We start from the raw sequence: 117,219 nt of genomic DNA, 5'->3' as shown, positions 1-117,219 counted from the left end.
TAGTGGTTAACCCACTTGCCTGCAAAGCCAAAGGACCTAGGTTCTATTCCCAGGACCCACGTAAGCCTCATGCACAAGGTGGCACATGCATCTGATGTTCGTTTGCAGCAGCTGGAAGCCAGCTGGTGCACCCATACTCTCTCTCTCTCTCTCTCTCTCTCTCTCTCTCTCTCCCTCTTTCTCTCAAATAAATAAATAAAATTAAAATATTGTTTAAGAGGGCTGAAGAGATAGTTTCATGGTTAAGGCATTTGGCTGCAAAGCCTAAGGACCCAGGTTTGATTCCCCAGGACCCATGCAAGCCAGATGCACAAGGTGGCACATGCATCTGATGTTCGTTTGCAGCAGCTGGATGCCCTGGCATGCCCATTCTGTCTCCCTATCTACCTACCTATCTCTCTCTCTCTCTCTCTCTCTCTCTCTCTCTCTCTCTCTCTCTCAAAATAAATAAGTAAACAAAAAAGTTTAATAGTAATAATAAACAATAAGCCTCTACCCCCTCCTGCCTTTTCATGGGCAAGAGCTCTCTGTACTTTCTCCTCTTTTCTTCTCTTAATCTAATGAAGTCTCTCTAAACCTTAAAAAATAACCAATGGGTACAATAGTGGCATGTCTGTTATGGGGGGAAACAACCACTCTCTAATTAGACTGGAGGCCCACTCCACGGGAAGGAATACATGCCTGATACTGAAAACCTATGATGAAGGAAGTCATAAGCCCTAGGGGTGTAACGTCTGCTGGTGTCTGGCTAAATGTATATACTATGCTCTCCAAACTGCCCAGTAAGTACTTCTTTTAATGTTCATACCCGTATATTAATGCTACTCTCACTTATGGTTAGAGAAGCTTCTCTTTTCAGATGGCAGTGACCTATGGGATGACTCCGAAGGCACCATGGTGCTGAGAAGTGACAGAGGAGTGCTCAGCACTGAAACATCTCTACTACATCTTCCAAGACTCAGGATCCATTGCAGAAGAGGTGGCAGGAAGAATGTATGAGCCAACTTGTCTGCAAAGTCTAACAACCAGGGTTCAATTCCCCAGTACTCATGTAAGCCAGATGCACAAAGTGATGCATGCATCTTGAATTTGTTTGCAGTAGCTAGAGGCCCTAACTATCTATCTATCTCCTCTCTCTCTCTCTCTCTCTCTCTCTCTCTCTCTGCAAATAAATAAACAATAAATAAATAAATAAATAAATGAATAAATAAATAAATGTCCCCTATAAAGTTATGTGTTCTGAATGCTTTGTCCCTATCTGGTGGTAATTTGGGAGGTGGAGCCTTGCTGGAGGAGATGTGTTGTTTGGGGTGGGCTTAGGGGTGTTATATGCCACCAAACTGCCCTCTAAATATTTATGTTTATGTCCATGTATTAATGCTACTCTCACTTTTGGTTAGAGAAATGTCTCTTTTTCAGATGGTGGCAAGCATTGGGGTGACTCAAAACTTATCAGTGTGCTGAGAAGAAATGACAGTGATATATTCATCACTAAGTGAGACATATTTATCACACCCTCCAAGGCTCAGGAACCATTGCAGAAAGATTGAAAGAGCCAAAAGATGGAGAGGAGTGCTTACAATAGTGTCTTCCGGATACAGAAGAGCTGTGGTATTCGTGAGCTCACAGTGGCTGGCACGACCTACATAAGACCTGTATAATAGAGGGGAAGTGATGACATCAAAATAGAAGAGATACTATTTGGAAAGAAGGGGCCTGGGAGGGGGAAAAGAGGGTGGTAGGAGGAGGTTATGACATATGCGTGGAGGTTGTCAATAAAAAAGTTTTAAAAAATAAATTGGAAGGGCTGGGACTCTTGCTCAATGGTAGAGCACTTGTTCACCATGTTTGAGGCCTTGAGTTTGATCACCAGAATCACACACACATAAAAGTCACAATACATAGAGATGGTCAAGCAATCTTGTTTGTTTGAGATGGTGTCTCATGTAGTGCAAGTTGGCCTCAAAATCATATGTCGCCAAGGCAAACCTTGAACTTCTGATCCTCCTGCATCCAATTCCTGAGTGTTAGGTCTATAAAGGTGCATAGCTAACAAGGGACCATAGGAGGTAGGCAGCTTCCCATGCTAGGAAGAGAGAGAAGAGGAGCCCTCAGTAAATGACAATATTCTTTTCACCAGCTTGTCCCAGGGTGATACCCCAAGGTGGCACAGAGCACTTACTGCCTGGTTCTCGATGCCTGAGTGAACTCTCTCATTAGGAGGTTTCTTTACCTCTTGCTTTCATTTTGAATACTTTTTCCTTTGTTGAATCTCCTTTTCCCTGCTTTTTAGCTCTAATCCTTGCAAACAAGGAACTGTGTTCCACAGTCAGTGTTCATCTTTGCATCAGGTACAGGTGAAAGCATGTGACTAATGGTGCTGACTGAGATCCCATCGCATGCTTCAGGCCCTCCCTCCCCCTCCCTCTCTTCTCTTGTCTATTTAATGTATTGAGTTTTCCTTTGTATTTTATTTTCATTTATTTGTGAGGACAGAGAGAATGAGAATGGGCATGCCAGGGCCTCCTGCCACTGCAAAAGTACTCCAGATGCATGGACCACTTTGTGTATCTGGCTTTACATAGGTACTGGGGAATCAAACCTGGGCCATCAGGTTTTGCAAGCAAGTGACTAACTGATGAGTCATTTCTCAAGCTTGTAGTGTCCACTGCTGTTAAGATCATTGATGACTTTTTTTAATGAACATTTTTTAATTTTTTTGTTTATTTTTTATTTATTTATTTATTTGAAAGTAACAGACAGAGAAAGAGGCAGAGAGAGAGAATGAGCAGACCATGGTCTCCAGCCATTGCAAACGAACTCCAGACATGTGCGCCCTCTTGTGCATCTGGCTAACGTGGGTCCTGGGGAATCAAGCCTTGAACCAGGGTCCTTAGGCTTCACAGGCAAGCGCTTAACCACTAAGCCATCTCTCCAACCTCACTGATGACTTTTCTACTTCAACAGGCTGCATAGCTCTTTCCAGCATCCTGACAGCTAGTCAACAGGGAGGAAGCTTCCAGCTCAGCTCCAGCTAGCTTTCTCAGTGACCTGCAGCCCAGGCATGTGGTGCATGAACAAGAGGGTCTTACCATCTAGTTCTGGTGGGCAACCAAGAATCTTTTTTTTTTTTTTTTTTGAGACAAGGTCTCATGTAGCCTCAAACTCCTTATGTAGCTGAGGATGACCTTGAACTTCTGATCCTCCTGTTTCTGCACCCCAAGTACTGAGATTATAAATTGTGTGCCACACTAAGCTAGCACACTAACATCTGAGTTACATCCCTAGCCTCAAATCTGAGGCTGGACTCTTCCCCCAACCTGCAAAGTCAACAGCTTTGAAACCAAGGGCTGAATTCTAATTACTGGCATGACAATGGGACCTAAGTAACACCTCTGGCCCTGAAGGGAGGCTTGACATCTAGAACTCCCCCCAAGTCAAAGATCATTAATGACCTAAAACCTGGTCACGATTGCTCTCTAGCAGGAGGCTTTATGACAAAGAACAAAGACATAGCATTGTCCCCTCCAGAACAGTCAATCCAGACTGCCCCGTTGATCACCTAGACAAGACAGAGTCGCTCAGGAAAAGCTGCTGGCTCCAGAGACTTTAGAAACAGTACAGGGGCTGGGGGAGTGGTGTCCGGTGGTTGAAGGCACTTGCTTACAAAGTCTGTCAGCCTGAGTTTAAGGCCCCAGACACCCACATAAAGCTGGATAGACATTTGCAAGAGACCCTAGTGCACCCATGCCCATACATGCACACACACACATACGAACATACAGGTAAATAGACAAAAGGGATAGCATAAAGTCTGCTTAGTTCGCACAGTAGTCTTTTTAGCCACTATCCACTGTCCTCCCCTTCCCCTCTCCGAAAGTGTGCTCTGCTCAACTCTTCAATGAATCCTGCCCGTTTTCTACACTACACTCTGTCTTGTCTGAACTCTTTGAATGGAGATCTCAGTCTTAAGGATTCCCCCCCCCCCCACAACAAGCTAAAACAAACAAATGAACAAAAGCTGCTCATAAAGTTTTGCTAAAACAAATTTTCTATTCCATTTCAGTACACAAGTCCACCAAAGAGAGCCCAAAATAAGCCTGACTTAATAGACCATGAATGGCTGGAGAGATGGCTCAGCGGTTAAGGCACTTGCCTTAAATAGACCATGACAATTTGTAGGCCAATATTGATCTTTGTTGGGTCTGGCTACCCGTTCAGCCAGTTGCTCAAGGAGCTGTCCTTTTCTTTCAAATGATAAATACCATCTGTTGTCAATTTCCTTTCAGCAGAAAAGTGGAAGAATTTCAGGGACTGACATCATTTGGAGCATTCAAAAGACCTCGGGGCTTTCATCCTAATTCACCGTAGCAAAAACTGCTGCTGAACACACTAGGGTGTGCCAAGAGCTTGCCAAAGCCCGAAAACCTTTAACATGTTTACACACCACACGAGCTGAGCTCCCTGGGAAGAATCAAGTTACACAGCAGTCCCTTCTTGGGGGAGGGGTTCTCTAATACAAAATAGTAAAACATGGTACTTTTCCTATTTTATTTGTTTGTTTGTTTATTTTTGTTCGTTTGGGGGGTGTTAAAGGTAGGGTCTCACTCTAGTCCAGGCTGACCTGAAATTCAATACGCAGTCTCAGGGTGACTTCGAACTCACATCAGTTCTCCTACCTCTGCCTCCCTAGTGCTGGGATTAAAGACGTGAGCCACCACAGCCAGCTGTGTCTATTTTTAGAGTGATGCTGGGTTTTGAACCCCAGGACCTTAAAAGGTTAGGTGAGCACTTTCACAATGAGCCCCGTTTCCAGCCTATCACTTATTCCTATCACTCGTTTCTTCTTACTCCAACCCAGAAGTTAGGGGGCTGACCTCTGATAAAACCTTGTGCGTGCACCACCTTGTGCATCCGGCTTTAAGTCCAGTCCTTTACAGGCAAGCACCCTAACCATTGAGCCATCACTCCAGCCCACGAAACGTTTTTTTGTTTTTGTTTTTGTTTTTTTGTGTGTGTGTGTGTGTGTGTTTTTTTTTTTTGTTTTGTTTTTCGAGGTAGGGTCTCACTCTGGTCCAGGCTGACCTGGAATTAACTCTGTCATCTCAGGGTGGCCTTGAACTCATGGCAATCCTCCTACCTCTGCCTCCATTTTATGTAACATAAAAACGTCTCGTTAAGCCGGGCGTGGTGGCGCACGCCTTTAATCCCAGCACTCGGGAGGAGAGGTAGGAGGATCACCATGAGTTCGATACCACCCTGAGACTCCATAGTGAATTCCAGGTCAGCTCTGAGCTCCAGTGAAACCCTACCTCGAAAAAGAAAAAAAAAAAAAAAAAAAGGAGTTAAATACCTGTTCATTTCTAGAAGCCGACCTTGAAGGGAGTGAGTCTGTACTGTTCATACTTTGTATTTTCTGGAAGTATAACATTGATCAAAATTTAAGCATTCAGTTTGTAAATCCTGAGCCATTTCCCCCCCACCCCCGCCCACCCCCGCCCACCCCCGCCCTGGTTCTGCGGTTGCCAAGCCCAGCTGGACTCAGGTGACGCAGCGGGAGGGGAGGGGGCGGTTGCCTGGTAACCCGAGCGCCAAACAACAAGAGTTCGGAGAAGGGCGAGCCAGGAGAGGAGGTGAGAGCCCGTGGTGGGACCCCGCACCCTGCGGGAGCATTGAATAACACCCCAAAGGAGGAGGAGCCTGCGCAGAGGAGGCGTCCTGCTGGGCACTGGACACCGACCCCAGCTCCTCCCAGCCGGGCCCCTTGCCCAAGGCTGCCCCTCCTCCTTCCGTCCTGGCGCCCTCCACACCCAGCTGCCTGGTGCCAGCCACGGGTGCACCAGCCTAGCCATAGGGCTTGGACAGGAAACTAGAATCTCCAACAGCCCGGCCCACAGCCTGGGGAAGAAGGAAAAGAAAGCTCTACTAACTGGAGTGGTTGATGGAAGTAGGAGTGGAAACTAGAATAAGGGCCTTTTTTTTTCTACCATCAACACTCCTCACTAGGTATTTGGCACCCCCTGACACCCTCCTCCCCAGACACACATAGTGACTCCGTGCTCTTCTTTTTCTTTTTATTTTTATTTATTCATTTGCAAGTAGAGAGCGATAAAAGAGAGACACAGAGAATGGGTGCGCCAGGGTCTCCAGCCGCTGCAAACGAACCCCAGATGCATGTGCCACTTTGTGCATCTGGCTTTAAGTGGGTACTGGGGAGTCAAACTCAGGTCGTTAGACTTTGCAGGCAAGCGCATTAGCTGCTGAGCCATCTCTCCAGCCCATTCTCCTCTTCACCCGCCCCTGAACTTACAGGCTTCCAAGGTTTAACCCCTTGGGAGGTATTTGGGTCAGGAGACCTTCCACTGAATGAATGGGGTCTCCTGCATTTGGCTTTCCTTCTGCAGGTGGTGCCCTGAGCGGACCTAGAAGTTTCCGACCCTTCGGTTCTGGGCCATGACCACACTGAGCTTCAAGCCGAGTCAGCGCTTCCGGCTGCCTGACTGGCACACCAACAGCTACCTGTTGTCCACCAATGCGGAGAGGCAGCGAGATGCATCCCATCAGATCCGCCAGGAGGCCCGGGTCCTCCGCAATGAGACCAACAACCAGGTTGGGGGCCAGAGCTCATCTGGGCGAGCCGAGGAAGTTTCCCAACCAGACATCCACTTTATTTGGTTCTGTCTCTTTCAGACCATTTGGGATGAACACGACAACAGGACTCGCCTGTCGGACAGGGTTGACACTGTCAACCGGTGGAAGGAGATGCTGGACAAGTGTCTGACGGACTTAGATGCTGAGATTGACAACCTGACTCAGGCACGGAAGCGGGCTGGGTGTTAGCATGCTCTGCTGCAAAGGCCTCCCCTCCTGCCCTGCTTTAAATATGTGTGTGTGTTTGCTTATTTGTTTATTTGCAAGCAGAGAAAATGGGAGAGACTGAGAGAGGGAATGGGCACTCCAGATGTCTGTGCCACTTTGTGCATCTGACTTTATGTGGGTACTGAGGAATCGAACCCAGGTCATAAGGCTTTGCTATCAAGTGCCTTTAGCCACTAGGACATTTCTCTAGCCCCCTGCTTTTTAAAAAATATTTAAATATTTTTATTTATTTCTTTGCAATCAGAGGGAGGAGGAGGGGGAGGGAGAGAACGGGCACATCAGGGCCTGCAGCCTCCGCAAAGTCTCAGTGCTATGCACTATTTTGTGTGTCTGACTTTACATGGGTGCTGAGGAATTGAACCCAGGCTGTCACGCTTCACAAGCCAGTTCCCTTAACCACTAAGCCACCTCTCCATCCCATCAACCCTCTTTTCTAGATGAAGGAATCCGCAGAGCAAAACCTGCAGGCCAAGAACCTGCCTCTGGATGTGGCCATTGAGTGCCTGACCCTGCGGGATAGCCGGCGAGACATTGACGTGGTGAAGGACCCTGTGGAAGAAGAGCTGCATAAGGAGGTGGAGGTCATTGAGGCCACCAGGAAGGCCTTGCAACAGAAGATCAGCCAGGCCTTTGAGCAACTCTGGTGAGGCAGAAATGCTCCTGAGTATATTCACACGCACTGGGGGCATCACGGGTTTTGTGGGTAATGAGTAACTGGCCCTCACACTACCTTTTGTACCTCCTGACTCCTGCCAGACACCACTAATCACTAGAGACACTCTAAACTGTCTGGACTCGGTCGTAAAAGGCTTCTTTTTCGTTCTGTTTTTCAATTTTATTTTTTTGAGGCATGGCCTTACTCTGCCCTGGCACTCACCCTGTAGCCAAGGCTGGGCTTGAACTCACACTGATCCCAAGTGCTGGTATTATAGGTGTGAACCACCATGCCCACCTCAACCCTCTTTTCTCCCCCGCCCCTTTTTTTATTTGAGAGGACCCTGCTCTAGGCAGCCTTTGGAACTCAGTTGGAAGCACATACATCCCTTATAATGTGCACCTCCGCAAGGCTACGTATCTGTGCCCAGAGGTGTATGTGGGCACTTGGGTAGGATACTTTTGTCTGTCACACACGCGTGCAGCTCTGCTCTTTGTCTCGGGTGCAGCAACATCTGTACAGCCTTTTGCTGGCAAGAGTCACCCTCGCCTCCCCACCCCTCAGTGCCCCTGAAGTCCAGAGGCTGCATCCCAGAACCTGAGGGATGGCTCCTGATCCAGCTTTCTTCTCCCCACAGCCTCCTGCAGGAAGTCAGACAGCAGCTCAACACAGACCACCGAGGCAAAATGGAGACACTAGAGATCGACCGTGGCTGTCTCTCACTCAACCTCAATTCCCCAAACATCTCCCTGAAAGTCAACCCCACACGTGTCCCCAATGGGTAAGAAGAGTGTTTCAGGGCCAGAGAGATGGCTTAGCAGTTAAGGCACTTGCCTACAAAACCAAAGGACCCAGGTTTGATTCCCCAGGACCCACATAAAACCAGATGCACAAGGGGGCGCACGTGTCTGCAGTTAGTTTGCAGTGGCTAGAGGCCCTGGAGTGCCCATTCTCATTCTCCTTCTCTATCAGCCTCTTTCTTCCTTTCTCAAATAAATTAATTAATTAAGAAAGAGTGAGCCAGGCATGGTGGCACACGCCTTTAATCCCAGCACTCGGGAGGCAGAGGTAGGAGGATCGCCATGAGTTCAAGGCCACCCTGAGACTACAGAGATACTTCCAGGTCAGCCTGGACCAGAGTGATACCCTACCTCGAAAAAACAAAACAGAAACAAAACAAAACAACAAAAAAATAAAAATAAAAAAACAAGAGTGCTTCAAGCAGTCTCTGCATTCCTCAGAGGCCATACCTTGTCACCCCATTATTTCCTGTCCCCACAGCTCCACCACACTGCAACAGTGGGATGAGATAAGTCAGTACAACAAGAGCCACGCCGAGGCCGAGATGAAAGCAGCCATCGAGCTGAGGGAGGCCATCACCCTAACTATTGCTCAGGTGAGCGAGCCCAAGACGTTGCAAGTATGCACTTGCCTTCATAGCTTTCCTTTCCCTTTGACCATGTGGCACACCTCCCTCCCCACTTGAGCAGCAGCCTCACAAGGTCATGAGCTTATACTCTCCCCTTGCCTGGCCCACTCCTGCCCTGCAGACCAACAATCAGCTTGAGGCCCAGAGGGTTGCAACAGAATTTGCCTTTAGGAAGCGCCTGAGGGAGATGGAGAATGCTTATAGCGAGCTCAAGTGGCAAGAGAAAAATGTGAGTCTTGTTCCTGGCCTCACTTCCGTCCATGAGGCAAAGCACCAGATACCCGGCCCGGAAGTCAGGATGGGTGCCCCCAGTGTGGGTTCCTTTGGTTGAGATCGGTCCACTCTGTCTCCTTCAGACCTTGGAGGAGATCGCAGAGATGCAGGAGGACATCCGGCGCCTGGAGGAGGATCTGCACAGAAAGTTGATGAACCTGAAGCTGGCACATACCCGGCTGGAGTCCAGAACGTACCGGCCCAACGCGGAACTATGTCAGGACCAGGTACGAAGCTCTCCAGTGGAACATAGGCTTTTTTGTTTGTTTTTGTTTTTCACGCTGGGGTCTCACTCTAGCCCAGGATGATCTGGAGTTCACTATGGAGTCTCAGGCTGTCCTTGAACTCACTGCCATCCTCCTACCTCTGTCTCCAGAGTACTGGGATTAAAGACGTGCACCACCACACTCAGCTTGGCTTTTAAGGATTCTTTAGGTTGTCCTACCACATGTTCTTGGTTGAGCAAGTGTGCTGGCCTGGGGTTAGCCCTCAGACCAGCTAGTGGGCAATGTGGCTGAACTGGAACTCCCAACCTGTCCTTCTGCCTCCAGGCACAGTATGGCCTCACAGATGAGGTCCACCAGTTAGAGGCGACCATCACTGTCCTGAAGCAGAAACTGGCCCAAGCCCAGTAGGTTGAGGGAGTGGGCAGGAGGGGTGGAAGACAGGGGACACTCATGAGGGGGTCTTGGTCTCCTGGCCCCTGTGGCTGGTGAGTGTACCTGCCCCTCTCAGCCTCAGGCAGGGCCATGGGTTGACACCCTTCCTGTGCAGGGATGCGCTGGATGCCCTGTACAAGCATCTGGCCCGGCTGCAGGCTGATATTGCCTGCAAGACCAACTCCATGCTGCTAGACACCAAGTGCATGGACACACGACGCAAGCTAACTTTGCCGGCAGAGAAGTTCGTGCCTGAGGTGGACACCTTCACCCGGACCACAAACCGCACGCTGAGCCCACTCAAATCCTGCCAGCTGGAGCTGGCCTAGTTTTGGGTGACTGAGAGAGGAGGAAAAGAAAAATGGGTAGGAAATGGGGAGGGAGCAGTGAACCTAATAAAGATGAAATTCTTAGGCCAGACTCTTCTCTGCTACCTCTGAGGGTGACCTACAGGGGAATGAGACTCAGCTTAGGGGATGGGGTGGCCTAGACCTGAGACAGGTCAAGAGCTAAGGCTGGCCAGGAGTGACAGTTCAGACCTTTTTATTTTTGGTTTTTTGAAGTAGGGTCTCTGGCCCAGGCTGACCTGGAATTCACTATGGAGTCTCAGGGTGACCTCGAACTCACGGCGATCCTCCTACCTCTGCCTTCTGAGTGCTGGGATTAAAGGCGTGCACCCAGTTTAGTTGCAGGCCTTTAATCCCAGCACTTGGCAGGCTGAAGTAGGAGGAATGCAACGTGTTCTAGGCCAGTCTGGACTAGAGTTGAGTTCCAGGTTAGCTCCGCTTAGAGGCAACTCTACCTAAAGAAAGAAAGAGAGAGAGGAAGAAAGAAAGGAAAAGGAAAAGGAAAGAGGGAAAGAGGGAAAGGGGAAGGGGAAAGGGGAAAGGAAAGGAAAGGAAAAGAGGCTGCCTCAGAGAGGCAGATGTGGGTGCAGAGGCAGGGTGGCTCTCCCGCGGGGGATGATAGTAGCTTGGGGTGACATCACGATCTTGCTCAGGTCTGACTCAAAGGATCCTGGAGGAACCCATTTAAGGGTCCATCTCGCTTGGTTGATGACATTATTTACAAGTGGGGAGGTAGGGAGCGCAAAAGCAAGCCGGGCGCGCACTGCGCGGCGCCGAGACTCCACACCGCTGGGGGGCGCTGTGGGCTGGGAAGCAGCGCGCAGGCTCCAGGCCACAGGGGGGCGCTGTGGGACCGCGCCGAGGGGAGCGCGGCGGCGGCGGCGGCGGCGGAAGTGGCGAGTGACCTGCGCGCGGATGGCGGCAGCGGCGGCGATGACGGCGGCGGGCGGCGGCGGCGGCGGCGCTGGGGCGGCCCGCTCGCTCTCGCGCTTTCGAGGCTGTCTGACCGGCGCGCTGCTGGGGGACTGCGTGGGAGCCGTCTACGAGGCGCACGACACCGTCAGCCTGACGTCAGTCCTGCGTCACGTCCAGAGCCTGGAGCCGGAGGCCGGCACGCCGGGCAGCGCGCGGACAGGTGGGCGGGGCCGGGCGGGGCGGGCCGCTTCTCCGGGCCGTGCACGGGGCTGTGCACCGTGGGAGCCGAGCTGCCGCCGGGGCGGAGGGCCACCCGACGTCCGCACTCACCGGGGACCCGCGTGCCCAGCTCCCTCCGGCCCGTCCGCATCTCGCTCCGGCTCTGGCATGCGCGCCGGGCCCGGCGTGTGATGCCCGGTGTGTAAGGCCCTTGCAGCCCCTTCGACCTCACCGAGGTCAGCCCGCGGTCAGAGAGCAGAGCTGACTCCATCCCACCCTCACCCCCCCCCACACACACACCCGCACACCTAAAACTTTTGCGGAGAGCCGGGAGTCCGCATATCCAGTTCCGCCTAGGCCGGGCTTCTCTTACCCCACCTCCTGGCTGGGCCCGGATGTTTGCAGGTGCTGACCTGGCCTATAAAAGCATCCCCCACCTCGCTCGTGTAGGCAGCTTGCCATCACGTGTCAGCGGAGGATGTAATTGTTCTTGGGCAGCATGTAGAATAGTGAAAGGAAGCCATCGTCAGATCCTTTGAGGACTCCCATGTGTAAGGTGCAGTTAGAGAAGAAGCATGAAGCCAGGGAGGAAAATAAAAGCTTTTGCTAGGAGAAGAAGGGGCCAGTAGCAAGCTCTGAGGAAAGCATTTCAGGGTTAAGACGCTGGTCACTGGTGTGCTAGAGCAAAGTGCAGGAAGTTTGGACCCAGAAAAGCGGGTGGAGTGGGTTGAGGTGGAAACAGAAGATGGCCATAAAGGGAAGAAAAGGGCATAAAAGGACATAAAGCCGGGCGTGGTGGCGCACACCTTTAATCCTAGCGCTCAGGAAGCAGAGGTAGGAGGATCGTTGTGAATTCGAGGCCAATCTGAGACAGCATAGTGAATTCCAGGTCAGCCTGAGCTAGAGTGAGACCCTTCCTTGGAAAAAAAAAAAAGGAGGGGGGCATAAAACAGTGAGATGAGCTGTAGTAGAAGCAAAAAGACAAGGTGGAGAGATGAGGTTTTTGTTTTTCGTTTTTGAAGCAAGCTCAGCAGATTAGCCTTTTTTTTTTTTTTTTTTTTAATTAGAGAGAACTGGCACACCAGGGCCTCCATCCATTGTGATTGAACTCCATATGTGTGTGCCACCTTGCACTTGCATCACCTTGTGAGCGCCTGGCTTATGTGGGACCTGGAGAGTTGAACATGGGTCCTTAGGCTTTGCAGGCAGGTGCCTTAACTGCTAAGCCATCTCTCCAGCCCAGAGATGAGTTTTCATTTCATTTTGCTTTGATAAGATGAAGAAAGGGCACATTTTAGGCTGAGTGGTGCTTGGATGTATAAAACCCACCTTAAGATGCCCTAAGCAAAAGGGCTGACGTGACTGAGAAGTCTAGAGGTAGGTTTGGCTGCAAGCAATGCTGAATGCAGTGGTCCAACCCATCTCCTCACAGTTCAGTTCCTTTCTACTTTTGGGGGGCTGCTCCACTCTGCCAGCCCCTTACCACCTGCTGGCTGCCAGCAGAGAAATTCTTGCTCCAGTCCCAACGTTAAGTCCCAATTTGAGTGTCACTGCGCCTGGCTCAGGTTCTAGGTGCAGCCCTAAGTAAGAGTCAGGTTATGGGAGAAGGATGATGAGGGGTGGATGACAAGTGTTGTCTATCTAATGAATTAGGCAAAAGGTGGTGTCAGCTCCATGCTGAGTCAGCGTGGGCTGGGAATGAAGAAGTGGTTCCCTGAGGCAGAGCATGGCACAGTGGGCAAGCAGAGAATAGATGCTGTTCCCCTCACCCCCAAGTTTGGTTGCAGGAGAAAAGGACAAAGGAAGATCAGGTGCTCCCTCCCCCACTGAAAATGAACTGGGTGGGATAGCCTTCACCTTGGACTAGGAGAGAGATTCCCCCTCAGAGTGCATCTGTGGATACGAAGTAGGACGAAAGGGTCACCCAAGAGGAAGGGGAAAGAAAATGGAGTTTGTGTTACACAGAGGGAGCGGACCAGCTATTCAAGGAGAGGCTAACTAGGGAGTCTACTCTATTCCTTGTAACTGTCTCCTCGCAAGTGAGGCCAGGTCCTCGTTCCTGGCAGGCTTAGTAGCGTGGGTCAGCTGGGCTGAGAGCCGTTTTGAGCAAAACGAAAGAAAGAAAGCAATATTCTACTTGGGAACTTCTGACCATGCGTATAGGTTACTGGAATAGGGGCTTGTGGGACATTAGAGAGGCTTTGCCTGTGGCCCAAGCAGGCCATATGGAGATGGAGCAGTGGCAGCCAGAAGAGAGTGGAAGGTTTTCCTTCACAAATCACCAATTTGTCATGCCTAGCTTGTAACAGAAGTGCTGAAAATCCCAAGGCTGAAGTCTAGAGACTTCTAGACTACAGGAACGGAGGGGCTGGAGGCTGATATGTGGTAAATGCCAGATGTTGTGCCTCTAAGAAGAATGGGTGAGAGCTCCACCCTAGCCCTGCAGCTCGCTCTCACCCCCGTTCTCCCCCAGCAGAAGCACTGTACTACACAGATGACACTGCCATGGCGAGGACTCTGGTGCAGTCCCTGCTGGCTAAGGAGGCCTTCGACGAGGTGGACATGGCTCACAGGTGAGGATGATCCTGGTGTGAGGCCAAGCAAGCGGGGTCCCTGCACGCCCTGGGAAAATGATGTCCATGCGCCAGGACCCTGACCCTCAACAGGACCCTTTCTTGGGCTGGCGTAGCTTCTCGAGCTAAACTAACACTGTTGGCACCCTAGGGCCCAAGGCCTCCTCTCCTAGCTCAGCAGCCCTTCCCCCAGCCTGGAGAGGCACCATTGAAAGCCCCATTCTGCCTCCCTCTCTGCTCCAGGTTTGCCCAGGAGTACAAGAAGGACCCTGACAGAGGCTATGGGGCTGGAGTCATCACCGTCTTCAAGAAGCTCCTGAATCCCAAGTGCCGTGACGTCTACGAGCCAGCCCGGGCCCAGTTCAATGGAAAGGGCTCCTACGGCAATGGGGGTGCCATGCGGGTAGCAGGCATCTCATTGGCCTATAACAGCATCCAGGATGTACAGAAGGTACTGATAGGCTGGTGCCAAACCTCCCCCCCTCCCCCCGCCACACACGTACCCTTGCCTACAGCAACCTGACAGCAGCTCTCCTCTCCACAGTTTGCTCGGCTATCAGCCCAGCTGACCCACGCATCCTCCCTGGGTTATAATGGTGCCATCCTGCAGGCCCTGGCAGTGCACTTGGCTCTGCAGGGTGAGTCCTCCAGCGAGCACTTCCTGCAACAGCTCCTGGGCCACATGGAGGAGGTAGAGGGGGATGCCCAGTCTATCCTGGATGCCAAGGAGTGAGTATGGGCTGGAGATGGGGCAGTGTGTACAGGGTCAGGGATGGGGGTGCCCGGCACTGCTATAAAGCAGCCCCCCCCCCTTGCCTCCTCTGCAGACCTTCTCCATGAGGCAGACTCCTTTGCCTCTGGGTCCTAGAGAACTAACAACCTGCTTCCCAAATCCTGTTGGGGCATAGCAGCTGGGGGTGTGACACCTACCCCTGTCTCCCCCTGCTGGCCCTGACCTCCCTGAAATCTCCCCTTGAACCCTTAGGTTGGGTATGGAGGAGCGGCCATACTCCAGCCGGCTGAAGAAAGTTGGGGAGCTGCTGGACCAGGACTCAGTGAGCCGAGAGGAGGTGGTGTCCGAACTAGGTGGGTAGACCTTACTGATATGTTCCCCCACTGTCCTCAGGACAGGAATGGCTGCTGGGACAGCCAGAGCTCTTCTCTGTAGAGCCCCTGGCAAGATTGTGAGCAGTTTCTTCAGCCTTATAGACTGAAGTGTGTCCCAAGAAATGGCAGCTTTACCAACTGGTTGCCATTTGTACGGTTGGTGTGCCAGTTACCTGGTGCTGTCACTGTGCCCTCAGCACTATGTGAGACGCTTCACAGATGTGACTTCCCCCGCCCTCTCAGCAGCCTTGGAAGAGTGAATACCTTCAGCTCCACAGCGTCAGAGCCCAGGACAGGAGTCCTGTGATTGGGACCTTGCCCAGCCACCAGCAGTCTGGTTGAGGCGAGAGTCAATCCCAGGTAGTCTTGCCCTAGGTCCTGTTATCTTAACCACAGTCCTAAGTGAACCTGGGGGCACCCGCTCTCGTCAAGTGTCAGGAATCCCTTGCTGGGGGACAGGCTGAGTTCATATGTCCCTATTGCCTGCAGGGAATGGCATTGCTGCCTTTGAATCTGTGCCCACCGCCATCTACTGCTTCCTGCGCTGCATGGAGCCCGACCCCGAGATCCCCTCTGCCTTCAACAGCCTTCAGAGGACTCTCATTTATTCCATCTCGCTTGGTGGGGACACAGACACCATAGCCACCATGGCCGGGGCCATTGCTGGTGCTTACTATGGGATGGAGCAGGTGCCAGAGAGCTGGCAGCAAAGCTGTGAGGGCTATGAGGAGACAGACGTCTTAGCCCAGAGCCTGCATCGAGTCTTCCAGAAGAGTCTGTGAGGGCCACAGCTGTCAGAACCAAGGACAGCCCAGATTGGAGCCCTAGAGTTCCCTTGAGCTGGCTCCTTTGCCTCCATGTTCCTGCAGGGCAGGCTGAGGGTGCCCTGGGGCTAGAGTCTCAGGGAACAGCCAGGGAGAGACTGATACCACTTTGCGGCTGGAGCTCTGGGTTGAGGCAGGGTCTTGTGGCACTTCATGAGGGACCATGGCAGTTTTATTTTGGAAGGGTACTTGTGGCGGTCTCTTTTTCCCCCTGAGGTAGGGTCTCTCACCCAAGCCGACCTGGAACTCAGTCTGGTTATAGGCTGGCCTCAAACTCAGTGATCCTCCTACCTGAGCTTAAAGGGTGTGCTACCTCCTTATTTAGGAGCTGGCCTTGGGAAGGTGGACATGGCCCACCAGGGACATCATTTCTCCTGGTTAAAAGTTAGCTGATTTGGCAGACAGACTGTCCTTGACTGGGCAGGGTCCCCAGCAGCAGGCTCTGGATGGGGACAGGCACCCGCATCCAGCCAATGTAGGTCCACACCTGGCCCTTAGCTGCCACGGGGCTTGGTGGCTTCTAGCAAAGTTATAACAATAAATGGTTTTTGATAAGTCCCAGTGTTTCCCATTTCTCTGCCGGTGGTTTGACCTTCCCAAGCCTACTGCCCCTGTCTGGGCTGTGCTCCTCTAGGAGCTGGGACCCTAGGGTGACGACACCTGTGTTGTCAGGTAGTCTCACCTCTTCCAGCCAGGAAGAGTTGGCCATTGGCTTTTCCTGCTTGGAGGTCATGCAGAGTGGCCCGAGCAGCTGGCCACATGCTTTACCTGAGATAGTGCACAGGTACCAGCCAGCTTGTTCTCACCTCCCCAAGTTGGATCCAGCCCCAGCTGAGCCTGGAATGGAGACTGAAGAAGGGACCAGAGCACCCACTGATGGGAGTAGGGTGTCATCCTACATAGACTGAGGGCTGTGCCTGCTTTTGTGTCCTGGGCCCTGCAATGAGGTTTTGCACCACATCTGTTAGAAAGAAAGCATCACCAAAAAGACACCTTCCTGCAAAGCACGAGGTGTTCTCTGAGCAGCCTTCCAGGCTCAGTGCAGTTCACTTCAGGACAGTTGGGCAGTTGGCCAAAAATGGGGTTCTGTTAGGCTGACAGACAACAGGATGTGGGTTATTTAAGGTCTGCTGTCCCAGAGCGGGGACAAATGAGCATGCTGCTGCTGCACACGGTGCTTTCTGCCCAGGACAGCACTCCTCACCCTGGTTTCAGTGTCGGGTCTGACTTCGAGCCCCAGCCTCAGGAGCAGAGTCACGATTCCATTCATAACTTGAATCAGATGTTGTGAACTTTGCCTTTGGGACCCTGAGCCAGCTGTCATGCTCCACCACCCTCGGGAGCTTACAGGAATGTTCCAGTGAAGTTCGGTACGTCTCCCCAGCTCCAGCCATGGCCCTCCTTTGGTTTCTTAAAATGCTTCTTGGTGACTGTAGCTCTGAGGACCCTGCGCTCACTCCAGAGAAGCCCCCACACACCATCAGTGTCAGCCAGCACTGTTTACACAACAGGTTTTATTGAGGTCAATACAGTCAATACTGTCGTGTTTTCAAAGAGAAGTCTCCTTTGATTCCCCAGTGCATTTTTCCCCCGAATCTGACACTGGGCACATGGTAAGCAGAGAACTAGACTTCTATACCAGGTTAGAAATGAAATTACTAGTGGAAAACATTTAAACAGTCTCTTTAAAAAAATTAGTCAAAATACAAAAATAATGCACTGGTAACTGTAGTTGTCATGAAAACCTGACGTTGGTTATCAAAGCTAGTCAGTGACACCTGTGACTCTGATCCCATAAGCATTTCAGAAATGCCAACCGCCCTCCCTCGAGACTTTGGAGGTGGGAAGCTCTGCTCTGTGAGACAGCTTCTTTTGCCCCCCACCCCATATCTCAATTTCCTGGGCTCCCACTAGGAGCTGATTAGTCTCTGCCCATCATAATCCATCCCTAACATCAAACTAGTGGCATTGACCCAGGGAAGGAGGTTGAGCAAAGGGTGCCAGCAGGGATACTCAGACTCGTTGGGTCTCTCGGGTGTGACAGAGGAAGTACACTGTGAGCCCCGGCCAAAACCTTTCCTCACAGTGTCACAGACAGATCCTCCCTTTGCAAGCTGAAGTGAGCTTTGGAGTTGTGGGCTGTGGGGAGGGTTGGCCCAGTCATCCTCCATCCTTCAGCATGGGCAGTCGGAGTGTGCCCAAATCGGAGCAGTGTAACAAGATCACTTGTGAACGGTGTCAGTTCACACTTGGTTCAGTGAAGGAAGACAAGGCAAGGGCTGAGGGAGGCTGCACACCCTGCGAAAGTGGCCGTCCTGGCACAGGCAAGAATGTCCACCACCCTTGCCCCTAATCCCAGCTTGACTTGGGGGGGGAGCTGGGAAGGAAGCCAGCCTATTTTCTGCTGGGACGACTCAAGCACCCAGAGCCAGCTCATTCCAGCAGGGCCTAGTGGCATCCTTTCTTTCGGTGCCTTATCCCCCTGGGCCCTACCCTGCTCAGCACAGGAAATTGGAAGCAGAGGGTGGAGAGGAAGGACCCTCTAGTAGACACAAACACCCACGGCGCAGTTCTTATGTAGGAAAAAAGTGTGTGGCGGGGAAGAGTCTTCATCCCCGAGCTTGTGTGCCCCCATTAAGAAGGCCCAGATAGGCTCTCTGCCTTGGGGACACTGAGTTGGAAGTGGCAAGGATCCCCTAACAATATGGTAGAAGGAAACCAGCTTAGCTCCGGCAAGTGAAAGAGAGAGGGTACCGCTGTGATCTGGGCACACACCTGCCAGATTCTTCAGCCCATGCAGGCGTCCCTGTGAGCCCCGTGCTGCTCTCAGGCTAGGGCTGAGCAGCCAGGAAGGCAGGCAGACAGAAGAGCTGCCATCTGGCCCCATCCATGCCCGCCCGTCACAGACCGCCTTCCCCACAGCTGCAGCTAGCGTTTCCCAGGATCCTGCAGCGACACAACCTGTCCCCATCACGACAGGGCTGACACCACATCACCTTGGGGTGCATTCCTGACAGGCTGTCCATACTAACCACCTCACAGTCCCCCTCCTTTTTCCCCAAAAAGAACAAAAAAAAAAAAAAAAAGCACCACATCTCATATGCCAGAGATCACTGGGGAAGAGGCCTAGCCCAAAGTGAGGAAACCCATGCCACATTCCTCCAAATGCAAGACCATCTCGCCCAGCAGCAGCATCCAGGACTTGGTAGGGTGTGGACTGAGTACACTGGGGTGCTGCCTGCAAACCAGACAGGTCCAGAACAGGGCTCAGCCCTCCATACTGCCCAGATGTCTGTGGGAAAGGAACGCCGCCCCTTCCAGAAACACGCTCCGCCTGCGCACAGAGGAAAAGCAGTTCCGTCTCCCGGGGCCAAGGCCGCCACTGCCGCCCTGCCACCTCTGTTCAGCCTTTGGTTGTTTTCTTTAAATGGAGGTCTCTGTAACTGAAAAGGTCGCTCTACCACTAAAGAGGAGGAAGCAAGGGCATCAGGGCCCCCCCGTGGGTTATGTGGGGCAGAGCAAGAACCCTGAAAAGGAAGAGTGGATGTACTCAGTGGAGTAGAGGCCGTTGGCCTGGTCCGAAGGCATCTGCACCCACACCTGGTCGTTGGGCCTCAGCTGGAGCACGGCCCCTCCAGACGCCTGGTCCAGGTAGCCCTTCTTGTACTCGTCGTAGGTGTAAGTGGCTGGTACGTTGTTCTTGTACAGGGCTACCCACACGTTGGTGCCCTTGACATGCACGTGGTAAGCAAAGTAGTAGATGCCACCCACAGGGCAGGTGAAGATGCCAGTGGCTGGGTTGTAGCCGCTGTGGCCGTTGTAGAGGGTCCGGTCAAACCTCACAGGCATGCCTGAAGCTGGGAAGGGCGAGGTGAGCACGGCTGTGAAGGCTGGCGTGGCATGGGCCGGCAGCTCGCCCAACCCAAACTGTGGTTTGCCCCCCTTGCCTAACACAGCGCCCTCCACACCACCGTTAGGCAGGTGCAAGCCTGCAATGCCAGTTTCATCAAAGGCCCCTGGGGCGCCGGGTGGACCAGGAGGCCCAGGGGGCCCTGGAGGACCTGTGAGTCCTGGGGAGCCAGGGACCCCAGGGGGCCCTGTGGGTCCAGCAGAACCAGGTTCCCCCACTTTCCCCTCCCCTGGGAGCCCCGGCAGGCCTGGTTCACCCTTCAAGCCAGGCAGACCCTGGGGCCCAATAGGACCGGCTGGACCCTGGAGTCCTGGGATTCCGGAGGGGCCCCTCAGGCCGGGCTGCCCAGGAAGTCCTAAGTCACCTTTCTGCCCTAGTGCTCCTGCTACTCCTGGCCCCCCAGGCCGGCCTGTGAAACCCGGCTCACCCTTGGGTCCAGTTGGTCCAGGGGGCCCATGGGCACCAGGAAGGCCCCTCTCACCAGGGAGCCCTGGTTTCCCAGCCAGGCCATTAGGCCCTTGGTCACCTCGAATGCCGGGCATTCCTGGCGGACCCCCAGGTCCTGCCTCCCCTTTCAGCCCAGGGGGTCCACGCCTACCAGGGAGTCCTGCAGACCCAGGAAGTCCAGGGGGACCCCCCAGACCCTGTGGCCCCTGTTCTCCTGGCTCTCCATCATCCCCTGGCTCTCCCCTGTCCCCCAAGAGCCCTGGGATTCCAGCTGGACCCCTGTCCCCCTTTGGGCCTGGCAGTCCTGGCATCCCATAGCCAGTAGGGCCTATCAAACCAGGGGGACCCCTGGGTCCTGGCTCCCCTTTGGCTCCTGCTAGGCCCTGTGGCCCCGGAACCCCTGCTGCCCCTGGTACCCCCACACCATCTACCCCAGGGGCTCCTTTTGGACCCACAGCTCCTGGCTCACCCCTAGCACCTGGAACTCCAGGAGGGCCAGACTCACCCTTGTCTCCAGGGGCCCCAGGAATTCCATCCAAACCTGGCTTACCCAAGCCAGCTGGGCCAGGGAGTCCTGGGGGTCCTGGGGCACCCCCTTGCCCTGGGGCCCCAGGCAGTCCAGGCTGGCCCACTCCATTGTCCCCCTTGACACCTCTATCTCCTGGGGGCCCAGGCTCCCCCTGAGGCCCTGGCTCCCCCCGAAATCCTGGAGGCCCTGGCACCCCCTGGGCACCTGGCTTTCCAGGGACAGTAATACCTGAAGGACCAGGAAGGCCAGGGGGTCCTGGGGGTCCCCGGAGGCCCTGATCTCCCTGAATCCCTGGCTCCCCCCGAAGCCCTGGCTGCCCCGGTGGTCCAACTTTTCCAGGGAGCCCTGGGGGACCAGCCTTCCCCATCCGGGAGAAGCCAGGGGGGCCAGCAGGACCAGGCTGCCCATGAAGCCCTGGCTTTCCAGTGCCTGGTTTTCCTGGGAAGCCAGGAGGACCAGGGGGTCCCCGAGGCCCAGGCTTGCCAGGGGGGCCGGGCTCTCCCTTCAAGTCCATTGGCAGCAGCGGTAGAGGCATTTCTGAAAGAGAGAAAGAGAAGAGGGCAGTCAGGGCCCTGGGCAGCGCGGACAGGGACAAGGAACCCCCCCTACTCATTCCTCCATGGAAGTGCAGTGCAGGGCGTGGGATGCTGGGGACAAGAAGGCTCCATATCTGATCATGAAGACCACTTCCGGAGCTGCCTGCCTCACAGAGGAGTTCAGGGCTGTCCACTGGCCATCCTGGGGGTACAGGGTGTCTTCACCCAAGGTCCGGCACCTAACTACCCAGCCGGGGCCTTGCCCTTGCGCTTCCATGACCCAGTTTCATGACCTGAAGGTGAGATGACCACGAGGTGGCACCAGCAGCCTGCCTAAGAGGCAGTTGAAGGGGACCTATCCCAGACAACCCTTGTACTTTCCCACCCGCCCCAACAGAAGACCACCTGTGCCAGTCAGCTAGCGTCTTTCAAGCCCTGGAAGGCTGAGTGGCCCCGAGCCTTGAGAAGAAAAGTGGAGAAGGGAAGATGCACGAAGAAAGGCTTACCCAGGTACTGGCCTTTGCCCTCGCGGAAGGGTGGTCCCACCGGTCCTTTCTGCATGGGCTGCACGTACTTCACCGGGGCATAGCCAGCTGCCCCTACAGCCCCACCGCCCGAGGATACCCTCGGCCCACACCCCAGCAGCAGCAGCAGCAGCAACAGTACGAGTGAAGACAGGGGCATCAGAGCTCCCTGCATGGCGTCCGTGGGAGTGCTGCAAGAAGAAAATGAGGAGGGTCATCAAGCCAGCCACCAGTGCCAGCTCAGCTCAGCTCAGAATTTAAATCTTATTAACAAGCAACTTCCAAAGGTCACAGGTCTGCAGGAACTATCTGCTATAAACCTTGTCCACACCTGCCTGGCTAGCATCTCCCAGGTCAGTCATTCTGCAGCCAGATGTATCTTCTAGAACACCAGCTTGACCCTTGATAAACCCTTTCAAGGGCTGGGGAGCTGGCTCAGTGGTTAAAGGCGCTTACTTGCAAAGCCTGCTGGCCTCAGTTCAATTCCCCAGCACCCATGTAAAGCCAAATGCATTAAGTAGCACATGAGTCTGGAGCTCAAAGACCCATATACTTATTCACTCGTTAACTCGTTCACAAATAAATTTTTGTTGTTTTTTGAGGTAGGGTCTCTCTTCTAGCCTAGGCTGACCTGGAATTCACTATGTAGTCTTAGACTGGCCTCAAACTCACAGATGATCCTCCTGTCTCTGCCTCCCGAGTACTGGGATTAAAGGCAGACATGTGTCACCAAGCCTGACTCACAAATAAAAATTTTTTTAAAGTAAACTGAATATGGTAGTGCATGCCTTTAATCCCACCACTTGGGAGGCAGAACCAGACCCTACCTAAAAAAACTAGGGGCTTGATGGCTAACCCATCAAGGCATTTGCCTGCAAAACCTAAGGACCCAGATTCAATTCCCCAGAACTCACATAAACCAGATGTACAAGGTAGTACATGTGTCAGGAGTTTGCAGTGGTTAGAGGTCCTGGGATGCCCATTTTCTCTATCTGCTGTTGTTTCTCTGTCTCTCTGTAATAAATAAATTAACTAAATATTTTTTTTTAAACCCAAGGGCTGTGGAGAGTTCTTAGTGGTTAGGGTGTTTGCCTGCAAAACCAAAGGATCCAGGTTTGATTCCCCAGGACCACATAAACCAGCTGCACATGGTGGCACAAGCATCTGGAGTTAATCTGAAATGGCTGGAGGCCCTGGCACACCAATGCTATCTGCCTCTTTCTCTTCTTCCCCCTCTCTCTTTCTCTCTTTCAAATAAATAAATAAAAATTGAAATATTTTTTAAGCCTAGCATGGTGGCACACGCCTTTATTCCCAGCACTCGGGAGGCAGAGGTAGGAGGATTGCCATGAATTCGATGCCACCCTGAGACTACATAGTGAATTCCAGGTCAGCCTGGGCTACCTCAAAAAACAAGACCAACAAAGGTAAACTAAATAAAAGCAGCAGAGCTGGCATTTGACTTATGTCCTTGTGAACCCATGTCATGTGGACATCCTTCTGAGTTCCCTGATGCCAGCAGCCAAAAGCTTTTCCTCGTCTACTGTGCCCCATCTCCAGCCCCATCACCACAACCCTGGTCACCCAGCACTCCTTATAGCTCCCAGGCCCCAGGTGGCCTCACGCTTCGGAACCTTTGTGCCTACTGTGCCTGCCTACAGTGTCAGTTTTTCCTAGTGCCTATCCTTCACAGCCCAGGGCCCTGTCACCCCTTCCTCTACTATGCCTTCTGAAGGCTCACCACACACTCCTGTGGGTTCCAACCTGTGTTGATCACAGCATTTACCTAAGCTTGAAGAACAAAACCTGGGAGAGAGACAGGCTCTGGGTGCTGCCAGCTTGGGTCTTCCACACACCAGAAGGCACTTAGGCAAGTGGCTTCCTTGTTTATAAAACAGGATAAGGCGTCCACACAAAGCTTGTTTGTGAATACTCATCACAGTGTTACCCACAGTGGTCCAAAGTAGAGACAAGCCAAACATCAGGAGGCACAAGTCATGTGTTAGCCATACAATGCGTTATGTGTGTATGTGTGTGCACGTGTTCCTGTATGTGAGAGAGAGAGTGTGTATGAACATGCATGTGGAAGCCACAGCCTTAGATGTCCTTCCTCAGATGCCGCCCACCTTTTTTTTGTAATGTTAGAGAGAGTGAGAGAGACAAAAAGCATTGGCAGCGCCAGGGCCTCAGCCACTGAAATCCAACTCCAGACACTGTGCCACTTAGTGGGCATGTGCAGTCTTGTATCTTTGTGCATCTGGCTTATGTGGGTATTGGGGAATTGAACCTGGATCCTTAGGCTTCACAGGCAAGCGCCGTAACTACTAAGCCATCCCTCCAGCCTTTAATTTTTTTTTTTTTTTGAGACAGGATCCCATATTAGGCCAGGCTGACCTTGAATTTGTGGCAGTCCTCTTGCCTCAGCCTACTGAACACTGGGATTATAGGCATGCACTAAACATGCCTAGTTTAAAAAAAGCATCTTTAAAAAATAATGCATTGTGGATTGATGGAGATAGTTCAGTGCTTGCATTGCAGTCAAGTAGCCATGGACTTGATTCGCAGAACCCAGATAAAAAAGAGCCAGGGTGGGGGTGCCTGTCTGCCCAATCTCCCTCCCCCCATAAATAATTTTTTAATATTTTATTTTTATTTATTTATTTATCTGACAGAGAAAGAGGGAGAGAGAGAATGGGTGCAACAGGGCCTCCAGCCACTGCAAACGAACTCCAGACGCATGCACCCCCTTGTGCATCTGGCTAACGTGGGACCTGGGGAATCTAACCTAGGTTCTTTGGTTTTGCAGGCAAATGCCTTAACCACTAAGTCATCCCTCCAGCCCAATATATATATTTAATTAAGAGACATAGTCTCTTATGTTGCCCAGCCTGGCCCTGAACTACTGGGTTTCAGTAATCCAGCTGCCTCAGCCTCCTGAGTAGCTGGGACTATGATCTCAGACACCATGCCCAGTGTCTAATGGATTAGCATTCCACAATAAAAAGGAGTGGGGACATTAACCCAGAGCAGAAAGCCAGCCACGCATTAGCCGCATATGCGTTCCTAGAATCACCCCTATCTGGAGTTTAACTGAGGAGGCGCTTATGGCCTTGCATCCACCAGTTACTGAAACAGGTCCCCAGGGGACCAGGATGGCAGTGATGGAATCACCAGTGCTGAAACTCCCTGATCGCTCTTGCTAAGGATGGTTTTAAATCTCAGAAGCTCCTTGCAATGTGAACCATCCCCATGTTGTCATTTTTAAACTTTTGTGCGTGTGTGAGTATGGGCATGGGGGTGCCACAACACGTGTGGAGGAGGTCAGAGCACAAACTTTAAACTTTATTTTATTACTTTCTAATTTTTTTAATTTATTGATTTATTTTATTTATGAGAGAGACAGAATTGATGCACCAGGGCCTCTAGCCACTGCAGTAAATTCTAGATGTGGCATCCAGGCATGGTGGCGCACACCTTTAATCCCGGCACCTGGGAGGCAGAGGTAGGAGGATCGCCGTGAGTTCGAGGCCACCCGAAGACTACATAGTGAATTCCAGGTCAGCCTGGGCTAGAGTGAGACCCTACCTCGAAAAAAAGAAAAAAAAATTCTAGATGTGTGCACCATCTTGTGCACATGCGCAATCTTGTGCACATGCATTGCCTTGTACGTCTGGCTTATATGGGTTCTGGGAAGCCAAACTTGGGTCCTTAGGTTTCACAGGCAAGTGCCACTAAGCCATCTCCCCAGCCTGAGGACAACTTTTTTTTAAATGAAAGAGAGAGAGAATTGATGCACAGAGCCTCCAGCCACTGAAACTGAACTCCAGACGCGTGTGCCACCTTGTGCGTATGTGCAACCTTATGTGTTTGCACCACCTTGTACATCTGGTTTACATGGGACCAGAAGAGTAGAATATGGGTCCTTAGGCTTTGCACGCAAGTGCCTTAGCCACTAAGCCATCTCTTCAGCCCCCAAGGACAAGTTTTTTAAAAATATTTTATTTTTATTTATTTATTTATTGGACAGAGAAAGAGGAAGAGAGAGAATGGGCACGCCAGGGCCTCCAGCCACTGCAAAGGAACTCCAGATGCGTTGGCCCCCTTGTACATCTGGCTAACATGGGTCCTGGGGGATAGAAACTGGGTCCTTTGGCTTTGCAGGCAAACGCCTTAACCGAAGCCACCCTTCCGGCCCCCAAGGACAACTTTATGCCTATCCTCGCTGCCCACCTTACTGAGGCAGGGTCTCTTTGTTGTTTGCTGCTGCATTCGCCACTCTTGCTGCCCAGCTAGCTTCTGATTCTCCTATCTCTGCCTATTATCTTTTTTTTTTTTTTAAGAGAGAATGAGAGCGAGAGAGAATTGGCACACCAGGGCCCCAGCCACTGCAATCAAACTCCAAATGCTTGCACCAATTGGTATGCATGTGTGACTTTGCGGTTGTGTTACCTTTGTATGTCTGGCTTACAAGGGATCTGGAAAGAGATTGAACATAGGTCCTTAGGCTTCACAGGCAAGCACCTTAACCAAGCTATCTCTCCAGCCCTCTGCCTCCTATCTGGCTGTACGCATGCTGGGATTACAGACACCTCTGCTGCTTTGGCCTTTTCTTGGGTGCTGGGGATCTGAACTCTAACCCACATGCTTATGCAGCAAGCACTTTATCCACTGAGCCATTTCCCCAGCCCACCTCCACATGGTCCTTTATTTAGGCCAGATGTTGTGGCGCACGCCTTTAATCCCAGCACTTGGGAGGCTGAAGTAGGAGGATCGCTGTGAGTTTGAGACCAGCCTGAGACTACATAGTGAATTCCAGGCCAGCCTGGGCTAGAGCAAGACCCTACCTCAAAAGAAATTTATTTTGGGCCAGGTACATCTTTAATCCCAACACTTGGGAGGCAGAGGAAGGAGGATCACCATAAGTTTGAGGCCACTCTGAGACCACATAGTGAATTCCAGGTCAGCCTGGGCCAGAGTGAAACCCTACCTCAAAACAACAACAACAACAAAAAATTATTTAGGGCTGTAGAAATGGCTCAGCAGTTAAAGGTGCACACAAACGGCCCAGGCTCAATTCCCCAGTGCCCACATAAAGCCAGACGCACAAAGTGGCGCATGTGTCTGGAATTCATTTGCCATAACAAAGAGGCTCTGAATACCCATGTTCATCCTCTCTCTCTTCCCTCTCTCTCTCTGTCTCTCTCTAAAAATTTCTTTTCCAAATTTTTATTAACAACTTCCATGATTATAAAAAATATCCCATGATAATACCCTCCCTCCCCCAACTTTCCCCTTTGAAACTCCATTCTCCATCATATCCCCTCCCCTTCTCAATCTGTCTCTTTTGAGCCAGCTATTTCTTGTACCACTGCATGATTATATTTTCCATTGCAGTGACATTGAAAGGTGACAGAGGTGCAGTAAAATTTACCTTTAGTAGGAAAGGAGTGTTGGTTTAGTGGTTAAAGCACTTCCCTACAAAGCCTAACAACCCAAGTTCAATTCCCCAGTACCCACAAAAAGCCAGGTGCAGATGGGCGTGGTGGTACATGCCTTTAATCCCAGCACTTGGGATGCAGAGGTAGAAGAATCACTGTGAATTCGAGGGACTGCAGAGTAAGTTCCAGGTCAGCCTGGTCTAGAGTGAGACCCTACTTTGAAAAACAACAAAAAAAAAAACAAAAAAGCCACATGCAGTGAGCCATACATCTGGAGTTTGTTTGCAGTGACTGGAGGCCCTGGCATACCCATTCTCTCTCTCTCTCTCTTTCTCTCTCTCCCCTTGCAAATAAATAATTCTCTCTAAACTTTTTATTTAGAGCTGGAGACATTGCTCAGTGGTTAAGGCTCTTGCCTGCCAAGCCTAATGACCCCAGCTCAATTCCCCAGTACCATATAGCCAGGTGCACAGAGCAGAGCGCGTACACACAGGCACACACACGGGCCTCGCCCCCACAAACACACACCAGGCACTTGCTCCACTTTCAGTGTCTGCCTTATGTGGGTGGCTGGGGAATTGAGCCCAAATAAGTGCCTTTAACTGCTGAGCTATCTTCCTAGACCTCCACCATGATCTTGCTTGAATCTACACATCTAATTTGAGCCACCCAGTGTTTCTGCTGTGCAGACCAGAGCGATCCCAGATTCTCAAGCACTCCACTCACCTTATCACCTTAGGTCAGGCAGCACAGGAATTACTGCTGTGCAAGGCAGGGACTACACAGACTGTGGACATGTGCCACTCATGGCTGTGGCCAGAAAAGTAGAGCAAGGATGGCATACTGGAGCAGTTTGTTATTAGTGGACATTGCAGGGACAAGTCCACTTTGAAAGAGAAGCGGGAATCAAGTGGTAGAAATCTGCAAAAAAAATAACAGAAGCTCTGACAGACGGTTGCAAGGAGAAACCTTTTCAGTCCGTGTCTAGATGTGGGGGCAGCAAGTGCTCTTTTCTGAAAATGTTTTTTTAAAATAAAAAAATGTTTTGAAGTTTATTTATTTTTATTTATTTATTTTGGTTTTTCGAGGTAGGGTCTCACTCTCGCCCAGGCTGACCTTGAATTTTTTATGTAGTCTCAGGGTGGCCTTGCAAACTTCCAACCTCTGCCTCCCAAGTGCTGGGATTAAAGGTGTGTGCCACCATGCCTGGCTATTTTTATTTTATTTATTTTATTAAAGACAGAGAGAGGGAGAGAAAGGGAGAGAGAGAATGGGCATGCCAGGGCCTCTAGCCACTGCAAACAAACTCCAGATGCATGCACTGCCATGTGCAGCTGGCTTACATGGAACCTGGAGAATCAAACCTGGGTCCTTTGGCTTTAAGGCAAGCACCTTAACTCCTAAGCCATCTCTCCAGGCCTCTTTTTTTTTTTTTTTTTTTGTTTTTGTTTTTGTTTTTCGAGGTAAGGTTTCACTCTAGCCCAGGCTGACTATGGAGTCTCAGGGTGGCCTCAAACTCATGGCAATCCTCCTACCTCTGCCTCCCAAGTGCTGGGATTAAAGGCGTGTGCCACCACGCCCGGCTTCTCCGGGCCTCTTTTTTAATATTTCATTTCTATTTATTTTGGGGGAGGTGGAGAGAGAGAGAATGGGCGTGCCAAGGCCTCCAGCTGCTGCAAACAAACTTCAGACACACGGACCATCATGTCCATCTGTGTATCTGGCTTATTTGGGTCCTAGGGAATTGAACCCGGGTCCTCTGGCTTTGCAAGCAAGTGCCTTATCCACTAAGCCATCTCTCTAGCCCGAGAATATGTTGTTAAGAGAAATCATTGTTTTTTATTTGTTTTTGTTTTTTGTTTTGTTTTGGTTTTTGGCTTTTCAAGGTAGGGTCACACTCTAATCCAGCCTGACCTGGAATTCATTCTGTAGTGTCAGGGTGGCTTTGAACTCATGGCGATTCTCCTACCTCTGCCTCCCTTGTGCTGGGATTAAAGGTGTATGCCACCATGCCTGGCAGAAATCATTGTTAATGTCACAAAATAGCTGTCAGTAGAAATCCCAATAGGAGAGGATATAAGCACCCTTCCAGATTCACCCAGAGATACTCCATGGAAAGAGGTGAGGAAGACAAAGAAGATGGCTTCCAGGGTTCTTAGAAAACTTCTTTAGTCAATGACAGCATGAGTAGTCAAGGAACTCAGGCGGTTTCCCACTCATTATCCAGAAAGATAACTGTTCATGACCTGAAGAGAGAGATTTCTTGTGAGAACGCACACAACTTCAGAGCAGAAAGGCTAGGTTAGGAAGGATCCCCAAGGGGGCCTTCTCATCAAGATGTCCCTATGGAGATGCATCCAAGGGCTTCTCTTCAGTCCTCTCCTAAGCCTGTCTCTCTACCAGAGCAACAAGGGAAACACCACACATGAGGGACACCAAACACGAGTCCTCAAACACACAAATGTGAGGAATGGAGCTGGAGGAATGGGGCTCAGTGGTTTAGGCACTAGCTTACAAAGCCTAAATGCCCACATTCCATTCCCCAATATCCACATAAGCTAGATGCACAGAGTGGTGCATGTGTCTGGGGTTCATTTGAGGCAGGGTCTCACTCTAGCCCCGGCTGAGCTGGAATTCACTATGTAGCCTCAGGGTGGCCTTCAACTCATAGCAGTCCTCCTACCTCTGTCTCCCAAGTGCTAGGATTAAAGGTGTGCGCCACCATGCCCAGAGAACTTTGTTTTTTAATGTAAGGTATGTCCCAAGATCTTTAGGACTCTGTCTCCTTTTAGCCTACCAGAGAAGGCAAGGAGTGAAGTCATTTTTGCTGAACGTCACAGACCTCTAGGGAGCCTCAGACTTTCAAGAGCAATGGCTCAGTCACTCATCTATGGGAGAGGAGACTTTCCCACACAGAACGTGAGTGGAGTCCGAAACCAATCTGGTAATCATGAGAGGATTCATACAGGAGAGAGGCTTGCTTTGCCAGATAAGCTACCGCCCATCAACACATGCCATCGTTACCAGAGAGCTCCCCAAAAAATTAAGACTCCAAAGCATTCCATTCTCATCAGAGGGTTCCACGGCTACTGCCTCAATATCATTTTATTCACTAAAGGTTTCCAAATAAAAGTAGCTGATATTTTATGGCCAATTTATTTATATATGTATGTACATGTATGTGTGTGTGTGTGTGTGTGTGTGTGTGTGTGTGTGTGTGTGTATATATATATATATGTATAATTTTATGTAATATATATATATATATAATTTATTTAAAAGAGACATAAAGACACACAGAGAGAGAATGGGCACACCAGGGCCACTAGCCACTGCAAACTGCAGACACATGTGCCACTTTGTGCATCTGGCTTACATGGGTACTGGGAAATTGAACCTGGGTCTTTAGGCTTCACAGGCCTAAACCTTAACCATTATGCCATCTCTCCAGCCCTGCTTCATGTTTTTTTGTTTGTTGGTTGGTTGGTTTGGGTTTTTGAGATAGGGTCTCACTGTAGCCCAGGCTGACCTGGAATTCACTATGATGTAGACTCAGGGTGGCCTTCAACTCACAGCGATCCTCCTACGTCTGCCTCCTCAGTGCTGGGATTAAAGGCGTGCACCACCATGCCTGACTACCTGCTTATCTTTTCCTAAAAAGCAATGGACTGCCGATAAATGGTACAATACATAAGAATCCTGGAAACAGTGTGATAAATGAAGGAAGCCAGTCACAGTCATATTATGATTCTAATTATTTAAATAATTTTAAACTTTATTTATTGAGTGTGTTTGTGTATATGAATGGGGGTGGTCGCCACAGCATGCATGTGGAGGTTGGAGGATAACTTTTGTGTGTGTGTGTGTGTTTCAAGGTAGGGTCTCACTGTAGCCCAGGCTGACCTGGAATTCACTATGTAGTCTTAGGCTGGCCTCCAACTCATGGTGATCCTCCTACCTCTGCCTCCCAAGTGCTGGGGTTAAAGGCGTGAGCCACCATGCCCAGCTGATAACTTTTGGGTCAGTTCTGGCCTTCAACCGTCTTTGAGGCAGGTTTGAGGCATTTACCCTCTGTTGGAGATCTTCTAGGGAATTCTCCTATCTCTATGTTTCTTCTTACTATACTTCTTACTATAGCCACACTGTGATTACAGAAGCCCACCAGTTTCCAGCTTTTACTAAGGTTCTGGGGACCTGAGTTTAGGTACTCAGAATTGTGTAGGAATCACTTTTTCCACTGAGCCATTTCCCTAGGGCTATGAGTTCATTTATTTTAAATGCCCAGAATAAGGTTGGGGATATAGCTCAGTTGGTAGAGTACTTGCCTAATGTGCATGAGGCCCTGGGTTTTATCCTAAGCACTGAATAAACTAGGCACACTCCTATAATCCTAGTGCTCAGGAAGTGTAGGCAGGAGGAAATTCAAGGCCATCTACCCATATCTACATAAGGAGTTCAAGGCCAGCCTGGGATATATGGCACCCTGTTTTGTTTTTGTTGTTGTTGTGTTTTGTTTGTTTGTTTGTTTGTTTAAAAACACAACCAGGGCTGGAGGGATGGCTTAGTGGTTAAGGCATTTGCCTGCAAAGCCAAAGGAACCAGGTTCAATTCCCCAGGACCCATGTTAGGCAGATGCACAAGGGGGTGCATGCATCTGGAGTTCATTTGCAGTGTCTGGAGGCCCTGGCATGCCACTCTCATTCTCTCTCTCTGTCTCTCTCTCTCCCCTCTTTCTCTGTCAAATAAATTAATTAGATAAACAAAAATTAAAAAAAAAAACAGGGGACTGGGAAGATGGCTCAGCAGTTAAATGCATTTGCTTACAAAGCCTGGATTCAATATCCCTGCACCCATATAAAGCCGGATATGAAGTGGCACATACATCTATGACCTCAACGTGCCTATGACCATGGGAGGCACACTGACAAGAAACCCTGTCTCAAAGAAGGTGGAACACAGGCACACTGATGTTGTCCTCTGATCTCCCTCTCCTCTCATTTATAAAAGATAGGGGGCTGTTGAGATGGCTCAGTGGTTAAGTGGTCTTCCTGCACAAGCATGAATGCCTAAGGGGGCCTAGGACCACCAGAGTTTGAATCACCGGACTCCAGATGTAAACAGCTGGGTGTGGCCATACACACCTGTAACCCCAGATCCACAGGGGTGCAGAGACCTAAGAACCTTGGAGCCCCAGAGCCCTGAAAGCTCCAGAATTAGTAATGAGATTGTGACTCAAAACAAGACCAGGCACAAGAGCAGAGAGACAGAGCGGGACACCTAACCTTCAACGCCAGCCACCATAGCTGACCGTCCCCTGCCACGGGCGAATGTATAATGTATGGGAGGGCCACACCACACCATACACACAAATCAAAATAATAAAAATATATATCAAAAAGAGAGGGGAAGCCTGGAGAGATGGCTTAGCAGTTAAGCACTTGCCTGTGAGGCCTAAGGACCCTGGTTCGAGGCTCAATTCCCCAGAACTCACGTTAGCCAGATGCACAAGGGGGCGCACGCATCTGGAGTTCGTTTGCTGTGGCTGGAGGCCCTGTCATGCCCATTCTCTCTCTCTCTCTGTGCCTCTTTCTCTCCCTGTCTGTCACTCTTAAATAAATAAACAAAATAAAAAGAGAGAGGATAGAAGAATAGATTAATAGGGGTGACAAAGCCTAAGTGAGGTCAGGGGAAGAGATTTAGTAAAGGAAAGGTGGAGGGAAGGCTAATCAAAATCTTAGAGGATATAAATAAATCATATGGAATCCTACTTTTTTGGACAATGGAACATTCAGGAGCCATAGATTGTTACTAGAAAATTTTCAGTGCCAGGGATGGGATACTTTCCAGTGAGTTGTTGGCCAGGGAGATCCCTGATGCCCCCAAAACATTATAGGCCATTGCCAGGCCCTTGGTTTCCCACCAGGAATAGATGGTAAGACCCTATTGCTGAAGACTCCACATACTTGGGCTGCAAAGCCACTGAGAAATCCTGCTAGAACTGAGCTGATAACCTCCTCCATGTAGTCCAGCTGACAGAAAGCTGGAAGAAGCCATTCTGCATACAGTTCAATGGGAGAGAGAGAAATCACCAGTGAAGATATTCAATAGTGGACACTGCAAGTCTTATATTTGGCCAGCCAGGCCAATGAGCCAATGGGTGCAATAGTGGCACATCTGTCATGGTGGAAACCAACTGTTCTCTAATTTGACTGGAGGCCCACTCCATGGAAGGGAATATACTGAAAACCTAAAACAGGGGTAGTCATGAGCCGTAGGGGTGTAATGTCTGCTGCTGTCTGGCTAAATGTATATACTATGCTCATCAAACTGCCCAGTAAGCACTTCTCTTAATATTCATACCCATATATTAATGCTATTCTCACTTTTGGTAGAGAATCTTCTCTTTTCAGATGGCAGTGACCTTGGGATGACTCAGAAGGCATCATGGTGTTGGGAAGAAGTGACAGGAGTGCTCAGCACTGCAATATCTCTATCACATCCTCCAAGGCTCAGGGTTCATTGCAGAAGAGGTGGCAGAAAGAATGTAAGAGCCAAAGGAAGGGTAGGACTCCTTACAATGTGCTCCCCCCAGACACAAAATGGCCTGGATATCCATGGCCTCACAGTGCCTGACACTACCTACACAAGGCCATCATAAGAGGAGGAAAATCATGACATCAAAATAAAAGAGAGACTGATAGAGAGGGGGAGGGGATATAATGGAAAATGGAGTTTCAAAGAGGAAAGTTGGGGGGAGCATTACCATGGGATATTGTTTACAATTATGGAAGTTGTTAATAATAAATAAATAAATAAATAACCAAAATAAATAAGTAAAATAAACAAAAACAAAAAAAGAGAGGGGGACGATCCCGGTATGTTGGTATACACTTTTAATCCCAGCCCTCAGGAGGCAGAGATAGGAGGATCACCATGAGTTCGAGGCCTCCCTGAGACTACATAGTGAATTCCAAGTCAGCCTGGGCTAGAGTGAAACCCTACCTTGAAAAAACAAAAGAGAGAGAGAGAAAGAGGGAGAGAGAGGTGGGGGGGAAGAGGTGGGAGGATAGCTCAACAGTTAAAGGCTTACAAAGCCTACTGGCCTAGGTTCAAGTCCCAAGCCACCCATATAAGCCAAATGCAAAAAGTGGCACAAATGTCCGGCATTCATTTGCAGTGGCTAGAAGCCCTGGTGTGCTCATACACATAGACATGCAAACACACATATAAGTAAATAAATAGTTGGGGTTTTGTTGTTGTTGTTTGTTTCTTGATTTTCAAGGTAAGATCTCGCTCTAGCCCAGACTGACTTGGAATTCACTATGTAGTCTCAGGGTGGCCTCAAACTCTTGGAGATCCTCCTACCCCTGCCTCCCAAGTGCCAGAATTAAAGGTGTGCACCAGCACCACCCAGCAAATAAATAGTTTTTTAAAAAGAGGAGAAAAAAAAAAAAAACAGGACGCAAAAAGAAACACAAGTGTCTGTCTGACATTCATTTGCAGCGGCAAGAGGCCCTGGTGTGCCCATACACACACATGCACACACATAAGTAAATAAATAAATGTTTTTTTTTATTTAATGAGGTGGGGGAAATGCTGGAGAGATGGCTTAGCAGCTAAGGCACTTGCCTGCAAAGCCAAAGGACCCAGGTTTGATTCCTGATGACCCAGATAAAGTCATATGCACAAGATGGAACATGCGTCTGTAGTTTGTTTCCAGTGACTAGGGGTCCTGGTGCCACCCCCCACCCTGCCGCCCCTTCTCTCTCTCTTAAATAAGTGAATAAATAATAATAATAATAAAATCTTTAAAAAAGGAATAATAAGAAAAGGAGCCGGATGTGATGACACATGCTTTCATCCCAGCACTTGGGGGTAGGAGGATCGCTGTGAGTTCAAGTTCAGCCCGACTACAGAGTGAATTCCAGGTCAGCCTGGGCTAGAGAGAGACCTTACCTCAAAAAATACAAAAAAAAAAAAAGGAGATAGACTGGAGAGATGGATTAACAGTTAAGGCACTTGCCTGCAAGGACCCAGGTTCAATTCCCCAGGACCCACGTAAGCCAGATGTACCACGTGGCACATGCATCTGGAGTCTGTAATGGCTGGAGGCCTTAGAGTACCCATTCTTTTCACCTCCCCCCGCCTGCCCTTTCTCTATCTCTCAAATAAATAAATAAAACATATTTAAAAAACAGGATGTCCATAGAGACAGGAAGTAGATTAGGGGCTACTGGGGAAGAAGGAAATGGAGAATGACCAGTGGTGGGTATGGGGTTTCCTTTAGGAATGTTCTATAACACGATGAGCCAGACTTGGTGGTACAGACTGTAATCTCAACTACTCAAGAATTTTAGGAAGGAGGGTCAAAAAGTTAAGGCCTGGGCTGGAGAATTGGCTTAATGGTTAAGGCACATGCCTGTGAAGCCTAAGGATCAAGGTTCGATTCTTCAGGTCCCACATAAGCCAAATACACATGGTGGCACTTGTGTCTGGAATTTGTTTGCAGTGGCTAAAGGCCCTGGCACGTATTCTCTCCCTTTCTATCTCTGTTTCTAATAAATAAATAATCTTTTTAAAAGTCTAAAACTTTTTTAAAAAATTAAGGCCTGCCTAGGCTTCTAGATCTTGTCTCAAAAAAAATTTTTTTATTATATTTTGGTTTTTCGAGACAAGGTCTCACCTGTAGTCCAGGCTGACCTGGAATTCACTATGACCCTCCTACCTCTGCTTTTTTATTTATTTATTTTTATTTATTTATTTATTTGAGAGCAACAGACACAGAGAGAAAGACAGATAGAGGGAGAGAGACAGAATGGGCGCGCCAGGGCTTCCAGCCTGCAAATGAACTCCAGATGCGTGCGCCCCCTTGTGCATCTGGCTAACGTGGGACCTGGGGAACCGAGCCTCGAACCGGGGTCCTTAGGCTTCACAGGCAAGCACTTAACCGCTAAGCCATCTCTCCAGCCCCTACCTCTGCTTCTTGAGTGCTAGAATTAAAGGCACTACACTCAGCTTTTTTTTTTTTTTTTTAATATATAAAGAGGTTAAGGCATTTGCCCATGAAGCCAAAGGACCCAGGTTCAATTCCCCAGGTCCCACGTAAGCCAGATGCACAAGGTGGCACATGCATCTGGAGTTCATTTACAGTGGCTGAAGGCCTTGGCATGCCTATTCTCTCCCTCCCTCTCTCTCTCTCTCTCTCTGTCTCTCAAAAAAAAGAAAGAAAAACAAAAAAACAAAGTAAAAATATTTATAAAATTTTATTTATTTATTTATTTGGAAGCAGAGAGAGAGAGAAAAAAAAAAGAGACAGACAGAATAGGTGCACCAGCTGCTGCAAATGAACTCCAAATGCATGTGCCACCTTGTACATCTGACTTTATTCTTTTTAATTTTTATTTTATTTTATTTATTTGCAAGGAGAGAGAGAAGAGAGACAGACACAGAATGGGCGTACCAGGGCCTCTTGCCACTGCAAATGAACTCCAGACACAGGTGCCCCTTGTGCATCTGGCTTACCTGGGTACTGGGGAATTGAATCTGGGTCCCTTGGCTTCACAGGCAAGTGCCTTAACCGCTAAGCCATCTCTCCATTCCAAACATCTGGCTTTATATGGCCACTGGGGAATCAAACTCAGGTCATTAGGCTTTGCAAGCATATGCCTTAAACACTAAGCCATCTCTCCAGCCTGCTGTCTTAAAATTTTGAAAGAAAGTGCTGAGCATGGTGGGTCTGCTTATAATCCCAGCACTTGAGAGGCTGAGGCAGGTGGATCACCATGAGTACAAGGCCAACCTGATCTACATAGTGAGTTCAGGACAGCCTGGGCTACAGAGTGAGATTAAGTCAAACAAGAAAACACTTAAAGTAAAAAGAGGGGTCAGGGAGAAGGATCTATAGATAAGGCACAATGATAACTCCCCCTGCCCCCGTGTAAAAAGCTGGAAACCATGGTGTGTGTGGTGGTTTGATTCAGGTGTCCTCCATAAACTTAGGTGTTCTGAATGCTAGATCCCCAGCTGATGGCAATTTCGAAATTGAAGCCTCCTGGAAGCAGTGTATTGTTGGGGGCGGGCTTATGGGCGTTATAGCCAGTTTCCCCCTGCCAGTGTTTGGCACACTCTCCTGTTGCTGTTGTCTACCTGATGTTGGCCAGGAGCTGATGTCTACTCTCTGTTCATGCCATCATTTCCCTGCCATCATGGAGCTTCCCCTCGAGTCTGTAAGCCAAAATAAATCTCTTTTTTTTCCCACAAGCTGCTCTTGGTGGGTGTGTTCTGCCAGCAATACAAACTGGACTACAACAGCAGGCTTCTGCAATCTCAGCAAGCTGACTGAGAAATGTGGGGGGGGGGGGGGCAGAGACAGAACATTTCCCAGAAGTTCATAGCAAGAGGAGCAAAGAACAGTAGAGTGAAAATCCACAGTGAAAAATCCTGCCTCACATGAGGTGGACGGAGGCTGGGGAGATGGCTCAGCAGCTGAACGTGCTTGCTTACAAAGCCTAGTAGCCTGGGTTCAATTCCCCAGTGCCCACGTAAAGTCAGATGCACAATGCGGTGCATGTGTGCAGAGCTCATTTGCAGTGGCAGGAGGCCCTGGCATGCCCATTTTCTCTTTCTGTCTTTCTCTCTCCCCTCCCTCCCTCTCTGCTTGCAAATAAATAAATAATTCACTTTATTTTATTTTAGTTGTTTTTTGAGGCAGAGTCTCACTCTAGCTCAGGCTGACCTGGAATTCACTCTATAGTTTCAGGGTGGCCTCAAATGCATGGCAATCCTCCTATCTCTGCCCCCCCCCCACCCACACACAAGTACTGGGATTAAGGGTGGAGGGATGGGAAAGATGTCTTAGTGGTTGAGGTGCTTGCCTGTGAAGCCTAAGGACCCATGTTCAACTCTCCAAGTCCCACATAAGCCAGATGCACAGTGATGCAAGTGCGCAAGGTCGTACATGTGCACAAGATGGTACACGTGTCTGGCATTCAATTGTAGTGGCTGGAGGCCCTAGCATGCCAATTCTCTCTTTCTCTCTCTCACATAAAAAAGAAATGCCAGGGCTGGAGAGATGGCTTAGCGGTTAAGCGCTTGCCTGTGAAGCCTAAGGACCCCAGTTCAAGGCTCGGTTCCCCAGGTCCCACGTTAGCCAGATGCACAAGGGGGCGCACGCGTCTGGAGTTCGTTTGCAGAGGCTGGAAGCCCTGGCGCGCCCATTCTCTCTCTCTCCCTCTGTCTGTCTTTCTCTCTGTGTCTGTCGCTCTCAAATAAATTTTTAAAAAAATTAAAAAAAAAAAAAAGAAATGCCAGCCTATTGGGCTTGTTTCGAAAAAAGAGGGGGACAGGCAAGGCCTAACCTGCTAGTTGTTCTCTGCACAAGCACACCCACACAATCATGCACATGTGCACACACATGAAGTAAAAAAAGGACTATGAGCTAGGGATGTAGCTCAGTGGAAGAGCGCTTATTTAGCATGTACTAGATTCAATGCTCAGTATCCGTCACCAAAAACAAATTAAATAAATAAGGGTGTTGGGAAGTAACTTACTTGGTCCAGCCCCCAGCAAATAAATAAATGAATACATAAATCTGATTGTGGTGATAGTTGCTCAACTGAGTAAAAAAAACAAAACAAAACTGTGAGCTGGGCATCGTGGATCATGTCTTTAATCCCAACACTTGGGAAGCAAAGGAAGGAGGAGTATCTTCATGAGTTCAAGGCTACCCTGAGACTACATAGTGAATTCCAGATCATCCTGGACTAGAGCGAGACCCTACCTCAAAAAATAGAAGAGCTGGGCGTGGTGGCGCACACCTTTAATCCCAGCACTCGGGAGGCAGAGGTAGGGGATTGCCGTGAGGTTGAGAGGCCACCCTGACTGCAGAGTAAATTCCAGGTCAGCATGGGCTACAACAAAACCCTACCTCAAAAAGAAAAAAAAAGAAAAAAGAAAAAAGAAAAGTCGTACTATCCATTTAAATGAGATATGTGAATTATTTGTCAATAAAGCTGTTTATTCTTTTGTGAAACAGGGTCTCAGGTAGCCTACACTGGATTTCAAACTATATGTAGCCAAGGATAACCTTGAATTTCTGATCCTCCTGCCTCCACTTTCCAAGTGGTGGGATTACAGGTACGTGCAACAGGTGTTTTTTTGTTTTGTTTTGTTTTGTTTTTTTCGAGGTAGGGTCCCACTCTAGCTCAGGCTGACCTGGAATCCACTATGTAGTCTCAGGGTGGCCTTGAACTCACAGTGATCCACCTACCTCTGCCTCCCAAGTGCTGGGATTAAAGGCGTGCACCACCACGCCCGGCTGCAACAGGTTTTATTCTGTGATGGGGATAGCACCCAAGGCTTCCTGCACACTAGACAAGCATTATACCTGAGACCCCAAAGCTATTATTTTTCAAAGTGGGTCAACAACCTGTTTTTTGGCCAATGTGCAAGACTCAGAACTGGTGCCTGACATTTGAATGAGGGCCTATTTGACATTTTCACACCCAAGAAAAGTCCCACTACCCTGTCATCCGTGCTCAGGTCTCCCCTAATCTCACCCAGTGTCCTTTCCAACCCTCCCTGGTGTGTGAAACCTGGGGAGGCAAGCCCTTTCTGGTCTGGAGTGAGGCCGAGTCTACAGCTCCTGCCTTCCAGGCTGGGGAGTTTTGCAGGAATGAAAGCAGGGGTTCATCTAGCTCGGCTTCCCACCACTCTGTAATCTCAGAGCCCCTTTACCCCTCCTGAGCCTCGGCCTGACAGTAATACTTGCTGTGGAAGTTTGAATAGATGACCCCCAATATATTCAAGAGTTTATTATTTTTAAATATGTATTTATTTATTTTCAAGCAGAGAGATACAGAGTGAGAGACACACAGAGAGATAATATGGTCATGACAGGGCCACCAGTTACTAAGATGCATGCACTCCTTTGTGCATCTGGCTTTACATAGGTACTGGGGAATCAAACTCGGGTTGTTAGGATTTGCAGGAAAGCACCTAAACCAGTGAGCTACCTCTCCAGCCCTATTCAGGAGTTTATTAAAGACTATAATTTAGATATGCAGCCTCCAGGCTGGAGGAGGTGTTGCTGTGGGTAGATCTTAGGCAGAGCTGAATTCCAACCTAAGATATGCAAAGTGCCTGGGTTCTGCCTGGGGATCCTAAATTGTGCTTGCCTATGGTACCTTTTGGCTTCTTCTCTCTCTTGGTTCTGTAAGAGGGGGCCAACTTCTGCCATTATGGAACTTCCTCTGGGTCTGTAAGCTTCAAATAAATTCCCTTCTTCTGTAACAGTGCCTGGTGTGGAAGTTCATCCCTGTGACGTGTGGCTGTCTGCTACACTTGCTGTGGTGGAGAGCTCGGGGCTTCCAGGCCTTATCCCAACCAATCCTCCTAAGGAGCCCACTGAGCTCATACAAGGATCACCCCCACATTACCAATGTGGAAGCAGAAGCTCAGGGCTGGGGTGCAGCTCAGTAAATAGAGCACTTCTCGGCCTATGTGAAACCCCAGTTCCATCCCCAGCACAAGGACGGAGGGAACAGGAAAGCTTAGACTATAAAAACCCTGCCCTTGCCCACTGGTACAATAGTGGCACAACTATTATGGGGTAACCAACTGCTCTCTGATTGGATTTGAGGCCCGGTCCTTCAAAGGAAATTCCTGCCTGCTACTGAAAACCTAGTCAAAGCCTGGGCCTGGGAAGGTCACAGGTCCTAGTTGGGAACCTACTGCTGCTGTCTGGCTAAATGGGTAAATTATACGCGTCAAATTGCCCTAGAAGTGTTCATGTTTATGCCCATAGATGAGCGTCGCTCTCAACTTGGGTCTTTGTGCAGATAGCCATGACTACTGGGGAGACTCAAAACTCATCAAAGTGCTAAGAATAAGTGGCTGTTGAGTGCTCAGCACTAAATGAGACATCTCTATCGCACCCTCAAAGGTTCAGAAAACATTAAGGAGGGGGGCAGAAAGAATGTAAGAGCCAGAAAATGGGGAGGAGTGCTGTGGAATGCTGTCTTCCCAACACAGAGCGGCTGTAGGATTCATAACATGGGCTGTCATTACCTGCACAAAATTAGGCCATCAGCATGTTGTCATATATGATGGAGGAGGGCAGAAAAGGGAGGGCCCTGGAGTGACGGCTCAGCGGTTAAGGCGTTTGCCTGCAAAGCCAAAGGACCCCGGTTTGACCCTCCAGGACTCACATAAGAAGCCCTGGAGCACCATTCTCTCTCTCCCTCTCTCTCTGCCACCCCCCTCTCTAATAAGTAAAATACAATAAAAAGTCATCAAAGTAGAAAAGGGACTAGTCGGAAAGAAAGGACAGGGGAAGGTAATGGAAGTCAAACGTGGTGGCACAGGACTTTAGTTCCAGCCCCCCACCCCCCAGGAGGCTGAGGTAGGATAAATGCCCTGAGTTCAAGGCTAGCCCAGGGCTGCAGAATGAGGTCAGCTAGAGTGAGACCCTGATTTGAAACAACAACAATGAAGGTATTAGAAGGGGATTCTAAATACAGTACCTACATGTACAAAACATGTCATAAAAAATGACACACAGTCTGGAGGGATGGCTTAGCTGTTAAGTCATTTGCCTGCAAAGCCAAAGGACCCTGGTTCGATTCCCCAGGACTCACATAAGTCAGATGCATAAGTTGGCGCATGTGTCTGGAGTTCGAGTTCATTTACAATGGCTGGAGGCCCTGGCATGCCCATTCTCTCCGTCTCTCTCTGTCTCCCTCTCTCTCTCTCAAATAAATGAAACTTTTAAAAAAAAAAAAAAAAAACTTGCCCAGAGGTAAGACCTTACCTGGAGCCTGCCATGGGCACAAGCCTTACCTAGCTGTGGTTAATGCCAGGGCTCAGTAGAAGCAGGATGCATGGGCCTGGCCCTTGGGGAATGCTGTTGGTAGATAAGGTTGGGCACTGTACCTACATGGACATTTAGACCCCATGCAAGCCTGGGAGGTTTGATTTCCTTTTTAAGTTTTTATTTATTTATTTATGAGAGAGAGAGAGAATGGGCACACCAGGGTCTCTTGCCACTACAAATGAACACCAGGCACATGTGTCACTTTGTGCATCTGGCTTTGAGTAGGTACTGGGAAATCGATCCTGGGCTGTCAGACTTTGCAAGCAAGTGATTCTGACCACTAAGTCATCACCTGAGCCCACGGGAAGTTTTAGAGAAGAGGAAATGGGTGTGAAGAGGTCCCTTATTAACAGGGCCATGGGCAGAACCTAAATCTAGGCAAGGGAACGCAGCATCAACCAGTACTCTACCTTGCTTCTCCCCTCCCCCCACCCCCGGCACTCCTGAGCAGCAGGGCAGGACCCTGTAGCACTGGTTGACTGAGCTGGGGGACTCTGGGGAGGGACTGCTCATATCTGCGCAGTGGTAGTATTCTGTCTGGTGCGTAGGCAGGGGTGAGGGGCCAGGGGGGAGTGGGTATAGTGTATAGCAGAAAGCAGAGATAGCCAAGAGAATGGCTAATAGCTTGCTTAGACCAAGGTGAGGTCATGAGACCAGTAAAAGGTGACCCAGGACAGGCCGGGCTCTGAGGAAGCCCAACCTGCTTCCCACATGGGGAGTAGTGGTGATGGAAGCTTGGGGTAAGGGAGGGTGTCCAGGTATGCAAGGTACCAAAGGATGGGCCCCCAAGGCTATCCAAGAGCACAGCCCCTAGGGAGACATCCATCTTTCAGTTCTGCTTAGTAACGGGGTCCTCAAGGAAGTGTCTGACCCACCTTCATGGCTCTTAGCATTTGCCTATCCCAGGAAATGAGACGGAGACAAGACAGAGAAGGAGATGGAGATCCTCTTTCCCTGGCTGAGATCAGGGCCAGGTCTGGTGCAGGCCCGAAGAGCAGGTGTTTTGAGAGCGGGGAAAGTTAGTCAAAGAGGACAGTTCAGAGGCGAGAAGTCAGGCACCGGCGGGAAGACTGTGCAATTCCCACAGCATACAGGCCAAGGGATGCTGTTCAGATCCCTGGTCTACAGATGAGGAGACTGGGGCCCAGGAAAGCAGAGTGATGTGAGCAAGACCAGGATGTCCTGCGGTGGGGGGTGGACAGGAACATTCTGAGGGCCAGAGCTGGCCCAGGGACTAGCAAGCAGCAAGAGAAGGCTCTCTTACAACACTTCCCTGCCACTCTTCTGGAAAAGGCCATCTGCGCCTCACACCCCACCTCTCTCCTTGGTCCCCTGCCCCACTCTTTTCCATGTCCGTGGGTTGGAGAATCACTGGGCTCTTCTTAGAAGGGAGGTTGGCATGTATCAAGCTAGGTACACGGCTGGGGAGTAAACAGAGCCCACCCCAGGTCATGCTAAGCCTATTTGAGGAGCTGTAGAAAGAAGCAAGACCCCTGGAAGTGACACCACACTGCTCAAGAGGAACAGAAAGTAGGTACATGCCAGGCTCCCTGGGGTGCCATGGCCTCTGCACACTGGGTTCCCTCAGTGCTTCTTCCTCTGGGTAACTCAGGTGTTCTGGCATGATGAGGATGCCCATCAGCTGCCTCACTCAGCCTCCGCCTATGCCTTTGGGCTGGGGCAACTCATGAGGCTCTGTTTTGTTGGAAACCGGCACTCGCTCTAACCCAGGCTGGCCTCAAATTCATAGCAATCCTTCTACCTCAGTATCCAAGTCCTGGGACCAAAGGCGTGAGTCACCACACACACCGTCATGAGGATCCTATGTCTTGGCTTAGCTCTTCTGCTCTCTTGTCCCTACATTCTTCGCTCTGTGCCCAGCCCAGACTGGGTTGGCACACAGTGATGCTTCAATTTACATCAGATTTAAAGAGCACACAAATGCTGGGCGAGGTGGCACATGCCTGCAGTCCCAGGACTTGGGAGGCAGATGCAGCAACAATGAAGAAAGTCCCAAGGCCAGTCTGCTCTACACAGCAAGGTCCAGGCCAGGGGGATCCTGTCTCCAAAAACGAAGTGGGGCGAGGGGGTGTGGCCATTGGGAAGATGGCTTAGTTGGCGAAGTGCTGGCCTTATAAGCATGAGGCCCTGAGTTTGATGCCCAGTACAAATGTAAAATGCCAAAATGCTTGGCATGGTGGAGCATATTTTTAATCCCAGTGCTGGGGAGGTAGAGATGGGCATGTCCCTGGGGTTTGCTGGCCAGCCAGTCTAGCCTGGTGCATGAGTTCCAAGCCAATGAGAAATCCTATCTCAAAAAAAAAATTCTGTCTCAAGAACAAGGAGCTGAAGAGATGGGTTAGTGGTTAAGGTGCTTGCCTGCAAAGCCAAAGGACAGAGGTTCAATTCCCCAGGACCCATGTAATCCAGATGCACAAGGTGACACATGCGTGTGGAGTTCATCTGCAGTAGCTAGAGGCTCTGGCATGCCCATTCTCTCCCTCCATCTCTCTCTCTCTCTCTCTCTCTCTCTCTCTCTCAACTAATTTTTTTTTAAGTGAACAGGGGAATGGGGATTCAGTTCAGTGGATGACTTAGCACAAGGCCCTGGGTTCAGTCTTCAGCACTGGAAAAAAAAGAAAAGAAAAAGGGTGAACAGAGGCTGGAGAGATGGCTTAGTGGTTAAAATGCTTGCCTGCAAAGCCAAAGGGCCCAGGTTCAGTTCCCAGTACTGACATAAAGCCAGATGCACAAAGTGGTACATGCATCTGGAGTTCATTTGCAGTGGCAGGAGGCCCTGGCACACCCATTTCCCTTTCCCTCTCTCTCAAATAAATGATAATTTGTTTAATATTTTTTTTTATTTATTTGAGAGAAAGAGGCAGAGAGAGAGAGAGAGAGAGAGAGAGGGAGGGAGGGAGCACGAGTAAGTATGGGCACACCAGGGCTCCAGCCACTGCAAACAAACTCCAAACACATGCGCCACCTTGTGCATCTGGCTTACATGGGTCCTGGGGAATCAAACTAAGGTCCTTTGGCTTTGTAGGCAAGCGCCTTAACAGCTAAGTCATATTAACCTTTTAAAAAATTATTTGCCTATGGGCTGGAGAGATGGCTTAGCAACGAAGGCACTTCCCTGCAAAGCCTAAGGAACCATGTTCAATCTCTCTCCAGATCCCACCTAAGCCGGATGCACAAAGGTGATGCAAGCACAAGGTTGCACATGGCCACTAGGTGGCACAAGCATCTGGAGTTCAACACTAGTAACTGAGGCCCTGGCAATTCTCTCTAACTATCTATATTTTTTTAAAAAGCCAGGCATGGTGGCTCACGCCTTTGATCCCAGCACTCAGGAGGCAGAGGTAGGAGGAACACCGTGAGATCAAGGCCACCCTGAGACTACATAGTGAATTCCAGGTCAGCCTGGGCTAGAGTGAAACCCTACCTCAAAAAAAACAAACAAACATATTGTGAATGGGGAGACATGAAAAAAAAAAAAGTGAATAGCATTCCTGAAGATGACACCCAAAGTTGTCCTCTGTCTGCCACACAAATGTGCAAGTGTGTGCATACACATGTGTATCTGCACACATATAATCTTTTTTTCAAGGCAGGGTCTCGCTCTAGCCCAGACTGACCTGGCATTCCCTATTTAGTCAGGGTGGCCTCGAACTCACAGCAAACCATATATATATATATATCAACTGGGGTAATGGCCCAGCTCAGTGCATAAGACACCTTGTGCAAGAATGAGGGCCTGAGACAGTCTAAGTTGGATCCCTGCACCCCAGTGAAACTCTTGGTGTGGCCACACGTGCCTGTAAGCCCAGTCAGTCCTGTGGAGGGCGGAGACAGGAGAGCCACTAGGGCTTGCTGGTTAGCCAGCCTGACACCACCCCCCCAGCCCCTCCAGGTTCAGTGGGAGATTCTGAGGAGGATATCCTGTGCTCTCCTCTGGCCTCCGCGGGAGGTGTGCACATCTGTACACATGCACATGTACATGCACATACAGAATACATACACATACCCCACAAACACCAGGGCTGGAGAGACTGCTCAGTGGTTAAGGCACTTGCCTGCAAAGCCTTATGACTGGAATTCAATTCCCCAGCACCCACATAGGCCAGAGATGGCACATGCATCTGGAGTTCATTTGCAGTCGCAGGAAACCCCCAACTCCCTTGCTCACTCGCGCTCTCTCAAATAAATAAATTGAAAAATTAAAAAAAAAAAAAACCCAACTCACTCAGACCTTTCCTCGCAGGTGTGTGACAAACCCAAACCGAAACCTGTCTTTCCACGGATACATTGCCAGGATAGAGGAGCAAAGAGGACAATTCCTTTGTTCTCTGTTCTCCCCATGAGACTCCTGGCCAAGCAGTGAGTGGATCAAGCATGAGGGACAGGAAGCTCCTGAGGCCCAAGCCAGCTCTGACCACAACTGGCTGTGTGACCTTGGGCAAGCCATCACCGTGTCTGGTGACCTCCGGGGAGGTGTGGACAGGAAGAAGCGAGGGCTGGCAGGGGCCGGAGCCGCTGCGGAGGTGGGACACATTGAGGAGACGCTGATTCAGGGGATTGAGCCGTGGCGACGGCGGGGTAGACTCGGGTGTTTGGACAGCTGCAAGTCCTTAACGGGGATTTCCCCCCTTTTCAACAAATCCCCGTAAAACAGCATTTCGTCCAAGTCAGCGTTTTGCGGCAGCCTGGCCTCCTCCCAGGGAGGCCGAGGAGACTGGCTGGGCGCAGAGTGCTCCAGGGTCTTTCAGACCAAGGGGGATGGGCCCCGCAGGAAGCCAGCCCCTCCCCTCCCGCCCCTCCCCGAGGGTCCTGTCCTAGGGACAGCGGGCAGGAAGGTGGGGGACAGGTGGCCCCAGGACCGTAAGCAGCGCCACTCACAGCCATCCCATGCCATCTCAGCCCACCCCCACCCCATCCCATCACACCCCACCCCATCCCCCATCCCGCCCCGTCGCACCCCATCCCATCCCACCACACCCCATCCCCGACCCCACCCCATCGCATCCCACCCCATCCTTCAGAGGTCCAGGCAGGGGGCCGGAGGGAGGGCGCCACTCACGCCCCTCGCCCCCCGGGCGGCCGCGGCGCAGGCCCCGGGGGTGGGCGGAACCGGCCCGGAGCCGACTCCGGCCGCCGCTCACTCCAGACGAGCGGGCGAGCGCGCGCGGCGGCGGCTCAGCGGAGCAGCGAGGCCGGCGGGGAGCGCGGGCAGTCGCCGGCCAAACCACAGGTATGTTATGAGACGCTTCCTGTTGTGCAGCCGTCGCTGCCGATCCCCAGCCCGCCCGCCGCGGGCCTCGCCCCCACCGCAGCCTCTTCTGCCTCCCCGCCTCTCTCCGCCCGCTCTCCCTCACCTGTCAGGTGAGTCCCTGGGAAAAGGGCCAGTCCGCTCCTGGCCTCCCAGCACAACTGCTTACCGGCTGAGTGATCTTGGGCAAATGACTTAACCTCTCTGAACAGTGTTCTCAGAGCAAGGATCAACTGAGATCACCTGAGCCACCAGCCTTTCCAGATCTCTGCCCTATCATCTTGTCCTTGTGGTTAGGAAGCCCTCCCTTCAGTCCACCTACAAACCCTCCTGCTGGGAAAAAAAAAAAACCTTTCCTCTATTCTCCAAGACTCAGGTGACTCTCTGCCAAAGCCTAGGGTCTCCAGAAACAATGTCTTAAAAGACCCTTTTCTAGACCAGGAACCAAAGAACCTGCTGAGGACTAGGACCAAGTTCCGCATCCGGGGATGTGCACAGGACACAATGCCATCTCCCAGCTCCTCAGCCCCTGCCATCCTTCTCCCTAAGCCCTTTCCAGCCTGTCCCCCTCTGCTGCGTCCCAGGAGAAGGGGCTGCTGCCCACCCAAGTCCAGGCCCTCACCCTGCCTGGCTTCCAGCCTCTCGCTCCTGCATGCCCACTCGCGGTCAGCCCCACCTGGCTGCCCCATCTCCCTAGTCCTTCCCTGCCACGCTTCTGGACAAGACCATCTGCTCCTCACACCCCACCTCTCTCCTTGGTCCCCTGCCCCACTCTTTCCTTGATGGGCTCCTCCCCGATTCTTCTAGCCCACTCCCCTTCCTCTCAGCCCACCTTCCAGAACCAAGCTGGCTCAGGCTCTCCCCAGCTCCTGTCGCATCACCCAGGACTTTTACACCTGTCCCCAGCTCCCACCCGTCCTGCACCTTACAACTGTGTCCATATCAGCCAAGCATTTTGGGGTTTTTATTTTTGTTGTTGTTGTTTTAGCTAGGGTCTCACTCTAGCCCCAGACTGGCCTCTTGACTCCCAGTGATCCTCCTATCTCAGCTTCCCGGGTACTGGGGTTAAAGGTGTGCACCAAGACATTGGGCCAGCCAAGCATTGTGGATGTCTCCACCCACACTGCTGTCATTTCCTCCTGGTTCATCTCTACCTCTCCCTCATCCCCTGTGCCCACATATCATCACTTCTGGCCCTTCTTCCTTCCAGGGGAAAAGGATCTCATCCAATGTGTTGGTGCAATTAGAAGAATTTATCTTCCTCCCAGCCAGCTCTGCCTTTCCTGGGGGTGCTTATGCAGTAACCAGCCAATACACCTCTATGTGACATCCCTGTCCCTTCCTTCTCAAGCCACAGATCCAGTTCTGTGGACTTTGTCTCCTCAATTCCTCACCTCTGTTCATTCCCCTCTGCCCTAAAAGAGAACTCGTGTTTCCTCTAAAATGCAGCCCAGAGCCTGGCACATCCCAGCCAGCCCATAAAAGCTTTGTTAAATCACACTGCAAGCCCTCAATAGAACAAGCACAGAAGTCTCTCACCCCCCACACACCTGCCTCCCTCCCCCGATCCTCCTCCACTCATCCTGTATGGATTTCAACAACACTCCAAACTGTAACCTGGACTAGTCACCAGGACGGCTTGTTATGACAACGATTCCTGGGCTGAGGAGATGCTCAGTGGTTAAAGGCACTTGCTTGCAAAGCCTGTCATCCGGGGTTCAATTCTGAAGCACCCTCGAAATGCAGAAAGTGGCATGGGAAAGCTGTCATGGTGGCACAGGAAGCTGAGGCAGGAGGATTGTTGTGAGTTAGAGGACAGCCTGAGGCTACAGAGTGAGTTCCAGGTCAGCCTGGGTTAGAGTGAGACCCTACCTTGAAAATCAAACAAACAAAAGCCAGGCATGAGAGCACACACTTCTAATCACAGCACTCGGGAGGCAGAGGTAGGAGGATCACCATGAGTTCTAGGCCAGCCTGAGACTACATAGTGAATTCCAGGTCAGCCTGGGCTAGAGCAAGACCTTACCTCAGAAAACCAGGAAGAAAACAAAAGTGGCCCCTGCATCTGATGTTTGTTTGCAGCATTAAGAGACCCTGGCATGTGCATACATACACACAAACACACAAATTAATTTTTTGTTGTTGCTGTTTTTTGAGGTAGGATCTTGCTCTAGTCCAGGCTGTCCTGGAATTCACTATGTAGTCTCAGGCTGGCCTTGAACTCACAGCAATCCTCCTACCTCTGCCTCCTAATTGTTGGGATTAAACACATGTGCCACCCTACCAAAGGCACAGATTCTGGGCTGGGAAGATGACTCAGCAGTTAGGGGCATTTCTTACGCAAGCATGAGGGCCTGAGGAGGCATGAGAGACCTCTGGAGTTCAATCTCCAGGACCCACATAAACAGCTGTATACTCCCTGTCCTGTAGGGTGAGCAGAGACCCCAGAATCACCAGAGACTCCAGCTCAAATAAGAATGGGCAGAATAGTGAGTGAGGAAGCAGGGCACACAACTTTCTGCTCTGGCCATCAGAGACCAGGGCACCCCCACAGGTGCTGCATGGGCACATTCACATGTATACACCACGCCATGCCCCCCCCCAGCACACATAGAGGCAAAAGAAAGAAAGAAAGAAAGAAAGAAAGAAAGAAAGAAAGAAAGAAAGAAAGAAAGAAAGAAAGAAAGAAAGAAAGAAAGAAAGAAGGAAAGAAAGAAAGGGAGAAAGAAAGGGGGCTGGAAAGATGGTTTAGCAGTTAAGGCGCTTGCCTGTGAAGCCTAAGGACCCATGTTCAACTCTCCAGATCCCATGTAATCCAGATGCACAAAGGTGAGGCAAGCACAAGGACGCGTATGCACACTAGGTGGCACAAGCATCTGGAGTTCAATTGCAGTGGCTGAGGCCCACCAATTCTCTTTTTCTCTCTTGCTTTCTCTAAAAAAAAAAAAAGTGGCTGGAGGGATGGCTTAGTGGTTAAGATGTTTGCCTGCAAGGCCAAAGGACCCAGGTTAGATTCCCTAGGACCCACGTTAGCCAGATGCACAAGGGGGCACATGCGTCTGGAGTTCATTTGCAGTGGCTGGAGGCCCTGGTGCGCCCATTCTCTCACTGTCTCTTTCTCTGTCAAATAAATAAGTAAATATAAAATATTTGGGAAAAAAAAAAAACCTACGTGAATAGAGGAAAGACCTAGTATTTAATGGAGTAAAGGATTCATGGCACTAAGATAAAATAAAATAAAATAAAATAAAATAAAGTAAAATAAAATAAAATAAAAAAGGAAGGGCTGGAGAAATGGCTTAGTGATTAAGGCACTTGCCTGTGAAGCCTATGGACCCATGTTCCACTCCAGATCCCATGTAAACCAGATGCAAAAGGTGACACAAGCATGCAAGGTCACACATGCACACAAGGGGGCGCACGCGTCTGGAGTTCAATTACAATGGCTGAAGGCCCTAGCATGCCAATTCTCTCTCTCTCTTGTTCTTCTGCATAAAAAATAAAAGGCCAGCCTGTTGTGTTTGCCTCTAAATAAATAAAATAAACACAAGAAAAGAAAGACAGATGCTGGGGTCCCATCCGAACAGCGTGACGGGGTGGGAGTAGAGCCAACGTCTGCGTCTGCGTCTGCAAGCCCCGGGGCCATGCCGATGGTACTCTTAACCCGGCTCTACCCATAGTACTCCTCTGCAGTACCTCCCCAGTACTGACAGGATAAATACCACATTACTCTGCCAGTCCCTTGACCTTCGGGAGGAGGAGGCGTAGACAGAGTGGAGGGATTGGCGGCTGCCAAGCTCTGAGATGGCAATGGGAGAACATAACCTAGGTCAGGAGCTGAAGGAGGCTGAGGACCAGCTCAATACAGTAGCCACACCTAGCCAGTAGGTACCTGTCCCCTTCTATGTCTCTGGCATCACCTGTGTCTCAGTCTGTATCCCTCCTGTCTCTGTCAGCATTCCCACTGCCCACTGTCTCCATCTGTGTCCTCTCCATCCTCTTCCTCACGCTTGTGATTGAGGTTCGGCTCCGCTCACCCAGAGCCACCAGTCACTTGAGTCCCTCTGCAAGACCAGCGTGGATGGGCCTCTCTTGCTCATGTTAACTTCGCTCTCCCCGGAGAAGATCGGGCAGGAACTTGCAGGGTCTCAACTCTTGTCTACTGGATCATTGTGACTCAGCCCCTGTTTTAACATGCTGCTCCCAAGCCCAGAGCTGCCTGGAATCTAGGAGATGTGCCCGAGGGAGATGACCAGGTTGGACCAGGGCTGCTTCAAGGTCATGGTCACCAAGATAGCCCACAGCACAGTGCTGCCCATCATTTGTCCCCATCACCACCACCCAGACCTCAAGGCTCCAGCTCCACGCAAGAATCCTAACAACCTGTACTTGGTGCGTGGGCGGCCTCAGTTTTGGGAGCAGCATTGGAAGAAGTCTTGAGGGATAAGTGAGGGTCACCAGGCAGGAGGGGAAGATGCTGGTGGAGTGGTCTGAGCTGAGGGCAGAGCACATGTCTGGGCTAGGAAGGCTGTGGGAGTCCCTGGCAGGGAGCAAGGCAGTAGCCTGTGGGCACATCTTGGAGAGACACATGGGCTGCCCATGAAATCCAGGGCTCATGGGTGGACTTTCAGCTCTGCTCTCATCTTGAGGATGAAGGGAGCCCACTATAGCCCTGGGTGTCCTCAAGCCACACCCCCATTTCCATGATCGCCTGAATGGCCTTCAGCTATGACCCCCTCCCCTTCCTTTCTCTTCCAGGTAAACATTATCCCCCCTCCCCAGGTAGGGCCTCGCTTGAATTCACTATGTAGCCTCAGCCAGCCTCTTTAAAAAAATATTTTATTATTTATTTGAGAGGGACAGTGATAAAGAGGTGGGAGGGGGAAGGAGGGAGAGAATGGGTGTGCCAGGGCCTTCAGCCACTGCAAACACTCCAGACACTTGTACCACCTGTGCATTTGGCTTTAGGAGGGTACTGGGAAATCAAACCTGGGTCCTTTGGCCTTGCCAGCAAGCACCTTAACCGCTAAGCCCTTTCTCTAGCCCGACAGCCTCTTTTCCCCAGATGCCCACCTTGTCCCTCACTGTGGCTGGCATTCAGCACATATTTAAGAAAGTCTGCATGCTGCCCAGACTCCAGAGCCAGGTCTAATCAGGCCACCTCCTGCCTGGTGTCCGGCCCTTAGGGACTCATCCAACCCAAGGTCCCTTCCCTCTGTGGCTCTTCCCAAGTCCCTCTCAGGCTGAGTCACCCTCCCCCACAGGTAGCATTTCAGCCCAGGCCTCTGGTCTCCTTCCCATCTCTGAATCTAGACACCTGCTATCCCCAGAAGGAGCGTCTGAAGGCCACAAAACCTTCGGGGAGGTTAAGAACTATCAGGCAGGAGCAGATGACCCAAAAGAGCCAGGCTGTGTGGCAATCACACACCCTCAGGCAGGCAGGTGGCCAGGGCAGTTGGCTGGCCCCCACCAGGGACTCTGGTTTGAGCCTCTGCTCCCCGGACCCAGCCACCCCGTCGCAGGCCCGGCAGGCGGGGTGCCTCAGCCTCCAGCCCCTCGCCTTCTGGTCCCCATTTGCAGCCTTTTCCGGAGCGCCACTCGCGCGCGCTGCCGCCCGCCCCGGCCTGCCAAGATTCCTGGGCCTCGCGGCTTCCCTGCGTGGTGGCGGCGGCGGCGGCGGCAGGAGGAGCCCGGGCCGCGCAGGGAAGGAGCCGGCGGGAGTGCGGCCAGGCCACTGTGTCCAGGCTGGGCCAAGCAAACCCCGACGCCGCGCCAAGGAGCAGGGCGAGATGGTTCACAAATGAGAAAAAGCTGCTTCCGACTTGGGCCGCGTTTTCTACAGCGCAGGCCACGGGGAGCTGAGGTCACCTGCAAGACGGGCTGGGAGGGGCTTCGGCTGCAGCGAGGGCGAGGAGGGTTAGACAGCAATAGACGTAAACCCATCCACCCCAGAACTGGCTTACCTTTGAGGTGGGAGGGGCCAAGGAGGCAGGTCTCAGCAGGGACAGGGCCTGGGGACGAATGACAAGAGCAATGAGATGTCAAGAGGGAGCGCTGCCCCCATCACCACTACCCAGACCTCAAGGCTGCTCACCAGGAGCCCTGCTGGGTATCTGCCCTGGCTCATGAGCCTCAGGCGCCTGCCCTTGGTCAGTACACATCCACCTTCTCCATTCACTCGGGGCACACTTACAGCCCACGTGGTGCCTGACTCCCTTAACCATAGTGACCTCTTGTCCTGGTAGCAGACACTGAGGAAACCCCTTCTGGGTGTCAAGTCCATTTTAGCCAAGTCTCTTCTCTACATCAGGCCTGGCTGAGGATGGCTTCTTTGGGGGAAAAGTCTCTGCTGGGGAAGCTTCCAGTGGTGTCCCCAACCCATGTCCTGGCCTGGCCTGGCCATCACACAACTAGCTAGGAAATAGAGCAGGACACGCTATCTCCTGATGAGCTAGCTCCCTCACAAGGCTGCCCAGGGAAAGGATCATGCAAGCTGGGTCCTGAACAGGAGTTTGTGCATCTGGCTTACATAGGTCCTGGGGAATTGAACCTGGGTCCTTTGGCTTTGCAGGCAAGCACCTTAACCACTAAGCCATCTTTACAGCCCTGAACAGGGGCTTGAAAGGCCAATGAGGTAAGAAAAAGAAATTTCAGGCTTTAGGAAGCTGCTTTGCAAATACAGTAATAGTCCAGAAGTGTCATGGGGTAGGGGAGGATAAGCAAAAGCTATGAATGGGGTAATATGAGGAGGGTCCTTGAAAGTCATACTTGTGGGCTAGGGATTTAGCTAGAAAGACTGCTTGCTTAGCATGTGTAAAGACTTAAGTTTGATCCCTAGCACTACAAAATAAGTAAATAAATACAGGTGTGGTGGTACACACCTATAATCTCAGCACTGTGAAGGTGGAGCAGGAGGATGAGAAGATCAAGGTCATCCTTGACTACATAAGGATTTTAAGAACATTCTGGGATACATACGATCCTCTCTCGGAATAAGAAAAAAGGTCACACCTGCATTTCACTAGAAATCAATGGGGAGCCATGGAAGGTTGTTAATTGAGAGGGCGAGCGTGCAGCCAGAGCTCTGGATGTCAGAGCACCCCACTTCTGCCTCAGTCAAACATGGTAATAGGTGCTGTCTAAAGTCCTCTTGCAGGGCTGGAGAGATGGCCCAGCAGTTAAGGTGCTTGTCAGGTGCATCTGGGGTTCCTTTGCAGCAGCTGGACACCCTGGCTCACCCATTCTCTCTCTCTCTCTCTCTCTCTCTCTCTCTCTCTCTCTCTCTCTCTTTCTCTCTCGCTCTCGCTCTCAATCTCTCTTTCTGCTTACAAATAAATAACTTTTTAATAAAAAGTCCTAGTACAGGGGCTGGAGAGATGGTTTAACGATTAAGGCCTTTGCCTGCAAAGCCAAAGGATCCCGGTTCCATTCTTCAGAACCCACATAAGCCAGATGCACAAGGGGGCACATGCATCTAGAGTTCATTTGCAGTAGCTGGAAGCCCTTGGAGCACCCATTCACACACACGCACACACACACTCTCTCTCTCCCTCTCTCTGCCTCTTTCTCGCAAATAAGTAATAAAATATATTTAAAAAGAAAGTCCTAGTCCAAGGCTGGAGAGATGGCTTAGTGGTTAAGGTGTTTGCCTGTGAAACCTAAGGACTCAGGTTTGATTCCCCAGGACCCACGTAAGCAAGATGCACAAGGTGGCACATGCATGTGGAGTGTGTTTGCAGTGGCTGGAAGCCCTGTGTGCCCCTTCTGTCTCTGTCTCTCTCTCTCCCTCTCTCTCTCTCTCTCTCTTTCTCTCTCTCTCTCTCTCCTTCTGCCTCTTTCTCTCAAATAAATGAATAAATAAAATTTTTTTAGAAAAATTAAGGAGCTGGAGAAATGGCTTAGCAGGTTAAGGTGTTTGCCTGCAAAGCCAAAGGACCTCAGTTTGATTCCCCAGGACCCATGTAAGCCAGATGCACAAGGGGGCACATGCGGAGTTAATTTGCAGTGGCTGGAGGCCCTGGCACACTCATTCTTTCTCTCCCTCTCTCTGCTCCCCCTCTCTCTAATAAATAAAAATAAAGTTTAAAAAATTAACAACAATAATAATAAGGTCCTAGTCCAGGCCTTCATGACTGCACAATGAATACCATTGAGAAGGGCCCCCAGGAAAATGGGAACTGGGGCAAAGGGATAAAAAAGTATAACCTTTTATAAAATAAAAAAGTCTAGCCAGGCGTGGTAGCACACACCTTTAATCCCAGCACTTGGGAGGCAGAGGTAGGAGGATCACCGTGAGTTTGAGGCCACCTTGAGACTACATAGTGAATTCCAGGTCAATCTGAGCTAGAGCGAGACCCTACCTTGAAAGAAAAAAAAAAAAAGTACAACATACAAAAGTCTAGTCCAGGGACTAGAGAGATGGCTTAGTGGTTAAGGCACTTGCCTGTGAAGCCTCAGGACCCAGGTTTGATTCTCCAGATCCCAGGTAAGCCAGATGCACATGGTGGCACATGCGTCTGGAGTGCGTTTGCAGTGGCTGGAGACCCCATGCTCATGCAAACAAACCTAATTGAACTCAGTGTGTCACAAAAGCAAGTGGGCAAGCAAGAAAGACACCAAAGTAGGACCAGCAGGTCAGCTTTCAGTGGGAGGGAGGGGACAAGAGAAGATAATGGGTATGAATATGATCAAAATATAGTACACGTGTGTGTTGTCAAAATTTAATCTTAAGGCTGGAGAGATGGCTTAGTGGTCAAGGCACTTGCCTGAGAAGCCTAAGGACCCAGGTTCGATTCCCCAGAACCTACATAAGCCAGATGCACAAGGTGGTACATGTGTCTGGAGTTCGTTTGCAGTGGCTGGAGGCCCTGGTGCACCCATTCACTTTTTCTGCAAGAGAGTGAGAGTGAGCGAATGAGAGAGACAGAAAGAATTGGCACACAAGGGCCTGCAGCCACTGTAAGCAAATTCAAGACGCCTGTGCCACCATATGCCCACTGCACACATGCACCACTTTGTGCCCTGTGTCACCCTGTACACCAAGCTTAGGTGGGATCGGAAGAGTCGCACATGAGTCTTTAGGCTTTGTAGGCAAGTGCCTTAGCTGCTAAGCCATCTCTCCAGCACCCTCCCCCCCCCATTCTCTCTCTTTATCTGCCTCTTTCTCTCTATCCCTGTCTCTCTCAAATAGGTAATAATTTTTTTTTTAACAATTTTTAAAAAGTCCTAGCCCAGGTCATGCAGCCATACCCAGAGGAGCTGGGGCTGCAATCCAGACCTAGACATTGACTCCTGGGTGAATGGGAAGGGGACACCCAGCCAGCCCACCTGGCAGTAAGGGCTGCCTATTCGTCACTCTCTCCCCCAGCTGCTTGCTTGCCTCTGCCCGCTCCCATGGAAACTCTGACATCCAGGCCTTCTCCGTACTGAATAAGCAGTCAGATGCCAAGGCCGGAAAGCCTGTGGCTCCTGGGCCATTTCTCCACCTCACCAAGCCCTAAACACCCGGACCCCAGTGGAGGCCATTTTCTGAACCCCTATCCTGGCTACTGGGGCCTGAATGGGAATCTGTACCACTCGGCTCAACCCCACTCTCCTGGCAGGCCCTCCCCAACCATAAGGCTGGGGGTGGGGGAATGAGACTGGATCCAAGCTTTGAAGATGGACATGAATTGAACTGGCTGGGGTGAGGACAGGGCATCCAGGTGGAGGGAAGAGCGTGACTGAGGGTATACTGTGGGAAAGCCCCAAATACACAAAAGAATGCAGATGATTAAAACAGAAGAGCCAGGGCTCAAGAGATGATTTAGCAGTTAAAGTGATTGCCTGCAAAGCCCAAGGACCCAGGTTCAACTCCCCAAAACTCTCGTAAGCCAGATGCATATGATGACACATATGTCTGGAGTTCATTTGCAGTGGCTAGTGGCCCTGGTGCCCATTCTCTCCCTCTCTCTCTCTCTTTCTAATAAATAAATTTAAAACATTTATTTTGTTTATTTTTACATATGGAGAGAGAAAAAGAGGTAGATAGGGAGAGAGAGAGAGAATAGGCACATCAGGGCCTCCAGCCACTGCAAACACCCTTCAGATGCATGCGTGCTCCCCCCTTGTGCATCTAGCTCACATGGATCCTGGGGAATCGAGCCTCAAACCAAGGCCCTTAGTCTTCACAGGTAAGCACTAAGCCTAATAGAATATTTTTTAAAAGCAAACAGAAGACCCAGGGCAAAAGTGGTGGAGCTCATAGACAAGTCTATGGGCTCAGCCCCCAGCACCACCCTCCAAAAGACCCACACAAAGGTCAGGCATGGTGGTGCATGCCTTTAATTCCAACACTCTGGAGGCAAAGGTAGTTGGATTGCTGTGAGTTTGAGGCCAGCCTGGGACTGCAGAGTGAATTTCAGATCAGCCTAGGCTAGAACAAGAACCTACCTTGAAAAAACCAAAGTATATAAATAATAAAAAATAATGGGCTGGAGAGATGGCTTAGCGGTTAAACGCTTGCCTGTGAAGCCTAAGGACCCCAGTTCGAGGCTCGGTTCCCCAGGTCCCACATTAGCCAGATGCACAAGGGGGCGCACGCGTCTGGAGTTCGTTTGCAGAGGCTGGAAGCCCTGGCGCGCCCATTTTCTCTCTCCCCCTCTATCTGTCTTTCTCTCTGTGTCTGTCTCTCTCAAATAAATAAATAAATAAAAATTTAAAGAAAAATAAATAAAAAAATAAAAACACACAAAATAAGCAAATAATTCTTTTTGTTTGGTGGGTTGGTTTTGTACATGAGTGAGTGGCGTGTGGTATATGTACAAGTGTGTAGAGATGCACACGCCCCATGCACATGTGTTTGGAAACCAGAGGAGAGCATCAGGTGTCTTTTCATTCCTCGTCAGCATTTTTCCTTGAGATGGGGTCTCTCCCACAACCCAGAGCTCCTGTTTGTCAGCAAATCCCAGCAATTCTCCAACCTCCATCTCTCACCCTCAGGCAGGCAGACTGGGGTTATAGATATGCACAGCCATGCCCAGCTTTTTTTCTTTTCTTTTTTTCTTCTCAAAATAGGGTCTCACTCTAACCCAGGCTGTCCTGGAATTCACTATGTAGTTTCAGGGTGGCCTCGAATTCTCAGTGATCCTCCCACCTTTGCATCCTGAGTGCTGGGATTAAAGGCGTGCGCTACCATTGCCAACGCCAGCCTTTTTTGTTTGTCTTATTTTGTTTTGTTTTTTCAAGGTAGGGTCTCACTCTAGCCCAAGCTGACCTGGAATTCACTATGTAGTCTCAGGCTGGCCTCGAACTCACCATGATCCTCTTACCTCTGCCTCCTGAGTGCTGGGATTAAAGGTGTGCGCCACCATGCCCGGCTCCCAACTCCAGCTTTTTATATGCGTTCTGGGGAGTTGAATTTGGCAGTCTCTAGCCAGAGAGGCCCTTCTGCTTAAGTGACAATGGCTCTTAACTCCTGAGCCTTCTCCCAAGACCTGTTTTTGTTTCTTTCTTTCTTTCTTTTTTTTTTTCAAGCATGTTCCCACTCTAGCCTAGACTGACCTGAAACTCACAACTACTGGGATTACAGGCATGAGCCACCATACCTGGCTTAAAATAATCGAATAAATGAACTAGTTAATCATAGCAGGCATCTGCTGTGGCCAGCGCTGTTCCTGGCATTGTCACAGATCATCTCATCTAATTCTCACAGCAACCCAGGCAGGGAGGCAGCTGACCCAGAGTTAAATTCAACCCTCTAGGGTCTCCCTCCTCAAGCTTGAGTTTAACCTTGGCTGTTAGCTCCAAAGCCTGGGCTCCTGTCCCCAATTGTACAGATGACTTAAGAAGGCTGTCTAGGATCAGCAGAGAAAAGTCTTAAATATCATGTTCAGAAGCCTGGGCCCAGTCCAAAGCTGACTCCTTTCTACCCATGCTGGTCTTTAATAATAATGGTCTCTAAATTCCAAGTGCAGGGCTAGAGAGACAGCTTAGCAGTTAAGATACTTGCCAGGTTTGATTCCCCAGTACCCACATAAAGCCAGATGCACAAGATGGCACATGCGCCTAGAGTTTGCAGTGGCTGGAGGTCCTGGTGCACCCATTCTCTCTCTCCCTCTCTCCCTCCCTCCCTTTCTCCCTCCCTCCCTTTCTCTCTCTCTCTCTCTCTCTCTCTCTCTGCGTCTTTCTCAAATAAATAAATAAATCTTTTGACTTCTGAGTGCACTCTAAAATAAAAAATAAATCCTGAGTGCATAGTGCGCAGTAGAACAACATAAGTCATGTTCTGGGCATAACCTCCTAGAGTCCAGCAAGACTGGAACTGCTGTCCCATTTTACCAAAAAGGAACACTGAAGCTACATCCATTCTCCAAGGTCCCACCTCGAAGGGGGTATGGATCTGTACCAGGTCTGCTTAGCCTCAAGGTAGCCAAAGACCTTATACGTGGGCTTCTTGCAGACCTGGGTTCAGCCCACTGCGTCCACTCTACCCCACCTATGCTGCTGTCCCAACAGGATGGCACCAGAGACAGGCAAGATTCAGTGCAGAGTGGACCGCTACTTCTAAGGGCCTCAGGAACCCCTCCTCCAGTTCCACAATTGACAGCTGGATGCGTGGGTGTTCCAGAGCCCCGTTTGAGCCCACTTCAATGGAACTCTGTTCTCAACTACCCTAATCCCTTTCTTACACCCTTCCCTTGGCGACATCTCCCCTTTGCACCGAGTCTGCCACTGCTGGCTAAAGCCCAGTCCTGACACGGGAGGGTCAATCTGCCTCCACCCCCTCCCCACCGCCAGCCAGCAGCTTCAGAGAGCTCCAGAGTCCCCAAGGAGGCTGGCCTGGCCTCAGCCCACCTCCCCACTTCACTTTCCAAATGGAGGCTCACAAGACTCTGAGATGAACAGTCAGCCCCTTGCAGAGGTAGAAACGAGATTAGGCTCTGGTTCTGAGCCCCCACTGTGGGCAGATCTGAGCTGAAAGGCTCGTTTTAATACTCATGGGTTAAGGGGACTGGAGAGATGGTCGGTCGGATACCAGTAGGTAAGGTGCCTGCAGTCTATAACCCCGGTTCTCAGAGGCAGAGACAGGGCACTAGTCTCACTCAGTGATCTCCAGGTTCAATGAGAGACTCTGTCAGAAAATGAGGTGGAGGGCTGGGGAGATTGCTTAGTGGTTAGGGCACTTGCCTGCAAAGCCTAAGGACCCAGGTTTGATTCCCCAGTACCTACGAAAGCCAGATGCACAAGGTGGCGCATGTGTCTGGAGTTCGTTTGCAGTGGCCATTCTCTTTCTCTCTCTCTCTTAAATTAATTAATTAATTACATATATATTTTTAAGTAAGGTAGAAAGTGAGAAAGATACCAGATGTTGACCTCTGCCTCCATATGCACCTATACACACACATTTGCCCATACACATATGATCATGTATGTATACACACACACACTCATGGGTTAAGAGAATCATTCCAGAGCCTATGTGCCTTCATTTTTCTCTTCTTCCCACTTTTTGTTTTTTGTTTTTACTTATTTATTTATTATTTTTCGAGGTAGAGTTTCACTCTAGCCCAAGCTGAACTGGAATTCACTATGTAGTCTCGGGGTGGCCTCGAACTCAAAGCAATCCTCCTACCTCTGCCTCTCCAGTGCTGGGATTAAAGGCGTGCGCCACCACGCCCAGCTCACTTTTGGTTTTTTGAGAAAGGGTCTCATGCAGCCCATGCTGGCCTCAAACTCAAACTCAAACCTGAACTTCCTTCTTTCTTTCCTTCCACCCTCTCCCTACTGCCCTTCCTTTCTTTTTTGTCTTTGTAGGTGAGTTTGTTGCACACATGTATGTAACATGTGTGGTGTGTGCACATGTGCAGCGCTCTGGTTGTTTCCCTCCCTCCAGCACTCATCTGCATGCTTCTTGGAGTCTCTTCCTGAAGCTGGAGCTGTCATTTTGTTTGTTTGTTTTTAGGGAGCCCCAACAATTCTCTGCTCTCTGCTCCCCACAGGGCTGGGGTTACAGGTATGTGTGTCCACACTCAGATGTTTATGTGAGCACTGGGGAATTGAACTCAGAAGGTCTCAGGCCCTCATACTTGAGCAGCAAGCGCTCTTACCTACTGATCCCCCCCCCCAGTCAAACTTTCTATGTAGCCAAGGATGACCTTGAATTCTGATCCTCCTGTCTTTGTCTTCCAAAAGCTGGGATTGCTGACATGCACCACCACACCTGGTTTATTGTGTTGTTTTTGGAGAAGGATTTTGCTTTGTAGCTCATGTTGTCCTCAAACTCATAACAATTCTGCCTGCACCTCACAAGTGCTAGGATTACAGGCGTGGCCAACCTGTCTGGCAATGCCACATGCATTTTTTAAAAATATTTAGTTAGTTAGTTATTTTTGCACAGAGAGACAGAGAAAAAGAGACAGAGACAGAGACAGAGAGAATGGGCAGACCAGGACCTCTTGCTACTGTAAATGAACTCCAGATACATGCACCACTTTGTGCATCTGGCTTTATGTGAGTACTGGGGAATCAAATCCAGGTCATTAGGCTTTTCAGACAAGTGCTTAACCATTGATCCATCTCTCCAGCCCATCACATGCATCCTTATCACAGTACATGTCTTTACTTCCTCAACTTATTCATCAGTGAAATGGGAACAATTCCAACTTCCTAGAGCTCTTGTGAGCATTAATACAAATTAATTTTGTATTCTGAATTGATAATGAGTGAACTGTCATTCACGAACTCAATATATGCTCACTATAATTATATTGTTACTGTGACACCTCCCAGCAGCCCTGTGAGGTAATACAAGCTTCATTTTAGGGATAAGAAACAGGCACAGAGAAGTTATTTGCTCAAGTTCACCAGCTAGCTAGGAGAAGACCCAAAGCTCAGAGCCAAGCTGAGTGAATCCAAAGATGCTTAAGAGAGCCCTCCTCTCTGCTCCCCCAGCTGAGGCACAGTGCTGGGGGGGTATTCCACATCCCCTCAGTCCCGCCTGCCTGACCCCTAGGGGTTCCCCCCCCCAAGTCCCTGCTGCCACTTCAGGAGGGGGCTCTGCATTCCTGGCTAAGCAGCGGATTTGCTGTGCTCTAGGAACTATGAAAAGAATGTTTGCCACTAGCTGAGCCGTGGTCGCCTTTCAGGGACTGTGGCCTGGAAAGCCCACGCAAGCTTTGTGGCAGCCAGCAGGGTGGGAGAGGATGAGGCTAGACAGAAGGGAGAACTTCCAGGTCACCAGGGCAAGAACACTAGATGGAGTGCAGGTCCAAAAGTTGGTCTCAGCTCGATATGGTGGCTCACGCTTTCAATCCCACACTTAGGAGGCTGAAGCAAGAATGCAAGTCCATGGTCAGCCTCGGTGACCCAGCAAGCTCCAGACCAGCATGAACTACTTAAGGCTCTTCCAGAAGAGGAGATTCACCCCACATTCTCCTTTCCTCTCCCCACAGACCACAGGGAGAGTCAGACCAGTGCCACTGGCCCATCTCAGGGCAAAGATCCCCGAGGTCACACAGCAGCCAGATTGAGAACTAAGAACCAAGGACAGAACCTTGGGCTCAGGCCCTTTCTCAAAGCAACTATTGTCAGGCTGGAGAGATGGCTTAGCGGTTAAGGTGCTTGCCTGAAAAGCCTAAGAATGCCTGTTTGAATCTCCAGCTCCCATATAGCCAGACACAAAATTGACACAAGCATGCAGTGTCACACATACGCACAAGGGGATGCGTGCATTTGGAGTTTGCTCACAGAAGCTGAAAGGCCCTAACATATCCATTCTCTTCCCCCCCAAAAAAATAAAAATAAAGAGGGCTGGAGGGATGGCTTAGCAGTTAAGGCATTTGCTTGTAAAGCCAAAGAACCCAGGTTCAGTTCCCCAGGACCTACATAAGCCAGAAACAGCATGTGGCGGATGTATCTGGAGTTTGTTTCCAGTGGCTAGAGGCCCTGTTGTGCCCATTCTCTCTCTCTCCTCGCTCTCCTTTCTCTCTCTCTCTCTCTCTTTCTCTCTGTCAAATAAATAAACATAAAATATTTTTTTCAAAAATAAAAGAGAGCCAGGCGTGGTGGTGCATGCCTTTAATCCCAGCACTAAGGAGGCAGAGGTAGGAGGATCGCCATGAGTTCAAGGCCACCTTGACACTACATAGTGAATTCCAGGTCAGACTGGGATATAGTGAGACCCAACCTCAAAAAAACAAAATAAATAAATGGAATAAAAGAAACTATTGTCCCTTAACAGCCATTGAGGACTACAGAGGGTTCTGAGGTACTAGAAGACACAGCCAAGCCCTCACTGCTCTGAGCTTTACTTCATCTTTGGGTGCCTGCCCTCTCCCCCAAAAAATCTTGTGTTATGGAGATACCTGACATCCAAGGATGCTCAATGTGGAGCCTCCTCTCCTTTTTTTTTTTTTCAAGGTAGGGTCTCACTCCAGCTCAGGCTGACCTGGAATTCACTATGTAGTCTCAGGGTGGCCTTGAACTCCCAACAATCCTCCTATCTCTGCCTCCCAAGTGCTGGGATTAAAGACGTGTGCCACCACACCTGGCTTTCTCTCCTTTTTCTAAAGCTGAACCCTGGAAAAAGAAGCACCAAGTCAGTGAGTGAGAAGGACTAAAGCTGGGTGTCCCTCACAAAACTGGAGGTATGAATCCAGGTCCTGCACCCGGCAAACAGGGCAGCTACTGACCTCACTGGACCTCCACTTCCACCCTCTGTTAGATGGGTCACCAGTATTTCCCTTGCAGCATTGCTACATGGATTCAATGAGACAGGAATGTAGGGCCTGGTGCAGAGTAAGTGTCCAATAAACTTTCATTGCTACCTTCTGTCAAGGACATAAAGAGAGAAATTCAAATGAGCCTTGGGAGGCATGGTGAGATTCCCTCCACCCTAAGGTCCTGATGGGCCTATAAAGGAATGCAGCTTCTGCAGGGGAAAAGCCAGAGCCCAGGATCCCAGCCCCAGCTCTCACTTCTGCCTCTTGTTGCTGTGTGACCTCAGGTGATCTTTCCTCAAGTCTCCTAATCCCATCCCTGAGATAGCCAGTGATGACAGCCTGGCTCTCCCTACCCTTCCCCTGGTCACAGGTGGGTCCTTCTGCCCTCCAAGAGCAGGAATTCCATCTATCCCAGTTACACGAGGACAGTCTTCCATTCCAAACTTGCCAAGAATCTGGATGGGGAGCTGGGCATGGTAGAGCATGCCTTTAGCACTTGGGAGGCAGAGGTAGGAGGATTGCTGAGAGTTCGAGGCTACCCTGAGACTATATAGTGAATTCCAGGTCAACCTGGACTACAGCGAGACCCTACCTCGAAAAACCAAATAATAATAATAACAATAATAATAATAATAATCTGGATGGAGGCAAGGACAGCCCTCCTTACTATTTTCCAGGGTCCAGTCAGAGAGGTAGGATGCACATTGATCAGAAATGAGACCCAAAGTCCTAGAAGCTGCCCACATGATGAGAGTGACCTGGAACCACTCCTCACCTCTCCACAGGCAAAATCCCCTGGAAACAAGAATGAGTGTTCCTTTCTTGTTGACAGGAAAATGGAGGCACAAAGTTGGGCCATGCCCGTCACCTCTTCACACGGTATAGGCTCCCTTCACTCAAGACCCGCTACCCACACCCTCCACTCTCCTGGAAATGACCACAGAGAAGTGAGGTCTAGACATGCTCCCTGACAGCATGGCTTCCCTGGCCGATGCCTCGGCACACTCTGGCTTTGTACCCAGGGCCTGGCAGACAACACCCCCAGCTTGTGGCCACATCCAGCCCCAGGCCCCAGCCATGGTTCATGAGGCTCTGGGGGACAAATGCATGTTTCCCTTGCACCTGTCTCCAGAGACAGGTCCCAGTACCCCAGATCCCCAGTGCAAGGCTCCCAGTCTGCCCTCTCCTTTACCCCACAATCAGTCTCTCTTCTTACTCATCTCCATCAGCTTCTTCCTCCTATCCCCATGGGAACTACTCACTTCAGCCACCTTCACTTTCCTCCTCAAACTGCCCAGCCTCCTACATGCGTCCCCCTCCCTCCCCCCGCCTGGAATGTGATTTCCCCTTTGGTTCAGAGGAGCCACTGACTCCTAGCTTGCATCACTCAGCAACTCACACCCCGTTTCTGGACAAGGCCCTCAGAAATCTGGCCTCAAAGTAGTGGGTCCCCCAACTCCCCACTGTGTGATCCAACAGCATCCTATCATTGTACCCAAGACTACGCAGCTGGCCACCTCCAAGCCTCTGCACATGTGTCCTCTGTCCCTGGAGCTCCCACTCACCCTTCCTGACCAAGCCTTGAAAGCCTTAGACAGTCACTTGTTGGATTCTGCCATGCCCAATCTCCCCGCCACAGCCCATTTTGGCTCACGTGGCACCCCCATTCACATACCTCAACAGTCTCCCGGAGATCACGGCTGCACCCCCTGTGAGACACCACTGTGCCTCTCTGGTTCTCCCACCCAAACTCTGTAACCTATGATCAGTTCTTCAGAGGCCCCACTTCCCTGTAAGAAGGCCCATGTCTGCCACTGAGGGGTTCTGGAAAGAACTGGGAGCCAGCAAGGCAGAGAAGCTGGGCTCAACCATCCATCCTTTGGTCTGGCTGGGGCCCAGAGCAGGGGGAAGAAGTAGGGTTTGGGGGCTCAAGCTGAGCGCTGCTTGGTGTGTTTCCCTTCTGTCTTGCTAACAGACACGCTCCCTTCCTTTTTTTCCTTTCCTTCCTGTGGGCCAGAATGGAAACACTCATGTTCACTGAGGTAGACAAAGTGAAACCAGAGAGAAAGAGACCCTGGTGAACATGTGGGGTTTGAAGTGGTGAGCGTGCATGCGCGCTGTCCCTCCTGACTCTGCCTGGGCCATGTGGGGCCTGCTGTGTGTCTTAGAGGAGTTTGGGTGTCCTTCTGTCATTGTGTTGGCCTCTGTGGTGCTGTGTGTTTCAGCAGGGAGGCATGCACGTGTGTGTCTAATGAGTTTCACTCAGTGGGTGACTCTGTGGGAGGGAGTGTGGTTATGTGAACTGTGTGTATCTGTGCTTTGTCCTCGTTGTCCTTTTGAGGAATTATGGGTCCAACAATGTATTAATTTTCACCAGCCCAGTGGGAGCTAAGCCTGGCATCTACGCCCTGACCAGCGCTGCCAGCTCTCAGGTTCCTCCCAGGCTTTTAATTCCTCCCAGCTCCCCCCCGCCCCCGCACCCCGCAACACACACACCAAACCCGCCCTTTGCTCAGGACAGTGAGGTTAAACTACCGTAGCTTAGTCCCCGGAGAGGGACTCCAGCTGTGGCCCTCCAGCATCCCGAACCCGGAGCCCCCTGCAACTTCCGCTGTGCGGGTCAGACAGGTGTCAGGAAGACTGCTGGGATGCCAGGGTACCCTACACGAGGTCAGGGGCTTTCTGTGTGAATTACCCAGCAAGTTTTCTCTGACATGGGTGTTTCACACGCACACGCGCACATACGCACAGAGGGGCCTGCCCTTCCCCGCAACCATTCCTCAGTCCCTCCGACTGAATAGCTGTTCTCCACCTGGAAGTCTCCCAGGATCTGGGACCCCAGTATCCCTCGGCCAGGCACAGAGCCCTTCGGTCCCTACAGGTCTCAGCGGGAGTGGGGAGGATGCAGAAATTCCTCGGAACTTCAGTCTCTCCCGGGTGCGGCAGGGGCTGCCAGGGCACCCAGAATAGGAGGGACTTGGGGCAGAGGCAGAAAAACCGAAGTTACCGGGAGGTCATCCACGAGTCAGAAATGGCTGAAAGATGAGGGGAAAAGGGCAAGGATGGAGATGAGGGGACCGTGGGGCCCTTCACTTCTTCCTCACCCCACCCCGCCCCCAACAGAGCGTGTAAGGAAAAAAAATCCTCTATTTTACAGGTGAAGTGAAGTGACAGGCCCTGAGCCACCTCGTCGGGGATCTGTCTGGAGAGGAAGGGACCAGGGGATGCCAGGGTGCAGGCACGGGGTGCAGGGAACGAATGGACTCTGGGCATCCTAGCGCCAAGAGTCGTCCACGCCGCCCGTGTCCCATGCCCTCGCCGCATTCCCGCAGGGTCTGGGGAAGCCTGGCCGGGTGTGGTCCCCGGAGGGGCCCCCCCGGCCCGGCGCCCGCTGCCCGCTGCCCACCGTTACCTGCAGGGCGGCCGGCGTTCCCGCGCTCGAGGGCTGCCGGGCGTCGTCGGGGTCCGCGCCGCCGGGGCTCGGGAGCCGCTCTGCCCGCAGCGCCCCGCCGCAGCCCAGTTAGGCGGACGGCGGGAGGGAGGGAGGGAGGGAGGGGCGCGGCGGCGGGGCGGGGCCTCCCCGGTTCTTTCCACCGCCGCCGCCAAGGCGCGCGCCCCGCCCGCCGCCGCGCGCCGCCCGGCCCGGCCTCCCGCCGCCTGCAGACGGCCCTGCAGACCCCCGCCCGGCGGGGCGCCCGGCCCGGGGACAGGCGGGTGGAGACGCCCCCAAAAACGGTGACCTAGGCTCAGCCTGGGAGACTCGGGGAACGGGGCGGCAGGGGCAATCGAGATGGGCTGGTTGACTTTTAGGGCGCCCGGGCCCATGTGGCCACCGAGGCAAGCTGGTTAGACCTCACCTTTAATGAAATGGGGAGCCTGCACCAGATTGTGGAGTTGAACTGGAGAGATGGCTCAGCCGTTAAGGCGTTTGCCTGCAATGCCTGACGACCTGGGTTCAATTCCTCAGTACCACGTAAAGCCAGATGCATAAAGTGGTGCATGCATCCGGAGTTTTCGTTTGCAGTGACCAGAGGCCCTAGTGCACCCAGTCAGTCCCTCTCCCTCTCTCTCTCTGTCCTTGCAAATAAAAAAAAATAATTAAAAAGAAAAAACTTGGGCTGGAAGTTGCTTGCGTGCAAAGCCAAAGGACCCAGGTTCGATTCCCCAGGATCCAGGAAAGCCAACTGCACAAGGTGGCGCGTGCATCTGGAAGTTGTTTGCAGTGGCTAGAGGTCCTGGCACGCCCATTCTCTCTTTCTCTCTCTCTCCAAAAATAAATTAATTAAAACTTAAAAATAATGTGGTTTTTCTTTAAGCCTTTAAAAGAAAGCCTTTGGAATAATCAGCTTTCTGTGTGGAGCAAAGAAGAGGCAGGGCACCGGGAAGAAGCCTGACGCAAGGACATGGTCAGGGAGGGGTGGGTTGGGCTTCTGGTTAAGCCTGGGACTGGTTTGGTCCAGGAGAAGGAGGGTGGTGGGAGTCCAGGGGACTCCTGTGGGTCCAGAAGGGAAGAGAGAGTTCTGGGCCACCTGCTGCTTCCACGGGGCTGGGACACGCATGGACCATTCGTGGGCAGGGAGAAGAAAAGGGTCTTGGAGGCACTAAGAGATGTGGCGGAGGGGGTGGGCTAGCCAGGAGAACAGTGTCTCAGAAGGCACAGCCAGTGTCTAGAAGGCTAGAGAGGCTCACAGCACCAAGTCTTACAGAAAAGCTTCATTTGGGAGGAGCAGTTACAGGTGGTTGGGGTTAGGGATAGGAACAGTCGCCAAGCTACAGGGGCTGTAAAGGAACAGCCCAGGGAAGGAGGTGGAGGTAGCTAGTGCGCTGGGAAGTTTAGGTAAACTGAGGCAGGGAAAGGGGCTGGGGGGAAGGCAGATATGTATATATCCTGGAAGGAGTCAAGCCTTCCTCAGGTCCAGAAAACGAGCAGGGAGAGCCCAGGATTCTCTACGGCTCCTTTCCCCTCCTTCTGCCTGCCCTCCAAGGGCCTCCCACTTTGCTGTCCCCCTGCCAAGGTACACACCAGCCCCGCCACTCCTCAGTGGGGCCTCTCGCCTTCACCCACCCCCAGAGCCTGGGACTACTCCATCCCACCCCTCAAATTGGGGACTTGCCAGGGGTCTATAGTGTAGCCCTTAGCGAAACAGGCTGGGGCCCTGCCTGAGGAAGGTTGGGGGGGGCTGGACAGCAGTGTAGCTAAGAGGACACTGGCAGGAAGTGGATAGTCGGGGTGTTCACCCACAGCTGGTTTGAAACCCAGGCCATGCATGGGAGTTGGATGAGAGCTGAGGTCTCAGGGAGGGGATGGGAGCTAAGCAGCAGGGACGAACAGTGACACCATGAATACCTGGGTTCAAACTCATGCACCACCACTCACCAGCCACATGCCCTCTCATGACTACGTTTTCTCATCTGAAAGGCTCTCATAAACTGCTGTTAATCCACATAGAACACTCGGCTGGGTCAGTGGAAAAGGCAAGTCAGGGGCACACTGCTGGGGAAGAGACTCCGTGGGTGGGCTATGCACACAAACCCTGGCCAAATACAAACTGAGGGCTGGAGAGATGGCTTAGTGGTTAAAGCGTTTGCCTGCAAAGCCAAAGGACCTCGGTTTGATTCCCCAGGACCAAAGTAAGCCAGTGCACAAGGTGGTACATGTGGCTGGAGTTTGTTTGCAGTGACTGGAGGCCCTGGTATGCCCATTTTCTTTCTCTCTTTCTCTCCCTTTCCCCCTCTACTGTTCTAATAAATAAATAAATAATTTTGTGGAAGAGGTGGCAGAAAGAATGTAAGAGCCAAAGGAAGGGTAGGACTCCTTAGAACGTGCTCCCCCCAGACACATAATGGCCTGGATGTCCATGACCTCACAGTGCCTGACACTACCTACACAAGACCATCATAATAGGAGGAAAAGATCATGACATCAAAATAAAGAGAGACTGATTGAGAGGGGGAGGGGATATGATGGAGAATGGAGTTTCAAATGGGAAAGTGGGGGGAGGGAGGGAATTACCATGGGATGTTGTTTACAATCAGGGAAGTTGTTAATAAAAAATAATAATGAATAAATAATTTTTTTAAGTACAAATGATTGGACTTCTATGTGAGTTGGAATAAAACTCAATAGCAGAGGCCAATAAGCTAGAAAGAGGATATAAAGGGAAAAGAAAGGGAGGGAGGGGGGACTTAATAGAATGGTATTGCATATATGTAAGTAGAACAGAATAATGGGGGTGTAAATGACTAAATGAGGTCAGGGGAAGAGATTGATTAAAGGGAAGGTAGGGAAGGACTAATCAAAATCTAAGAGGGTACCTGGGCATGGTGGTGCATGCCATTCATCTCATCACTCAGAAGGCAGAGGTAGGAGGATCGCCATGAGTTTGAGGCCACCCTGAAACTATTTAGTGAATTCCAGGTCAGCCTGAGCTAAAGTGAGACCCTACCTCAAAAAAAAAATAAATAAATAAATAAGTAAATCTAAGAAGATATGAATAAGTCATATGGAAACCTACTCTTTTGGGCAATAGAACACCATTGATTGCTACTAGAAAAATTTTCAGTGCCAAGGATGGGATACCTTCCAGTGAGCTTGTTGGCCAGAAAGGTCTCTGATGTCCCCAAAACATTACAGGCCATTGCTGAGGCTCTTGGTTTCCCACCAGGAATAGATGGTAAGACCCTATTGCTGAAGACTTCTCATACTTGGGCTGTAAGGTCACTGAGAAATCCTGCTGGAGCTGAGCTGAAAAACCTCCTCCATGTAGATCAGCTGACAGAAAGCTATGCTGCATGCAGTTCAATGGTAGAGAGAGAATTATGGAAATACTCAACAGTGGACACTGCAAGCCTTAAATTTGGCCAGCCAAGCCAAATGAGCCAACAGGTGCAATAGTGACACATCTGTTATGGAGGAAACCTACTGCTCTCTAATTGAACTAGAGGACCAATCCATGGGAGAGAATACATCCCTGATACTGAAAACCTACAACAGGGGTAGTCATGAGCCCTAGGGGTGTAACGTCTGCTGCTGTCTGGCTAAATGTATATACTATGCTCACCAAACTGTCCAGTAAGCACTTCTCTTAATGTTCATACCCATATATTAAGGCTACTCTCACTTTTGGTTAATGAAGCTTCCCTTTTCAGATGGCAATGACCTTGGGATGACTCAGAAGGCACCATGGTGGTAAGAAGTGACAGAGGAGTGCTCAGCATTGAAATATCTACCATACCTTCCAAGGTTCAGGATTCATTGCTAAAGAGGCAGCAGAAAGAATGTAAGAGCCAAAGGAAGGATAGGACTCCTTACAACATTCTCCTCCAGACACAAAATGGCCTGGATATCCATGACTTTGCAGTGTCTGACACTACCTACACAAGACCATCATAAGAGGAGGAAAAGATGGTGACATCAAAATAAAAGATATTGATTGAAAGGAGCAAGGAGTATGATGGAGAGTGGAGTTGCAAAGGGGAAAGTGGAGGGAGGGAGGGAATTACCATGGGTTATTGTCTATAACTATGGAAGATGGCAATAAAAAAGTAAATTAAGAAGCCAGGCATGGTGGCACACGCCTTTAATCCCAGCACTAGGGAGGCAGAGGTAGGAGGATCATCATGAGTTCGAGGCCACCCTGAGACTACATAGTGAATTCCAGGTCAGCCTGGGCTAGAGTGAGACCTTACCTTGAAAAACAAAAACAAAATAAATAAATAAATAAATGGCTGGAGATATGGCTTAGCATTTAAGGTACTTGTCTGCAAAGCCTAATGACCCAGGTTCAATTCCTCCATAGCCATGTAAGCCAGATGCGCAAGGTGACACATACATCTGGAGTTCATTTGCAGTGGCTAGAGGCCCTGGCACACCCATTCCCTCTCTCTATCTATCTGCCCCTCTCTCTATCACTCTCAAATAAATAAATCTTTTAAAAAATACAATTAGAAAAAAAAAATACAATTAGGGCTGAGGAGATGGCTTAGCAGTTAAGCGCTTACCTGTGAAGCCTAAGGACCCTGGTTCGAGGCTCAATTCCCCAGGACCCACGTAAGCCAGATGCACAAGTAGCGCATGCATCTGGAGTTGTTTGCAGTGGCTGGAGGCCCTGGTGCACCCATTCTCTCTCTGTCTGCCTCTTTCTCTCTTTGTCTGTTGCTCTCAAATAAATAAAAATAAAACAACAAAAAAAGTTATTTTAAATACAATTAAAAATGCAAACTGGGCTGGAGAGATGGCTTAGCGATTAAGTGCTTGCCTGTGAAGCCTAAGAACCCTGGTTCAAGGCTCGATTCCCCAGGACCCACGTTAGCCAGATGCACAAGGGGGCTCAAGCATCTGTAGTTCTGCAGTGGCTGGAGGCCCTGATGCACCCATTATCTCTCTCTCTCTCTCTCTCTCTGCCTCTTTCTCTCTATGTCTATCTCTCTCAAATAAATAAATAAAACAAAAAAATGCAAACTGAGTCGGCCCCCAGCTCGGATCCTACCCGTGAGTCTCCCAACTCGCCCCCTCCACCCTTCCTGAGGTCCTCAGGCCTAGCTCACAGTGCCACACACCATTCCCAATGGCTCCCTTGCCCAGTGGCCTGCAGCCTGGACTCTGCTCTCTTGCCAGATGCTGTGGCCCCTGGTTGTCACTGGTCATAAAGATCTTCTCCCACCTCAGGCGAGCCCCAGCTACTCAGGCCTCAGGGCTGTCATCCCTTGTCCACTTACTGAGCTAATGGCAGCCAATGTCTGAGAGCCAGGGACCACTGACTGCCCCAAAGGTCACCTCTGGGCTAGGTCAAGTGGCCTAGCCCACTTGTCAGAGGCTTCCATCTTTGGTCAGCCTCTGGTGATCAAATGGAGTAGGTGGTTGAGCCGAACAAGGCGAGGCATGTAACCTTCCTTGCCAGCCCCTGGCAGTGCTTGTGCTGGCACCACCCTCGTGGTTCAGAGAGTGGGCCAAAGGAGTCAAGCCGACCTGGGTTTGGAGCCCAGTGCTGCCTCTCTGACTGCGGGCAAGTGACCTCGTTTCTCAAAACCTCAAATTCCTCCTCTTTAAAAGAAAAATGACTACAGAGGCCATCCCTAATGACAACAGCTAAACCTCAGGGCCCGAGCGCTTTACCTGGTTGACTAGTTTAATCCTTACAACAGTAGTGAGGCTGATACTGTTACGACCCCCACTTTGCAGATGTGAAAATGGAGGCTCATGCTGCCTTCCTGGATCTTCACAGAGCTCCTTGGGCACTCTGTTACCTGGCTCATCCATGGCCACCCAGCTGGGAAGGAAGGAGCTGGCTCCCCAAATCTTCCTCTAAAGCACTAGCTACAGGGGCTTTTAGAAGAGGTTGAAAGAGGCCAGGTGTGGTGGCGCACGTCTTTAATCCCAGCACTTGGGAGACAGAGGTAGGAGGATCACCATGAGTTCGAGGCCACCCTGAGACTCCACAGTGAATTCCAGGTCAGCTTGGACCAGAGTGAAACCCTACCTCGAAAAAAAGAGGTCGAAAGTTGTCTCTACCACACAAGATACAAGGAGGAATTAGTCTGTAAAGCAAGATCTTCATACCAATCTCAGACTTCCAGCCTTCAGAGCTCTGAGAAATGAATGCCATTTAAACCAGAGAGAGAGGGCTGGAGAGATGGTTTAGTGATTAAAGAGCTTGCCTGCAAAACCTAAGGACATGGGTTCGATTCCTCAGTAGCCACACAATGCCAGAGACACAAGGTAGCACATGCATCTGGAGTTTGTTTGCAGTGGCTAGAGGCCCCAGTGAACCCCATTCTCTCTCTCTCTCTCTCTCTCTCTGTCTCTCTCTCTTTCTTTCTCTCCCTAACAAACAAACAAATAAACCAGAGAGGAGGGAGAGAGGCTGGGCATGGTAGGGCATGCCGTGTAGTCCCAGGCTGGCCTCAAACTCACAACAATCCACCTACCTTTGCCTCCTGAGTGCTAGGATTAAAGGCATGTGCCACTACAACAGGTTCCTCTTTTATATTTTTTTAATATTTTATATATTTATTTGTGAGAGAGTAAGAGAAAATAAGAGGCAGAGAGAGAGAGAGAAAAAAAATGGGTGCACCAGGGCTTCTAGCCACTGCAAACTAACCCCAGACACATGTGCCACTTTGTGCATATGGCTTTATATGGGTACTGGGGAATTGAACCTGTGTCCCAGCACTCAGGAAGTGGAAGTAGAAAGACTGCAGTGAGTTTGAGGCTAGCCTGAGACTACATACTGAATTCCAGGTCAGCCTCACCTAGAGCAAGACCCTGCCTCATAAAAACAAAAAGAGAGGGCTGGAGAGATGGCTTAGCAGTTAAGCACTTGCCTGTGAAGCTTAAGGACCCAGTTCGAGGCTCAGTTCCTCAGGACCCACATAAACCAGATGCACAAGGTAGTGCATGCATATGGAGTTCTCTTACAGTGGCTGGAGGCCCTGGTGTGCCCATTCTCTCTCCCTCCCTCTCTCTCTCTCTCCCTCCCTCTCTCTCTCTCTCCCTCCCTCTCTCTCTCTCCCTCCCTCCCTCTCTCTCTCTCTCTCTCTCTCTCTCTCTCTCTCTCTCTCTCTCTTTCTGTCTCTCTCTGTCACTCTCAAATAAATAAAAATAAACAAACTTTTTAAAAGAGAGAGAGAGCGAGAAAGAGAAAGGGAATACTTAGTAGAGAAGTCTGGCACATAGTAATAGCTCAGAGGTAATCAAGGTTGAGAAGCAATCATCATCATCAACATTTAACCACAGTATGAGTTAGTAATCCTTACTACTATTACCACGGCTTTTCCGTTCCTTCCAAACATCTGCCTTGTTCTACCGGTAAGAAAACCCCTCCAGTTCCGGCCACCTCAGCTGGAGACTGTGGAGGGACCTAGATGGGACCCTTCCATTTGCCACCCTTCTGTCTGGCAAGCTGAGCAGAGGGATGTTTGCACAGATGTGTGGCCAGGGGCATGCAAATAGTCCAGTGAGGGGTGCGGTGCTGATAAATTCCTGTTGCACCAGGGCCCGCCCCTGATTCCCACATCTGCTAGAAGACTGGACTCCTCCTTCTGAGAGTCCTGGGAAGTCCTTCCCTTTGTCTAGCTTTCCCCCTTCTCCATTTTGGTTGCCAGGGGCCACTCCTCCAGAGATGAGGAAATGGATACCCCTTCTGCATGGGGGGGGGGGCACCATCCCCCCCCCCTTCCACCCCAGGGGATCTCTCAGCTCCATTTTCAAAAATCCCAGTAATGCAGTGGAAATTAAAGTTGCCTTAACTGTTCTAATCTTATAACAATTTTGCTTCAATCAACATCTAAATGTGACCACATGTGCCCAGACCACCCAGTGGCCTGGTGGGAGGGGTGAGGACCTGGGGATATGAAAGGCAGAGGGGGCTCTGAGGCATGCCCCTGGCACTGGAGGGCCTTCTTGGGGGAGTGATCTGCTGGTCATTGGTCACTCCCTCTGCTTGCTCCTGGCCTGTCCACACTGAGCAACTCTTCCTCTCTTCGCCTTCCCTGGAGCCGGCCCTACGTGCTCCCCAACAAGTGGGCAGTTGTTCTGGGGGGTGGGCTGAAGGGAAATGGTATTCCACAAGCAAGCAGAGGCCAGGAGCAGCTTCATGGCTTCTGCAGTGTTCCCCATGCACATGGGCTTGCTTTAATGCTCTGCTAGTCATGCCAAAACTCATAACAATTTCTCTTCTTTTAAATAGTTTTTGTTCGTTTTTATTTATTTTATTTGAGAGCGACAGACAGAGAGAGAAAGAGACAGAGAGAGAGAAAGAGAGATAATGGTGCGCCAGGGCCTCCTGTCACTGCAAACTAACTCCAGACGCATGCGCCCCCCTGTGCATCTGGCTAAAGTGGGTCCTGGGGAATCGAGCCTTGAACCAGGGTCCTTAGGCTTCACAGGCAAGCACTTAACCGCTAAGCCATCTCTCCAGCCCCAGTTTCTTTTCTATAATTATTTATTTATTTGCAAGTAGAAAGATAGGGAGAAGAGAGACAGACAGAGAGAATATGCACGCCGGGGTCTCTAGCCCCTGCGAATGAATCCCAGACACATGTGCCCCTTTTGCATCTGGCTTACATGGGTCCTGGGGAATCATAACTGGGTCATTTGGCTTTGCAGGCAAGCGCCTTAACTGCTAAGCCATCTCTCCTGCTCAAAATTCCTAACAATTTCTGAACAAAGGGGTCCACATTTTAAGTACTGAGCCTCCAAAATTATGTGTCCTGTGGACCTGCCCATACATTGCTCTCATTTATTCATTTATTTCCTTTTTTGGTTTTCTGTGGTAGGGTGTCACTCTAGCCCAGGCTGACCTGGAATTCACTATGCAGTCCCAGCCTGGCGTCAAACTCAGAGATCTACCTGCCTTTGCCTCCTGAGTGCTAGGATTAAAGGTGTGCGCCACCATGCCAGGTTCCTCTTTTATTTTAAAAAATATTTTATATATTTATTTGAGAGAGAGAGAGTAAGAGAAAGCAAGAGGCAGAGAGAGAGAGAGAGAGAGAGAGAGATGCACCAGGGCCAATCCAAACTAACTCCACTTTGTGCATATGGCTTTATATGGGTACTGGGGAATTGAACCTAGGCCCTTAGGCTTTGCAGGCAAGCACCCTAACCAATGAGCAATCTCTCTAGCCCCTTTTAAAAATAAAAATAAAAATATTAGAGCTGAGGAGATGGCTCAGTGATTAAAGGAATTTGCTTGCAAAGTCTGCCAGCCTGGGTTCCATTCTCAGTACCCAAATAAAATCAAATCTGGAGTTGGTTTGTAGCAACAAGAAGGACTGGTGTGCCTTCTCTCTCTATGGCTCTCTCTCCCTCTCTCTCACACACACATACACACAAATAAATAAATAGCCAGACATGGTGGCACAAGCCTTTAATCCCAGCACCCAAGAGGCAGAGTTAGGAGGATCACCCTGAGTTTGAGGCCACCCTGAGACTCCATAGTGAATTCCAGGTCAGCCCAGGCTAGAGCAAAACCCTACCTCTAAAAAACCCTTTAAGTAAACAAATAGCCGGGCATGGTGGTACATGCCTTTAATGCCAGCACTCGGGAGGCAGAGGTAGGAGGATTGCTGTTAGTTCAAGGCCAGCGTGAGACTACAGAGTGAATTACAGGTCAGCCTGGACTAGAGCAAGACCCTACCTTGAAAAAACAAAAGTAAATAAATAAATAAATAAAAATACCTTAAATTTTCATCTATTTTTTGATGTGTGGGCACATGCCTGCACATACGCACCTACCAAGAAAGGCCTCTTTCCTCTTCAAATGAATGCCAGACATTTGTGCCACTTTTTTTTTTCAAATTTTTATTCACAACTTCCATGATTATAAAAAATATCCCATGGCGGGCTGGAGAGATGGCTTAGTGGTTAAGCGCTTGCCTGTGAAGCCTAAGGACCCTGATTCGAGGCCGGATTCCCCAGAACCCACGTTAGCCAGATGCACAAGGGGGCACACGCGTCTGGAGTTTGTTTGCAGTGGCTGGATGCCCTGGCATGCCCATTCTCTCTCTCTCTAACTGTCTCTTTCTCTCTCTGTCTGTCACTTGCAAATAAATAAATAATAATAAACAACAACAACAAAAAATCCCATGGTAATGCCCTCCCTCCCCACTTTCCCCTTTGAAATTCCATTCTCCATCATGTTCCCTCCACCTCTCAATCAGGCTTTTATTTTGATGTCATGATCTTTCCCTCCTATTATGATGGTCTTGTGTAGGTAATGTCAGGCACTGTGAGGTCATGGATATCCAGGCCATTTTGTGTTGGGGGGGAGCACGTTGTAAGTAGTCCTACCCTTCTTTTGGCTCTTACATTCTTTCCGCCTCCTCTTCTGCAGTAGATCCTGAGTCTTGGAAGGCATGATAGAGATATTTCAGTACTGAGCACTCCTGTCACTTCTTTCCAGCACCGTGATGCCTTCTGAATCATCCCAAGGTCACTGCCATTTGAAAAGAGAAGATTCTCTACCAAAAGTGAGAGTAGCATTAATATAAGGGTATGAACATTAAGAGAAGTGCTTACTGGGCAGTTTGATGAGCATAGTATATATACTTATCCAGACATCTGCAGATGTTACACCCCTAGGGCTCATGACTACCCCTGTTTTAAGTTTTCAGTGTCAGGGATGTATTCCCTCTCATGGAGCGGGCCTCCAGTCCAATTGTGCCACTTTTTTGTGTGTTTGGCTTACATGGGTGGTTTGGGAATTGAACCTGGACTGATGGACTTGGCAAACAAGTGCCTTTAACCATTAAGTCATCTTCCCAGACCCACTCCTTTCAGGTTTCTTGGTTTTTTGTTTTGTTTTGTTTTTTGAATTACTGTCTTGCTTTAGCCCAGGCTGACCTGGAATCACTCTGTAATCTTAGGCTAGCCTCAAACTCTTGGCGATCCTCCCAAAATTCTGGGGAGGTATGGTTTCACTCTAGCCAGAACTGACCTGGAACTCTGTAACTCAGGCTAGACTTAGACTCACAGAGCTGGGATTAAAGACGTGTGCTACCACGCCTGGCTTCACATTGCCCTTTCTACAAGCCCATACTAACAGTCAGTGCCTAATCAGTGAACATTTATTAAACTCATGCTTTACAATGAAAAGTTGTGCTTGGGGAGACAGTGGTGAATAACACAGAAGTGTTCCTACTTCATATATCCACTCACAGTGGTTTAGCAAGACAGTTCCCTATAAGGATGCCAGTTGGGGAATACTCAGTATATGTCAGGAAATTTGCATACACTTTTTACATTTGATCTCAGCCAAAAGGCCAAGAAGCGGTTGCATACACTGTTTAAAAGATATTGTTATTGGGGCTGGAGGGATGACTTAGTGATTAAGACATTTGCCTGAGAAGACAAAGGACCCAGGTTCGATTCCCCAGGACCCACGTCAGCCAGATGCACAAGAGGACACAAGCATCTGGAGTTCATTTGAGGTGGCTAGAGGCCCATTCTCTCTCTCTCTCTCTCTCTCTCTCTCTCTCTCTCTCTCTCTCTCCTTCTCTGTCAAATAAAGTTAAAAATATATTTTTACTTATTTATTTGCAAGCACAGAGAGATAGAAGAGAGGCAGAGAGGGGGTGGAGAAATGGCTTAGCAGTTAAGGCCCATGTCTACAAAGCTCAAGGACCCAGGTTCTATTTTCCAGGTCCCACATAAGCCAGATGAGCATGGTGCATGTGTCTGGAGTTCGTTTACACTGACTAGAGGTCCTGGCACATCCATTCTCACACATATTCTCTCTCCCTCTCTTCCTCTCTGACTCTAATAAATCAATAAAAATAAATCTTCTAAAAAAAGAGAGACAGGGAAGCCGGGAGTGGTGGCGCATGCCTTTAATCCCAGCATTCAAGAGGTAGGAGGATTACTGTGAGTTCGAGGCCACCCTGAGACTCCATAGTGAATTCCAGATCAGCCTAGACTAGAGTGAGACCCTACCTCAAAAGAACAAAAAAGAAAAACAGAGAGAGAGACAGAAATGGAATCAAACTTGGGTTGTTAGATTTTGCAGACAAACACCTTAGCCACTGAGCCATCTCTCCAGTCCCCGCATACCCCATCTTGTTTTATCCTCAAAACAGCCAGGAAGGTAGGCATTCTCATTCCAATTTTCCACATAAAAACTCATTATTCAAATCAGCTGGAGATCGATCTAAACTGGCGACTGTGGAACCAGAAGCCACCCCTACTCCTAACCCCCACCTACAGAAGAGGAAAAAACAGAATCGAATCAGGAGGTTGCTAACCCAGAACACTATATTAAACATCCTTTACAGAACAGGTGGGCGCTCTGTTTTTTTAAAAATGATAAAAGCAAAACTTGGCAAGCAAACCTTCGACTGATCTCTAAGTTTGATACTGTTGACGACTTTTGGGTTCTATACAACCATATCCAGTTATCTAGTAATTTAATGCCTGGATGTGACTACTCACTTTTTAAGGATGGTATTGAACCTATGTGGGAAGATGAGAAAAATAAACGGGGAGGACGATGGCTAACTACATTGAACAAACAGCAGAGATGAAGTGATCTCGATCGCTTTTGGCTAGAGACACTACTGTGCCTTATTGGAGAATCTTTTGATGACTATAGTGATGATGTAGGTGGAGCCGTTGTTAATGTTAGAGCTAAAGGTGATAAGATAGCAATATGGACGACTGAATGTGAACACAGAGAAGCTGTTACACATTTAGGGAGGGTATACAAGGAAAGGTTAGGACTTCCTCCAAAGATAGTGCTTGGTTATCAGTCCCGTGCAGACACAGAGACTAAGAGCAGCTCCACCACTAAAAATAGGTTTGTTGTTTAAGAAGACACCTTCTGAGTATTCTCATAGGAGACTGCGTCAAGCAATCGAGATTTGGGAGCTGAACCAAAGCCTCATCACAGCAGAGTTGACTGCATTTGAATTTTATTCCATCTAAATGTTGCTAAGCTATAAGAGAAGTGTCATTCTCCTTTGGCTTGTACTTCTGCGTTCTTTTTTTTTTTTAATTTTTTGCTAGAGTGTCCACTCTCCCAATCAAAGAATTACCGTATACACCATGCCCAGAATCAAATCAGCCGTCTACCGTCACATAGCTTAAAAGTAGCAGAGCTGACACTTGGATGTCTCTCCTCTTAAAGCCTCTGCTCTCCTCCCTCTCTCTCTACATTGCATTTTCTTCTCCACGAGCAGAAGCTCCTGTCAGGTAAGGTGGGGTCAAGGTCATCTTCATGTCCACAGATCCAAACAGAGTTTACTTTTTTTTGTTGTTTGTTTGTTTGCTTGTTTGCTTTTTTGAGGTACGGTCTCACTCTAGCCCAGGCTGACCTGGAATTCACTATGTAGTCTCAGGGTGGCCTCAAACTCACAGTGATCCTCCTAACTCTGCCTCCTGAGTTTTGGGATTAAAGGTATGCGCCACCATTCCCAGCAAGGTTTACATTTTTGTGAAATTAAAAAAAAAAAATCAAGGGCTAGAGATATGGTTTAATGGTTAAGGTGCTTGATGGCAAAGCCAAAGAACCCAGGTTCAATTCCCCCAGTACCCATGTGAAGCCAGATGCACAGGGTGGTTGGTACATGTGTCTGGAGTGCATTTGCAGTGGTTGGAGGCCCTGGTGTGCCCATCTCTCTCTCTGTCTCTCTCTCTCTCTCTCTTTTTTAATTAATTAATTTATTTATTTGAGAGTGACAGACACAGAGAGAAAGACAGGTAGAGGGAGAGAGAGAGAGAATGGGCGCGCCAGGGCTTCCAGCCTCTGCAAAAGAACTCCAGATGCGTGCGCCCCCTTGTGTATCTGGCTAACGTGGGACCTGGGGAACCGAGCCTCGAGCCAGCATCCTTAGGCTTCACAGGCGAGCGCTTAACCGCTAAGCCATCTCTCCAGCCCTCTCTCTCTCTCTTAAATAAATAAAAATATTTTAATTTTTTTTTGAGAGAGAAAGAGGCAGATAGAGAGAAAATGGATACACGAGGGCCTCTAGCCTCTGCCAAAGGGCTTTATGTAGGTACTGGGGAATTAAACTTGGGTCATTAGGCTTTGCAGGCAAGTGCCTTATCTGCTGATCCATCTCTACCCCCCAAATATATATATATTTGGTTTTTCGAGGTAGGGTTTCACTCTAGTCCAGGCTGACCTCAGGTAGTCTCAGGGTGGCCTTGAACTCAGGGTGATCCTCCACTTCTGCCTCCCAAATGCTGGGATTAAAGGCATGCACCACCACGTCCAACTTTAAGATATTTTTATTTACTTATTTATGAGAGAGAGAAAAGCAGAGAGAGGGAGAGAATGGGTGCACCAGGGCTTTCAGCCATTGCAAATGAATTCCACACACATGCACCACCTTGTGCAGCTGGCTTACATGGGTCCTGGGGAATCGAACCTGGGACCTTTAGCTTTGCACTTAAGTGCCTTAACCATTAAGGAATCTCCCCAGCCCAAACTATCTTTTAAAAAATATTTAAGGGCTGGAGAGATGTCTTAGCAGCTAAATTGCTTGCCTGCATAGCATAAAAATCCAGGTTCAATTCCCCAGTACCCACATAAACCAGGTGGCATGTGTGTCTGGAGCTTATTTGCAGTGGTTGGAGGTCCTGGAACACTCATCCTCACTCTCTATCTGCCTCTCTCTCTCTCTCTCTCTCTCTCTCTCTCTCTCTCTCTCTCTCACACAAATAAGTAAATAAGAAAAAAAAAAAAAGGTTGTTTTTTGTTGTTGCTGTTTGTTTTTGATTTTCCAAGATAAGGTCTCACTCTAGCTCAGGCTAACCTGGAATTCACTATGTAGTCTCGAGGTGGCCTTGAACTCACAGCAATCCTCCTACCTCTGCCTCCCAAGTGCTGGAGTTAAAGGCATGAGCCACCACACCCAGCCAAAAAATATATTTTTAAAATTTTTTAAAATTCATTTATTTGAGAGGGACAGAGAGAGAGAGAAAGAGGCGGATAGATAGAGAATGGGCGTGCCAGGGCCTGGAGCCACTGCAAACAAACTCCGGGTACACGCACCACCTTGTGCATCTGGCTTTCGTGAGTCCTGGGGAATCGAATCAGGGTCCTTTGGCTTTACAGGCAAATGCCTAAACCGCTAAGCCATCCCTCCAGCCCCCAAAAAATATTTTTAAAAAAATTATGTAAAAAATTCAACCAGAGGGTTGCAGGGTTTGGAACATGGCAAACGATGTCGATCAGCAACAGACTGCCAACACCGTAAAAGAGCCCCTGGAGCTCATTAGGCTCAGCCTGGGTGAATGGATTTATGTGAAGATGAGAAATGACCAGGAGCTCTGCGGCAGATTACACGCTCATGACCAACACTTGACTGGGATACTGGGAGATGTAGAAGGAACTGTGACTATTCTAGCAATTGATGAAGAAACATAGAAATCAACAAAATGGAATATTCCAAAGCTCTGTGTCTGGGGAGATGGTGTCGTACTAGTTGCCCACTGAGAGTTGAAACAAAGGTTTATCCAGTAGAAAGTAGGAGACTGTACAATTGCCCCTTCACATGGACAAGACGTTCAGAGAAGGAAGCCTGCAGACATGTTGATCTTAAGCCCCAACCAAGGGCTCCCTCACCGGAAATGAGTTTATTGCAGCTTACAACTTCTCAAGCTAAATGGCGTTTTTGTTTTTCTTCAGTCATTCAATAAATGTCGTCACCAAGGTGCTCTTTTTCAGGACTTGCTTGGTTTGCACTATTGTTCTTTTTTTTTTTCTTTCTTTTTCAAGGTAGGGTCTCACTCTAGCCCAGGCTGACCTGCAATTCACTATGGAGTCTCAGGGGGGCCTCGAACTCACAGCGATCCTCCTACCTCTGCCTCTCGAGTGCTGGGATTAAAGGCGTGCGCCACCACGCCCGGCTCACTATTGTTTTTTTGTTTGGTTTTGGTTTTGGTTTTGGTTTTGGGTTTTTGAGCTAGGGTCTCACTGTAGCCCAGGCTGACCTGCAATTCACTCTGTATTCTCAGGGTGGCCTTGAACTCATGGCGATCCTCCTACTTCTGCCTCTCGAGTGCTGGGATTAAAGATTGTCCTCTGGCTTCCATATGCATGTGTACATACGTGTACCTCCACCTACACATGAACACACAAACGTACACACACAAGGAGAAAAGGGGCCCAGGTTACAGCTCAGTAAAATGCTTGCTGTACAGTGAGGACCTGAGTTTGGGTCTCCAGCACATAAAACCGAGGAGTGGTGGTGAGTGCCTGTAAGCCCAGTGCTGGGGAGGTACAGGCAGGCCGCCTTCGGGGGTAATGTGGCTAGCTAGTTCAGCCACATTCGTAAGATCTGGAATAGAATGGGTGCATCAAAGCTTCTTGCCACTACAAAGGAAGATAGATGCCACTTTGTGGATCTGGGCTTATTTGGGTACTGGCAATTAAACCCTGGCTGGCAGGCTTTGCAAGCATACACCTTTAACTGCTGTGCCAGCTCTCCAGCCCTGACTTCAACATCTGACCTCCACAGGCACACACACATATACACACAAATAAAAAACATGCATACACATACCATGCACGCATATGCATGCAAACTTTTTAAAAATATTTTTTTATTTGAGCCGGCTGTGGTGGTGCATGCCTTTAGTCCCAGGACTTGGGATTCTGTGGTGGGAGGATCATTGTGAGCTCAAACTAATTTAGGCTGCATAGTGGGTCCTAGGTCAGCCTGGGCTATAGTACGACCCTACCTCAAAAAACAAAATTTTTATTTGCAAACAGAGAGATGAAGAGAGAAAGAGAGAGAGTACGGGTGTACCGGGGCCTCATGCTACTGCAAATGAACTCCAGATACTTGTGCCACTTTGTGCATCTGGCTTCACATGGGTACTGGGGAATTGAATCCCAGTATCTTTACCTGCTTGAGCCATCTCCTTCCCCCCACCCCAGAAAAAAAAAAAAAAAGTATGTTAAAGGATAAAACTTGGACTGGGGCTGTAGCTCCATTTGAAGAGTGCGTGGCTGGCATGCTTGAAGGCCTGGGCTTGATCCTCAGCACCACATAGAACTGAATACAGTAGTACACGCTGAGTGCGGTAGCACATGCTTAGTAATGCCAGCATTCAGGAGATGGATACAGGTGGATCAGAAGCTTAAGGTCAGCCGGGGGTGGTGGCGCACACCTTTAATCCCAGCACTCAGGAGGCAGAGGTAGGAGGATCACTGTGAGTTTGAGGCCACCCTGAGACTACATAGTGAATTCCAGATAAGCCTGGGCTAGCGTGAGACCCTACCTCAAAAAAAAAAAAAAAAAAAGAAGAAGAAGTTTAAGGTCATCCTTCACTACCTAGAAAGTTCAAGGCCAAAATAAATTTTAAAAAATTTATGAAGAGAGGGGGGCTGGAGGGATGACTTAGTGGTTAAGGCACTTGCTTGCAAAGCCTAGGGACCCAGGTTCAATTCTCCAGCACCTACATAAAAGCCAGAAACACAAGGTGATCCAAGTGTCTGGAGTTTGTTTGCAGTGGCTAGAGGCCCTTCTCTCTCAATCTGCCTCTTTCTCTCTCTCAAACAAATAAATTTAAACAATTTTTAAAGAAGAAAGAAAGTTCAAGGCCAGCCTGGGCTATGTGAGGAAGAAAGGAAGGGAGAGAAGAAGAGAGAGAGGGGGGAAGGAAGAAAGGGAGGAGGAAAGGAAAGGCAGGGCAGGGCAGGGCAGGGCAGGGCAGGGCAGGGCAGGGCAGGGCAGGGCAGGGCAGGGCAGGGCAGGGCAGGGCAGGGCAGGGCAGGGCAGGGCAGGGCAGGGCAGGGCAGGGCAGGGCAGGGCAGGGCAGGGCAGGGCAGGGCAGGGCAGGGCAGGGCAGGGCAGGGCAGGGCAGGGCAGGGCAGGGCAGGGCAGGGCAGGGCAGGGCAGGGCAGGGCAGGGCAGGGCAGGGCAGGGCAGGGCAGGGCAGGGCAGGGCAGGGCAGGGCAGGGCAGGGCAGGGCAGGGCAGGGCAGGGCAGGGCAGGGCAGGGCAGGGCAGGGCAGGGCAGGGCAGGGCAGGGCAGGGCAGGGCAGGGCAGGGCAGGGCAGGGCAGGGCAGGGCAGGGCAGGGCAGGGCAGGGCAGGGCAGGGCAGGGCAGGGCAGGGCAGGGCAGGGCAGGGCAGGGCAGGGCAGGGCAGGGCAGGGCAGGGCAGGGCAGGGCAGGGCAGGGCAGGGCAGGGCAGGGCAGGGCAGGGCAGGGCAGGGCAGGGCAGGGCAGGGCAGGGCAGGGCAGGGCAGGGCAGGGCAGGGCAGGGCAGGGCAGGGCAGGGCAGGGCAGGGCAGGGCAGGGCAGGGCAGGGCAGGGCAGGGCAGGGCAGGGCAGGGCAGGGCAGGGCAGGGCAGGGCAGGGCAGGGCAGGGCAGGGCAGGGCAGGGCAGGGCAGGGCAGGGCAGGGCAGGGCAGGGCAGGGCAGGGCAGGGCAGGGCAGGGCAGGGCAGGGCAGGGCAGGGCAGGGCAGGGCAGGGCAGGGCAGGGCAGGGCAGGGCAGGGCAGGGCAGGGCAGGGCAGGGCAGGGCAGGGCAGGGCAGGGCAGGGCAGGGCAGGGCAGGGCAGGGCAGGGCAGGGCAGGGCAGGGCAGGGAAAGGAAAGGAAAGGAAAGGAAAGGAAAGGAAAGGAAAGGAAAGGAAAGGAAAGGAAAGAGGGAGGGAGGAAGAAATGAAGGAAACAAAAACAAAAAACTTCATTCAGTGACAGGCTCCCCAAGAAGTGCAAGGAAGTGTACACAGTGAACTAGAGGTGACATGAACTAGAGGTTCAAGTCCCGACTATTTTGGTTCAAGTCCTGAGCCTACCATTTACTTCGTGCAGCAGCTTTCCCATCTGCCACATGGACGAGCAGCCAGGTGTTGTGAGCGCTCAGTGGGAAGTGCGTGGGTTGGGGGTGCCGCACCAGCACAGGCGCCCAGCCACTCGGGATAACGTCTGTCCACACTCACGTGCGCTCTCTGCCCATGTGCATTGTCCTCCCAGCCGTCTTCTAGCCTAACTCAGCTGGAGATGACTTCGCGCCCAGCAGTCTTGAACAAAACTAACAGGGCAGAGCCGCCTCTTCCCTGCGTCCCCTGGACCAATCTATGACAGCCTGACTTAGAAGAGAGTGCTTTGTGGAGGTTCCATCACTGAAGGCTTCCTGGAGGAGGCCTCCACTCACGCTGGGTTAAGGGAGCCAAGTACAAGAAAAAGCCCAGCGCTGCCTGGGCTCCTTCCAAGGCTTCTTACAACACCTACCCCCCAACCTCTGCTTCAGCGCCCCACCTTCCTTCCCCACAGTAGAAACTTTCCTCTCCTCCTGCCAGAGTGTAAATTGCCCCCAGGAATGTGTTGCATCCCACTGGCTCCCCCGGCAGTGGCCAGCGGCTGTCCTGGGGTCAGGCCTGGCCCCGGCATCAAAGGCTCAGGAGCGGTAACAGCATGTCTCCACGCTTGCCTCCACCCTTCCCTCCTCTGCCTCCCCTCCCACCAGCGATGGCTTCCAAGGAACAGCACATGGTAGCACTTAAGCTCTGGGAGGTGGGGGTGCTTTTCCTGCACCCCCGCCTCCCACCAGCCACAATGAACTACTTGTTAGCAGACTATTTTAATTTCACTTAATACGATTTCGGCTGTGGAGGCCTCTGCTGCTACCACTTCTTGGACCAGGATGCTCAGCGCAAAAGTAAGGGGAGGGCAACCTCCCCGAGAAGGTGTAACCTGAATATGGAAACTCCACTGGGGTTGGGAGTCTGAGCCAAGAAGGAACTGACTGTCACGTCAGGGGATGGGGTTCTGGACTCTGCTCGGGAAGTAAAGGGGCTGGTTGGGGGACATTGCAGTCAACTTGTACAGCTCAGGAGGGAGTGCATGTGTGCCACACATCCTTAACCAATGGGCTCTTCCAGTGTGTTAGGTTCTGGGGCAGGCACTTAGCCTGACAGCCATATGAGCTTTGCTCTCAGGTCTTGTGGGGGTACCCTAACTAGAGGAGGGGGACACGTCCAGGCTCTGGCTGGCCTCTATGGAGCCAGGTGTGTCTATCTTCCAACTCTGAAAACCAAACGGACAACAAGGTGGTGATCTGGAGACCCCTGGTGGACAATGGCTGCAGCGTGAACCTTTTCCAGAGCTCAGGCCATCCCTGGAACTAAGTAAGCTTCAAGTTTTAGCTCCCTGAAACCCTTGCTAGTCAGAATCTCCCATATGAGCTGCTCGACCCTTCTCCATCCTACTGAGGGGGTGTGAGGATACATAAGCCGGAGCTGGAGAGACTGCCTAGTGGTCAAGGCGCTTGCCTGCAAAGTGCCTATAAAGCCTAAAAACCCAGGTTCAATTCACCAGTACCTATGCAAAAAGCTGGATGCGCAAAGTGGTGCATGCATCTGGAGTTCTTTACGGTGGTTAGAGGCCCTGGACCTCCCATTTTTTTCTCTCTCTCCCTCTGCTTACAAATTAACTAATTATTAAAAAAAAAACAAAAAACAAAAAAACGAATAGATAGCCAGGGGTGGCGGCACACACCTTTAATCCCAGCACTCAGAGGCATCACTATGAATTCGAGGCCACCCTGAGACTACATAGTGAATTCCAGGTCCGCCTGAGCTAGAGTAAGACCCTACCTTGAAAAATAAAACAAAAACAACAACAATAACAAAAAAAAAGGAATACATAAGCCATACCCTATCAAATGGGGTAGCCACAGGGCAGGGAACAGGGGCAGGAAGTTTAGGTTGCTGGGGCTTGTGTGTTTAGCACAATTGGAAAAATGACACAAAACTAGTCAAAAGTATTCAACACTTGAGACATCTCTATCATATTCTCCAGTGGCTCAGGGACTACAACAGCAGGAGACAGCCAAAGGATGGCCTGGAAGTGCCTGAGAACTCTGCGTCCAGCTATAAAATGATCATCGTATTCATGACTTCATAATGGCTCTTGTTATCTTCACAAGACCTGCATAATATTGGGCCCACCAACAGGTTGTCCTAGATAAGGAAGGAGAACAAAAACCATATCAATAGAGCTGGAGAGATGGCTTAGCAATTAAGGCACTTGCCTGTTCGATTCTCCAGGTCCCACGTTAGCTAGCTGCACATCATGGCACGTGCATCTAGAGTTCGTTTGCAGTGGCTAGAGGCCCTGGTGAGCCCATTCTCTCTCTCTTGATCCCCCTCTATCTCTAATAAATAAATAATTAATTTTAAAAGAAGATATCAATATAGATGAGGGAATAGTAGGGAAAATAAGTGTTCAATAGAGGGAAAGGGAACAAAGGAGAGTGATGGAAGGAATTATGTAAATATTTTAATAAAGTTTTTTATTTCATAAAATCCATTGGAGGAGCCAGGCATGGTGCCTTTAATCCCAGCATTTGGGAGGCAGAGGTAGGAGGATCGCTGTGAGTTCGAGGCCACCCTGAGACTACATAGTGAATTCTAGGTTAGCTTGGGCTAGAATGAAACCCTACCTCAAAAAAAAAGTGTTAGAGATGCCATGTGTTCTTTTATACATTTTGATGTGTGAAAAACACTTCATGGCCGGGCGTGCTGGCGCACGCCTTTAATCCCAGCACTTGGGAGGCAGAAGTAGGAGGATTGCCAAGAGTTCGAGGCCACCCTGAGACTCCATAGTGAATTCCAGGTCAGCCTGAGCCAGAGTGAGACCCTACCTTGAAAAACAAAAACAAAAAAACACTTCGTATTTCACTACATGTCATGTTTATGGTATTGGGTTTCTCTAAAGCCTGAGCCCCAGGACAGGCCCCCTTCCTTACCTACGTCTGAGAATGGTACCATAAAAGTTAATCACTAAATGTCTGAAATGCCAGAGAGGAACCTCAAGAAATGAATGAGAAACAATAAAAATATGGTTGAGGGATTGGGGTTTGAGCTCAGTGGATGAGCATTTGCTTAGCAAGCACAAGGCCCTGAATTCAGTCCTCAGCACCAAATATGTGTGTGTGTGTGTGTGTGTGTGTGTGTGTGTGTGTGTATGTATCTATGTATCTATGTATGTATGTATCTATGTATCTATGGTTGAGGGCTGAAGAGATGGCTCAGTGATTAAGGTGCTTGCCTTCAAAGCCAAAGAACGTTCAATTCTCCAGGACCCACGTAAGCCAAATGCACAAGGTGGCGCATGTGTCTGGAGTTTGTTTGCAGCGCTGGAGGCCCTGGTGTGCTCTCCCCACCCCCCTTTCTCTCTTTCTCTCATAATAAATTTTTAAAAAATGTTGAAAAGGAAAAGGAAAATGATGAGGTGATGGTCCAAACAGTTTTTTTGTGTTGCTTTTTTTTTTTTTTATGAGAGAGAATGAGAGACAGAGAGAGAGAAAGAATTGGCACTCCAGGACCTCCAGCCACTGCAATCAAACTCCAGATGCATATGCCACCCTGTGCACACTCAGGACTTTGTGCATCTGGCTTACATGGGTTTTAGGGAGTTGAACCTGGGTTCAACTGAGTTGAACCTTAGGCTTTATAGGCAAGCACCTTAGCCACTAAGCCCTTTTTCCAGCACCCCCCTTTTTGTTTTCCAAATAGTTTCAAAGCCTCAGCCCTTCCCTTTCTTTAACCTCTGAGTGCACATCACATGATCATGGGGCAGTAGGTGGGAAACTCATTATGGGGCCTCTGTGGGCCTTGTTTCCATAGATTGCTGAATTTATAATGTTGCTCAAGTCATTTCTGGCAAAGGCAATATCTAAAACTACATGCCATAAAAAATAACTGCTAGAGCCGGGCATGGTGGCGCATGCCTTTAATCCCAGCACTCGGGAGGCAGAGGTAGGAGGATCGCCGTGAGTTCAAGGCCACCCTGAGACTACAGAGTTAATTCCAGGTCAGCCTGGACCAGAGTGAGACCCTACCTCGAAAAACCAAAAAAATAAATAAATAAAAAAATAACTGCTAGAGTACTGGAGAGATGGTTCAGCTGTTAAAGGTGATTGCTTGCAAAGCCTGATAACTTGGGTTCAGTTCCCCAGTACCCAGGTAAAGTCAGATGCACAAAGTGGCACATGTGTCTGGAGTTCATTTGCAGCAGCAGGAAGCCCTCTCTCTCCCTCTCTCTCTCCTCAAGTAAATAAAACAATACTTTTGCAGGATTTTGTTTTGTTTTGTTTTGGGGACTGTTACAAGGAAAACTGGATAGGTGACTGGTGTAGGAAGTCCCCCACCTTTTTCCTCCAGCCGCCTCAGGTGAACCCACAGGACACTTCAGCACATGGGACACTACATCAGCACATGCATGTGCATATACCACACAGACACACCACACCACACACACTATGCACATGCAAAAAACATGACTAGTAGGAAGCAGAATGTGACATGTGAAAGAGAGGAAAAGCAGACCCCACACCCCACAGGATAGGGCATTTGCAGTTTCAAATGTTTTTATTTACTTACATATATATATGTGTGTGTGTGTGTGTGTGTGTGTATTATTTTAGAGGGGGAAAGAGGCAGAGAGAGAATGGTTGTGCCAGGGTCTCCAGCCACTGCAAACAAACTCCAGGTGCATGTGCCACCTTGTGCATCGGGCTTAGATGGGTCCTGGGGAATCGAACCAACGTGTTCTGGCTTTGCAGGCAAGCACCTTAACCACTAAGCCATCTCTCCAGCCCCTATTTATTTATTTGAGAAAGACACACATACAGACAGAAAGTGAGTGTGGGTGTGTCAGGCCTCCTGCCACTGCAAATAAACTCCAGACATGTGCGTCACTTTGTGCATCTGGCTTTATGTTGACAGTGGGGAATCAAACCCAGGTTGACAGGTTTTACAAGCCAGTGCTTTTAACCACTGAGCCATCTCTCCAGTCCAGTTTTAAATTTGTATGTGTGTATCTCCAGACACAAAATGGCCTGGATAGCCATGGCCTCACAGTGCCTGACACTACCTGCATAAGACCATCACAAGAGGAGAAAAGATTATGACATCAAAAGTAAAAGAGAGGGCTGGAGAGATGGCTTAGCAGTTAAGGCGTATGCCTGTAAAGCTTAAGGACCTTGGTTTGATTCTCCAGGTCCCACGTTAGCCAGATGCATAAGGGGGCGCATGCGTCTGGAGTTCATTTGCAGTGGCTAGAGGCCCTGGCCCGCCCATTCTCCCTCTCTCTCTCTCCCCTTCTCTCAGTCTCAAATAAATAAATAAAAATAAAATCTTTAAAAAACAAAAAAGTAAAAGACAGACTGATTGAGATGGGGAGGTGGTATGATGGAGAATGGAGTTTCAAAGGGGAAAGTGGGGGGAGGAAGGGTATTAACATGGGGTATTTTTTATGATCATGGAAGCTGTTAATAAACAATAAAAATATAAAAAAATTGTACGTGTGTGGCGAGAGAGAGAGAGAAAACAAAAACAGAGTATGTGGGGGTGGGAGGGTGTATGGGCATGCCAGAGCTTTTGGCCACTGCAAACTTGCACTATTTTTGTGTCCAGCTTATGTGAGTGGTTTGGGAATTGAAATTAGGTCAGCAGGCTTTGTAAGCAAATGCCTTTAACTGCTGAGACATCTTCCCAGTCCCCGGGGTTTCTTTTTTCTTCTTTGCACAAGGGGTGAAAAGGACAGAGAGAGAGAGAGAGAGAGAGAGAATGATGGCAGGGCCTTTTGCCTCTGCAAACAAACTCCCAGTGCATGTGCCCTTTGTGCATCTGGTATTACATGGGTAATAGGGAATTGAACCAAGGCCATCAGTCTTTGCAAGCAAGAAACTTAAACTGCTAAGTCATCCCCTGTTCACTTCATCCTGACTTTTTAAATTTCATTTATTTATTTGCAAACAGAGAGATAGAGAGAAGAGAGACAGAGAGAAAATGGGCACACCAGGGCCTCTAGCCACTGAAAAGAAACTCCAGACACATGTGTCACTTGTGCATCTGTCTTACATAGGTCCTGGGGAAATCAAACCTGGGCCCTTTGGTTTCGCAGGCTAGTGCCTTAACTGCTAAGCCATCTCTCCAGCCCATCCATCATATGTGTGTGTGTGTGTGTGTGTGTGTGTGTGTGTGTGTGTGTGTGTTTTGGACAAGGTCTACACACTCCATGAAGTTCTCCATATCTCAATCCCAACATTTCCTTAGCCTCTTCCCCTCCCCCCCCCCCCCCAGGTAGGGTCTTGTTCTGCTCAGGCTGGCCTGGAATTCACTATGTAGTCTCATGGTGGCCTCAAACTCACAGTGATTCATGTACCTCTGCTGAGATTAAAAGTGTGTGCCACCACACCTGGCTCCTTAGCCTCTTTCATTCACTCATTCAACTCTGGTGTGATAGGTCAGTCTTAATGTGGAGTGCTAGCCATTCACTGGAAAAAAAAAAAAACAAAAAAAGGGCCTGCCATGGAGCTTTGAACTGGACCTGGAGGAGATGGGAAGAGGCTCCAAGAATGGGAGCCAGGTGTGTTGACACACACTTTTGATCCCAGCACTCAGGAGGCAGTGTTGTAGGAGGATTGCTGTCAGTTCCAAGAACAGTCTGAGACTACATAGTGAATTCCAGGTCAGCCTGGGCTAGGGTGAGACCCTACCTTGAAAACCATGAGCTGGAGTGATGGCTTAGCAGTTAAGGTGCTTGCATGAGGAGCCTGAGGACTCAAGTTCAATTCCCCAGTACCCACCTAAGCCAGATGCACATGGTTGTGCATGTGCCTGGAGTTTGTTTGCAGTGGTTAGAGGCCACAGTGTGCCCATTCTCTCAATGTCTGTCTCTTTCCCATCTCCCAAATATTTTCTTTTCTTTTCTTTCTTTTTTTTTTTCGAGGTAGGGGTTCACTCTAGCTCAGGCTGACCTGGAATTCACAATACAGTCTCAGGGTGGCCTCAAACTCCACAGCAATGCTCCTACCTCTGCCTCCCAAATGCTGGGATTAAAGGCATGCACAACCACATCTGGCTTAATATTTTTTTAAAGGTAGGGCATGGTAGTGCACGCCTTTTTGGTGGCTCTTCTCAGGCCTATCAACTTGGGAAAGCCCCAGAGCCCAGTATCCCCACAATCTGACCAAACATAAGGCCCTAGGCTGTTCCCAAAAGCTGTGCTACAAATATGGCCGGAAGTAACCTCTGCTTGCTTCCTTTAGATGCCATCTATCTAACCAGGCCTGCTTCAGCTACTCAGGAGATTGGTGCAAGAGGATCACACATTTAAGTCCAATTTAGTATATAGAGTGAGTTCAAGGCTAGCCTGGCCAACTGTTAGGACCCTGTCTCCCAAGTGTGGGGTGAGGGGGAGGGGTGGAGACTTGACATAGAGCTCAGTGGTCAGCACCTGCCTAGCATATTCAAGGCCCAAGGTTCAATCCCCAACACCAAAAATATTTAAAAATCTATTCCAAGGGCTGGAGAGATGGCTTAGTGGTTAAGGCACTTGCCTGCAAAGCCAAAGAACCCAAGTTTGACTCCCCAGGACCCACGTAAGCCAGATGCACAAGGGGGTGCACGTGTCTGTAGTTCATTTGCAGTGGCTGGAGGCCCTGGCGCACCCATTCTCCCTCTCTCTCTTTTTCTCACTCTCTACTTGCCTATTTCTGTATTTCTCTCTCAAATAAATAAAAATAAAATATGAAAAAACCTATTCCAAGCTATAAAGCAGGGAGAGAGAGCTACGCACCTGCCCCTCTTCTCCTGTAGGTGCTAAGCAGGCTTCAGAAGGCATCACTATCAAGCACAGGCTTTGCTGAGCCTAGCTTTGAACCCTGCTGTCTCTACCTGATAGTTTTATGACCTTGGGCAACTTGACTGTGATCTCCTCTCTGAAAATAGAACTGTCAACTAGAGAATGCACACCGGGTTCAATGCAACATCTGCCGTGTGCTCAGTAAGTGGCAGCCTAGCACCGGGGCTTACACGGGCTTTTCCAGCCAATCTTTCCATGCTGTGCAGAAAGAAAACACAACCCGGTTGGGATTTCACTCAAGAATGTGTCTTTATTGAAGAATGTATAAGAAAAAAGGATGGACCCTCTGTAAAAAGAGGAGATGTTGCCTCCAAACAACAGGGAGGAATGAGACCTGGGTGGCTTCCCAGAAGTCGGTGTTTTTGGTATGACTGGCTCCCATGTCCTGGCAAGCACTACAGTATGTCACACTATGGCCAGCAATTCTTTCCCACTCTTTCCCAGCCTCCTCCCTCCCCTCCACAGCCCCGGATTTCCTACAGCCATTTGCCAATGGTATTATGAAGGCCTGGGAATAGATATGCCAGGCTTGCCTTTTAGTGGTGTCAAAGTGGGTTTTGCTTTGGAAAATTCTAAGGAATGTTAAAATGGTTTGAGCTCTTTTAGTCCAACTGAGGACAAGTACATCCAGTCTCTGAAGGAAAGGGAGCAAAGAATTTCCTTCTGAAGGGCACACTTTTGGGGTAAATGGACTCTATCAGTCTGTTCTTTATTAGCATGGAGAATGGAAGCAAGGTGAGAAGAATATATTACATCCGTGTTCTGGAGTCCCAGTTCCCGGAGCACAGAGAGCACTGAACTTTCCAGCACTCCAGCATGTGCTCCTCCTGGCTAATCAATAGTCCTGAGGGCGTCATTCCTCTCCAGCTGGGAGATTGTCTTCAATACGCCTGATGAACCGCATCCGGATTTCTGTCACGCCATCCCCTTTCAGAGTATCCTGAACAAACTTGGCCTCCACAGCCATCTGAACCTAGAGGACAGTGGGAAAATGAAGGAGCAGATGCTCAGCCAGGGCCTCTGAGCAAACACCTGGGGTAGAGCTAGATCAGACACACCCACAGCAGTCACAGTAAGAGGATTAATTTCCCGCAAGGACAGGATTGCCAGCTCCAGTGTTCTAATGCAGAAGACAGTGACCTCATGACACATTCCTATAATATCAGCACATGGGAGAGGCAGGAGGATTAACCCAAGTTCAAGGCCATTGTGGTTAATATACTGAATTCCAAATCAACCAAGGATAGAGTGAGACCTTGTCTCAAAAAAAAAAAAAAGGCCAAAAAGTTAGGCAGAGGTAGGAGGACAGCCATGAGTTCAAGGCCACCCTGAGACTACATAGTGAATTCCAGGTCAGCCTAAGCTAGAGCGAGATCCTACCTTAGAAAAAAAAGAAGGAAGGAAGGAGGGAAAAGCCAACCAGTCAATAGGCAGTGGCCTCAATATAAAAGGAGAAACTCAAGCATGAGACTGTAAAAAGAGAGGGGGGGGGGGCACGTGGGCTGGAGAGGTGGCTCAGCAGTTAAGGCACTTGTCTACAAAGTCTGACCTTCCAGGTTCAATTCCCCAGTACCCAGAGAGCCAGATGCACAAGTGGTTCATGTGTTTGGAGTTTGTTTGCAGTGTGCTAGAGGCCCTGGAACACCCATTCTCTCTCCATTTGCTTCTTTCTCTCAAATAAATAAATACGTGGGGTTTTTTTAATTAAAAGAATGAGACTGTCACCAAATAAGCCAATCCAGAAACATGTGTCCTTTGGTTATGCAGGCCGGCTGTACCACTTCCCAGGCTAGTAGGGAAGGACCATCACCAGGTAGAGCTGTGGGACTAGCATTCTCTCTCAGCAGAACGGAGGGAAGGGCTGGGGTGAGCCAAAGCACTTCCTGTCTCTCTCATCACTCCACGTTTACCCGACCCGCACAAGAGCTCAGATGCTGCAGAAGGGAAAGCACCGTACTCACCATCTCCAGCGCTCCCCGCAGTACCCCACACAAGAGATTGGAATAAATAAGGGATGAGTGGTTGTCAGGAAGTTCCACAAAGTCCACCAAGGGGTTATTTTCCAAAATGAGGGAGAATTCATCACCAGCTGGGCTCCAGTTGGTGATACTTGGAGTGATGCCCAAGTACATTTTGAATGCCACCTGTCAGGGAAGACAGAATAGCATCATGGGGAAGGGTGACAGGAACTGTACAACCGGGAAGGCAACAGGGAAAATAGGTGGCTCATGAACAAAACTGTGACCTCCAAAGATGATACAAGTTTAGTTATTCAGGGCAGAAAGGGTCCTAATCCTTCCTTCAAGGCACCAAGCAAGAACTCACTACCTGCCTGCACTTTTCAGAAGAAAGCTGCCCAAGCCAGGATCTGAGTGCACAGAGACCCCAAACCCATCCCTATCCCCAGTCTGTGCTACCTAAACCCACCTTCTTCAAAGTGAATGTGGGTCGCTGGGGCAGGATTATCCTCAAAATGTCCTACCTTCTCCACCTCCTAATCCCAAACCCTAACAAAGATCTCTGCACCCTCAGCTTTTAAGGCTTCGGGGATGGCCAGCATGCTTACAGCTAAAAGAAGCACCCTTTAGGTAACAGAGCTATAGCTGTTATGCCTTTTTTTTTTTTTTTCTTTTGTGGTAGGTTTCACTCAGCCCAGACTGACCTGGAACTCACTCTGTAGTCCCAAACTAGCCTCAAACTCACAGCAGTCCACCTACCTCAGCCTCCTGAGGTGTTCACCACCATACCCGGCATGTTACATCATTTATTAGTATTGTAATATGCAACACAAGCAACAGTAGACAGTTCCGCTAAATGCTAAGTACTGTATCAATGCATTTCTATGAATGCTCATGTCTATTTAATTTATTTACTCCTTACTGTCACCTGTGACGTAGCTCTTGATTTCATTTTAATTATTTGCTTGTTTTTTGTTTTTGTTTTTTCCCTAGCCTAGGTTGACCTGAAACTAGTCTCAAGCTGGTCTTGAACTCACAGTAATCCTCCTACATCTGCCTCCCAAGTGCTGGGATTAAAGGCATGTGTCACCACGCCGGGCCTGTTTTTATTTTATTTTTTGAAGTAGGTTCTCACTCTAGCCCAGGCTGACCTGGAATTAATTATGTAGTCTCAGGGTAGCCTTGAACTCATAGTGATCCTCCTACTTCTGCCTCCCAAGTGCTGGGATTAAAGGTGTATACCACCAAGCCCAGCTATTTTGTTTTGTTATCAATATAGGTTCTCACTCTAGACCAGGCTGACCTGGCACTCACTCCAGTACCAAGCTGGCCTCAAACTTATAGGAATCCTCCTACTTCAGCCTCCCAGGTGCTGGCATTAAAAGTATACACCATCATACCTGGCTTAACTTCTTCATTTTAAAGGTGAAAATCTGCTTTTTGAAAAGGTTGAAAAAGCCAGGCATAGCCGGGCATGGTGGCACACGCCTTTAATCCCAGCACTTGGGAGGCAGAGGTAGGAGGATCGCCATGAGTTCAAGGACAACCTGAGATGACAGAGTTAATTCCAGGTCAGCCTGGACCAGAGTGAGACCCTAGCTCAAAAAAAAAAAAAAAAAAAAAAAAAGCCAGGTACAGGGCTGGAGAGATGACTTAGCGGTTAAGGCATTTGCCTACAAAGCCAAAGGATCCTGGTTCAATTCTCCAGGACCCACATAAGCCAGATGCACAAGGGGCACATGCATCTAGAGTTTGTTTACAGTGGCTGAAGGCCCTGGCATGCCCATTCTCTTCTGCTCTCTCTTTCTCTCTCTCTGCCTATGCCTCTTTCTGTATATCAAATAAATAAAATATATTTTTTTTAAAAAACTGGGTATGGTAGCGCACACCTTTAATCCCAGCACACAGGAAGAAGAGGTAGGAGGATTGCTGTGAGTTTGAGGTCACTCTAAGACTGCATAGTGAATTCCAGGACACCCTGGTCTACAGCGAGACCCTATCTTGGAAAAAGAAAAGGTTAAAAATAATCTACCAAAAACCCAGAACTAGTAAATACTAGAGGTTTATCTGAATCCAAAGACAGTATGTGTGTGATTTATTATTTTTGAGACAGGGTCTTACTATATAGCTCATGTTGGCCTGGAACTCATGGTTATTCTGCTGTCTATGCCTCTAGAATGCTGGGATTGCAGGCATGTGCCACCACATCCTGCAATCTTTACTGCATAGGAGTGACCCCAACCCACTCTTCCCCCTTTCAGTATCTATTATTCCCAATCCACCAGGAAGGCTGCTTTAGCCCAAACAACTACTTAACCAGTCTCTGGGGAGATTAAGAGAAACACAGGGAGTGCTAAGCAGAGCCTTTTAATGACAATCCTTCTGCATGGCCAGAGGCCCAGGGGCCCAGGTAACAACCTTAGCAATGACATCCGCAGTTTCCCGAAAGTCATGACACCTTCCAACATTCGAACGTGCCAAAAAATCTTCAATCAGTCGGACTCCAATGTTATATCCCCTGGGAAAGGAATTAGAGAAAAGAAATGACCATTATGGGGTATATAAATGTCTCCTATCTGAACATAAGGCCATTGTTGGTAAGGGGAAAATGAGGATAATAACAAAACATCCCAGTAAATGAACTAAGTGGCAATTGTACCCCAAGTGTTGACTTTGAGAGAAGCCTGTTTGGGGCTCTAAAAGACAAGACAGACTTCAAGTGCTGGGGAGCCCTGTCCCCTCCTCTCTACAGAGGCATCACTCACATTTTATCCAGCTGCTTATTCACATCTTCGTCATTCTCATAGTCCTTGCACAGCTGGGTGACAAGAGCTCCATAGGTTAGGGTGAAAAGCTCAGAGCTCTGAAAGAGATTCAAAGGGCAATCAGAGGTCTGGGGAGATCATTCAGCGAATAAAGTGCTTGCCACACAGCATAAGGACCTGAGTTTGAACCCCCAAATCCCATGTAATCCCAGATCTTGGGAGACAATTATAAGTGATGCCTGGGACAAACTGGCTAGCTAAACGAGCTGAATTGGTAAACTCTGGGCTCAGTGGGAGACCCTGTGTCAATAAATCAAGTGAACAGCAACAGAGAGACCCTTGATGTCAATCTCTGGCCTGTACACACACTCGACACGCACACCTGCACACACACATATGAACAAACAAAAAAGGCAGTCAGGACCAAGCAGCACAGAAGAGGGTGCAGTGAGGGTCTCAATCAGTCTGATGCAGCTGTCAGGAGTCAAAGGCAGGCCACTGGGTGCCCATGTCTAAAAAGAAAAAGCAGGGCTGGAGGAATGGCTTACAATGGTTAAGGCATTTGCCTACAAAGCCAAAGGATCCAGGTTCAATTCCCCAGGACCCACAAGCTTGAATCACCTGAATCTGGCATGGGAGCAGTGACCACTCACTGGATTCTGTGAAGACAGACCTGAAGTCAACATTTTCAAACCAACCTGTCGTGTGTGGCAGGTGTGACCCATGGCTTCCTCACCCCTTCAATGCCCTGGCATGGAGTTAAGCTGTACTTTCCAAGGTTCTACACAGGAGCAGTGGAGGACCCAGGGGCAGGAGGGAGAAGGAAGAAGTTCTAGAGAGCACCACCTCTCTAGAAAACCCCTCTCCAAAGCCATCAACATGATTAAAAATTAATGTTTCACTAAAGGGGCATGCCTTTAATCCCAGCACTCGGAAGGCAGAGGTAAGAGGATTGCCATGAGTTTGAGGCTACCCTGAGACTACATAGTCAATTCCAGGTCAGCCTGAGCTAGAGTATGACCCTACCTCAAAAAACAAAAAACAAATGTTTCTGTGCTGGAGAGATGGCTTAGCAGTTAAGGCACTAGCCTACAAAGCCTAACAACCTTAGTTCGATTCCCCAGTACCCACATAAAGCCAGCTGTACAAAGTGGCACATTCATCTAGAGTTCATTTGCAGAGGCTAGAGGTCCTGGTGTACCCATTCTCTCTGTGTTCTATCTCTCTTTGCTTGCAAATAAATAAATAAATAATATTAAAAAAAAACACACACACACACCAGAAAGCCGGGCATAGTGGCGCATGCCTTTAATCCCAGCACTTGAGAGGCAGACGTAGGAGGATCACCATGAGTTCAAGGCCACTCTGAGAATACAGAGTGAATTCCAGGTCACCCTGAACTAGAGCAAGACCCTACCTGGAGAAAGCCAGGCATGGTGGCACATGTCTTTAATCCCAGCACTGAGGAGGCAGAGGTAGGAGGATCCTCAGGAGTTAGAGGCCACCCTGAGAGACTACAAAGTGAATTCCAGGTCAGCCTGGACTAGAGTAAAACCCTACCTCAAAAACAAACAACAAACAAACAAAGGGGGGAAAAAAGGAGGCTGGAGAGATGCTTAGCAGTGAAGGCATTTGCCTGCAAAGCCTAAGGACCTAGGTTTGATTCCCCAGTATCCATGTAAGCCAGATGCACAAGGTGGCGCATGTGTCTGTATTTCATCTGCAGAGGCTGGAGGCCCTGGCATGCCCATTCTCTCCTTTCCTCCCCTTCTCACTTTCTCTCTCTCTCTCATAAACAAATAAATAAATAAATACATAAAATATGTTTCCTTTGACCACACCTTCAAATATTACCTGGCAAGGGTATAAATCTAAGAGGAATACAATCTTCTATATATTTGAAACACAAGACTGACCAAACTGGTTGCTATTGCAACCTGGGTTAAAATCAAAAAAATGTTCTCTAATAAAGAATCCTGCTTTTTGGCACAGTTCTTACCACATGCACAAGGTCCTGGGTTGTAAGACCCTGCACACACATATACAAAGAATCCTGTTATCTACCTACCAAGGAACAGATAGGCGTTACAGGAATGGCAAATACCAAGGCTGCAGAATGAAAATACCAGCCCCAGTCCCAGGAAACACTATTAACAGTACACTTAGACCAACAGATTCCCTCAGAAATAGGGCTGGGGGCGGGGGGGGGGGAATCAAGATTGTCACTAAACTCCTTCCTTATGAATGGAGGCTTGTCATACTTGGAGGAAAGCACCTTCTTTCTGTCTTCAAGTCTCCTGGGGAAGAAAGCTCAAGAAACATGAAAGCCCAGACCGCACAGTCATATGTTCCTTACCAAACTGTATGCCTGGAGCTGGCCACACTGCAGAGAAACTCTGGGGACTAAGGAGATAGCTCAGTGGATCAAGTGCTTGCCATGAGTTCAGATCTCCAGAACCCATGAGAAATTGTACATGATCACACATGCATCTGTAATCCCAGTGCCCCAGTGGAGTGGTGGAAGGCGGAAACAAGAGAACCCCTAGAAGCTCGTGGGCCAGCTAGCCTGCTCACAGTGGTGAAAAACAAAGGACCCTTCCTCAAATAATGTGGAAGGCAAGGACTGACTCCTGAGGTTATTTTCGGTCCTCCGCATGTATACCATAGCATTCATGTGTTCACATTCACACAGATGCACCTACACACACACACACACACACAGAGAGACAGAGAGAGAGAATGAACTGGAATGTTTGAAAAGATGGCTCAGCAGTTAAGGTAATTGCCTAAAAAGCCCAAGGACCCTGGTTTGGTTCCCCAGTACCCACATAAAGCCATATACACAAGGCGACACATGCATCTGGAGTTCATTCATAGAGGCTAGAGGTCCTGGTGCACCCATTCTCTTCCCCCCTCTCTCTCTCTCAAATAAATAAATAAATAAAATTTAAATAAAAAAAAAAAAGAACTGAATGGCTTTTTTCCTTACAGTGTGTCATAGTGCCCCCAGGGTCTCACTGCAGCCAAGGCTGACCTGGAATTCACTATGTAGGTGGCCTCGAATGCTCCTACTTCTGCCTCGCAAGTGCTGGGATTAAAGGAGTGTGTCACCACACCCAGCTGAGTTTTTATGGGGTGCAGAGATAGGAGAACTGCTGTGAGTTCCAGGCCAGCCTGGGACTACATAGTGAATTCCAGGTCAGCCTGGATTAGAGCAAAACTCTATCTTGAAAAAACAACCTCCCCCCCCCAAAAAAAAACCCCAAAACTCAGTAAAATCAAGCATGGTGGCACACTCCTTTAATCCCAGCACTCAGAAGCCTGAGGTAAGAAGACTGCTGTGAATTTGGTGCCAGTTTAGAGCTACAGAATAAGTTACAGGTCACCTTGGGCTAGAGTAAGGCCCTACCTCAGAAACAATTAAAAAATCTCAGTAAAGCCAGGCAGGCATGGTGGCATACACCTTCAATGACCGCAGTCAGAAGGCAGAGGTAGGAGGATCATCATGAGTTCGAGGCCACCCTGAGACTACATAGTGAATTCTAGGTCAGCCTGGGCTAGAGTAAGACCCTGCCTTGGAAAAAAAACAAAAACAACTCAATAAATCAGAAAGGGTAGCAACCAATCTCACATTACAAAAGAGGATATAAAAACCAGAATAATTAAATAATCTGCCTAAGGTTAAATAGCAAATATTGAAAAGTAATTTTGGGGTGATAAAACCCAAAGGTTTCTCAGCCAATGTGTATTCTACTCACTCTTTCCACAACTGCAAAATTAATAAGCTCCTTCAATTAAAAAAACAACAGCTGCGTGAGAGTAAAAAAAATCAATTTCAGGATCAGGAGACTCTTTGAACTCAACTAAAACAGTCAGATGAGGACATCTCCAAGAGACCATTTACCAAATATGGCAATTAAAGGGAAGCTATTAAGGAGGAGAATGATTTCTTAGTAAAGCTGAGGGCTTGGCATTAGGATGTCTTGGGCATGAATGGATGGAGACAATCCAACAGTTACCAGTCCAGAGGGTTGGCACAACTGAATAAAATCAGGCGAGCTTTCCTTCCATTATTAATGAGCCCTTGGATGAAGACTCCAAGAACCTTAGCCCACTATGATGCCAAGTAACATGCAAACCATAATGTTATCAAGCACCTTTCACATGCAGCTCCACAACTCACCAATAAGAAAACTCAGGGTCAGGGCTAGAGAGATGGCTTAGTGGTTAAAGTGTTTGCCTACACAGCCAAATGACCTGAGTTCAATTCCCCAGTACCCACATAAAGCCAGACACAAAAAGTGGTGCATGCATCTGGAGTTTGCCTGCCCATTCTTTCATTCTCTCTCTCTCTCTGCTTGCAAATAAATTTTTTAAATTTTAAAGAGAAGAAAACCTGAGTTCTGGGAACGAGATTCCTGACTCTGGTTCTCCACACCCTCCAATAATGCAAATTTGTCCCATCTTCAATTATGAACCAGGCCTATTTGGAACAAAGAGTATTAGAAACATATAACTCAAAAATTGGGGCAGGGTGTGGTGGCACACACCTTTAATCCCAGCACTCTGGAAGCACAGGTAGGAGAATTGCCATGAGTTCAAGGCCACCCTGAGACTACTTAGTGAATTTCAGGTCAGCCTGGGCTAGAGTGAGACTTTACCCTGGAAAAAAAAAAAAAGGACCGGACAACCAGGCATGGTGGTGCATGCCTTTAATCTCAGACTTGGGATGCAGAGGTAGGAAGATCATAGTGACTCCAAGGCCATCCTGAGACTACATAGTGAATCCAGGTCAGCCTGAGCTAGAGTAAGACCCTACCTCAACCCCTTCCCAAAAAACAAATTTGGACTGGAAAGCTAGGTGTGGCGGTACACATTAATACCAGCACTCCGGAGGCAGAGGTAGGAGGATCGCCATAAGTTTGAAGCCACCCTGAGACAATATAGTGAATTCTAGGTCAGCATAAGCTACAGTGAGACCCTACCTCAAAAAAATTTAAAAAAAGAACTTTCAAAATGTCTTCTTAGATAGTTTCTCCTTGATCCTTAAAGCATGAAACCCAGGACTGAACATTATTTGTCTCCACTTTACATATGACAGGTTCAATAGCTGGGATTTAATGACTTTTTCTGGAGCACTGTCCTGTAGAAAGCTGTGCTATCCTAAGCTATTGCCTACTCTCCCCAAACATCAGTTTTCCCAGCTATATGGTGACAATATTATCTGCCCTTCAGGATCACTGTGCAATCCCAATGAGGTGATTCTATAGAACACCAGCTACAAAGTAAGAACTCAAAAAGCAGGCACTGTGGCCAGGCATGATGGCTCATGCCTTTCGTCCCAACACTCAGGAGGCTAAGATAGGAGGATCACCATAAGTCTGAGGCCAGCCTGGGACTATAGAGTGATTTCTAGGTCAGCCTAGGCTGGAGTGAGACCCTGCTTTGAAACAAAAAACAAAAAACAGAGCTGCATATGGTGGCACACACCTTTAATCCCAGCATTCAGGAGGCAGAGGTAGGAGGACTACCATGAGTTCAAGGCCACCATGAGACTACATAGTGAATTTCAGGGTCAGCCTGAGGTAGAGTAAAATCCTACCCCCAAAAAAACAAAAGAGGGCTGGAGGGATGGCTTAGCGGTTAAGGCCTTTGCCTGCAAAGCCAAAGGACCCAGATTCAATTCCCTAGGACCCGTTAGCCAGTTGCACAGTGGCTGGAGGCCCTGGCACAACCATTCTCTCTCTCTCTCTCCCTCTCTGTCAAATAAATAAAAATAAAATATTTTTAAATTTTTGTTATTTATTTATCTGTTTATTTGTTGAGACAGGTCTCCTGTGTAGTTTGAATTCCTAGTGGGTGCTGGGTAATCATAAATGTAAGGCAAAGACCGGGTGTGGTAGTGGACGCCTTTGAGTCTAGTACTCAGGAGGCAGAGGTAGGAGGATCAGCATGAGTTCGAGGCCACCCTGAGGCTATGTAGTGAATTCCAGGTCAGCCTGGACTAGGATAAAAACTACCTCAAAAAAAAAAAAAAAAAAAAAAAAAAAGCAAGGCAAGCCCTTTAACCATTAAGCCACAGCCCTGTTATTTTTATTCTTAAGCTAGCACTATGTAGTATAATAAAGGAGATTTTTTTTGTTCTGTTTTGGCTTTTGAGGTAGGGTCTCACTCTAGCCCAGGCTGACCTGGAATTCACTTTAGTCTCAGGGTAGCCTTGAACTCATGGCGATCCTCCTACCTCTGCCTCTCAAGTGCTGGGATTAAAGGCATATGCCACCATGCATGGCAAAGGAGATTTTAAAATCAATATAATTTTCTTTTTTTTTTAAGTATAGCCTGCTTTGTTTGCAAACTGCAGATGCATGTGCCACCTTGTGCATTTCGGCTTACATGGGTCCTGTAGGTCATGGGGAATTGAGTCTAGAACCAGGGTCCTTAGGCTTCACAGGCAAGTGTTTAACCATTAAGCCATCTCTCCAGCCCCTAACTTTCTTTTTTTTTTTTTAATGAGATTAATTCTTATTTATTGTATTGGGATTCAAACCCTGGGCCTTGTGCATGGTTTGTTTGCAGTGGCTGGACACTCTGGCATGCCCATTCTCATTCTCTCAGTCTCTCATTTCTATCTCTCTCTGCTTGCAAATAAATAAATAAATAAATATTTAAAACAAAAAATAACAAAAAGAAAGAAACATCATCCCCTTGAATCTTATACAATTCATCTAATCTTAGGAAGGCAACACTATCCCCAATTCATAGGGAAGGAAACTAATAATCAGTTGAGTGAAATTCTAACCCACATATATGCATTTTCCTCTACAGGGCATTAGTTTCTAGCAAAACATTCTCTTAGAGCCGGGTGTGGTGGGGCACACCTTTAATCCCAGCACTAGGAAGACAGAGGTAGGAGGATCACTGTGAGTTTGAGGCCAGCCTGAGATTACATAGTGAATGGTCAGTCTGAGCTACAGTGCAATTCTACCTCAAAAAAAAAAAAAAGCAAAACCTAAAAGGGCTAAAAGAGATGGTTTAGCATTTAAGGCACTTGCCTGCAAAGCCAAAGGACCCAGGTTCAATCCTCAGCATCCACATAAGCCAGATGCACAAGGTGGCGCATCTGGAGTTTGCAGCAGCTGGCAGACCTGATGTGCCTATTCTCTTTCAAATAAAAATAAATAAAAATTTTAAAAAATAAAATATTTAGAAAAGAAAAAGCACAGCAAAACATTTTCTTCAACTATTGTTACTCCCTCTAGTAATTCATATTCTCCCCCCTTCCCCCGTGTGTGTGTGTGTGTGTGTGTGTGTATGCATGTGTGTGTCTAAGCCTTGTACATATTAGGCAAGTATCTTACTGCTAAGCTACATCCTCAGTCCCCAAAAGAAATTTTTTTTTTTAATTTGTTTGAAAGAAAGACAGAATGGGTGCACCAGGGCCTTCCACTGCTGCAAACTAACTCCAGACACATGTGCTACCTTGTGCATCTGGCTGGTTCTGGGGAACTGAACCTGGTTCCTTTGGCTTTGCGGGTAAGTGCCTTAACCACGAAGCCTTCCCTCCAGCCCCAAAGGAAACTTTTTTTTTTTTTTTTTTTTGGTTTTTTGAGGTAGGGTCTCACTCTGGTCCAGGCTGACCTGGAATTCACTATGTAGTCTCAAGGTGGCCTTGAACTCGTGATGACCTTCCTACCTCTGCCTTCAGTGTTGGAGTTAAAGGCATGCATCACCATGCTGGTCCTGTTTGTTCATTTTTTGTTCTAGTGTTTGCAGTACCAGGGATCAAACTCAACTTCAGTCACCATGCAGGTGTCTGTGTATTTAATCTTTCTGCAGGAAACTTCACTGTTGTCATCAGCTTCTCAAAAGAGAAAGGGTTTCCAAGAAAGAAAAAGCTAAGAACTGATCTGGAGTTACACAAGTTCCCTAGAGCCCATGTGTGGTGACTGTTCCTAGTATAAGATGCAAAGGTGTTAAGGAAGTTTAATCATCCTGTCTAGAGTAGACAGGGAACATTCAACCTCAAATATTCAACTAGGGGCCCAGGCATGGTGGCACACACCTTTAATCCCAGCACTCGGGAGGCAAAGGTAGGAGGATCATGAGTTCGAGGCCACCCAGGGACTCCATAGTGAATTCCAGGTCAGCCTGGGCTAGAGTAAAACCCTATCTCGGAAAACCAAAAAAATAATAATAATAAATTAAATTAAAAATAAAATAAATTCAACTGGGGGCTGGAATGATGGTTAAGCCATTTGCCTACAAAGCTTAATGACCCAGGTTTCATTCCCCAGTACCCATGTACAGCCAGATGTACAAAGTGGTACATCCAAGCCAGGTGTTGTGGTACATGCCTTTAGTCCCAGCACTTGGGAGGCAGAGTTGGTAGGAGGGTTGCTGTGAGTTGGAGGCAAGTCTGAGACTACATAATGAATTCTAGGCCAACTTGGGGTAGAGCGAGACCCTACCTGCAAAAAAAGAAAAGGAAGGAAGGAAGGAAGGACGGGGCACATGCATCTAGAGTTCCTCTGCAGTGGCTAGAAGACCTTGTGTGCTCGCCCTCTCTCTCTTGCTCTTTGGAAATACATAAATAAATAAATAAAATTCTCTCTCTCTCTCAAATAAATAAATAAATAAATAAAAATACTTCAAAACAAAGACATGGTTCTACAAAAGTAGTATGAGGAACACTTGCCAGGAAAGCCCCTTAGCATGGAGAAAAACGTAATGCACCTTACTCTTCAGATCCATCCCAACTTTATGAGCTCATAGGCTGCCCCACTATTCCCAGGGAAGACAGTGCGGATTCTCCCTTCTCTTCACCATTAGCATGGCGCCACTGACTGCGTACCCTGGCCCACCTCTGCGCCCACTGGATGGGAAGCTCCTTGCTGACAAGGCTACCAGAGCTGGCCTCACAGAGTCCACAGCACAGAGCGAGAAACAGAAGCCCTGAAGCAGTCAGGTGGTGGGTTCAAATCCTAGCTTCCTTGGTGTAAATCTGAGCATTACATAACCTTGAGCTGCAAAAAGACATAGCATTGTCCATTTACTAGGGTTGCTCTGCGGCTCCAAGGCGAGAACGTCAAGTGCTTGGCATGCAGCCTCACGCACTCCAAGGTGCTGGTTACTGTTGCTGACCACCGTCGCTGGTGTTGGTCTAACACAGACAGAGCTGCAGTGACGGGTCGCAGGGGCAGGTAGGACTCAGCGGTCCACCAGGCGGCCTCCCCTTCCCACTGCCCACCATAAGCAGGCTCTTTGCCCATCGCGCCGGGCGCTAGCTCCAGGCCCCTTCTCCAGGACGCTGCAATTCCGCCCTGCCCGCCGGGTCACGCGCTCCAAATTACCATTTTCTTGCTTTCGGCGCCACGGTTCGCCTGCCTCGACATGGTGTTGACAGCCCCTCTCCACCTCGCCTCACCTCGTCGGAGCCCTGTTCAGCGAGACCCTCCTTTCAAGACGCCGCTTCCACCTCAGCTTGCCACAGCCTCCGGGACTCACCGGCCTTTCTTCACTGAGCCTGCGCGGTCTGGCGCAAGGCACCATGGGATTTGTGGTCCGACGAAGGCAACACCACCTCCACAAAGGTCGGACTACAATACCCTACAGCCCCGCCGATAGCCCCGCCCATTGCTCAGCGGAACTACAACTCCAGGAATGCTCCGCGCTCAGGGCTCGCAAATGGTCTTCTGGCCGCTAGGTGGCGTCCGCAGCTTGCAAGTAGTCCTGAACAGTCAGCCTGTACTCTGCCTCTATCACTTCTGGCTCCAGAGATGTTCTGCGAATTTCTCTCTCTCCTCTCCAGGCTGGACTAGGAAAGTCCCTCTTTCAAATTGGCATCTTGTGTTGCTCTTCAGCTCCAGAAGCTCCAAGATGTACCCGAAAATTAGCGATAGTTCACACACAAATCTGTGTTCATTATAAAAATCTTCATGCCAGGCGTGGTGGCACACGCCTTTAATCCCAGCACTTCGGAGGCAGAGGTAGGAGGATAGACATGAGTTCGAGGCCACCCTGAGACTACAGAGTGAATTCCAGGTCAGCCTGAGCTAGAGTGGGACCCTACCTCAAACAAACAAACAAAAAGAAAAAACTTTAATTTTACTTATTTATTTATTTATTTTTTTTCCAGGTAGGGTCTCACTCTAGCCCAGGTTGACCTGGAATTCACTCTGTAGTCTCAGGCTGGCCTGGAACTCAATGATCCTCCTACCTCTACTTTATGAGTCCTTGGATTAAAGGCATGAGCTACCACACCCGGTATACATATATGTTTGTTTGTTTATTTGTTTATTTGTTTTTTGAGGTAGGGTCTTGCTCTAGCCCTGGCTGACCTGGAATTCACTCTGTAGTCTCAGGGTGGCCTCGAACTCATGGCGATCCTCCTACCTTTGCCTCCCAAGTGCTCAGATTAAAGGTGTGTGCCATCACGCCTGCTTAAAATATATTTTTTATTTGTATTTATTCATGAGAGAGAGAGTATGGGTGTCCCAGGGCCTCTAGCCACTGCAAAGGAACTCCAGACGAATTCACCACCATGTGCATCTGGCTTACATGGGTTCTGGGGAGTCAAACCTGGGTTCTTAGGCTCCACACGGAAGTTCCATAACTGCTAAGCCATTTCTCCAGCCCCTTTTATTTATTAGTAAATCTTTCAGTGATCACCTGCTTTTCCCTGCTTCCTCCTTCCCCCGCTCTCTTCCCCATATCTCTCTGTCTTGGAAGAAGGGTCTCTCTCTACTCCAGGCTGATCTGGCACTCTGTAGTCCCAGGCTGGCCTTGAACTCATAGCAATACTTTCTAGCCTCCCAAATGCTAGGTTAAAGGCATGTCCTACCACGGCCAGCTTTTTCTTTTATTCTTTCTTTTCTTCTTCTTTTTTTTTAATTTAACTTATTCAGGTATGGGGTATGTGCATGTATGTGTATGGGCACCCCAGCATCTCTTGCTGCTACAAACGAATTTCTACCCAGCTTTATGTGGGCGGCTGGGGAATTGAACCCCAGGCCAACAGGCTTTGAAAAGTGCCTTTAACCATGGAACCGTCTCCCCAGGCCCAACCCTCCCTCTCTTAGAAGAGCTACACTGGGAGTGTGCTGTGCACAGTGGCGGCTGGGTGTTCCAGAAAAGAAACGCCCCCAGCTGTGGTGGTAGTCAGTGCCCAGTTCTAATCCCAGCCTTCTCATCTGAAGCCAGGTGCTGGAGTTCTGTCAGTTCTGTAGATCAATGGGACTTGCACGCAGCACACTGGGTACAGAAGGGGCACCAAGTCAATGTGATTCTCTTCCGGCTATCTGCTAAAAACAAAGACCAACAAATGTTGAGGAATGTGCTGGCTGAACCCTCATCCTTCACTAGGGGAAAGTCCTGCCGTCGTCATTGACCGCAGCTCTTTGGGTTTAGCTCCAGCCATCTCTCCTCCTTAGTTAACACCGAAGGGACTCTCGCTTCAGGCCCGCTAGCCTGACTTGCAGCAGCTGTACTGTAGCCCCTGGCCTTCACCATGACAACCAGCCTGTCCAGACAGGAGATCAGGCTGGGGAAGGCTGGGGAGGGGGCCAGGCTTCCCTGGAGTCTCTCCCTGAGGGTGCAGGGGCCAATCGCTATTATACCCTTCTCCATGTGACACATCCTGGGGCCTCCCTAGAGGCAGAGATCCCTGACTCCCTCCTGTGTCATGTCCCTAGGGAGAGGACCAAAGGCTGAAGGACTCTGGGAAGGATCTGGGAAGGAGGGAAAGGGAAGTAGGGGTCTGCTAGCCTTGGGAGGCCAGCCCAGCGAGACAAGAGCCTTCTGCAGTCCCAGGAGAGAGGACAGCTGAGGTGAAAGCTGCAGCCGGCCCGCCTGACTGTTGGTCTGGACTCCTCCCTGCCGGCTGCCTTCGCTGCCCACAGAAACCTGAGTCACAGTCAGGGCCAGGCGCCCGACCCCACCCAGCCTGCTGTCAGGCCGCGCGGTCCGGGGGACTGGAGGCGGAGCCTCTCCCTGCCGGCTCACAGCCTCGAGATTCTTCCTCTCTCGGCCCCTGGTTCCGGATCTTGGCACAGCTCTCACTTTGGGACTCATCTTGCCCGAGTCATCAGTCCTGATTTAAGAATGGGGGTGGGGCCCACGTACTGATCTATAGGGTCTCATCCTTGCTCACATGGAAACTGAAAAGCCGCCTGACGCCGGGGAGGAGGTGGGGGGAGTGTGGCCCAGTGGTAGGGTGCCTGCCTCTCACGGCCTTTGAGCTCTAGCACCAAAGGGACAAAACCCTCTACACAGCAGGTCCCCGGTTCTCAGGACTGTTCACGTCATTCTCAAGCCTCAGCCCCGCCCACTACCTCTAGGGAGTAGGACGTTTAGGAAAACCAGACGCCCCTTCCACACCCTCATCTCCTGCTCCCTAGAGAAGAACGCAGCAGGGCCAGCTTTCCATCCCTATCAGGGACTCTAGACAAAGTCCTCCTCCCAGACACCCAAAGGCTGGAACCTATGTAGTCTTGAATCTGAGTTCCTCCTGGCTTCAAACCTCTGGCCTTCCTCCTCCCCAAGATCTGGGGAGAGAGAGAGAAAGAAAGAGAGACAGAGAGAGAGACACAGAGAGAGAGAGACAAGCACACACACACACACACAGCCCTGGAGAACATTCTCTGCTCAGCCTCAAGTCAGTGGGCCCTGGTTGCTAAAGGATCGTCAGAAAAGCCAATATGAGTTAGAGCCCCGTCTTGCTTCAGGGCCTTGGGGGTGGGGGGGAGATGTGCATTTTATGTCTGTTCTTTCCACTGCCCCTCAAGTAGCTCCTCCCACTTCCTACTTGTGGGTGTGGAGGGCATCCAGGGCCTCTGTCCTGAGATTCCTATCTCTGAGTCAAAATCTCCCAGTGATTTCCTTCAGGACTGTATGGGTTCTTCCTGTCCTCTGTTCCCCCAGATCTAGGGGATCATGAGCGTCCTGGCTCTCGCCTTCCTCCTCGCAGGATCTGCAAGGGGGCCTATATTTCTGATCTCATTTTAGAACTTGCCCCAGCTCAGCCTTGTGGTGAGAATAACGGCTGGCGCACTCACTCCTGCTTCCGTGGAGGAGGGGACTGCCCTGGGCTACTAAAGAAGCAATCAAGTTTCCTGCCCCCCAATGAATTGGGCAGGACATCCTGTTGGCGACTCAGCCTCTGATGTTTCAAGTACTCTCACTTGCACCTTCTCTGGGAAGTCTCTCAGGCACTGTCACCTAGCTCCGAATTCAAAGACACCAGTTTTCTCTTTTAAAAAAATTACGAAAAAAAAAATTTTTTTTAGCAGGGCGTGGTGGTGCACGCCTTTAATCCCAGCACTCAGGAGGCAGAGGTAGAAGGATTGCCGAGAGTTCGAGGCCACCCTGAGACTACTTAGTGAATTCCAGGTCAGCCTGAGCTAGAGTGAGACCCTACCTTAGGAAAAAAAAAAAAAAAAAAAAAAATTTAAACCAGGCATGGTGGCACATGCCTTTAAACCCAGTACTTGGGACGCAGAGGTAGGAGGATCACCATGAGTTTAAGGCCACTCTGAGACTACATAATAAACTCTAGGTGTCAACCTGGGCTAGAGCAAGACCCTACCTCGAAAAACCAAATTATATATATATATTTTTTTTAATTTTTTAAAATTTATTTATTTGAGAGCGACAGACACAGAGAGAAAGACAGATAGAGGGAGAGAGAGAGAATGGGCGCGCCAGGGCTTCCAGCCTCTGCAAAAGAACTCCAGACGCGTGCGCCCCCTTGTGCATCTGGCTAACGGACCTGGGGAACCGAGCCTTGAACCGGGGTCCTTAGGCTTCACAGGCAAGCAATTAACCGCTAAGCCATCTCTCCAGCCCAATATATATATGTACGTGTATATGTATATATACATATATATATATGTATGTATATATATATATATATGTATGTATATATATGTGTGTGTGTGTGTGTGTGTATATATGTATATATATATATATATATATATATATATATATATATATAATTTTGAGAGAGAGACAAAGACAGAAAGAAGCACTAAGTGGTCTCTCCAGTCCTTATTTCGTTTTTCAAGATACCATTGTCAAAAAAAAGGGGGGAGCTGGAGAGATGGCTTAGCAGTTAAGGCGCTTGCCTGTGAAGCCTAAGTACCTGGGTTTGATTACCCATGTAAAGCCAGATGCACAAAGTGGCACATATGTCTGGAGCTGGTTTACAGTGGCAGGAGGCCCTGGTACCCATCTTCTCTCTTTCTCTCTACTTGCGAATATAAATTGAAAAAAATTTAAAATATCACTGTCCAAACCTGGCATGGTGGTTCACACCTATAATCCAAGCACTTGGGAGGCTGAGGTAAGAAAAAGATCATTATGAGTTCAACATGGGCCAAAGAGTGAGTTCTGGGTCAGCCTGGGCTACAGTGAGACCCTGTTTCAAAAATAAATAAATAAATAAATGCCTTTCCCCTTCAAAAAAGATACCACTGGGGGGCTGGAGAGATGACTTAGCAGCTATGTGCTTGCCTGTGAAGCCTAAGGACCCCGGTTCAAGGCTCGATTCCCCAGGATCCATGTTAGCCAGATGCACAAGGGGGCGCATGCGTCTGGAGTTCATTTGCAGTGGCTGGAGGCCCTGGCGTGCCCATTCTCTCTCTCTCTCTCTCTGCCTCTTTCTCTGTCTGTTGCTCTCAAATAAAAATAAAAGATACCCCTGGGCTGGAGAAATGGCTTAGTGTTTAAGGTACTTGCCTGCAAAGCCAAAGGACACAAGTTCAATTCCCTAGGACCCACATAAGACAGATGCACAAGGTATTGCATGTATCTGGAGTTCATTTGCAGTGGCTGAAGGCCCTGGCACTCTCATTCTCCCTTTCTCTCTATCTGCCTCTCTCTCTCTCTCTCTCAAATAAACAAATAAATAAATAAGATTTTAAAAATAAATATTTTTTAAGCTGGGCATGGTGTCACATGCCTTTAATCCCAGCACTCAGGAGGCAGAGGTAGGGGAATCACTGTGAGTTCAAGGCCACTCTGAGACTACAGAGTGAATGCCAGGTCAGCCTGGGTTAGAGTGAAACCCTACCTCGACAAATAAATACTGCTATGCAGGGCCTGGAGAGATGGCTTAGCAGTTAAGGTGTTTGCCTGCAAAGCCAAAGGACCCAGGTTCAATTCCCCAGGACCCACATAAGCTAGATGCACAAGGTGGCACACGCATCCAGAGTTCATTTGCAGTGGCTGGAGGCCCTGGTGCGCCTATTCTCTCTCCTCTCCTCTCTCTTTCTCTGTTCCCCTCTTTCTCTGTCAAATAAATAAATAAATAAAATACTTTTAAAAATAATAATACTCAGTGGTGTTTTTTTTGGGGGGGGGTCAACTTTCAGTTGCTAGGTCTTGAATGCCTGGGATCCTAGTTAGTTAGGGGGAGAAAGACAGAAACAGAAGCCTATTCCATCTGTCTATCTCAATTGTATTATAGAGCAGTCACACTATCCCAGCTCCCCATGGGACAAATCAGGAGTGCCTGAAGCCTTTGCCTCTGGGGCTGGGACTGAGGAGAACTGCTCCTCCAGTTGCCTAACTCCCAAGTGCCCTGCTGGTCAGCAGCAGCAGCAACTGGAGGTGCGGGGGAGGTGCTGGAATCATAGTCTGGGAGACAAGACTCCTCAGCCTTGGCACTGTTAACATTCTATACCTGATAGTTCTTTGTTGTGGGGGATGGGCATCAGGATGTAAGTAGTATTCTTGACTTTCATTCACTAGATACCAAGTAGCACCCTCAGTTGTGACAACCAAAATGTCATTAGCAGAGGGCGTGGTGGAGCAGACCTTTAATCCCAGCACTCAGGAGGTTTAGGTAGGGGCCTGGGCGAGAGTGAGACCCTGCCTTGAAAAAGAAAAAAATAATAAATGTCACTAAACATTGACCAATGTGTGTGTGTGGAGGGGGTGCTACACAAACTGCTGATAGCTGAGAATCACTGACGTAATCTAATGCCACATGCTGAAGTGGCCTCTTCAGAGAGCTCCCTAAAGTCAATCCCAGATAATTAGACACAAATGAAGATTTCCAGTTCTAAAACTTCTCCCAGCTGAGGAACCCCTTGATCTTCAACTGCTCCCCAGGATATACATTTGCAAGTCAATGGCATTTAAGTCATCCTATGTAGGCCATCGTGGCCTAGCTTTTCATCTTTAGCTAATAATCCCCCTCCTGTGTTCCTGAGCTCTAGCCACTGTGCAGATCTCACCATTACCATTTATCCATCTTTTTTTGTTTTTAATTTTATTTTTAATTAATTTTATTTTTATTTGAGAGAAAGAGAGAGAAGAGAAAGAGGCAGACAGAGAATGGGCACGCTAGGGCCTCCAGCCACTGCAAACTCCAGACACATGTGCCACCTTGTGCATCTGGTTTTCTTAAGTCCTGGGGAATTGAACCTGGGTTCTTTGGCTTCATAGCCAAGCGCCTTAACCGCTAAGCCATCTCTCCAGCCCTTGTTTTTTGTTTTTTTTTTTTCGAGGTAGGGTCTCCCTCTAGCCCAGGCTGACTTGGAATTCATTATGTAGACTGAGGCTGGCCTCAAACTCAGAACTCACAGTGATCTTCCTACCTCTGCCTGGGTTTAAAGGCTTGCACCTTGCCTTCTTAAGCTTCATGGTATCCTCAACACCACAAGTGGGAGAGGGGGGAAGAACCTTCACAGAAGGCTTGTCCCTTCTTGAATTGAATTCTATTCCTGAACTACCTAAAGTCTAAGTAAGCACTACCGGGGTTCTGAGTGGGACAGCATCCAGCTGGGGAAGATGTGAGCCCTGAGGCTCTGACCTCACAAAGGTCGATCATGGACTCCATCATCAACATGGTCACCTCATCTGGCAGATGGGAAGACAAACCATAAACAGGGGGCAATTTGCACCTATCCTGATCCCTTTTTTTTTTTTTTGTAATTGGAGTAGGGTCTCACTGTAGCTCAGGCCGACCTGGAATTCACTATGTAGTCTCAGGGTGGCCTCGAACTCAAGGTGATCGTCGTACCTCTGCCTCCCGAGTGCTGGGATTAAAGGCATGTGCCGCCACACCCGGCTACTGATCCTCTTTTATACTGTCATATTTATTCAGCACATTGCTGTATACTTGGCTCCGTGCTGAGTACTTCATCTGCATTACCTTATTTATTTATTACAATGACATTATATTACCTCATGGTACTATTTTTTTATTTCAATTTTTAATTTTTTGGGTTTTCAAGGTAGGGTCTTACTCTAGCCCAGGGTGACCTAGAATTTAAATATTTTTATTTATTTATTTATTTATTTGACAGAGAAAGAGGGAGAGAGAATGGGTGCACCAGGACCTCCCACCACTGCAAACGAGAACTCCAGACACGTGGGCCCCCTTGTGCATCTGTCTAACATGGGTCCCAGGGGATCCAACCAGGGTCCTTTGGCTTTGCAAGCAAATGCCTTAACCGCTAAGCCATCCCTCCAGCCCTGACCTAGAATTCACTATGTAGTCTCAGGGTGGCCTCAAACTCACAGTGATCTTCCTACCTCAGCCTCCTGATTGCTGGAATTAAAGGTGTGCTCCACTGAAACATCTCTCCAGCCCCCCCCCCCTATTTTATTTATTTATCTTTGGGACAGAATCTCTCACGTATCCCATGAGTTATGTAGCTGAGGAAAAACTTGAGCTTCTGACCTTCCAGCCTACACCTCCCCAGTGCTGGGATTACAAGCATCTGGAACAGTGTCAGGTTTATTATGTGATGCTAGAGATGGAACCCAGGGCTTCCTGTATGCCAGGCAAGCACTTTAGTAACTGAGCTACATCCCCAGCCCCACGAGTGTATTTTTCTAGTTTATAGGTGAGCAAACTGGACTACAAAAAAAAATGTCAGTAGTTTGAGATTGCAGGCACTCTAGTATCATTCTTTTATAACATCACCCCCCCCCCCCGCCAATCCCCACAAGACGTTTCAAGGCTCTGGCTACTCGGGAGTTAAGAACAGGGTGCTCTCAGATTGCCTTAGACCCCTACCATCTTTCCTCCCCTCCCCCTTCAAAAGGATGCTCTCTGGAGCTACTCAAAGGAGGACTGTGGCGGGAAAGAGGGACATGAAAACACTCTCTTTGGGCCTAATCTCTGGACAATGAAGAACTAGAGAACTGAACTTCTGGAGGGCAGGGACAAAGGGCAGGGCTAGGGTGGGCAGAGCCCATCTGTCCCTCCTCCTTCCTCCCTCCAGCCACGTCCACCACTACCACCATCGATCCACCTTCCCAGCAAGCTCCCCCTCTGC

The 117,219-nt window shown here is 49.4% G+C and overlaps 4 protein-coding genes and 2 pseudogenes across 8 annotated transcripts; 4 read left to right on the top strand and 2 right to left on the bottom strand.

Moving 5' to 3' along the window:
- Window positions 1-5,584: 5,584 nt before the first annotated feature.
- Tekt2 (tektin 2) lies at window positions 5,585-10,302 on the top strand. Of its 4 annotated transcripts, none has more exons than XM_045150198.1 (10): window positions 5,585-5,633; window positions 6,405-6,609; window positions 6,691-6,816; window positions 7,317-7,522; window positions 8,172-8,315; window positions 8,816-8,930; window positions 9,085-9,192; window positions 9,320-9,463; window positions 9,788-9,867; window positions 10,011-10,302. In XM_045150198.1, exons 2-10 carry the CDS (start codon window positions 6,454-6,456, stop codon window positions 10,222-10,224), a joined length of 1,293 nt encoding a protein of 430 aa, XP_045006133.1. In that variant the 5' UTR covers window positions 5,585-5,633; window positions 6,405-6,453; the 3' UTR covers window positions 10,225-10,302. The 4 variants fall into 4 exon arrangements, with proteins under 4 accessions (XP_045006133.1, XP_004665278.1, XP_045006134.1 ...); XM_004665221.2 differs by lacking the exon at window positions 5,585-5,633 and adding an exon at window positions 5,824-6,006; XM_045150199.1 differs by lacking the exons at window positions 5,585-5,633; window positions 9,085-9,192 and adding an exon at window positions 5,824-6,006.
- Window positions 10,303-11,157: 855 nt separating this feature from the next.
- Window positions 11,158-16,435, top strand: Adprs (ADP-ribosylserine hydrolase). Its single transcript, XM_004665142.3, has 6 exons — window positions 11,158-11,377; window positions 13,853-13,949; window positions 14,193-14,400; window positions 14,494-14,678; window positions 14,935-15,035; window positions 15,546-16,435. Exons 1-6 carry the CDS (start codon window positions 11,158-11,160, stop codon window positions 15,836-15,838), a joined length of 1,104 nt encoding a protein of 367 aa, XP_004665199.1. The 3' UTR covers window positions 15,839-16,435.
- A 942-nt stretch (window positions 16,436-17,377) lies between these two features.
- Window positions 17,378-67,547, bottom strand: Col8a2 (collagen type VIII alpha 2 chain). Of its 2 annotated transcripts, XM_045149717.1 has the most exons (5): window positions 67,518-67,547; window positions 53,369-53,416; window positions 27,991-28,185; window positions 21,809-22,017; window positions 17,378-21,303 (listed from the first exon to the last, which is right to left on the bottom strand). In XM_045149717.1, exons 4-5 carry the CDS (start codon window positions 21,999-22,001, stop codon window positions 19,385-19,387), a joined length of 2,112 nt encoding a protein of 703 aa, XP_045005652.1. In that variant the 5' UTR covers window positions 22,002-22,017; window positions 27,991-28,185; window positions 53,369-53,416; window positions 67,518-67,547; the 3' UTR covers window positions 17,378-19,384. The 2 variants fall into 2 exon arrangements, with proteins under 2 accessions (XP_045005652.1, XP_004665277.1); XM_004665220.3 differs by lacking the exon at window positions 27,991-28,185 and having other exon boundaries at window positions 67,518-67,536.
- A 12,244-nt stretch (window positions 67,548-79,791) lies between these two features.
- LOC123460858 lies at window positions 79,792-80,507 on the top strand (annotated as a pseudogene).
- A 2,248-nt stretch (window positions 80,508-82,755) lies between these two features.
- On the top strand, window positions 82,756-83,037 carry LOC123460666 (annotated as a pseudogene).
- Window positions 83,038-94,439: 11,402 nt separating this feature from the next.
- On the bottom strand, window positions 94,440-108,468 carry Trappc3 (trafficking protein particle complex subunit 3). Its single transcript, XM_004665219.3, has 5 exons — window positions 108,283-108,468; window positions 98,933-99,030; window positions 98,586-98,685; window positions 96,171-96,353; window positions 94,440-95,182 (listed from the first exon to the last, which is right to left on the bottom strand). The coding sequence occupies exons 1-5, from the start codon at window positions 108,322-108,324 to the stop codon at window positions 95,063-95,065; spliced, it is 543 nt and encodes a 180-aa protein (XP_004665276.1). The 5' UTR covers window positions 108,325-108,468; the 3' UTR covers window positions 94,440-95,062.
- Between the last annotated feature and the right edge of the window lie 8,751 nt (window positions 108,469-117,219).

This window comes from Jaculus jaculus, chromosome 5 (genome assembly GCF_020740685.1).
Source record: "Jaculus jaculus isolate mJacJac1 chromosome 5, mJacJac1.mat.Y.cur, whole genome shotgun sequence".
Lineage (NCBI taxonomy): Eukaryota > Metazoa > Chordata > Mammalia > Rodentia > Dipodidae > Jaculus > Jaculus jaculus.
This window is presented reverse-complemented; position numbering and strand designations above follow the sequence as displayed.

Excerpts from the sequence above, each read along its gene's own strand:
- Tekt2 (XM_045150198.1), top strand. The coding sequence starts at position 6,454 with ATGACCACACTGAGCTTCAAGCCGAGTCAGCGCTTCCGGCTGCCTGAC. Across the intron at positions 6,817-7,316 it reads AGATTGACAACCTGACTCAG|ATGAAGGAATCCGCAGAGCA; the intron begins GCACGGAAGCGG and ends CCTCTTTTCTAG. Across the intron at positions 8,316-8,815 it reads CCCACACGTGTCCCCAATGG|CTCCACCACACTGCAACAGT; the intron begins GTAAGAAGAGTG and ends CTGTCCCCACAG.
- Adprs (XM_004665142.3), top strand. The coding sequence starts at position 11,158 with ATGGCGGCAGCGGCGGCGATGACGGCGGCGGGCGGCGGCGGCGGCGGC. Across the intron at positions 13,950-14,192 it reads GAGGTGGACATGGCTCACAG|GTTTGCCCAGGAGTACAAGA; the intron begins GTGAGGATGATC and ends TCTCTGCTCCAG. Across the intron at positions 15,036-15,545 it reads GGAGGTGGTGTCCGAACTAG|GGAATGGCATTGCTGCCTTT; the intron begins GTGGGTAGACCT and ends TATTGCCTGCAG.
- Col8a2 (XM_045149717.1), bottom strand. The coding sequence starts at position 22,001 with ATGCAGGGAGCTCTGATGCCCCTGTCTTCACTCGTACTGTTGCTGCTG. Across the intron at positions 21,304-21,808 it reads GGGCAAAGGCCAGTACCTGG|AAATGCCTCTACCGCTGCTG; the intron begins GTAAGCCTTTCT and ends TCTCTCTTTCAG.
- Trappc3 (XM_004665219.3), bottom strand. The coding sequence starts at position 108,324 with ATGTCGAGGCAGGCGAACCGTGGCGCCGAAAGCAAGAAAATG. Across the intron at positions 99,031-108,282 it reads GCGCCGAAAGCAAGAAAATG|AGCTCTGAGCTTTTCACCCT; the intron begins GTAATTTGGAGC and ends AATCTCTTTCAG. Across the intron at positions 95,183-96,170 it reads TGCGGGGAGCGCTGGAGATG|GTTCAGATGGCTGTGGAGGC; the intron begins GTGAGTACGGTG and ends ACTGTCCTCTAG.